The 138,342-nt window shown below is 34.4% G+C and overlaps 3 protein-coding genes across 4 annotated transcripts in view; 2 read left to right on the forward strand and 1 right to left on the reverse strand.

Annotated features, from left to right (window-relative positions):
• MAK16 (ribosome biosynthesis protein) overlaps positions 1-3,335 on the reverse strand; it is a 4,878-nt gene extending 1,543 nt beyond the window's left edge. Inside the window, exon 1 of the mRNA XM_012945570.3 lies at positions 3,137-3,335. The gene's annotated coding sequence lies outside the window, so the exon portion shown is untranslated. The remainder of the gene's footprint in view (positions 1-3,136) is intronic.
• A 10,835-nt stretch (positions 3,336-14,170) lies between these two features.
• On the forward strand, positions 14,171-89,694 carry MAP3K1_1 (Mitogen-activated protein kinase kinase kinase 1). Of its 2 annotated transcripts, XM_051216413.1 has the most exons (13): positions 14,171-14,332; positions 25,336-25,927; positions 26,971-27,527; positions 35,320-36,128; positions 69,725-70,155; positions 72,396-72,671; positions 74,560-75,007; positions 77,796-78,460; positions 79,726-81,385; positions 83,125-83,267; positions 84,122-84,253; positions 85,964-86,719; positions 88,567-89,694. In XM_051216413.1, exons 2-12 carry the CDS (start codon positions 25,499-25,501, stop codon positions 86,618-86,620), a joined length of 6,207 nt encoding a protein of 2,068 aa, XP_051067003.1. In that variant the 5' UTR covers positions 14,171-14,332; positions 25,336-25,498; the 3' UTR covers positions 86,621-86,719; positions 88,567-89,694. The 2 variants fall into 2 exon arrangements, with proteins under 2 accessions (XP_051067003.1, XP_051067004.1); XM_051216414.1 differs by having other exon boundaries at positions 83,600-89,694.
• Positions 89,695-111,592: 21,898 nt separating this feature from the next.
• ALDH1B1 (Aldehyde dehydrogenase X, mitochondrial) lies at positions 111,593-125,867 on the forward strand. The gene is made up of 8 exons (XM_051216415.1): positions 111,593-111,712; positions 113,048-113,293; positions 115,356-115,677; positions 116,266-116,475; positions 117,982-118,166; positions 119,702-120,024; positions 122,394-122,468; positions 123,477-125,867. The coding sequence occupies exons 1-8, from the start codon at positions 111,608-111,610 to the stop codon at positions 123,547-123,549; spliced, it is 1,539 nt and encodes a 512-aa protein (XP_051067005.1). The 5' UTR covers positions 111,593-111,607; the 3' UTR covers positions 123,550-125,867.
• Positions 125,868-138,342: the final 12,475 nt, after the last annotated feature.

The raw sequence follows: 138,342 nt of genomic DNA on the forward strand, positions 1-138,342 counted from the left end.
AAGTGACTGCAAATTGTATTATTTATTTTCGAATGTTTATTTATTCTTAAATGAATAATTTAGACACAGAACTCGATTATCGTGCAATATTGTTACGACATCTTATACCAATGATAACAGAGCGACTTATTTACCAAGTGGATATTCGGATATTTTGAGCTAAACTTTTCGTGTGCAAGGTACTTGAATTGAAGTGGATGGATATGTAGTACAGTCCGGCTGAAAAGTTACAATATACACTGAAAAAACCAAAAAAATTTCCGTCATTCCTGACAAGACTCTATCAGACAACACCTCATCAAGGTTGATGAGATACCTCCGAGAAAAATCAAGTGATCGGGACGCTCGGCTGCTTTACTTCCCACTACCAGTTTAGGTGTTCATTCAAGCCCGTATCGAAGTAATATTTTGCATTTGGAGGAAACGCAACCCACCACAGACATACAAATATTGTTGCTTGAAGCAGTTTGAAGACTGTTTCCTTATAAGATACACGATGAGACTGTTATAGCTGAATGTCTGAGTAAAATTAAAAACACAAAATAGGAAAAGCGAACAACCTTGGCGAATACTATTTGAAATATTAACTTTGGTGACAGTTCGCCACAATTTTTACCTTCATCAGCAGTGTTACCAGATTCAACTTACATAATTTTTAAAATTTCACGGACAGGTAGTTATTATTCATGTGTTCAGAACGTCTAACTGAAAATTCATTCTTTATTGGAGAGCTTACTTGAATACTTATGCCCCTTACTCCACGTGAGGCATAGGCCACCTGTTAGGATTATCCAAAGAACCTCATCCTAGGCTCTCATTCTCAGTTGTTTCCGAGTGCCATTCATTCCTGCCTTTGATTCTCAGAGCAATATGTTCGTCAATGTCTCTTTCTATATTTTCCCTTGAGGATTCCAAGTTAGGGCTCTCCTCGTGATACAGTTTGATTTCCGTAATGTATGTCCTACCCGCCTCAAAAGTCTTCTCCTATACAGTTGGAAGCTGGTTTGTTCTGTCATAGTTTGTTGCTGACAGTATTCAGCTGACGCATCTAGAGTATCTTGCGAAGACAACTTTTTGTAAATACTTGTAATTTTGTGACGATGAGTATGGTGTTCCTCTAAGTTTCAACATACGATTAAGTACAGAAATGAGAAAAATGGGTGATCGAACAGAGGGGCAAAGCATAAAACAGACTTCGCCATCTTAAATCGTTCTCGCTCGATTGCACGCCAAGTCACATCGAAAAAAGCATTTTGTCTAAACCCTACTAAAGCACTCTACGAAATGTTTAATACCTGAAGAATCCCACATCCCAGAGCGAACACTCAGGTATGGCCATACTTTTGTCTACTACGAGTCACCCCTACATGAAAAATCTCTGATATGATGCTAAAAAAGCCCATTTATTTGACTTCATCAAACCCACCGCTTACAGAATTTCACCTGGTACAATTGTGACTAATGAACGCCTTGTAACTTATGTACGACTATAATTACTGCTGTTACCGTTGATTTTAAACGTCTGAGTTCACAAATACCCAACTTTTAAAATTACATATGGCTGACAAATCGGTGAATTCATATTTGCGTTAAGACAAGTACAAGAAATCATACAATTATATATATATATATATATATATATATATATATATATATATAATGTATTGTACGCACCATTATAATTTTCCAAACATTTAGTCGCAACCCCACAAAAGGTACCGAAAAATCTTAGAAGGATTAGTTTTAGTTGTTTCGTGTTAATACATCTTAAACTGATAATGATTATGCAAAATAGAACACCGAATTTTAGATGTGCCACATTCCTTCAATAATTCTGAATATTTATGTTGATATTAGTCTTATCAACTGAAAACATTGTGTAGAAAGTCTGAGAACTGGGGGATATAGGTGAATGAGGTGCTACGGCAATTCAAAATATACTTTGATCGACGTTTACAAACCATGCTTGCACTTACCATAGCGAACTATTCAATAAACCCGGTTTTTATTTCCAATAAAATAATAAGTGAAATCTCCAGTTCAGTGAATTTAATTTCATGTTAGTCGTATAACTTCATATCCTGTGAGCGGTAGGCTCAGGAAACGGCTTTTAAGCAGGTTAAGGTACTTATTACTCGGACATCAGAAATTAGATATTATGACTTGACAAAACCAACTGGGTATCTAATTAAACATTTACTCCTCGTGAGGCATAGGCCACCTGTTAGGATTATCCAAAGAACCTCATCCTAGGCTCTCATTCTCAGTTGTTTCCGAGTGCCATTCATTCCTGCCTTTGATTCTCAGAGCAATATGTTCGTCAATGTCTCTTTCTATATTTTCCCTTGAGGATTCCAAGTTAGGGCTCTCCTCGTGATACAGTTTGATCTCCGTAATGTATGTCCTACCCGCCTCAAGAGTCTTCTCCTATACAGTTGGAAGCTGGTTTGTTCTGTCATAGTTTGTTGCTGACAGTATTCAGCTGACGCATCTAGAGTATCTTGCGAAGACGACTTTTTGTAGATACTTGTAATTTTGTGACGATGAGTATGGTGTTCCTCTAAGTTTCAACATACGATTAAGTACAGAAATGAGAAAAATGGGTGATCGGACCGAGGGGCAAAGCATAAAACAGACTTCGCCATCTTAAATCGTTCTCGCTCGATTGCACGCCAAGTCACATCGAAAAAAGAATTTTGTCTAAACCCTACTAAAGCACTCTACGAAATGTTTAATACCTGAAGAATCGCACATCACAGAGTGAACACTCAGGTACGGCCATACTTTTGTCTACTACGAGTCACCCCTACATGAAGAATCTCTGATATGATGCTAAAAAAGCCCATTTATTTGACTTCATCAAACCCACCGCTTACAGTATTTCACCTGGTACAATTGTGACTAATGAACGCCTTGTAACTTATGTACGACTACAATTACTGCTGTTACCGTTGATTTTAAACATCTGAGTTGACAAATACCCAATTTTTAAAATCACATACGGCTGACAAATCGGTGAATTCATATTTGCGTTAAGACAAGTACAAGAAATCATACAATGTATATATATATATATATATATATATATATATATATATATATATATATATATATATATATAATGTATTGTACGCACCATTATAATCTACCAAACATCTAGTCGCAACCCCACAAAAGGTACCGAAAAATCTTAGAAGGATTAGTTTTAGTTGTTTCGTGTTAATACATCTTAAACTGATAATGATTATGCAAAATAGAGCACCGAGTTTTAGATGTGACACGTTCCTTCAATAATTCTGAAAATTTATGTTGATATTAGTCTTATCATCTGAAAACATTGTGTAGAAAGTCTGAGAACTGGGGGATATAGGTGAATGAGGTGCTAAGGCAATTCAAAATATACTTTGATCGATTCGAAGTTAGGGCTCTCCTCGTGATACAGTTTGATTTCCGTAATGTATGTCTTACCCGCCTCAAGAGTCTTCTCCTATACAGTTGGAAGCTGGTTTGTTCTGTCATAGTTTGTTGCTGACAGTATTCAGCTGACGCATCTAGAATATCTTGCGAAGACGACTTTTTGTAAATACTTGTAATTTTGTGACGATGAGTATGGTGTTCCTCCACGTTTCAATAGCTTACAGTAAGACCGTCTTGACCTTTGTATGGAAAATTCCGACTTTGATGTTGGCTAACAGTCGGTTTGAATTGCATATGTTCCGCAATTGTAGGGGTGTTGTTGTTGCTTTGTCAATCCGTGCTTTTACTTCTTCGTCAGATGCTGCTTGTTTATCAATTAGTCTGCCCAGGTACGTGAAAGACTCCGCATCTTCCATAGCTTTTCCGCTAGGTGTGCTCACTACGTTACATTATGGGATTTCTCTTTGTTCATTATGCATGGTGAGGCCTACTGATGCATAGGCTGCTGCTACGGTTTCTCATGTGCATTTGTTGGTGTTAATGCTAAAGGAGAGAGAAATCATCCGCGAAGATCAAAATGTACAGCTGCTGTGTTCAAAATTTCAACTATATTCCTAATATAGAGAGCCAATCAGAATTAGCCTGGTGAGAAGTTGTGGAGATAGGTCTGACAAGCTTATTTTGTAAATAGTTTTTAATAATATTGGTTTTTATTTTGTCAATTTCTCACTACATGTACATTTATCATTAAATGATTGTACGTTTTGTTTTAGTAAATGACCTTGAACACACTTTCCGTTGTGATACTAACATAGCGTGACATACCGTTGCTGGCTAACAAATACACTGCTTCTCACGCATTCCTCGTTCTATTTTCATTCGTGATTGAGTTAACTGAGATCTAAAACAAATATTATTTACATTTATAGACTGTGAGTCCGAATACCTCATACCTTGCTTTGGATTTTACCACTGGAGAGTTCATCGACACGTTTGGAATTACCAAGCATCTATAATTGTGGGTTTATTGTACCAGACTAAAGCTGAACACGCATCATTTTGGGTGAACTTAAGTAAAGTCCCATTTTTATTGTATTTGTAACATTTAACTGGTATATATTAATATTACTATTGATTTTTATTAACTTTGTTGATACCTTCTGCGTTTATATATCGTCTGGTCCACCACAAAATTCAACTGATGGCACTCAAAAGCGACCTAAAGGACAAGTGCACTTCATTAGTTAGGAAATGGATCAAATTCCTAAGGATTAGAGTGGTATATATAAGTGAATATTTGTGCATTTTATTTGGTAGCCCGATACATTTCCTCGCTCACTCTTGTGTTTTCACTCAAGTAGTAAGTTGGAGCTTAGGTCACAACACACTGTATACGGTATCAGATTTTTGACATTTCCATGCTTCTTTTGAGATGTGGTGGTCTTCACAAACCAGTCAACCACCAGAAGAAGGAAAAAATGTGAAGGAAGGCAGTATTGTTCGGCACCAACCTTCACTTGGATCGCATCTGTGGTCTGCACTTCTTCGTAGGGGTTTCATACGATGGTGAAGATCTCAGGCACTCCATAGTCACAAAGACTGCACAGGGTCTTCCCACTCAACCCGTTAAATTCTTCTTCTCTGTCAAGGAGGTTGACGTATAGTGATAAGTTCTATTCGATCAATTACTCGACAGTTGTCCATAATATTTGGACTAAGTCGGTACATGATCGGTCCTTAGGAAGTCCATGCTGATGAGCTGGAAGTTAAACGTCTACTTAATCTTTCTTTTGGCTCAACGAGACTCTATGATTAACCCCGTTTAGTGCTGGACGTTCAATTCTTGTCGTCATTTTTTGTAACTGTGTTGGGAAATCATTCCACAGATGCACTTTTGTACCACATCTTTTTGTTTTAATTTTAATTGTGATGTTAGTTGCTTCATCCTCTCAGACGCATATCCCTAACAGTTTTCGATTTCGTTTAGGGCATAACTACACAGTTTTATGATGCTGTTTGTTGTTCTAACCCTTCCACCACACATCTTTGATTTTCACAACCTACATCTTTACTATTTTGCTTGAAATTTCGGCTACGATATTTTGCATATTGATTCGTTTCTCAAGTGTCTGACGTAACCACCAGAGTTGTGACTAATTATAGGGGGATTCAGTTCACAAGTATAACTGACAATAGTTTGGTCCTTCATGAATTTCTTACATGTACTGAAAACACTTTTTTCCCGTATCTTGATGAAGTGTCTTCTTATCCAGTTAGTTGGCACTTGTTCTTTCTAATAAACCTTTCTGGGCTGAATGGTCACCATAGGGTTGTGACTGGTTTTAGTCGTCTTGGCTTATTTAAGCGTGATTTAGCCGTCACATTTCACTGTTACCTCAGTGGACACGAATGTCGTAAAACTAATCTGTATCGATTGCCATACCGTTGAATGTGCTGGGAACACATCCGTGCACACAAGAATCCAGGTTTGTCCACGGATGATTTTGGTCCAGAAGCACTTAAGTTAGACGGATGACTTGAAAGTGGATAACTAGATATAATGTCAGAGATTTTGTAGAACTAGGTACATAAATCTGCTTCAATGGAGACCTAATTTTAGAATAACTATTTACACCTTTGAATTTTTCAGACATTATCGGCACCAGCTTCCACCTGGTAACTGATTCCCGTTGCCGAACGGGACATTGGAACCAAAGAATACCATACCTATCACGTCACCTTGAAACTGAAGGCATTCGGGGACGATGATAAGGACAACATTTCGAACCGCGAAATTTTGTAGTACTTAAAAAAATACTGTAAGTCACTCTATTCAGCATAAAAATCGATGCGTATTCATTGGGTAGCTAAGCTCAGCATAGTGATTTTAAATATACATGTTCGTTTTACATTTATAAGTACGTCAGTAACGATAAAATGTTTTGCTTAGAAGCAAGTAATGTAGCAAGTGTTATACTAGGAGCCTATGAATTCAATCCCTGCTTGATGTACTGAACTTTGGACTTGATTTTTTCGTTTCTGTTATATATGGTCACGGTACCTATATATGTCTTCTGAAAAACATGGGATAGGTGTATATACGGGTATGTATCCCATCTATCTATACTTTACATATGTGTCATATAAACCGATGTGTTTCGGTCAGCTTCGATAAGCCTTCATCTAAATTATGTTGTGCTTCAAGAGCCTCAGATATTGGTATAATTAATCTCTCTTGACCTAGCTAACTGTTTTGAAACTACCTGATCTTGCGACATTCGTACGCAACAACCCATGACTTGTCTCTAGCTACTATAAACAATTTAGTTGATGTTATGCGCCTGCTCATTATTGATTTCTAACTTATACCTTCCCTAACTACTAGCTGAAACCCCATTTAAAAATTCACAAGGTAAGACAAGCCGACAAATATTTAACAATAGCAGTTAATGAGAAATCAAGGACTAATATGCACAAAAACTACTCGTTTGGAACGAAATCGCTGTCTAAATTAGTTCGGCCCGACACAGTGTAACGACACTCGTTTGATCTTTACCCCAGAAAATCCTAGAAGCACCAGCCATTAAATGCATGGAAAATGTTAAAACTATGCACAATATCTACAAAACCTATCAATAAACGCGACTAACTCAGATAGAGTACTTACTTTTTAAGAAATACATATCTTGCCTTTTTACTATTCAGAAAATAAAAAAATTGTGGTCGAGAAAATATTTTTTACTAAGAGCTTTAATACTGGATGTTAGTGTCATCAATAATCTTATATGAATGGTCTTTGAAATTTTTTTCAAATGAACGTGTGAGGCAAAATTAGGTCATAGCAAAAATCGTACCACTAGAAAACCACAGGATTCAAAAGTCAGCACAAGGTATTCCCGTTGATTTTATGAGTTATCGTGTTGCTCACTGAAATCGCTGAAAACAGGTAATGAAGTTAAATTTTATATTCAACTTTTAATTTCTGTTGCATAAATGCTCGTTCAATGGTAAATTGTCACACTAATTGATAGAATGACAGTTCTGTTCGTGAGATAATTAGTTGACAAATGTCATTAGGAATCCTATTTGTGTGGCTGAGTAATGAAACTCTCAGTAGCAAAAGTTTAGAAATATGCTGTTCTAAACTAACTTATCTTTTTATCCGATTCTTAGAGTAGTGAAAAGATTAGCAGGTGCTACAGAGTCGTAGATAAAGGTAACTGTTTTTTTCGTCTGCAACCGTGATTTTTGTCTTACGAACTAGTAACTAGTAAGTGAAAGTAAAGAGGATGGTAAATATCTACTTAGCTCGATTAACTGTTGACCTTATCCGCATGTATCCTGCCAAAGATTCTTCAGAGCGAACAAATGTTTTGACATTCGAGTTGTTAGATATTTTGATCGGATCAAATATTTGATATATATTCAGATCATTCTTTCCGTACTAAGTTAATGACGCGATATTCCTTTTACTGCAATGTACCAGGTAAATTGCTTATGTACCGCTTCAAAAGTAAAAACACCATCGAAATCTCAAAACAGTCCCTAGGTTAATCACGAAATGACGCATTATTATTTTCTTGCCTTTCAGAGTGTGAAAGTATCAGGAACAAACCATTTCATTGTTGAAATGACGTTTTACAAACTGCATCTCTTCCTCAAAATATGATTTCTGCATGCAATCAAACGATTACACAATCTGCCGAAGAGCTTCAACATTCATGAGAAACACAACCGCAGTCCGAAAGTGGCCTGCAGAACTGTAAGATAACTAGGAGGCTGTGACGGTAGTAAAAATCGATACACACATACTACTGTAGTTACAGTTCAGTGAAGAGTTTTTAAAGTATATAAACTTCTTTACTTGTTTTTTCTTATCGTCTTCTACACGAGGAGCGCTAACGACCATTTTGAAGAACATAGGCTATGTTTAGCGGAGATACTCTAATATCTGCCTTGAAACATTCATTTGTAAAGACATTCTATTCTACTACACAGCAGATCAATTTATACTCCATATCAAGGAATTCTGTGAAACCATGTGACTGTTATCTATTCTGGAAAGCTCATTAGTTACTGAAAATCCATCTGTTCTTCCTGCGTAAGAAAAGTTGATCTAAAAACGGCAAGTTAATATCCCATAAATAACGATCAGACTTAGGAAATAAAAGACGAACGAACTTATACATTTTACAGTCAACTGACGATATTTACAAACTGTTATTGAGATGTCAGTGTCATCTTACCTGTTACAGTCTAAGTAGTTAACAGATGGGTGCTAGACAATTTGCCTGTGACGATCTGCGTCAATCCCTATTCTTAAGTGCTATCTATATTCGCCTATACTTTATGATAATATGCGGTCATACAACTGAGTTTCGTTGATTATTGCCTAAGTGTGTGGGTGACCAGTCTGGTGACGGATTTTTTTAGCAAGGGAAATTACTTTTACGTGCATGTTGCTTCTGAATCGGTGACTGCACTGTATTGCATCTAGCATTGGCTACAGCAAAGCATAGTGCTTACCGGTCTGTTGAGCTTTATTTATAGATAGTATGGAATTTTCGCGGAATCCCCTTGCAGTTCGTCCCGTCACACTTTATATTATCGAAGTGCACCCTCTGTGGTCTCGGAAAAGTGGCCGTGTTGTTTGTTGGAAGATTCGAAGTCGCTTACTACTCTCATCGCCTACAGCGTCTGAATAGACCACTTGGTAGTGATAAATAATTTTCGACAAGCAAATAGGCAGTAGGAATAAATTATTTTCAAAAGACGTTATGTTACACGAGATATTATCTGACATTTGATGATATTCATGATATGACAGGTTTGTAATTGTTAAAGCCATATAATAATCACAAATTAAACTTTATCATCTAACATGTTCCGTTTTCGTCATCCGACATGAACATGATGTTAGCGGAGGATCTCGTATCCACGTACAGGTGTTCTATTGCATGCGAAATCACATTCAACTTCTTACGAGACGTCCAGCAAACAGGGAAATAGCAGATTTCTATTTCAGGGTGTCCATGTGTGTTGTACTGATAGCGATTGGTTCCACTTTGGCACAATTCATTACAAAGCTCTAGATATAAGATGCATCTCTCATTAGATAAGTAAATGTGTTCAAAATAAATGTAACATCAACAGCAAATTAATTACTAATCCATGAAAACATAACAGAACAACTGCTCCTGCACTTATCAGTCACAGAATTTTGGAACAATCAGTATAGACAGCAATATTCATAAAGTAACTCATATATATTTCTTCATCGGTGTTGCGTATTGAACTAGGCAGATATCTTTGGGGACGCCCCTGGCGAACTGAAGGAAGCTCTAAGAAGCTATTAAAGAGCCGGAGGCAGTCCATCCAATCATCGGCTGGAAGAATATTCCAGAATCTCGACGTGTAGCTTCCCGATGGAGCAAGCGCTAAAAGCCATTGCATGCAGATTGGATGACCGTGATGATGATCACACTTTTACTAATAACTATAAATAACTGAGTGTTTTGTACCATATTAGACACTGTTTGTAATAAGATTTCCTCCTACCGTTCTTTTGTCTTCTAACTTATGACTTGAAGGGTTCAGACGTTCGAGTTGTGCCCGTAATCGTAGCTGTAGGTACAACAACTGACAATGGGGTCAACTTATCAAAATGTCATTTACTATTGACCGAGTCAAAGCTCAAGAAGTTCTAGACATATCAATATCACTTTCAGATATATTACGAACAATTTCATGTTCTATTTACATTCAAAGCACATGCTTTCCGAATTCCGGTATTCCGAATAGTAATGTGTCATTTCGTTATAGCACGTTTAACACATCAAACCGAGACGAACGAACTTGAAAGCAAGCCACTACACACCGACTCTGAGTGAACTCATGTCTTAAAGATCAATGACAGTTGTTTCTTCCTGAAAAATGTCCACATCAAATTTCAATGGCTGATCGGATTCAAAAGATTGTAAGGGTTTGGATCTCAAGTTTTTTTCATTGATAGACAAAGTCAAGTCCATGGATAGCGTGTCATAAAGCTGTTAGGACACGGATAGCTGTGAACCATCTCAAACAAAACTTACGATATAAACCCGACGATGTACGGGAACTCAAAATAACTACTTGCAGCTATGAAACTCAGACCTAAGTTATTAATCATGACTTAATGGCCTTACGGTCTACAAAAAATATTAACTCTAAGGCATTAGTACGATTTATTAAACGAGGAATGGAGTTGTTACAGCCGCAAAATGAAACGTCCAAAATTCCTACACCTATTCAAAGTCAACAAAAAAAGAGCACAATCCAGTTTTATTTGGCTGAAAGATAGATTAAAACCGATGGTGCACATTATTATCCCTTGTCACATGTCTTCATAAATCTACAGAACTCCTAACGGCGCACATGCTACATAGTTAGTCTGGCCTACAAACACGCCATCGACCGGTTTGAACTAAGCCGGTCAAGGCAGGTGGAACAAAAGAGATAACTTTAATCCCAAAATTACTTCCGCCATCTCTCGCTCTCATATTAAGTGCCGGCTACTTGAAGTGATACACAAACACGGCTCCAGAAGAATACAAAATACTTAAATCCAACAGTGGGGTGGTTTTATTATCAGTCAGATTTTTACTGAAGGTTACAAAAAATGATAAATAAAGTGAAAACGTCCTGTCGAGTTACTCAGAGTTCGAACAATACGGAAAGAACACAGTGGTCATTGTTCAACCCAGTTAATTTATGTACGACACTCGCCTTGCAAGACAAACATATTGGGAGCCCAAACGTTACGTTGGTGTAAACAACCAAATACTTATTTCATATAAGATGATATACAGAAGCACTAAAGCCAACTGACCCGCACATTTTGGAAGACGAAACGTTCGTGCCCACTACAATGGAAATCACATTCATTGTATCTGATGAATTCGATAGTATGTCACAGCCGTCTGTTAAATAAGTTATTAAGAAGGCCCTACAGTATTACTTGCTTAATTACGCCTGTTACTCCCAATGAAGCATAGGCCGCCGGTCGGCATCCTCTATCCCACTCTGTCCTTGGCCTTCCTTTCTAGTTCGATCCAGTTGTTGTTCATTCTTCTCATGTCTGTTTCCATTTCCCGGTGTTATGTGTTCTTTGGTCTTCCTCTTCTACTTTGACCATCAGGATTCCAATTGAGAGCTCGCCTTGTGACACAGTTGGGTGCATTCCTCAATGTGTATCCTCCTGTAGCCCCCTCGGGGCTACTGCCGGTCCCAAGCTCGGATAAAGGAGGAGGGTTGGGCATGGGGTTAGCGACCACATTCCGTAGAAAACTGACTCGCTAGAAAACTCGAACCAGAAAAAAATTATTCAGGCCCGACAGTATTAACTGTAGACAAACTTAAAGGTTAGAGACGTTGTAGTGGCAATGAGCCCTAACCACACAATTATCAAAGCTGAACACGAGACAATCGGGTAAATAGATATTCAACATTCAACGAGGAGAATATCGAACGATGGAGAAGGTGAGAAGAGTGGATTTATGTGGTTCGAATTGATCGGATGGCATGGCTCAGTATTGCAAGCATGGTCATACTCATGTAAAATAATCTTTATTCAGATTAAATATATTGTCCTATCTCCAGCCTAAATTTGTTCTTCATCATATATCGATGATTGTTACAATACGATGGGGCAATGTAGACGTTGATGTGACTACCACGTAAGATCTTACAGATTAGGCAGTTATGTTATGACAAATCTACAATTTTTGGGATTAGGTCTATTATTAATGCAGTAGACCATAAAGCTATAAGGTACTATAGTATTTGCGAAATGTATAAACCAAAGACTGTCTGCATAAAGTCACGAAATTAAAACAGCAAACATTTGTGATTAGAACATATGGTCTACCCACAAAAGAAACTGTATTTTATGTCTACCAGACAACAGAATATTGGCGTGATGTTACGGTCATCCAAGTTATTACAACAGACTGCGGATATCGGTTCAAATCCGGGTTGTACAGAGTTGCAACAAACCTCTTAGAATTAACTCACCTCCAAACCACAGCGTGCCGCATATAAGATAATGGAGTGGTAGAACGATTACACCTGCGGTCGATAGCCTCATCTTACTCTATGAATACGCTACCGTCAAGAAATAGCTTATACTTGCCTTATCATTATTATTATTATCAGTGGCTGTATTCAACATTGTATTTTTGGCACAATATGGAATTCTCAAAAAATATTTCAACAAGTTTCCTTTTCTTATTTCTTGGCCGACACTTGCGATAAATATTGAATGGTGGCCAGTTAAGTGTTGGCAGTTCAGGAATAGGCATTCGATCAATGTATATCCTTTTCGATGCATATTCTCAGCAACTATGATGTCTCCGATTGGGCTGTTTTATAACTTGTACAGCGAAATGTCGGAAACAATTCACAAGCGCACCTGAATTGGTGATGCGACCATTAAACCTAATCATGTATTAAACCAAACACAAAATCATACAACATGTTGAAATATCCATGCGGCAGGAACAGATGGCCCAGATATTCGCATATTTCTGAATTTATGTGACATTTCTGAACCTATTTTGTGGCCTGAAACTTTCTAGATTTTAGTCCTAAAGCACGTCAATGATCATTCATCCTGTCAGCTGTGTTAAAACGGTTCTCACATGATAGCTATGAGATTTGAAATCATGAGTACTTGTCAATTAATCTCCGATGTACCCTCTTGAAATGGATTTCGTCTGGTTGTTGTTCGCTATCACGGGTGTACTGAGAGTTCTCATAGACCTAATTTAAAATATACTTATTCACTTCAAACAGCGTACTGAATCTGTTTAAGATTATTGAAATTTCGTTTCTATACAGTCAAAAATCATACATTAAATGTGAAGATATATTTTGACAGTAGTAAACTAGCAGGTTCGAAGCAAATTCTTGACCAGTTTCATAATAGGTACTTTTAATCAGTTTCAGACAATCTCATTTGATCTCACCTCAGCTAATAGAAATAGCATTTCCTCATATACTTCAGGAAGTATAAATATCCTACAGCGACTTCAAAACATTTCAACAAGTCAGTTCATCGTATAAAGTATTTATCTTTCAAACGACAAAAGAAAATGCTGACTCTATACCTGTTTGAAGATGAAAAACTAAGAAGGCCTCCTCATAATCAACCACCATAACAGAATATCATAGGGATATACGTAAACGCTGGTGTTTGATCACAAAAACCATAAAGAGAGTACTCTGAAGACAGTAATTGTAAATTTAGCTTTCCAATTTTTTTGAGAGTAATCAGGTCCTGAAGTTCCTTACCATCCGACTTGGTTCAGAAAACTATCCAGAAATCATTTAGGTGGAGACTTCATACATGCTTATGGACTTATTTAAGCATTTCATTTTGGCGGATGGAAAATAGTTTGGTCTTTTCTTATTCTCTGTCTCTGGATCTTTACATGTAGACATTTACGATCTGTTAACATGATTCCCAGGGGCATTTTGATCGAAAGCTGCAGCTATTTTGTCCACAAGCGTATACACCATTTGCATATCCAGCTCTATTGATCCACTGCCGATGCATCAAAACATCTGGAACACACTTTTAATGGTAAGATGTGAGAGTAAGGATGTCAATCAGTCAATTTAATCTTAATCGACGTACATAAAAATTATTGAATACTCAGGGTTATTGAGAATTGAATTGACGGGTGTTGTTTTCATGGGTCGCTTTTGAAATCATCTGCTTGCTACTGTGTTATCGTGTGTCAAGGTTGTCCTACGTTGTTTGGAATTGGGATATTTCCATCTGTTAATTTTTGTTCAGCAAAGCACATTCCAGAATTGTAAGACGGTTAATTTTGGTTTTCCAAGTATGGTTTATGCAATTCTCTCCCAGAATAGAGTAAGTTAACATACTAAGTTTGTTAACAAACTTGTCGTGTCAGATAATCTAATTGATATCTCTGAGTTACACTATTCATGTCATTTATTATCTTTGTAGAACTAGAATTGTGGTAAAGGTTGAGGGTTTCTGGTTCCATACAGAGAGACCTCGACTAACATTTTGGTATACATACGTCATGATGTTTACAAATATCTGTCACATTATCAATGATTAGGTTTCCATATTTATTATTCCATAAACTACGAATATTTTGTTAGGCAAATCGCATAGTAGCCAAGTAGAATTTCGAAAGCTCATAGTACATTTTGTAGACTTCTCATACAACTATATCGCGCAAACTTCCATTCGTTCTACACTTTCGAAGGACAGGAAGTGTGTCTGCAAGGCAATCACATACTTTTAAGACAATTTAGTTTACGTTTCTAAGTTTATTTCGACATTTCTGAGTTATCACATCACTATGCGGTTCCACAGAATTGTCTTATGGGATCTTTGGCTGTATACTGATTTGTTATGACACTTGACTGGGAAGAGACGTTATGAAGTATCGACCAATCATATGGTATTTTGCGATTTATAAGACTAAACTAGTCATGTACTAACTGTTAGCCGCATATTTTTATCTTAATACCCCTACATATTTTATGTATCAAGGTGATAATGATTAATGATTATCATAATCATAAAATTAATCATAATCATAAAGTATCAAGGTGATAAGCATTTAGTTTCTTAGGTAATTGTCAAACTATTTATAATATCCCCAACTATTTTATTATTTATTTATCTGAACACATAAATATTGGTACGAGGGCACCAAATATATATGCGCCACACAAAACAATGAGAATTCGAAGAGAGAAAAAAGGTAAGGAGCGTAAAACAAAAGAACAGTGACGAACAGATTAGTGTAAGGTAGTGTAAGAATAATAAGAATGGGGGAAACAGAAACTTACAATCAGAAGAGATCTTTCAGTTTAGGAAGAAGCAACCACTTTTTTTATGAAGAAAGTAAAAGAAGGTTACAGCAGGATCGCCACTGGCTTCTATTCTGAGCCATGTATGATAACGTCTCTAGTCACTGTGTTGCGCCATCTCTCGGACCCTAGCCAGGGAGTCGTGAAGGACCAACACAAGCCAGCCCTTTGCAGCTTCCTTTCATACCACGACACCATGTCATACACCGACCACCTCTCCGCTATTTCCAGTCAGTCCCAGAGTCCGTAGATAATGCACGATGTGGAATTCTCTGGGCCCACATTCGGAGAACATGTCCAAGCCACCGAGGTCGGTGTTTCAAGATGTTGACATCAGTTGCATTATCATCTCTGTGCCCGAACACACATGAAGTTGCAACCGATGCTCATCTGTACTTTTCGGTGGAATGGTAGCTAGCCTAGAAGCAGACCAGGGTATGATCAGAGTCCAGATAGGTACTCAAAAATGAGCGGCAGTCTTTTACACAACCACGTCAGCGGTAGCTGATCGCGATGTGACCAATCTGGTTCCAGGCTTGAGATACAGGGGGAGGTCGCCAGGTGGCACATCGGCGATGACTGCCGGAAGTTAGTGCTAACCAGAAACAGGTTGTGGTCTGTGCACAGTTGCAGTAGACGGTCCCCGTTATCAGTCCTGCGACTAAAAAGTCACCGTCGGCCATTTAAACGACTCTCTTCTGTGCCTAGACGCCCGACCAGAGCATTCAAGTCGCTGGCTAGTACTACAATATCTGTCGAACGCACTTTCTGGAGAAGAACATAACTGGTGGTAGGATTCATCCTTGATTGCATCCGGGCTGCAATCTGTCTGGGCAACTTGGACCGATGCATATATATGCCTGGTCCTACGTTGCAGCTGACTGACTGTCGGGGCATAGGCGGAGATGACGAAAAGACATCGTTTCTCACGCCGATTTCTTCTCACTTTGATGGAACTTTCTAATCTAACAGGACATAACCGACTGTTAATGGGGATCCAATCGACAAGTGCTGCCTCAGCTCTAGCGCTTAGTGCGACACCAACGCTAGTAAGACTAGACCAAGATGTCACAGAGTCCCCGGATAAACGTACGTAAAACAAGCTTTTTGAAGCGACAGATGGAGAGCGAATTTGTAGTACTTCATTGGAGTCTTGAATACGGATCTCGGCTAGACAACAAATGTCGATATTAAGACTTTCCAAAGACATAGCCAACCTTATCTGTTGTCCGACCTGCATAAATGTGCGAACGTTGAAGGCAGCTAGTTTGAATGGTGCACTTGGTTTCAGGAAAACTGCTTCAGTATTCGTATCTGGTGGTAGCATACAATTTTCAACCAGGCAGCGACTCAAGGACGTTTAGATAGAGCCGAATTTCCACCATAGGCGATCTTCTGTATAAGTCGAAAAGTAAGTATAGACAGAGTAGGAATAAAAGAGAGTGAATAAATGACGTTAATAATAATAATAATAATAATAATAATAATAATAATAATAATGTGAATCGTATGATTGTTAATCGAAGCGAGGAAAGTATTTTCCATAATTATCGACAGTTCATCATTTGTGTGTGGGCTGTGATACTGCCCGGGTGCCCAGACCGAAGCAGGTGGCTTCTTAGGGGCCACACCCCGAGCCTTTGACCTAAAGGTCTAACCCACAAGGCAGTGGAGCATCGTGAGGAGATGCAATCCTATGGTAGCCGGTGACCAACGATTGGTTCATACGCGATTTGTTCCCGCAGGATACTGGAGCCCATGTGCACCATTGGTTTGGGATCCGGTTAAAGCGCCGGATATTCGCTTTTCGTCCTCTCACTTTTATAAACAACACCCCCGCCACGAGAAGGCAGTGATTAGGACTTCCCTGGCAGAGGCTGTATACGCGGTGCCGTGTGAGAGCATTTCGAGGAGGGCGGGCCCTCCCCACTCTCGGCCATACCAGGGCATTCGGGGGCATATCCCTAACTCAGTTGTTAGCATGTTTTTATTGCTTTGTAATAAGTGGTGTGAGTATAAGTTCATATTTATCTCCCTTGACACCTAGAAACCATCCAGAAACATTTAAGCGTTCGGTTTATGTATTGCTTTTAATGGTCTTTACGGCTACCCGGACCTTACATAACTTACCACTTGGCAATAAATTTCTTGTTTTGACCAGCATATGTATATGGCTTCTGATTTCCAAATTTCATAGCTGTTCATTTAAAACTAATGTATATTTCTGTCTTTGCCTTGGCAAAAATTTAAGATAAATAATTATATACAAAATATTTCTTCCTTAACAGTTTATTAACTTACTTGGGTTATTCCAAGTCACAAAATTGTTTCTATTTTTGTTGGGGTTTGGCTCAATCTGTTGATCTAAATATATGAGGCATTTACCTTAATCTTGTTGTATTTGCTGAGTGAATAAATAGTACTTTTTCAAACCTCTAGTTTATTTGTCATTGTCATATTACTTATGATCTTTCTATTACATTAATAATTAATGTACTCCAACTCTTAGGACCTGCCATACTTCTTAGTAAATGTCACTTAAATCTTTCAGTGACTATGTGGTTTTTTGAAGCTATCAACACGTTCCATAATATTCCGTATACATTCACCCTTTTGTACAAAAATTGAGAATATTAAGTAGCCAGATTTGTCAATGATTAGATTCGAGGCTGATTAAGGTCCCTCATTGTCAGAAATTTATTTAAAGCTGTTTGTTTGACAGCTTACATCAAAAAGTTATGTGGCAGAGGTTGATTCTAGCTTCTGTTTTTATTTGTCAGCCTAATTTACTTCTACTATGGATTAATTACTTTAAACTGATTAACTCAAATTATTTTTTATTCTCCATTGAAGATTGAGTTGCAAAGGATCAACTGATATCAACAATATCTAACTGCCTCATTAACTCTATGTTTTTATGTATTTAGTATTTATCCTCCAAAATGCGGGAAAGTGAGCCTATGCGGTGAGACTATAATTTAATGACGACATTTGAGCGATGCTGAGACCTTGAGAGCTATAAAACCGGCGTGAGGAATTAGGATTAGTATTTACAGTGCTTGTAATTTGGAATTAGATATAGGGTTTTCATCACGAACTTACATCATCTATAATGCCAAGACTCTATTAAGACAAATGGATGAGTGAATTTAGCGCCAAAATCCAAAACCCGTTATCTTATACGTGATTAGTTCGTCCATAAACTATAGTCTCGCCGCCTATGTCAGCCAAATGATTTTTGATTCCTTTTTTCTTTGTTCAACAAATTACAAGTGATACCTGTATACTAAAGGGTAGTCGAAAATAAACAAATATTTTAGTCCTTTAAATAAATATATCAGTCAAGAATCTTATCATTTATATATTTACATTTATCGTTTGATTCCTGACACAACATTGAGCACGTTACGCTTCAAAATGTATTCAAGACAAATTATTTCAATAGTTGGATTTCACTTTGCATCACCAATACATCTGCTGATGCAAGCATAAGACAAAAGATAGTTGTAAGAAACCTTTTAGGTTTTCTATTCCACTAAAAATCCCAGACTTCATCGGTATGTTAAATTATCTAATCTAAACGATTATTTGTAAAATATGGGGAATCTCAGCGCTTCCTTAGTATAATTTATTTCACAAGAGCACTTGAACTTATAAATATATTTATAAGGGTAAGTGATAAGGAGCGCTTCTATCAGTCAGTCAGCTAGTGTTGGACCTGATACGAGTGTGTAACCTCTCATCAACACACTGGGATAGTATGTGAAAATCATGGAAATAAAAACAGTATAACTTCCAATGGAACTCAAATATATGAAACAGTTCAGAAAAAACAAATGAGATTGAAGAGCATAAGTGTTCATAGCGATGGGACAGTCACATTTATTTGCACTTCAACAGCATAAAGAGAATATTAACAAAAGGTGAAAAACGTTATAATTTACTTTAGTATGTAGGAAAATAGAAAAAATTCTTTTTGGATTAGGAATAAAAATGAAACCGAATGCATGTAAACCTTCGCGAACATTTCCAAGTCATGAATCAATATTCCTAAGTGCCTAATTTTGAAATCTGTCGAACCCCACTCAAAATGACTACATTTTTGTTGGGGATGTTAGATCCCCATAACTCACTTGGTAAATGCCTTATTTTTGTAATTCTGATATGACGAGAAGAAAAGTCAAAATTCAATTGATTTACTTAATTATTTCCATTTTAATTCAATGTATGGATTACTCAATGTAGTATTTGTTTTGTTTTGCTGTATAACATACGGCATTCTTGTATTAAATTAACATGAATTATACTCAGCATATGATTTTTTATAACCCCAATTATTTAACATATATGTGATTTCATCCTAATTATTAATCAAAAATGGGTGTATGGATCAATATATAAATGAGTGCGTTTCCAACTAGACTTGTCGTGGTTGTTCGTGCTTCCCTCTTCTAAACTTAGACTTCTCTCTCTAGTTAGCTGGACTGGGATGAGTCGGAATAGCTAGACTTATCTGTGATTGTGTCACAGTCTTCGTTCCGTTCTCAAATTAGGTGAACTCTTAATCGTTTCAAACATAGCAATTTTAGAAACAGATCAGATCAGGAATAAGTGATTACGCTATTTTTGTACTGCCCTGACCTTGTTGGTTTTCTTATTAAGATGTTTTAGGATAGTCAAACACTCTTTGTAATATCTAAATATGTAAACAGATTGGTAGCTAGGTGTTGTTTACGGCAATACTCTACATATCTAGGAATTAAAAGGTAATAATACGGTTAAAATTGATGATAAACTTTTAAGGTAACCAATTCAAATAATTAACTGCAAATATTTATGACTCCATTCTTTATTGCTGGGTGTAAATCTTGAATAGGCATGGGTTTCTTCAACTCTTCAAATTTGCATTTTCAGTATGCTATTATTCGTATGGAAACTAATTATTGAAGACTTTGACGATTACCTCTTAATTTCTGACACCAAATATAATATAACACGATAATTTCTCACTTAGTCAGACAACTGCATCGTTTTCTTTTCTTGGTGAAATATAATTTATAATGAAGGACTCAATATTTACCTTGGTTTCCATCGAACAATTGACTCATCCACTATAGCAGACAGTATTTGGAATACCAGCTATCGGTGTAATTACAGTTATAGGTAAATGTATGTGCAAGTTTATTATAAGTATACTTATTATCTAATGGTTCATTTCATAGTGCTCAAAATTTTGTCTGGTTCTATGGGACAGTAAGGTTGCATAATAACGTTTCACGGGATAGTTTTTATAATGTGTGTAATATGCTTTTCCAATTTAGGTATTATTACACATTGAACTGAATGTGAGAGATAACTCAATAATTAGCGCGTTACTTAAATACAACCGACCAATTCACTCCAAAGATTTAATTTATTATTTAATCTCATGCAGCTCATTAGTCAACTACAGGTTCATATGCTTAGATCTAAGCTGCAATCTTGATCTTGAACGCACTACATATTCATTCAGAGCTCCAAAGATAAATAATACACATTTTACTGTATTCAAAACTAGTGGTTTATGGATGCTGTATTTAGTAATTGCTTTGTTTTTCTTCACTAGTAAAAAATTATTTAATATATCAATGTTCGGTTTTGATTTTTATTTTATATATCACTGTCTCCTATTGCTACCATTCTTAAACTGTTATTTCAACGTAGTTCAGTTCCTTTCAAAGGATAACCATAGAGCGGAAGTGTTTAACATATCTTCCAAAAATTTTCATTCTACCCCAGAACAAAATTACATTTTATGGACTAAATTGTAGGAAATTTGTTTTGTTCTAAGTTTACAAGAAAAGCGCAGTTATATACGGCGCCATTTTCTCAACATTTGACATTTTTGAAAAATATGTTTAGTAGTTGCATAGAAAGGAAACAAATAATAATTTTTATGCTATTTATCTGACAATAAGATGTTGAACAGTTTTCTTTTTGTAAACATATCAATTCTACATTGTTTGAAATTTTCATTCATTTTTAAACAGGTACTTTTACCCTTTCAAAACAATGTCATCCACATAAAATTAGTAATGTCTATCTTAGTACTGATGAATTTATTTAAAATAGGCCTAACATTACTAAAATATAAAGTTGAAGCTTTCCTTACACTTTCTATCCAGTTTTACTTATTATTTTTAAAGTTGACTATTGACGTTAGACTAAATAATTGTTTTTTATTCTGAATAGTAACGAAAAAAAGTATGACTTATTTTAGCATAGATAATTCAGGCTTAAGTGATATTTTTATTTAAAAAAAGAATACCAGTGACTTATTTTCATTAGAACTCTTCCTTAAGTTGATAAGTACACAATTGGATGAAATATAACTACTCAAAAATTCGTAAATTTATATCAATCTGAAAGTCCCACCAAATCACGATAAGGGAAAAAAGAATGGTTAGGAGAAGGTTGTCTGCGTAAGAAAAAAAACCTAGTCGTAATAGTCATTTAAATATTTCCGACAAAAAAAACTTACCATTAATTGCTTGTATCATCGCATGTTGTATCTATATGCCGACTAGTTATTTTGGTTTAGGATATAGAGGGAGTCGAATAACTCATATATGATCAACTTATACCCTATTCCTCATGTGTTGAAGAAAATCACTAAAGCGAATCGGTTTTCTAACTACGGGTCATTTTTATTTAGACTTAAATAGTTTTTAAATAGCGTCAGATGATTTTTATCTCTAAATCGTTAGCTAGGTACCAATAGTTGGATCGTTCTACTGCTAGATCCCTTTTTCTCGTCAAAAGAAATAAATTTAATCAAATAAATGCAGATATCTGGTCTTCATGAATTTTGATTTAGTTGATCAAAGTAGGAGGCACAATGAAGCTCTGTAATGAGTCGTACAGCCTTAAATGTCTACGTAAGCTAATGTTGTTTCTACGTGAAATTCAAAGGAAGTACATCAGACTGATATCACTGAACTCATTTCTGAAAACCATATTAAGTATAAGACCAGAAATGTCTTGGTTCTCATGATTAATTCATCTGATTAACCAGTGAAATCCTCGGATGTATGTTTCCTAATAATCAGCAACTAATATTAGTCTTCAAATTAACTTCAACATACCACACTTTAGTTCGTTAGCATAAAATAAAACTTCTCACAAAGTTGTAATGGGTTTTCAATATATATATATGGTCATTTCTAACGATACTTTATTTAAACTATTTATGTGAATATGAAGTAAATATAAATGATTTAGATAAAAGATTTTTTGGGAACCAGTCTTACATCCTCTAAAGTATTTGAAATCCTCTCTATTCAGCTGAAATATTTTTCTCTTATGAACAGCGGCATACTTACTGATGTCACCCAATTGATATGTGAACATTAGCCGTAAGTTCTTTAAACTAATAAGAGTAACTATGTCCATGATTGTCTAATTACCTTTGGATCACATTTCCGATATAAGGATGAGTGCTACCCCCTAGCTACCTAAACTGAAGTGGAGTTCAAACATTCAGAACAATGGTCTTAGCAACTATGGCACTAAATTATCACCTGCTACGCAAAAACATATTTTTCCGAAAGCACAGTTTCCGGATTCATCCGAACTGTAACAGTGTAGTCTACAACAGAAATATATGAAATATGTATCTCAGGTAAGAAAATAACCTGGGACTTCTCAGCGCCTGAAGATCAACTATAGTTAACGATAGCTGTTATTACCGTAATAAATGTAATGAAGTGCAGATAATTACAAAATAGTATGAAAAATATGCAGGGTAAAATTATCTGCAGTATTCTGATAAATTTTAAGCTGTCAGTATAGGGGTTGTGGAGAGTATTAAGTTTTTGGTTGAGACCATGAACCGACTGATGCTAGACCACTGTTGGAAACCTGTAAGCACTGGACGGCCGTTTTTCCCTATTGTGGGACTCCTCAACAGTGCGCATCCACGATCCCGCTCGCGGAATTTGAACCCAAGGCCTTCAGTCTCGCGCGTGAACTCAACCTACTAGACCAATGAGCCGGCATCCAATGGTGTTAGTGTCTAACACCAACCAATCTACGAATTTGCGCGACCATCTTCCATTGTACTGAGGTAAATACCTGTCTCTACCCGACACGGATTATCTCCACTAGTCACGGTTTCTCACTAGAACTCCGAGAATTCCCTCACGAAGCTAGTCACTGGTGAGCGCATATTAATTATAGGGGTTGTGGAGATTATTAAGTTTTTAACTGAGGTCAGGTTTCCAACAGTGGTCTAACATCAATCGGTTCATGATCTCAATCAAAAAGGTTAAGCTATGTCATCCAATCTCTAATCGCTTCAACTTCTTACTTTTTGAACATTAACCAAGAAACTTAGAATTCAAGACATTTATTCTCCATGCCGTTATTTGTTAGATAGACTTAGGATTTGACTTAATCACCATTTCTTTCATCCTACTTCATTCAATTAGTAAGTTAATTTATTTTTTGAATATGAACAAATATATCTACTCAATCTATACGATTATAGTGAGAGTTGATCAGGTAGGTAGGTAGGTATACATACTGCACTTTACTATTAATACTATTTAAAGTAACATTGATAAAACGAAAAACAAGACAAAACACATTGAAGTGTTTCCAGTTTAATTAATCACGTTAGTTGTTATTTCAAATAGATTTTATTTTTCACATATCTAAATATTTTTCTTTTTCATGAACTATGCATGACTCATTCAATTTGTTGAAATGAAAAAAAATATATATATTTTTTTTGTATTTTGTTTGTCATGATAACTATCTCTTTATTAACATCATTATTAATTCATAATAACAATAATAATCAATAAATATAACAATTAAAATGAAATTTGAAGTTAAGGTCAACAAAAGTTCCAGTTCTATACAAGATCTATGCTAGTTGTAAGTTGATTTTTTTAAAAAAAACAAAATATGATATTCATTCGTGTAACCATTTTGGAAATAAAAAATTTTTCCGTTACAAAGTATTATTAATCTGACACTAATAATGGCGCCAATAACGTAAAACTACTTGGAATAAATATTTAAACATCGATCGCATCAGTACACTAGGGTAGCTGGGTAACTAAAGGGTGGTGTACCCACCCAACAAATAATGGTCGGTCTTACCTTCAACTGCTTTCAGGTTTTCAATAATTATCTATTTCTGATCGGTTCGTGATTTTAATGAAATTCAACATCTTCACAACGCTATTAACAGCTTATTCAACTTTAAAACCCTGTAGTTTCACAAAAGAAGTGAACATTCCACCCAAATCAGTACATACACTCATGTTTGGCATTCAGGAGGTGAAGTGGATTTGAGTCATTCACTGATTAACCAACAACCAAATTTTAAAATTAGTGAACACCAATTTCATGTCTATTTCAAGTGATTATTATCAATTTTAGCCAGGAATTTTTGAAAAACTACTCAGAACTTTTGAATAATCAGTATTCAGGTCTAAATCCCAGCGTCGATCCAACATAAGTTGTCCTACTAAAAGTTTATCTTTCAACCAAACCTTTTGATCAATCCAAGTCTCAGAAGGTTTACGGTAAAAATTTAGATTAGAAATTAATTGCAATAACCAATGTGAGCTAAAGAATCTTTGTTTAACCGTTAAAACTCAAGATAATGTGGGGAGGGAGGAAAAGAACCTTGGAAAACAAGTTCGATCTAAAAAAAGCGTGTATATATGACGTTATCCAGTACACTAAAATCAGTCCTCATATCATATCGACAACTACTGAATTATTATTGAAAAGCAGCGTATTGATTAGTTGTTTAACTCTACTACATTATTTCAATATCTTCCAATTTATTTTACCAATTATATCCCGTCGCGCCAATGTGTTATGACATCTTGGGACAATGCTTATCTTCGTCAGGCTCTATGTTGATGATAGTTGACTGACTGACAACATAACATTACATTTCTTAACATATTTATTATTTTACCGAATTGAGACCGATTTAAGTCATCTCCTTTTTCTGTTCTTTAGGTCTCTTATGCTTTTTCTAATGGTGGTTTTACCAATCAATCAAATATTTGGAAAACAAAGGTAAACAGAATAACAAGTTAATTTCAAGTAAAAAGCAATTAAAAACAAAAACTCGAAATTATATTTAACTCCTCATCCTCCTCCAATCCCTTCTATTTTACCAATGACTAAAATCTGTTTATTTAACAAATACAAACTTCAAATTAAACAAGCTCTAGATGGAAATTTCATTGTACTTTATCAACCTGCTCCAAATTCATTTATTATCATACAAAAAAATGAAGGAATTACACATAATAAAAGTGATCATAATATTCATCAAGAAAGTGATCATCATGATAACTTAAATTCTTCTAGTATAAATATAAATGATTGTCAATCAAAATCTCATTCACGTCGTCAACGACGACAACGATTTCGTGTAGTTATTGGACCACAATTATGTAATTGTCAAAATGGAATTATGCATGAAACAGGAATGACTATTAAGTTAATTGAACCATGTGTTCATTTATTGTTTGTTATGTTGCATGTTCTTAAAATACCGATTGATGATCCACATTTAACGGCAATACCTTTACCTAGTTCAAAAGTAAGTCATGTTATTTGACAGATTATAATAAGAAATGAATATTTCACCATTCTTAAAGTCTAATTTCCCTATTTGTAGCCAAATATCATTTAAACATGTATGTAGTATCAAAGCATTTTTAGGTTTCGAATCCATATCGTTCAGTGTTACACTCGTTAATATTATAAACGGTTTATTTGAGCTACAAAACGTTTCTACGAGTATTTATTATGTCAGTCAATTAGTCGGTGCTTTCAATTTAGAACAGTGACATCCTAATGAGTAAAAATGAGTCATTTAAGTAATGAAATATTTAAGGAAATATGAAGATGAGAAACTATTGGATTACGATGAAGACTTGATGAATTTGTGTCATTGATCACGATTTTGATTTAGGTTATGGACTTTTGATATCTTATAATTTTTAATCCTCACGTGAAATGGAATAAACAAACTTACATACAAAAACTTCGCTTGTCAATAAAACGTCGATTTATTGGGTTACGTACGGTAATTCGGCTCTAAGTCTTACAGGATTATAACAAACCGTGAAAACACAAATCTACATTATGTTTTATTTAGGCCTCACCAAACACAACGTAGTGAGTTTTACTGTTGTGAATAAAAGGCCTGTAAGCTGAATGTGTTTAGTTCAATCCAAGAAATCAACAACTGAAAATCTTAGGTCCTAATCCATCTCAATATTGAACGATGTTTATTTGCGTTAATCTATTAGTGGTCTTAGTTTAATAATAAAAATACTATAATAATAAATACTATTTGACAATTTCACCCTAGTAATGTAAAAATGACATTGGTAAGTACGTTACTCGATAATGTTTGGTAATTGAAGTTACTTAAAAGGAAATTTTAGGCTTACATTTCATGAGTCAGTGACGTGTGTCTGTAATTCTCATGGAAATAATGATCCCCTAAAGATTGACTATACTTTCAAACTAGGATTTGCTTTCCGATTTATAGTGACGTTTCAAATTGTAAGTACATGATTACAAAACATTTTTTAAAATATTTTGAACTTATTTATGAGTATAAATTTTTTCCAGGCTGAATTTTGGATTGAAAAGTATCGCAATCATCGTCATTCATTAGTCCAGTCCTACACTAAAAATAGAAGAAACTCAAATACATTGAAAAATGAAGGAAATCAACCGGAAACACTTAAGTTGCCAGAAAAACTAATCAACTCTGAAATATCAAACACACGTCTAATCATTCCTCAGCCCATTCGTCATGAAAAGACAAATAACTTTCTTCATTTACGTGCTATTATGAATCCAAGTGCCCATGATTCTAGTGAATTGTCATCGATCACACAAGACATTGTTCCTGTATCTAGAAGAGAGACTGAAAGTGCAGGAACATGTGACCCAAGTACTTCATATACAGCAGCAACCTCAAGGACAAGTTCCATCGATAGTATAGAAAGCTGTAAATTAGACTCATCCTGTCGATCAAATGACCAACATTGCCGTCCCCGCCATCAAACTACATTTTCGTGCTCCTCTAGCTCGGAAACGGGTTTGTCCTGTCGACGGCCTCAAACTGCGCCTCAGCCTGAACTTCCACCCAGACTAGGTCGAACAAGAGCCAAGTTTGTCAGGTATTTGTCATTAATATTACAATTGTCATAACATGTCCACATGTATACACATTTATATACTATCTGATAGTTCTAGAGAGTTGGCTGAATCACGCCAAAAAGACGCTTATTGAGAAACTAGTGAAAGCCTTGAAGTAATAGGATATATTTGTATATCATATGATCCAGTATTCCACAAAGAACACCATCTATCATTAATACCAAAATCCAGTTTGATTTCTCCACCCACTACTTATTAGCAAATCACTTTGAAGAGAAAATCAATAAATCTATAATAAAAACCAATGAGAACAGTCAAATCGAAGAAGTTGAATATTTTTTATTTAAACTAGCAGTGAGACTTATTGTGAATCTACCTTAGTGACGAGGTTCAAGATAGAATGGAATGATCCCAAGTTACCAGAGATTTTTAAGCTGAAATGAAAACTTTACCTTCAACTGTTTTTAATTTTATCAATCTTTTTATGACTATAAAAGGAAGGTGACCATCTAGTTATTTGTATTGTGGTTACTTTTTCCCAACACAATAATTGAATACACGTTTTTTGAATCAGAAATAATTTACCAAAATATCTTGACACTGATTCATATTACCACTAGAAATGGATTTTTTTCGTGTCACCTTATAAATCATGACTGATTGGATTTCATTACTGTACGTCAATAAGATTTTATGTACATAACGGCTGATAATACCAGTTAAAATTTTAAAAAATAGGTGTATATTAATGAAGATGATTGATCACTGGATAGTATTGGTCAATGTGTTTTTTCGTCTAATGATTAGTGAGAAGCAAATTCGATAGATCAATTTGTCATCTGGACATTAGTCTAAGTGACTCAGCATCTCACGGGCTATTGCCTTAATTGTATACATTAGAGTTGACTGCGATGCCATTCAGCCTTAATTATAAGTGATGTGAATCATTACCGATGCTTGTTATTTCCATCAAATTGTCTAGTTTTATTTATCATATAAATTACCTCTCTCTACATAAAACTACTGGACATTTGCGTACATACATAGGGTTGAGTTTTAAATTTTATGATAAATTTAACCTAACAATTTCGATTGTATAACCTGGACCTGATTGTACAATTTTTCGTGATTGTTTTAAAGGTCACGCCTGTATCACATATAAAACCCATAATTTTGCTGTTTGTAAACAAGAAATTTGTCCTATCTAAAACAAATGTATTATTTTTCTTACTGCGTTCTGGTACCTGTCTAGACGTTTAAGACTATTTATAAAAACTAAACATTGTATACATAAATCAAATATCATGGTAATAAAAGCTAAACTCATCTCAGTTCGCATTATTTATAGGCTGAATTTCATTTCTGTATGGTGGCAACAACTTGTTTGAATAATTATGATTATTACACTTAATAAATCATACACCACATTACTGATCTGAAGTAATCGGTATCTAGGATATACATACAGTTCAATTATAGGCATGAATTTCAACTCGTTTACTCTAGTTTCTGTAAAGTATTTTATTCGTCAATAGTATTGAAAAGAAAACACGAGCTTGTAGTTATGTTTTTATTCAACGAATGCCTAAGTCATACATTATCAAGCTATTCGGGACCAATTCAAGCTAATATGTACTGAAGTTCGGATAAATTTACTTTTTATATGCAATTAATTAACAAAAATGTTCGTATATAATCTTTGAATTGAAAACTTAGCTTAGGAAAAATTTATTCGCTTCGGTTAGAAAAGCAGACAAATTTGTCTCATTTAAAACTTTATGCTTCGCTTAAACATAAACATAAGTTTTCTTCATTATGACATGATACTAGTTGATGAACTACGGATAATTACCATACACTCGTTTTTTTCCAATTTAAGGATCATCAATACATCACATGAACGTCTATCATCAATACAATTATGAAAAGATGACCCTATAAATCTCTTCCCAAATACTAATTTAGTATAAAATAAGACATTCTAGATTGTATTTATGTTTGTGCATGTAGTTTTCATGATTGTTTCACGAATAAATTCATGAAAAATAATACTCGTCTCTTAAAATTTAATTTATTATCTTTTCATAATTATTCTATATCATTATTATCCGGATTATGAAAAAAGGAAAGAATCAAATGGTCCATTCCACTATTTACTTTAATACACATATCGAATATAAGAAAACTTTTGAATTATTTAGTTGAATTCATGAGTCAATTGAAGCTAGACTATCATGAAAAATCTGGAAGCACTGGTTGACCGTTTCGTCCTAGTGCGTGACTCTTCGGTTGTGCGCATCCACGATCCCACCCCTTGGGACTCGAACCCAGTACCTATCAGTCTCGTGCGCGAACTCTTCACCTGTAGACCACTCATCTCTTATATTTTAATTTATTATCTTTTCATTATTATCCGGAATATGAAAAAAGAAACAAAAAGAATCAAATGATTTATTCCACTATTTATTTTATTACACAAGTCAAATAACTGAATGAAGAGATTACGTTTAAAATTTATATGGAAAATTTATTTCTTCATAAACTTCTTTTTTTTTTACTGAATTAACACTCAAACATCAATAAAATAAAAATAAATAAATAAAAAAGAAATAATTACAAAATTCATTCAATTTCTTTCTTTCTTTCTTTCCTTTTTTTTAATGATAAAACACATAAAAAAATATAACAATAATAATTTATTATATTTCAATATTTATTCGAAAAAAATGGAAAGCAAACTTCACATTGAAATACCAAGTCATTATGCTTAATAGTAACAATTACTTTTTCAAAATAAATAAATAAATAAATAAACATAAAGTCTTACATGACTCATTGTGTGTTGTTCATCAAATAAATTGAGAGACGGTGAGTGTGCCTGTGTGTGTGTGAGAGAGAGAGAAAGAGTTAATTGTTACTTTTCTTTTCACTTATCAATTTCATATAGATAGATATATACATATCTCTTAACATCTGTGTCTTATAATTTATAAAGCAATTTTTTTCATTTTATTATAAATTATAATATTCATTTAAAGAAATAATAAATTTATGGGCTGCCCTAACAAAGTATTTCATTTAACTCTATAAATCTATATTCATAGAGCTTATAGAACATGTTCAAATTCTACAGAATTCAATTAATTATTTAGTTACTAAGTTAAAGAACAGAAACAGTAATTTCGATCAAATTTTGAGAAAAAAATTTTTTTGCGTTCAATTACACGATAAAGTATCTGTCTAATACTTCTGTGATTTTAATGATTGTCTCCCTCTTTCAATTCGTAATGCAAAATATATTGTAATCTAAATAAGAAAGATTAGTTCAGCGAAGAGTTCTCCTTTTGACAATCGCAAATATATATACTTATTTTTACAGGATAATAATAATACTGATAATAAACTTCTGTTAGACATGGTGACACTGAGGTTAAATAAACAAAGGTATTAAAAAAAGTTTTAAACAAGGAAAGTCTAATAATCGTTTGATTGTTATTGGCTTAAGTATTCATCAAAAGATAGACAGGGAAATTATCATTGGGAAAGGATGGCTCAGCATGATAAGATAAAATGTTGAAACAAAGGTGAAATGTATTCAGAATGATCGTAGAAACAAAAATAAACCAGTTGGGGGTAGAGGATTTAAGGGGAAGATGAAAGGTGAAGCAGATGACTGTAAAGGAAGAAGAGTCTGGAAAAGCGAAATAATATTATAAGACATTAAGACGATGGTAGAAGAAGAGGTTGTACCAGTCTCTTTTGCACACAGAATTCTGGTTTCTCCAGATGCATGGCTAATGCTTCGGCAATGCAAAGAAGATGCAGTCTAATTGTCTTTGGAAGACTTCTACGTACCTTGTAGATGACTTTGAACGCAGAGTCTGTCTTGATTGAGCGACCTGCGTTCACAAGGTATTCGATTATTGAACTTCTTATTGAGCCGTTGCCTCCTCTTTTTAGCCACGCCGGACAATGTTGTTGAATTCTTTCGGATAAAGTACTCATCGAACGACCTATATACCTAGCTCCACAAAAGCAGGTAAATTGGTAAATGCACATTGAGTTGACCAGATGCGATACTTTATCCTTCAAATAAGCATCCGGTATTCCGATATTAATCTCATTATCGTTTACGTACTTGCAGATAAAATAATGATCTCTGTGAGTGGAACATTAGTGAACAATGATTCGACATCTAGAGATAGCATAATTTTGTCATTTACATTCACTTCTTTTATGTGCTCGATAAATTCAAAAGTATCACGTACGGAGTGTTTACAAATATGTTTTCTAACGGGTTCTAAGAGATTTGTTAGCCACTTTGCTATACAAATCTAACAAATATTTACTAACATCCTTTTGAATATCCATTATAAATGTTTAACTGATATGGTATACTAGCAGTTTATAAGTTCATGTTTTCATTCTACAAAGCAATGCATGTAATAAACGAAAATATCATGTTTTATTTTCGAATAATTCCACACTTTGTCGAAATATTTATCTGCAGGTTTCAGGTTTCTGTCAGTTTTTTATTTTATTTTTTAAAATTACAGATCTTAAATAAACCATGTTAGGTACTTGAAAAGCGGGATGATTGCAAAGATATACTTCGTTTTAGATTTGTGTTACCCGTTAATGAGGCATATTCCCAACATTGATAATTAATATTTTGCTTTTATAATTTCAGTAGAGTAGAACATTTGACTAGATACATACTAAAATTTGAAATCGCTATTTATCTATATATATTCATCCCTAGATAGTATAAATGTGAATTACCAGTCAATTAGCAAATAATCAGTCGGAAGTGAGATGAGATTCACAAGGTAACGAGTAATATCTTAGCTCCAGACTTTGTATATCTTCCTTAAGAAAATAGTATAGATTATATTACGAGTAGAGGTTAAACAGTTTATCATTCTTGAAGATCATTTAATTTTCTCCCTGCCTTCCTTCATATCCCTTGTTTTCTATATTCCTGGTTTATATCCCTGTTTATCACGTAAAATATTTTGCAACATGCAATTTCTACTTACAATATGATACATGTATGGATTTGAAATTAACAATAGACTTATAAGCAGAGATGGATGGTGGCTAGTAGTGAAATACAGGACGCGCGTTTCATCCCTTTTGGGACTCGCCAGCTGAATGTTCCTGCATCCCCAGGGTTGATATTCACTCTTGGACAGGTACTTCCAACTGATGAGTCCCAAATAGGATGAAACATGCGTCCTAGATTCTACTGCTTGCCGCTATTAATCTCCGCCTGTAATAATAATAATTGTGATTTAAGGCGATAACGAGGCAATCCACACATGATGTATATATGTCAATATGAGACTGATCAATTGCAGTCCTAAACATCAATGGAAGATTGAAACAACCAATACAAAAAATAAACAACAGACTCATTCTTTAGATCACCAATCACAGATTCTTTTCAGACTGGTTTTTGGACTTTGTAAGTGCTCTGGCTATTATGTTAATGATATACAAATGAAATCCCAAGTTTTAATTGATATACAATGTTTCCCAATAATAGATTATGATTTCACCAAACTACTGAGACTTTAGTTTTACCTATTGTATCAGAAAACCATTTTAAAATTTTTTTTGTCGTAAACTTAAATATATTAGCTCATAGCCAAATTAGATTGCAAACGAACAATCATATATGCATGTCCTGACAAGTTTTACATTACGTTTATATGTGAGAGAAACTGATGAGCAAACAAAGAAATTCTAACCCAATATCATTTAACTAGTAAAGAGCTGTCTGTATAGCTTCCATACAACTACTTGATAATCTTTCATTGTACGAAAAGTGACTAATCATTTCCCAAATATTTACTTAGTCTATCATTGTGTCTATCATATTTTAATTTATCATCAAGTACTGTAGATGTTTTTTTTTTTAGAAAAACATATCATAATTTGTTTACAGGTTTTATATATTATTTAGGTCAAAAAACAGAAGGTGGAGACAACTTTCCCATAGAAATATCACTTCATTTATGTACTCTGAAAGTACCATTTAAAACTACTTTTTCTTATCTCGTTAAATATTGCTCATATTGTATAGATTCTCATAATCTATAAAGAATGGATATGTTAGCCAAATGACTATTTTCAATGTTGTTCTAATAGAGAAGTTCATTTTTACAGAAAAGAGGAAAATATTATTATAAATTATCAATTGCTGGGAGTAAACTAATGAAATTAATGGTTAGTGCATTCTCCTAATTAAATTTTATTCTTAGGTGGGATCGTTCTACAAAGTGTTTCAATACTATGTTAACCCTAACTTTTACTACAATGCTACAAACTGAAGGAAATTTGGACCCAGTAAATTGAACACATTTCTTGGTGGTATATAACACTAACCCTTCTAAAAATCTTAAGATGCAATGAAATACAAATTTGTTCTATTAATTCACAAGCTTTCTAAGCAAAAACGGTTAGTGGCTAGCAGTGGAATCCAGGACGCGCGTTTCGTCCTATTTGGGACTCGTCAGCTGAATGTGCCTGCATCCCAGAGTTGATGTCCACTCCGGGATTTGAACCCAGTACCATTCGCTTCAAACGCCATCGCATTATCCACTTAGCTACTGAGTAGTGGGTAACGCGATGACGTTTGAAGGGAACGGTGCTGGGTTCGAGTCCCGGAGCGAACATCAACTCTGGGATGCAGGAACATCTGTTGACCTGTTTGGTCAACAGATCTTAAATTTTCATTTGACACATAAGCTGATTCAGTTTAACATTCCCTATGAGTCATAGCAGCATTAACAATTTTATTCTATTTTGTTTGGTAATCTTAAATTCAGATGCTTTGACTTTAAACGATGCACTTTGTCATTAATCTGGCCATTTTTCGGATTGTTAAGTTGAGTATATAATTGCAGAACCTGACGAGGATTTATCGAAAAGAATATTCATTGTTCAAATATTAGTCTCTTAATATGATGGGGATCTCACAAATATCTTACCAGCCTCACTGTTCGAAATAAGCACAAGATGACACAACTCCGCGATAAGAACTATCAAGTGGTACTCAAATAAAAAAGTTATTGGGTTAACAGCTCAGAATAAGGCTTTTTATTGGGTGTTTGGATCTACATTTCTGATTGGTAAGATAGAGGAAGGGAATGGGACAGAGTGAAGATTAATCAGACAGTTTCACACCCTCGAAAGTTTATTCGCGTAGACTGCGTTCCAGAAATCATAACGAGGGATAATGAACAGCAAAAGCAAATGAGACTAAGCAAAATACTAGAGCAAAACTCCATACAGCCAGAACACAAATCTCTAAATGGCCATGACTAAGTCTCATAACGTTTAGGTCATTTGTAAGAACTAGGAAATAACCAATTTTAAGGCAGACCAAAATACAATGTAATGTATAGAAGGCTTAAAGTAATATCAGTGACTCATGGTTAAAGAGGTGCATATTGCAAATCGGAACTAGCGTTCTTACAAATGAGGTAGAGGGTAGGGCTTGTAAAATACAGCTATATTCACATTTTTAGTATGCTAAAGAGAAGACAGATATCGTGTTCACCACAATATTTTGCTCCGATTTCTTTTTGTAACCACTTTGGTTTAGAACTGAGCATTATTAAACTTCTTCAATCCCAAATTGAAAGTTGACTTGACTTACGTGTTCATCGCACTAATATCTGGAGCGTATCATCGGTAAACTTCGATCTAAGCGGTTGCAGCCTTAGCTAAAGATAACCACAAATGTATTGTAACTTAATTACTTGATTGATTGATTGTTTAATTCCGTGTTTTTTTTCTTATAAGGCATTCTGCTTCATCAACAACATTTCGTCCAGTAAGAGATTGTAGTCCTTTAATTCTTCGTGAAGGATGCTTAACACCAATTGAATCGGAAGAGAATAGTACCAATAATAGCCTGAAATATCGGACTCCTATGAAATCAACAAATAAAAATACTACTGCTATCACCACTACAGTTTATACAGATAATTATGATAAATTACAGGGACCACTAATTAATACAATACCTGCGATTACAAATAAACTCAGTCACTCAACAACTACCGCAGATTTACTTCATGGTCCTACACCCAGATCAAATTTCACTCATGCAAGACGATCATCATTTAAACCAACTACCTCAATGAAACAAAAATTTTTGTTTCATAATACTCCAGTTAATCTGCCATTGATCACTAATAATCAAACATCAACAACTGTAAATCACGTTAATACTTTTAATAGCACACCAACTAGTAAGCAACATATCTGTCCTCCTTCTGCACAACAACAAACATCAGTTCATGTAACTGGAACTGCAATTACATCTACAAATAATACTACTATGTTAGATGAATCTGCTAAAATATGTACCTTATGTTTACATAATTGTCATGTCGAGACTACTATTAACAGTAGTAATCATAATGGAAATAATCTGATTGTAGATAATGGTGAAGGTGGTGGCAATATAAATCTAATTGATCCAATATTAGTTTGTCAATCTGTGGTTCCAGATTACGATGATGACAGTAATGATAATGATGTTAATAACGAAAAGAGAGCTACATTTATTTGTGGAGCTATATTTCATACAAGCTGTTGTAAAATCTGTAAGTTCTTAGTGTTCATTATTGGTTTTCTTGGTAAATTAACCACAAAGTTCTCACATTTTGAGATTTATTTCCTAATATATACATATTATTTCTTATTTACAATTTTTTAAGTGAAAATAGAACTAGCTATACGAATTCTTCTTATTTCAACTATTTAACAATGTGTACTAAATGATATCAATTTAAATTCTTATGAAATCAAAGAGAATAAACTCTTTAGAGAATGATGATTACAATTGATATGGTAAATAGTCATATTCGATAAGATTTTGTATTTTGCCTTTTACTTAGTAGTTCTCCAGTTGATGCAATCCCTGGCACAAACTACGTTCAACACTCTCATCCAGTTCATTATTAAAATTGCACCTTTTAATATTGCGATGAGGTATCCAGTATTCTGTCAAAAATTAATTAACTTTTTGCAGCTTTCTTCTTAATGAGTGAATATTTTGATTAAATATTAAGGAGTCTGTAGAAACGAATATAAAATGGACGATAATGGAAAACTTTCACATTTCGACATAACCTAGATTGTATATATGCTTGTCTGGTGTTTTTCAGTATATCCTTTTCTTGTTACAAAGCCACTTGAACACTTTCATGTTACAGTTAGTCAGCACTCATACTTCTTGAACAAGTTGAATGTAAAATTTTTCAGCGAATAGTATTTGAATTCCTTAATGCCTATTTAATTTTGCTTTCCTTGGTAGTGTGTCACTTTGTATCGAATATTACGGGTTTATATGTAGTATTTCATAACTGTTCATTATTCTTTATCATAGCGTCATCAGTGACTCACAACCGAAAATAACTGCTGATTACTCTATGCTGTCACACTACACGTCTAAATGCCGTAAAGTAATTCAACAAGGTGAAAACCAGGAAAGTTGAAATGATATCTATCAATAATAGTGGAAGCCGAATGTTGTAAATATATTTCAAAATAAAACAAAGATTGAAATAATGTAATCAAAAAAATTTGAAATAATAATAAAACTCAGAATTTACCAATGCATGTACATGCAGCAGTATGACAGTACCACTTAGGGTTTCTAATCATAAACTGCTTCCAATCTAGAAGTTCGCACTTCATGATACGACCCAGTTCAACCGTCAATAACTTTATCTAATTTTGCAAATATTGCTTATAATCATATGTGTTGGTTACATTTTGAATGCTATTTTAAACCGATCACAACTATCAAACGTGGGGTAATATTTAAACATTTAAGTAAATACATTGAATACCTAGTAAAGTTGTCGAAGCCCTAGAGCTGTAAAAATGTAATTTAATCCTTTATGGTTTGTTCATCGTTCTTGAACCGGTGCATTAGATATTGGTGAAAACCGCAAAATAATAGCTTATTCACACATTGAATTATATCATAATTCAAAACTAAATATTTCCGCCTCCTAGGATGAGTTACCATATAAACAATTCAACCGTAACGTTTTATGATATTGAACAATACATAAGTTAGGTCTCGGGGCACCTCCTTAGGAGCTAACGGATACCTGTTATTTCAGTGAATATAGCATTGCTCATAAAACGGGGTAAAAGCATAATCAAGAATGTCATTACTTACTTACTCCTGTTACCCCTCGTGGAGGAGCATGGCCTCCCACTATCACTCTTAATCCAACTCTGTCCTGGGCAATTTTTTCCAGTTGCTATTCATCCTTTTGATGTCTGCTCCCAATTCCCGATGTTGTGTGTTCTTCGTCCTTCCGCTTTTCGATTTCCCTTCAAGATTCCAAGTTACAGCTTGCTTCGTGATGCAGTTAAATGATTTCCACTTCCAATTTCCTTTCCTGATTTCCTCTTCATTTGGAAAGCGGTTTGTCCTCTCCCATAGTAGGCTGTTGCTGATGGTATCCGACCAACAGGTATTGCGTATCTTGCGTAGACAATTGTTTAGAGATACTTGTACTTTTTGATGATGGTTGTTGTAGTTCTCCAAGTTTCAACTCCGTACAGTAGAACTGTCTTGACGTTCGCATTGAATATTCTGACTTCGAAATTGGTTGACACTTGTTTTGAGTTCTATATGTTTTTCAATTGTAGAGATGCTGTCCTTGCGTTGCTAATCCTCACCTTTACGTTTGCATCAGATCCTCCTTGTTAATCTATGATGCTGTCTAGGTACATGAGAGTTTCCTTTCTCCCAAAGTTTCTCTATCAAGTGTGATTGAGTTGGTGTTCTCCGTGTTGTATTTGAGGATTTTGTTTTTTTCCCTTGTGCATGTTGAGGCCAACTGCTATAGAGGCTGCTCCTAAACTAGTTGTCTTGACCTGCATTTTTTTGATGTGTATGGCATAGAAGGGCTAGGTCATCTGCGAAGTCCAAATCGTCTAGTTGCATCCAACCCGGCTCATTTTATTCCGTGCTTCCCGTCAGATGTCTAGATCTTCATAATCCAGTCAACTACCATGGGAAAGAGTAGACAGCCTTGTCTAACTCCATTCCCCACTTGGAATGCATCTGTCAGATGTCCGCCATGCACCACTTTTCTCTGTAGGCCGTCGTATGAATTACGAATGATGTTGACGATTCTCTCAGCTACTCACACCATAGTGTCGAGGAAGTTTCCATAATGTTTGCCCATCCACATTGTTAAACGCTTTCTCATAGTCAATGAAGTTGATGTATAGTGGCGTATCCTAGCATTTATTTCTGTCTGACTACGGCGCCTTAGATGGTATATTGTCAGGTTCTGCTGCTTTCCCACTCTTAATTTGTCTGATTGCCATCCTGTCTTCTTCGATCGTTGGTGAAGTGACATCTATGGGAAGATCAGTGTGTGTGGTTGATTCAATGGAACTGAGTTCAGTGGGACGTGTCTATTCAAGAGTCCTCCAAACTGCTGTGCCTATCTGTTCTTCTGTTCTTGAATATCAGTGATTAGCTTGCCTCCTTTGTCCTTAGCCGGTCTTTGTGGTCTACTATATTTCCCTGCCAGTTTCTTCGTTGTGTCATATAGTTGTTTCATATTTCCTTCTCTTGAAGCTTTTCCGCTGTCGTTGCTAGCTCTTCCACGTGTTTCGGCTTATCGGCTCTCATGCTCTTCTCCAATTGCTTGTCTGCTTCAGTGTATTCAGCTTGTGCCTTGATTTTCTCTGCTCTTATTCGACTATTGTTAATTGCGGTCTTCTTGTTCTTCCTTTCTTGAATCTAGTCCAGGGTTTCGATAGAGATCTGTTTATTATGGTGATGCTTTTTGCGGCCCAGAACCTCCTAGCACGTCGGAGTTGGTGTTTCTTTGACCCCCTTCTGGTTGTCCTTCATAGTAGTTTCTTCTTCTGTAAGTAGATCCTGTAAGACATGGAACCTGTTGTTGAGAGCTATCTGGAATCCATTGAGTTTGTCAGTGTCTTGAAGAAGGGTTGCATCAAACATTTGTAACACTGTCTCGTCAGTTTTCTAGTGCTTCTTTAGCTCCAGTTTTATCCTGACGGAAATTGTGTGCTGATCTGAAGCTGTGTCAGCTTCTCTCTTGGTTTTCACTTCTTTCATTGATCCTCTGAATTTTTTAGTGATGTAAGTATGATCAGTCTGATTCTGATCTCTTCCGTATCCAATCTTTGCTGTCCAGCTTGTGTTCAATGGGTTTCGCTGATTGCAAGTAGAGCCAAGTTGTATCTCCTCATTTCTGTAGCTATTTGACTGGTCCTCCCAGTCTCCTACATTGTCCGAACATTCCATGTACCTATACCGAATGTTTTTCTGGTTGTTCGAAGTGTCATCGTCCTTGTGACATCCGAAGAATCTCGGCTTTCATCATGAAGCGTAATAATAGTTTAAATGGTTTAATTTGTTTAACCTGGTTAGCGTTTTTTAGCAAGATTGTTTTCTCCGTGATGGGGTTACTGTCAGTAGTTCCAGAAGAGCTACAGGCAGATTTAATCTCACATTTTATTGATGAGTGCAGTAATACGATAAAAAAATGTAAATAAATATTGTTCACTCACCTGCTAATAAAAAATTTATTTACGTCTTAATTTCTTAAACAAATATCCAAAAATACTTTCATCTAAACACAAAAAATTTTTCATAGTTTGTGACACCCCGGTACATTATGGATGTAATCGTTTCGGATACATATTAGATACCAAGTATATATATAATGTTGGGCGAAAATTAAGCAACAATAAATTCGCGTTTTATTTAAATCCGAAAAAAACCATTAGTCATCTGTCCGTTGTGACATGAATAATTATTTTTATACATCGTATTGATATAGTGATCCAGTAACGTGTACTTCCATAGGCTGCGTCCATGTGATAAGCTGGTTCCATTTTTTAAATCCAAAGTATTTCTGGAGAAATAGATTAATAGTGAAAATCAAGTAAATTGAAGGTGAATGGACTGAAAATAAACCTTGGAAGCGATTGACCACTGTAACATAAGTCTCTCTTTAAGAAAATAATTATCTTATTTGATCTTTCTGAAGCATCCCAGATGACAAAAAGTCCCTCGAAGCTGTTTTTTATTTCATAAGTTCTCCACTGTTATATAGAGACCATTGCGCTCTAAATTGATCCCATAATAAATAATTCTGTTAGGTCTCAAGGGATAAGTACCAAGATTCTGGTCATATACTTTTGTAAAAGTCAAACTAAATAATTTTGATCCACCTACATTGCTAGTTGACAATATCACTAAATGCCTGAGATTTATGTTATATCTATGCTTTTATAAATACTGCACATCAATTTTTTCTGTATTACTTTGTGGTCGTGAAACGCTTAGTCAGAGATAATACATAATTTGCTAATATTTGATCACACACTCTTTTAGAACACTGTCAGCTTATGGCAGAACCTTTCCTTAATTTATTGTTGACAATGTTAGAGGTAAAGTAATAGGCTTATGTGTTGTATCCAAAGTAGATAAAATTATGGGTAAATTCCGGAAACTATTTATGGACTATTATTTATATGTATTGGCATTGCATAACTACTAAGTAACTATATTGTACGTATATTCATATTCCTTTCATTATGAACTTCCATTTCACCTGTTGACTATTATTGTACGATTTACTATTCTTAAGTTATTCTTAATTTATCAGTTGCAGGCTCTGACGATCACAGACACGTTTTGGCTTGATCTTGTATAATTGTTATTTTGTATTTTATGGTATGATGCGGTTTGATTTGCTTGTATATAAACTATATATGCCTGAAATACATGATTCATACAGTGGAAGGTGAGATCTCATTGTAAACCAAACGGGTAGGGATAGGCGAGAACGATCATTGAGGATTTCGAATCGACGCAAGGCTGCTAGTGATGGTTGACGTGTGATATGATTTACTCATGATTTTTATTCAACATCACTTCCATTTTAATTCAATGTGATGATTACTCAATGTAGTGTTTGTTTTGTTTCCCTAGTATGATAATTTTTTCTGTACAACAACGATATTCTTGTTTTAAATTAACATGAACTATACTCAGCATATGATTTGTTATAACTAAGTATTTTTTTACATATGTGATATTATTCTAATTATTATTCAAAAATGGGTGTATGAATCAATATATAGTTGAGTGTATTTCCGACTAGACTCGTCGTGGTTGCTCGTGTTTCTGGCTGCTTGTTGAATATATTTCCCTCTTCCGAACTTAGACTTCTCTCTCTAGTTAGCAGGGACGGGTCGGAATGGCTAGTTTATCTGTGATTGTGTCACAGAATCTTTGTTCCGTTCTTAGATTAAGTGCACTCGTAATCTCTTCAAACATAGCAACATGCCATTGGTTTAACACAAGAATGATGTCATATCAGTTGGTTAATGGGACTGAATGTTCGTCGATTGATGTAGTTATGATGTGTTTTATGTGATTCACCCTTAAATGGAATGCTGGCTGACAGGCCAGTCGGTGGATTCTTTGACTGTTGGATTGAGCCTTGGAAAAAATACAGACTCCATGATTTAAGTTCTTACGTTCATCACACTGATACAGTAATATCCATTCTTTATCATTTTATATATCCTGAATTTTAGTATTTTTATAACGACCTGGTTCTTTCAAAAATAATAAGTATCACATATTACTTAGCACGGCACATGTAAGTGTAGCTATTCGGAAGAGTAGAAGAATATAATTTGAATAATTATACTAATCTTGGAACAAAACGTCAAATCCATTCATTCATGACATTGGATTCATAAATGTTGTGATCATCAGACACTAGTTTCTAGAATCTCTTGAATCTCAGTCATCAAGTCTTATGGTCCTATACTTTTCGATCCATTAGCTAGGGGGAACTTTAGTAATTGGTTACTGTTGATTGTATGTAGGAGTCTGATACTTTGTCTTACTAAACTATTGCTTTGTTAAAACGTGGCGCTTTAAGGTTAGGCAGATTCATAGCATACGCAACATGTATCATCGTAGTAGATACCGACTAGTTCAAGGTTCAAACAACTTATTTATCCTCTTTTTTAGTTCAATCAATTAAGTCAATTGTGTTTTCGTTTCTTTTATAACAATTTATTGTTATTGTTCCACACCAAAAATTAATATTAATGCGATATTTAAAAAAATTAATGAAAAGCTGTTATATTTATACAACATTTAACAGGCCAAGTCGAGGTGTAGAACTTGCGCACAATTTAATTCACATTCAATTAAGTATTTCACACACATATATGATCGTAAAAATATGACATTAGTATCTAGGATTTAAGTAACTTTTGCACAATGACTCATCTCTATTAAAACTGGAAAAATCATACACCAGACGATAGTGTTAGTTTATAAGATCGGTGTGATTGTTAATAAAAGTACAGAAGTTGTGATCTAGTTTCTGCTCTCTTCTGAAGGATTTTGTTAGTTTTTTTGTCGAATTATCTCTTCATCCTTAGGGTCTATCTCTATTGTCAGTTTAATGATAATTGCATAGGTGTGAGCTAACTACTGTGATTGTCTTAAATGATATTTTGATTACGGACGAATCCAGCAATCTATACTCTTGACTTCCATTGATTTACGATATGGGTCTCTCCCTATCCAATTTCATTGATAGGTTATTGCGGATGTCCGCTAATCCTCAAACTAGGACCAACCATCTCAGTATTAATCAATTTTTCACTGGTTCATCAAAGGAATTCAGTTTGTGATGAGGTTTTAAACTGTTTCTCTCTCTATTGCTCAGTAGAACGTAGGCATTTTATGCTTTAGTTATCACTTGTAATGATTAGTTTTACTTCTTTTTGAATATCTACTAATCTAATCAACTCATAAAATGTGATATAAAAGTTTAGTGAAATCAAATTTAACGAAAATATTCAATTCCTGCTTTGTTTTCCTCGTCCTCATCTGGTGAAAGTCAGTTTTTTTTCCGGGTTTTAAATCACTTTGTCAGGTCATAATAACCGACATTTTCGACTTTATTATGATTAAGTGGAAAACAATGACGATGAAAAATGAGAATGTATAAAATAAATTAATTATATGCATTTAGTAGTGATGTCACCATAGTGTGTGCATGCATTAGTTCGGAAATACTATTGTTTATACTTTCTGACGCGCGTGTATTTAACTTACGGACTCCATCATAACAGTATATGTCAGAATAACAGTGAAAACTACTATTTGTTACTATAGTTTATTTGTAAACCTCGTTTCGTTTATTGACTTTATTAATTCAGACTGTTATTTAAAAAAAGCCTGTACACATGAATAAAAAATAGTATGTATTTCCTAAGGTGCAATGAAATTACTTGACGTGTATTTTCAATTCACTCTACTGACTGACCTAGGACTGTCAGATTCCAAAGCAGCTATTGTTAGATTTACTGGAACAACAAATAATAATTTGTTTGTTAAATTTATGTTCAAGGTAATGAACTCGGCAATAACAACAGTAAAATCGCATAGTTACGATACACAAACTTCACAGCCATGTTTATATTGAACTTAGTTTGGTCACTATTTACTGATTTTCAGTATGTCCTTATACTATGAAACTTCGTGATGGAAAGTGCGTCGATCATAAAATAATTTCAAAATTTTTGCAACATAGGATTCTTGTTTTGTAAACTTATCGTATAGTTCTGGATTGGAAATTATCTTTCTTGTACTTCATGTATATATATTCAGAGAAATTACTCGATGACTGAAATTCCTGTATAGCCTGCTGTCAAGTATCATAACTAGTATGATGCATAGCTACCAATAGAACGCTAGTGAGTTCGAATCTCATCACCGTCTAAGTATCTCATTAACCTAAAAAAAATGGACAAAAAATGAATATCAGACAGATAAAACTAAAAAGGAAAAAAACATGAATAAAACAATTATAGACCACAAGAACTTTACTGTTCAGCTGTGTATATTCCATTCACTAAAAGTAATTATATGGTATCGAGAGACCACTTTTGATCTTACTGTAGATAAAGAGAGAATATAGAGATTTACTCATTAGAATTATATTTTGATATTCAAAATAAAAATTTCGATCTATTTATTACTGAGTTCAATGTTTTATCTTATATATATATGTATTACTGACGTTGCCGTAAGCGCTACTTTACTAACACTTTAATTGGAGAAATGGCAATAAATGTAACTTCACTTCCTTCATATTTGCTTTCAGTTTTCAAGTTTATCCACTTCATACTTAAGTACTTACTACTTCCTTCACTAATTGCTTACTTAAGCTTGTTAACCCTCTTCAAACGTAGGGCACCAACCAGGTATATGCAACCACCTCTGTGCCAAATTCACCCTTCAAGTTGTCACCAACTTCCATTCATCGTATTGAATTCCCACATGTTGTTCGGTCTAACCCTTACTTTCGCCTTGAAGACTCCAAGATAGGGCTTCAGTGTCTCGCGCATTCAGTGGTGCTGGTCTACTCAATAGCCTTTCCAAGTGTTTTACTCACCTGTTCCGTTGCTGTTGAGTTTGTGTGATTGGTTAGCCTTTTTAGTTCTTGACTGGTCGCTCTGGTGTAGCATATGTTCGTGCAGGCTTCTTGGTTGTATCATATAGTTGTTTCATGTTTCCTTCTCTTGCTGCAACTATTTTCGCTGTAATTGCCGGGCCTTCCACGTATTTCCGTTTATCAACTGTAACGTTCCTTTCCTCCTGTTAGTTTGCTCCTGCATGTTCAGTTTGTGCCTTGAATCCCCTTCTGTTGTTGATTACTGTTTCCTTGTCTTTCTTTTCATGAATTTTCCCGTGATGTCGATAGAGATCCACTATTTATGTTGGTGACTCTTGCAGCACAGCACCTCCTTTGACACTGAAATAATTGCTTCCTTGACCCCTTTCCAGTTTCCTACTGTGGTTTTGTCTTCTAATAGATCTTATCAGGCTTGGAACTTGCTACTGAGAGTTATCTTGAATTCGTTCAGTTTGTCAGCTTTCCGAAAGAAGAGTGTATTAGACTTACTCAATGCTGTTTGTCCGATTGTTCAGTGTTAGCTTAGCTCCCACCAGGTGGTGTACTGAAGCTATGCCAGCCCCTTTATTTGTTCCTAGGTCTTCCATGGACCTTATGAATATTTTATTGATAAAAGTGTGGTTTTTCTGGTTTTCAGGGTTGAAATCCGGTGAAAACCATGTGGCTTTGTGTATGCGTTTATGGAGGAAACGGTGCCACATATAAGCACGTTGTTTAAAGCACATAGATTTGCCAGTCTATCACTATTCTCGTTCGTTTCTACCAGTCCATCCCGTTTTTTGATGTTTCTGTACCCGGTATTGTGCATACCGACCTTAACGTTGAGGTCCCTCATCAGGATGGTCGGATGCTTTTGTGAACAGTTCTCTACGATTGATTGATTGAGAAACTGTCGTGTCATTTGTGACTCCACTCCTCTTTTCACTTTTTCTCACTTGAGCCTCACATGTTTTATATTTTATATGTGTCTGTATATTTGTTTTATTTTTTTTAACACATTCGATGACTGATTGATTCAATGAATAATGGATTAAATTTATGTGTTGTCAGCTTATTCTTTTTTTAAATATTCATTTCTAACTTAATTGTTTTCTTTTAATCACACAACATACCTTGAAACTAGTTTACATTTCTAACTCTCTCAACTTTTATTCATAACGGAAACCTTTACTTTATAACTATAGTTTCGTTATTATTCTTACTGGATATTTTTCTCAGTATAATAATAGCAATAATAATAATGTGTACGTTAGAAATAGGAACTTTATTATCACTGTTCCATTTTATATTTTAGGAGTAAGGACGGTTATAAACTTAATCATTTATCATAATTCATCCAACATTTGTATGTTTGAGGAAAGTTTATATTTGCTTTTTGTAATAGTAATGACTATAGTGAGAATTCATACAATCTCTCTCTGCATAATGATTGAAAAAGTGAGTTGAAAAATGAAAATAATTAGGTATTTAGTTGGGATGACTCACCAATCCACTGTTTAAATATTAGAAAATATTAAAGGGAAAGGTAGTAAAAAATAATGTCAAAATATTATGTTGAATAAAGACTATGGTCTATTTACAAGTGGCACAAGTAATAGTTCGTGTTAGTGATTTTGTTGTTTATGTTGTTAAGCTACTAACAAGTAGTTCAGTTCGAGGGGTTCTAATTTCCATAGTGACCAGTATGGTTTCTGTTGTGAACAGGAAAACAAGAAGCCCTGACAAACTACGAAAGCTATTTTTCGGGATGTTATTCCATTTCATTCAAAGCTTGTAAAACACATTTTTGTCCCTAATCTATTCTACAGAACATAAGCTTTCGTCCGATGTTTGATTCATTGCCATACCCTTTTTTGTTCCGAAGCTATTGTAATCTAAACATAATATTTTGCACCCTATTTTCTACTCTAGTTCCCAGCTTTGGACATAATTGTACTTTTCCCAATTATGTGTACGTTGTGGTCGGGTTATTCACTTACTTATTCATGTAACTTTTTACACTGAACTGAAATCAGGATATCCAGGAGTAGATCGAGTAGTGTTCTAGCTGTCTTGTCTTCTCTCATTCTCGTGCTTGTCAGCCAATCAGGTGGTGGAATAATTTCCTCTGTACCCCACTTCGAACTCACGCGTACTAGCCTCAAGGTTAGGCCGGTCAGCCTATAGCCAAAGGTCTTAATCTGGATTAGATAAGTATCCTCAGCACCAAGAGTGGGTAGACAGACCAAAGGACCTAACTGTTTCCCTACCATAAAGCAACGCAAAAACTGCTGCTTGTTATTAAACTGAGTCGTATTAAAGGAAAAACGTAACTAGGGCTAAAGGATAGGAAATCTTAGATGATGTACCAAGACATTTGCTCTACAGAATGATTTTCGAAGGTTAGTCAAAACGAAACGTTTTGCTTCATGCTTTTTATTTAACCATTAGCCTATTGATTTTATTTCTTGGTAGTTAAATTGTACAGCTTTAAATTCACTTATTTTGCCAGCCGATCTCTTTCATGTAGACGTTAATTACATTTATTTATATACTTCCACCGAACACAGCACTATCAGACAATCTGTTAAGAAAAGTTTTTATTGAACTGGTTGCTGTCTTTTACGTAAAATATTTCGTAATAAGTGAGGACCTTAGTGAAATGTTTAAAATGAAATACAGGAATCCATACTTAGCGTAAGTTTCATGCTTAGTGATGCGAATCAGTGAAACGGGTTGGAAACATTAAATAAATAGAGGCAGTATTGACCGTTACTTCGTAGTTGCTGTAGTCCATTTGATCGAAATGTAAATGTTGCACACATCGAAATGCATAACCCAAAGGCTCGAAGTGTGTGCGAATTTTCTGCAATTATTTTCCGACACTAAGTGCATTGGGTTTTGGTTAAAGATGTACTCTTTCTTTGCATTCATTTGAATATTGTTTGCCATACGATTCTTCACTTATTTCCCCGTTTTCCAAGCATTGATTTTTAAAACTTCCATTTTCTATTGCAGTAGGTTTACTGTCTAACGCAGAATCACCGTACTAGTTCTCCATGTTTAAATATCTGTTTACAGCACACCAAAACATTAGGCAATATACATAAGTAGATTACTATCTAATCTACTCAACGGGTTTCAGGTTGTAGTGACGCTTAAGATATGACACTGAGTTAGTAGAGTATGGTGTTTTTCGAAAGGAGTTTTCATCGCAGACTGGCATGTTTGAGGCGAGCAGCATTTCGTCCTAGTTTGAAATTCTTAGGAAAGTCACACAACCCTACATAAAATTAAACTTATATTTAGTAGTATGTTACTGCTGATCTTTCGGATAGGGATCCATGTGAGGATTCCATTTTAAATTACTTTCGATCGCATAAATCTTAGTTTATTAAACATCTACCCTTTCTTGTTTCGTACTAAATAGAAATAAATAAACTCGGAATATTTATTTACTTCAAATGGATATTAGATTGAGATAAAATAGTGTTACTTTGTGTTCGATGTTATGATATTATATTCTTCGATCTGACCCAGTCTCATTTCCTACTTCTTGCCGAAGGGCTATACAGAGCAAGAAAATTAAACCAATAGAAGAAGCTTTTACTTCTGAAGGCGGTATCATTATATATTAAAATATGAACATGGTACTTTGACTTGGTGAATAATCCGATTACTCTCAATGACCCGGCCATACTTGCCTCTATCTCACCTACCGTGTGAGATTGTTACGATATATGGACTTTCCAGATTCCCCAAGCACATAGCATACGCATAATTAATAACTTCATGGCCGTTTCAATTAATTGTTAGCATTCAGATTTAGAATATAATTTTTATCCATTATGCTAGATAACAACTCCAAATACCTTTATTTTACTGTTAATTGATTATTTAGCACACTGAATCATTCACTAAAAGAGCTAACTTTATCAACACAAACCAGTCGTCTGGGTATCAGAAATCGGTGATTTGAATCTTCTGATGATCTCTTGTAATCTTAGATATTTATATATTATTTATTGTTTGTATATTCTAAGCATTTTACTTATATCTATTTCCAATTTGATCTTGAGAGAGTTAAACACAACTTACTAATTATTTCCGGGGTCTTTTTCCTTATAATCTGTTTTATTTCTATCTCATTTATCTTTGCTGTAGATATAATTATTCTCACAGATGCTTGTTTTAATGGATTAAGAATCCTATACTTTATTAATAAATTATTATTGGATAAGGAAATTTATCCTTTCCAGAATGAATCATCAATTTCTAATTACCTATCTAACCTCTTACTCTCCCTCTCTCGCTTATATTAATAACTCTCAGTATACCTTAATACTTCTTGTTATGACTCAAAAAAAAAGAGCCTTTATTTCTTAGATAATGGAAGATAAGCTGATTTTTCATCAAAGTAACTATCCGGCATATGTTATATTCGTCAAAAGCACACAATATGCACTGGACACATTGATCTAAACACTTATTGCTTTTGTAAATTTATTTCAAAAGAAATTTATCGCTACAAATTGCATAAAATCCGAAGCATTTGCACAATCGTAAATCATGTCTACCAAATGATACAAATTTAATTTTGCAAATTGTTTTTCTTATATCCGGACGAAGAATAAGTGAGTGGTAACTGCTAGAATCTATTTATGGACTATTACTATATGTATTGGCATTGCATAACTACTAAGTAACTATATTGTACGTATATTCATATTCCTTTCATTATGAACTTCCATTTCACCTGTTGACTATTATTGTACGATTTACTATTCTTAAGTTATTCTTAATTTATCAGTTGCAGGCTCTGACGATCACAGACACGTTTTGGCTTGATCTTGTATAATTGTTATTTTGTATTTTATGGTATGATGCGGTTTGATTTGCTTGTATATAAACCATGTATGCCTGAAATACATGATTCATACAGTGGAAGGTGAGATCTCATTGTGAACCAAAAGGGCAAGAAGAACCAATAAGGACTCAGAGTTGACTCTAGGTTGCTTGCACATGTTACTGCGTCATTGGTCTGGCACAATATCAATTTCGTATCAGTGTTTTAATTGGTGATTTAGTCACGTGATATATTAGTAGTCCGTAAGGGCATAACAATTTTAGCTAGCTACCTTTTTGCGAAAGTGTGTGTTCACCATCAACATGTTCGCATCAAGATTTGTGATCGTTGCAATAGGAAAAAACTACATCCATTAAAATAACTTATTATTTAATTTGAGTGCTTTTGTCCCTTGTTTTGATCACAAACTAAAACTTTAATTACGCACCAAATCTTCGGCTGCTTTAAGGATTATATTCGATAACAATTAGATCACATTACTTACTTTCTTACTTACGCCTGTTACCCCTCATAGGAGCATAGGTCCACGACCAGGATTACCAAACCAATACTGTCCTGGGCTATTCTTTCCAGTCGTTTCTGATTGTTATCGATTCCTTTGATGTATTCCTCCGAGTTCCGACTCAATGTGTTCTTTAATCTGTCACTTTCCATTTAGCCGTGAGGATTCTGAATTAGGGCTTGCCTCGGGATACAGTTTGATCACCTCCAGGGTCTTTTCCTAATTTCCTCTTCAGCTGGAAATTCGTTGGTTATCTGCCACAGTAGGTTGTTGCTGACAGTATCCACCTTACATATGTGGAGTATCTTGCGTAGACATCTGTTTATAAGTACCTGTACTTTCTTGATGATGGTTGTGTTAGTTCTCCAAGTTTCAGCTCCGCACAGTAGAACTGTCTTTACGTTTGTATTGGAAATTCCGACTTTGATGTTAGTTGACAATTGTTTCGAGTTCCATATGTTCTTAAATTGTAGTAATGTCGCTCTTTCCCTGATAATCTGTCCCTTTACCATCACAGAAAAAACGTCCTTGTTGAATCAGTGTCTGGAAATTCAGTAGTCAAATTTTTTAATTTACAAATATTTTATAATGCCTTATTTTTCTTTGTGAAATTGAGTAATTTGTTATATTTACGACCTCTTAAGACAATTTTTAGAAGCTTTTGGAACCAAATCCAGAATTATTATTATTATTATTATTATATTCATATAAACGAGTATTGCGCTTTGGGCACTTCTCATACAATTTATAACTTATCAGTCATGTAATTGGAATTTAAGCAAGATTTTTATGAATACCTCACTTACAAAATTTGCACTGAATGAAGCCACCTCGGAAGTACTTATATCAAATAAATATATATGTCAGTTTCCCTACTACATTAAAGTCATTCATTAGTTCTCTCTTGCTAAACTTTGTTTATTTCAAAAATATCGTATCAAATCTGGGCTGTCTATGATGCTCAAGTAAGTTACGCTCCCAACATTAAATATAATATTTGATTAAGTACTTACAATAATAATTCGAATCTAACCGTGATGATTACAATGTTGATCAATTCACTGACATATTGCTTATTCAGCTGAATGTAAGAAAGTGGTTCTAACTTTTATGGATCTGTGACTTTATTACCTTACTGGTTTAGCATATGTGGATGTTTATGTAGGGGATACAATATCTGATAATAAATATTAGAATGTTTTTATGTCATTTTGATAGATATCAGTCTATAGTTGTCGGATAACTCCCAATTGACTAGACTTTTAAAACAAACTACATAATTTTTGAACTATTTCACTTCCCTGGCCACACTTTACCTCACTCACTTCGCTCTACTACTTCACCCATGAATTAGTCTATTTTATATCAGAACATCAATGAAATGAGTTTATTGTTCCCATTGTTTAGTATGTCTGTCTAATGTATTCATATGATCTTATCTGTGTGTTTTGATGTCGTGCTCCCCTCCTATCTCGTCTATTTATATAAATATCTCTCACCTACTGTTTGGTTGTTTCTCTGACAAATCTCTCTGTGTTGTTACACTATCGACTGACTGTCTGCCTGCCTACCTGCCTGACTGACTGACTAGTGGGGAGTGGAGATGAAGATGAAGATGAAGTGAAGAAAAGTTACAGACCCAGATTTTAGACATTCTCATCAATATTAGATGACGCACACTCATACACACACGCACACAGGCACGGATACTTGACTTCTACTTCGGATAGAATGACTTGTTTTTCATCATGTTTTATTTGGACCATGAGGCAGTGAATCACTGTTTTTTATACTGTTGAGGATTTGATGATTAATCTTCTTGTTCATTTACTCAATATATGGACAATTTTGTCTTTGATTAACATCCTTTATGAATTGTGTGTTCTAGCAGTATCTCTCTCCCACTCACTCTTTCCTTTTCCCACATGCACACCCAGACACATACACACAAATGATCACATAGTACACTTTTGTTGTTGTATTTGTTTGTGCATATCATCCTGTGAATGCATTAATGTTCTGATTTATCTTTTTATTGATTTACGTCTTTTATATAATGTGATTACTGCGACTAAGCAATGAAATAGTTCGAATCAAATTGCTGGACTCACACTCATTCGTGTGTACAGTTGGCGTATGCAAAACGTTTAGACAATTAAATTAGACATTCAGTGACTCAGTATGTTTTCTATTGGCTGAGAAGGGCGATTTACCCTTTATCATTGGGGATATCGTGTTTTAGGGGTTGTCGTTTTGCGAACTGAACTCATGTTAGCATATTGCCTTTTTGTATGGATACCTTGAAGTATTAACAATTATTGAGCTATAAGTTTATCTAGCCCTATTTGATGCCTCACTTACTTTCCTCTCCCGCACTCACGTGTCACCATAGCCAACGATTTTAGTGCGCAAAACACTGTCCCAGGTCTACTGAAACCTTACTCCAAACTACACATTGGAGCCTTCAACGTACGCACCCTATGTCAAATCGGTCAACAGGCTTCCTGGCTAGAACCCTAGAACCTCGTACCATTGATGTATGCTGTGTCTCTGAGATACACATACAGGATCCCAGTGTGGTCATTCACTTGACTTCACCTCGTCAAAACGGAGAGCCAACGAGATACACCCTCCGTGTTTCTGGTGACCCGACGGCCAGCTCTCGTGGACTGGCAGGAGTAGGCAAAGCACTAAGCATGAGCGCGGAACAAGCACTGCTAGAGTGGATCCCCGTTAACAGTCGTTTATGTGCTGTTCGGCTAAACGGCTCCGTAAGAAGTCGGAAGGATAGGGACACACGTCGTTGCCTTTTCGTCGTTTCTGCCTACACTCCCACCGACTGCTGCTCAGATGAAGTGAAAGATGAATTTTACAGAAAGCTATCTGAACTTCTTCAGAAGGCTAAACGTTCAGACGTAGTACTCGTAGCAGGTGACTTTAATGCCCTGATAGGTAGTTTAAACCAAACAGAAAGGCATTTAGGTGGGTATTTAGTATTCCGACACGACGAACAGATAATGGTGGTCGTCTGCTGCAACTGTGCTCAGACAATCATTTATTTTTAGCAAACACAAATTTTAAGCATAAGGCAAGACATCGTCTATCATGGCGACCCTCTACACCAAACCAACGATGGACTCAAATAGACCATATTGCCATCAGTCATCGTTTGAGAGGGTCGGTAGAAGATTGTCGCTCATTCTGGAGTACCTGCTTGGACTCCGACCATGCCCTAAAACGGACACGCATCTGCTTGCGCCTCACTGGACGCAAAAAACCACAGTAAAAAGACCTATTAGAACTGAATTGAGTAATGAGGAAACCAAAAGTAGGTTCTAAGAACAACTGAGGTTACACTTAGGTAGCTTCGAAAACGAGGCTAACTCAGATGTTGCTTGGAAAGCTATACAAACAGCTGTGGAAACAGAAGTGGCATCTGTTAGTGATTTTAATGAAAGGGTCACAAAAACCAATGGATTTCCTCAAAGTCTATTGCACTGATGAATTCTCGTATACTCATCCCATCAGGCTCTGAACATAATGAAGAGCGAAAACAAATCAGATCTAGGTTGAGCAAAAGTCTAACGAACGACCGTGATCAGTGGTGGGCAACGAAAGCAAAAGAGATGGAAAAGGCAGCGGCTATAGATAACACCAGACAGCTCTACAGAATAATGAAAGAAACTGGAATTAATAAGTCAAGTGTGAGACGATCTCGGAAAAAGATGACACTTATCTGCTCCAGTTCAGACGTTTAGAACGATGGGCGGAGCATTTTAAGGAGCAGTTCAACTGGCCTTCAGCTAATCTACAACTACCCACCATTTCCAGACAGCGTGAATGGGATATTGAAGTAGGTCCCCCGACTCTTGCTGAAGTTCAAAAGGCTATAGTTAATCTGAAACGAGGAAGGGCAGCTGGTCCAGATGGATTGGCTCCAGAGGTCTTTAAGGATGGTGGTCCAATTTTAGCGATTAGGTTGGCTAATATTTTATCGGCGTCCGACAATGGTGGCCTTTCTTGACTTGAAAGCAGCATTTGGCTCTGTAAACCGCGAGATTCTATGGCAGTGTCTGTCATTGAAAGGCGTACCTCAGAAGTGCATAAATCTTGTGAGGGCTCTTTACTTGAACACTACCAGTCGAGTCAGAGCTTATGGCGAACTGTCATCTGCTTTTGCAACCTCAAATGGTGTCCGTCAAGGCTGTCCACTTTCTCCATTTTTGTTTAACTTCATCATAGACCTATTGATGGAAATAACATTCTCGTCTACTGAATTCTTGGGTATTGATCTCCTTCCAGGAGATCCACTTATCGACTTAGAATACGCAGATGATATAGTCCTGTTTGATGAAAACGCTGATAAAATGCAGCGTCTTTTGGTAACATTAAGTAACAATGCCAGAATGTTTGGAATGCGCTTCTCTCCCTCTAAATGCAAGCTGCTGCTTCAGGGCTGGTCTGCGTCAACACCTGATCTAAGGATAGAGTGTGAAGTAGTCGAACGCGTTGACAACTTCACTTATCTTGGAAGTCTGATCAGCCCTAATGGGTTGGTGTCTGACGAAATCTCAGCACGGATTCGAAAAGCTCGCTTGGCTTTTGCCAACTTACGTCACTTATGGCGAAGGCGGATATCCGTCTATCAATAAAAGGACGAGTGTACTGCGCGGCAGTCCGTTCTGTTTTAATTTACGGCAGCGAAAAATGGCATTTAAGAGTAGAAGACACTCGTAAGTTACTAGTATTTGACCACAGATGCCTTAGAAATATTGCTGGCGTCTGCTGGGATCACCGGGTAAGTAATAGTGAGGTTAGATGAGGTTGTGAATCATCATCGACTGAGATGGTTGGGCTACGTGCTGCGTATGCCTGAACACCGATTACCACGACGCGCAGTGCTGACTAATGTTAAAGATGGTTGGAAGAAAGTTAGGGGCGGTTAAACCAAAATGCGGCATCAGTGCTTGAAGACACTAACTTCTAGTCTGATCTATGTTGGTAGATCCAGACTACTTGGTTGGGGTCCGCATGACTATCGTAACCAATGGTTGGAGGCTCTGGGTGACACGGTTCAGAATCGATCACGATGACGTAAGTGTATACACTCTCTGTCTTCCCTTAAACTAAGAGATTAAAATTGCTTTATATCTTTTTTTTTCTACGAACTAATTCTTTCTTCCTGTACTATATCCTTATTGCAATCTTTCTTTCATATATTACTACCTCTGAATTAACTACTTTTATGAATCCGGTGTTTATCTTGTGTTAATGAGGTATGGCAACTTGGACCGATGTACATATGTGCCTGGTCCTACGTTGTAGCTGACCGATTGACTCGTGCTTAAAGTTTATCCATTTTTATGGATCTCTAAAGTTATACTTAAATTTCTATCTTTTTTATTGTATTTGTGTTATGTTATATGATTGGTTGTTTGAATATTTGCAAATAATCGAGAAATCTATTGATTTCGGTATTTTCATCGGTCGTGTGCAAGTTGTGAAGAGTTACCATCCTAATTGGATTACCTCCTATGATTTAATGCTTTTGATTTGACCGTCGATTAGTCTTTGTTTTTTAACCCTAAACTTCCAGTATTTTTATTGGGAATTAAAGGAATTTTCTAGTAAGAAGAACTAGAAGTTTAGGTTATTATTTTATCATGCTGTATAAATTTCCAGTTTTTTCATCAAATATTTTCTTTTATTGTTCCATGAACTCTTGAAATAAGAATGTACCTTGTTTTATATATTCTTCAACTCTGTTGATAGGGTGATGGTAATTTTTTTCACTATCATAAATGTGACAGTCAAGTCCAATTCAATCAGTTTATTCAAAAATTTCTCTTTATCCGCTCTCAGTCAGAATGAGGTCTAAGTATACAAGAATCTATGCAGACAAGTTGAGATCTGAATTTTCTGTAGTATCTTGACTAGTACATACATATATAATGATACGAAAATCGGCATTTTCTAAAAGGGCCTGAAATTTTTACAGTTGATTGTCACTATCATAAGATTAGATTTTTTTATGTTTTTATTTTCGTTTTATACAATTAAAATGAGTACATTACACAGTTTCATAATTTGTATGAAGAATTCTTTACCTTACCTAGAGCAATTAATATCGTTATTTAAATATATCATTGATGTTTATTTAACAATAATATTTATTGTTCATGTAATGACTAAATAAGCAAATAATTTACTTACTATCTGACGAAATTACTTACTTACTTGTTACTATTATATTCTACTCACATCTTGCACATAAACAAATATTGACATAATTTAATTATCAATGACAGTTGTTTATCTGTAAGTAGATGATTGTACTGTGTAAGTGTAAATAAACACTTACAAAGCAATATGTATTTACAGAATAATTCTCTTTCAGTGTTGTTTTCTTATTCCCAATTTTTTTTTAAATTTTCTTCTCTCACGCACACAATGAAGTATACAATAATAAAGAATGTCTTAATTTCAATTTCGCTATTTTTTATAATTAAAAAAAGACCCAGTTGATGATTCTTACTGTCTGTCATATGGTTTCGGTATTTTCCTTTTACATACACATACGTGCATATATTTGCAAACATGATTTTACCATATTTTCATCTATTCCCTCCCCTAACTTTGTTGACTGTCGGTTAGATGGTTGGCTTTTATTTTTCGTTTATCAATGTTCATAACATAGGATGTATATATATGTAATGGTAAATAATAAATACATGTTGTTTTTGTGTATACGCATTTAACATTATTAGTATAGTTTAAATTTATGAATAATGTTGGAAAACTATAACATGGAAAATAAGACGATAGAAGTGGTGTATTATTTGTTTACCCTTCAAAAAATATGAATGGCGCCATCCTACAGAAGTAATTTCTCTACACCACTTAACATTTTGTTAATCCTAAACAACATCGTATTCCATTTTACGGTTCTTTTTCCTCTCACTAATTTGTTCTTTACGATTAACTGACAGTAACTCATAGAATATTCGTAAGTAAAGAAAACAACTGTTAATAAAAGCCTCGATACAAGCCGTCAGATATTTGTTAAGAGTGTAGTACTCTGATTGTATTTTCGTAATGGACAACATAAGTTTCAAAGTTACTACGAAACATTTTTCTTTCTGAACTAACCATCTTAATGATGATATATATTTGTTCACTAGAAGTATCCGTCAATTTTTAAGTAAAGCAACAAATTAATTTGTCAATCAATTTACCATCCTAACTAGCACTGTTGAACAATGAGAATGATTGGTGGTTTCAAAATTCGTATTAATTCCAGAAAATAAACAATACTGGAATGAATAAATGTATAGATTACTAGTGATTTTAGTAGTGGTGCTAACTTATTAACTTAAGAAAAAAAGATATAGTCTAGCCAATTAGAGTATAAATGTTTATAATAATCCACTTCTTCATGTTGACTTGTTATTTAACTATATAATTCTTAACTACTATTGCCTATTCTATGATCAACTCTCGAGAATCATTTTCAGAAACAAAATAGCCAGTTCATTTTATGAAATTCTGTGTGTAATTAAATTCATGGGTTGACTTGAGCTGGTGTCATCCAACCAATCAATAAGAACTAGTTGATGTTCGAAAGCTCTTGCCGTTTTAAGAATTCCATATTGCCCTCTAACATTTTGACTTATCATATTAAGATCTGATAATACAAGTTTTAAGAACTTACCTACCACTAAAGAATACTGAGGAGTCCCTAAATTGAACAAGAAACGTCTAATCAACGTTCCATGGTTTTGCACTGCCCTCTCTAGTAAGACTAGCTCTTATTCAGAATAATCAAGAAACAATAATTTATACTGATCAAACTGTATCAATTAGAAGGAAGTCTACTAATATTGAAGCAATAAAGTATTTCTTGACTGAAATATTTTCTATAAATTTCATACACATAGTTCCCTTTATTATCTTAAATAGAGCAAGAACAAAGATTGGTGCAGAATAATATGAATTCATTTTATTTCGTTAGGTTCTCATCAGCTGCTTACAACCTAAATTATTTGAAATTCAAATTATTACAGATATTGACATATTTATATATAAGAGTGTGATGAAGGATCATTACATGTGTATGATGATGTAGCGAAGATTCAGATAGAGTTAATGAGCTCATAAAATGTTTGATTCGAATAAATAAATAAAGTTTGAGAGGGAAAGTTCCAGAACATTGAAATAGTGATTAGAACTCATGAAAATAGATTAATGGTAATAAAGAAAATATGAATTGAAATCAATCAGTTATGTATGATGTAATTTATATTTCAGAAAGAGTTGCAATAATGACGTAATAAATAAATAAATAGGAGCAAATTAATAGAAAGAGTGGGGGTTATTGTTACCAGGGTAAAGAAAGATTTATTACTGTCTCTTTTTGTATACATAGATCTGGTTTTAAACGTTTGATTGCTAACGCTTCAGCGAATTTCAAAAGGTTCGGGTTTGATTGTTTGTTAATCACCTTGATGGACTTCAGTATATCAGCTTTATGTCCTGTATCAAGGAGATGTCTTGCGATAGCACTGTTGAATGCGTTCAATCCATTTAACCTTAAACTTTTCGGAATATGTTCTTTGAATCGGACGTAGGCTCTCCTTTCTGTTCTACCAATGTATCTGCTTTGGCAGGTACATGTAAATTTGTATACACAGTTGGTGGTAACATGAAAGGGATACCTGTCGACCTTTGATTGTGTCAAAGAACATGTTGTTTTGGACAGGACAATCAATTTCGCTGCAGGATAAGTTCTTGTCAGTGCAGTTTTTAGTCTCATATTGATTGATCCTGTGACATCGTCACCTTTGAATTGAAGTTTAATAAAAATAGGCTTTTTATTTGCTGTAATTTCTTTCGGTTTTTTATCTTCACATTTGCCGCATTTCTCAATAAATTTCAGTGGGTATCCGTTATTCTTTAAACATTTTTTAACATTCATAACTTCCTCTTCTAGTGTATCGGAAGTACATATTCTTTCTGTTCTGTAAAACAGTGTTTTGACCAGTGTCTTTTTGTAACTGATTGGACAAAAGCTATTGAAATTAAGATAACTACCATTCCATGTGTCTTTCTTATAAACTGAACGTTGAACTGTACCATCTTTTCTTCTTTTCATCGCGATATCGAGAAAATGGAACTTGTTTTCTTTTTCATGTTCCATAGTGAAATGGATATTCGGATGTGCTTCGTTGAAAAACTAGCAAATTTATTGCATGTTGTTTATTATTACATACGATGAAGGTATCATCAACATACCTCGAATAATACGTCATTTCATCAATCGCTCGTTTGAGTTTGGTTCTTTCGAGGTTAGCCATGAAAATATCTGCTAGGACAGGACCTAACGGACTTCCCATCGCTACACCATCGGTTTGTTTGTATATGATATCGTTGAACTGGAACTGAACATCTTTTGTACAAATGAGTAATAGTCGTTTGAATTCTGGTACTGGTAGAGGTAGGATGTCAGAATGTTGACAAATTATGTCTATGGTCTCAAGAAGTGGTATTTTTGTAAACAAAGAAGTTACATCAAAAGAAACCATAAACTTACCGGCAATATTTATGTGATTCATGCTGTCAGCAAATACAAATGAATCCTTTAGTGTATAGGTGACTAATCGTTGACGCACTGGTTCTAACTTATCTGCCAACCATCGTGCAACTTTGTGGTATGGTGAATTGATCATTGACAAAATAGGTCTAAGAGGATAACCTTGTTTATGTATTTTCGGTAATCCATACATGTGGGGCAAACGGGACCCACGAGGTCGTAGATTATTGTAAGTAGAGTTATCGATCATCTTCTTTTTCAGATCTCTGAGTACTTTGGTGATTCTTTTCTCAATGGAATCAGTTAAGTCTTTGTTACTTTTCTCTAACTTGAATCTCATATGGTCATTCGAGATGGACTTCATCTTAAAAACATAATCTGTTTTCTTCATTAGAACAACACTTGAGCCTTTGTCTGACCGTAATATCATTATATCGTCATTTCGTTTAATATTTCGTAATGCTGTTTGGTGGTCTTTGGATAAAAGCTTAGACTGTGGTGCGGGTGAAACAAGATATTGGTTTGCAATATCGACTAGTTTAGATTTAAACCAGCCTTTCTTTTCTTCACTAACTGGGTGCAACTCTTTAATTTGATCAAATAAATTCTCAAATTGAGTTTCTGTGTCGATTCTGTCGGCATGTGTTTTGGGGATATGAAATTTAAATCCAAGTGACAAGGCTTCTGTTTCTATCTGATTTAACTTCATTGTTGATAGATTATAGAGAAACTTTTCGGGGTTTTCCGGAAAGCCAAAACATAATTGTTCCTTTGACAGAGTCTTTGACAAAGTTACGTGGAAATTCTTGCATATTTTGCTTTGCAGATCTTGTATAAAGTTGATAAATTTTATGCGACATACGATACTTAGATTGTTGATTAATTCATCAAAGGCATTAGTTTCTGCCCTCAAACGTCCAATCAGCAACTTTGTTGATTCAATGTGAGATTTTGTGATGCGTCGATTCTTATCGCTATTTTTATATTTAGAAAATATATAGACATTTTCTGAATAGTTCATTCACAAATCCATTGATCAGCCTGAATAAGTCATGTTGGTTCACAATTATACGAAGCCTTAACAAAATAAAACATAAGATATTTAACTAGTTTCTCTAAAGCATTATTCATAATTCGCATTTTCCTTTATAGTATATTGTTGCTTGAAATTGAACTTTTCAAATTAATTTGCTTTACCGATTAAATAACGATAACTAAAGAAATTTAGGATTACAATGATAGAAAAAATGTGTTATTAAGTGTATATCTTTTATTTGTATGGGATTTGAACATAGTAGGTGACATAATATTGTGTTGGTGACCTGGAAAACTTTATTATTACTGGTATTAATCATTTCAATGTGGCCTGTTACAAACTTTCTTTTCAATTTCGAAAATGATGGTAAATACTTACAACTTGAATGTTTGCGGATGTTTCAGTAATTCATACATTTTCTTATCCAAAATATCTCGACATTGTTATTTGTACCAGCTTCTTTCAATAAAACTTCGTCGATGTTTTAAGTTGACGTTATGATGTGTATCTTGGAAAATGCAGTCAATTTCGTCAATTTTTATACTTAAAAAATGTTTTTTAAAGCTTTTTCTGATATAAGATTTGTCTTTCAAGGTTAAAATGGAAAGCGACGATTAAAATAATGGCTATGTATTTGTGTTGGCTCGGTTACCATTGTTACAGCAAAAAGGTTTTCCTCCAACAAAAAGTGTTGATGTAGGAGGATTCGTGAGGACTGCAGAATTTACATAACTTAAATGACGAACCGAACTTAATTAAATCACCATTGAAAACCTGGGAGCAATGAACGGCTATTTCGTCCTAGTATCCAGAGATTGAGCCCAAGACCTTCGGTTTCTTGTATGAACACAGCCTCAATACCACTGAGTTGATGGATACATCGTGGGCTTTGGCTATTGTTAGTTGAGAATCCTTAGTTAGATGTGATTTAGCTTTTATTTCAGACTGACAATGTTCAAAATAAATGGACATAGACATAGTGACGTCTACACTCGGATCTGAAGGGTGATATGTGTGGTTGTGACCATAATTATTTAAAAGTAGGGATTGGTCCAAGTATTATCGTAATATGTGCTCAATAATTTTAGACACAAGCCTTTTTTGTTTAAATATAGATACATACCAAACTGAGAAAGAAATTATCTCTAGTGCTTTGTGATTTTCAATAGTGATCTAGCTAAGTTTGCCATTTAAACTATAAAAATCATTGAGTTTTCAATGAAAGTCATCACAATATGAGCCGTGTTATTTATTCTCTCAGTTAAACTACTGAACATTACCTTTTTCGTAAGAATTTTCTTATATTAGGCCATTTCATTTTTCCAGAGAATTTAATAGGGACAATGTAGTTTTTCAAAAATGAAATTCCAAGGTTTTCACTGAAGTACTGCATCTATGTTCAGCTAATTAGTTGATCAAACAATAGTAACCAGTGTTGTGTTTGTGTAGCCTTTTGATGTTGATTAAATTCTATCCACCAAGCTGCAATGTGGCGACTACTTTTAGTGAAATGACATCGAGCCCAATATATCGGGTAACTGGCACAAAACCCTGAACCGAAGGTGTGTGGTGATAATCTTAGAGAAACTGATGATCTTTGTGATACTGCGACCTGCGTCAACCTTCTTCATGATCTGAGACGTAAACATTGAGTTGTTTGGGTCGTGGCTGACCTATAGGACTGCGATATATGTGAAGGGCAGATATGTTTATTTAACTCTATAAATGACACGGTCGAAAATGTGGGAAAAATTACGAGAATTAAACCTCCACAATCGTTACATAAAAGCATGACATTCAATTCATATTATTCTTAGTTTCTATTAAAAACTCTTTACAACTGGAACTGTAAGATTTTCAGCTGAATTAGTGGTACGATAGAAGTATTCATTGATTTCGTCTACTAAGTTTGTGATATTCGATTGTTAGAGGAGGCGATTAACAGCATATATAAACCAAGACTACTTGTTAATCGGTAACTATGTTAATAAATCTCCTTGTCAATCACCTAAAACCATCTCATGTTAAACATAAAGGTTCTAAATGTTCAATCAGTTAGACACAATAGCTTCTATATTGGAATTTAATGGACACAATTAGATCGGAATTAGGGGATAAACACTGCTTCTTAATTTCTGGTGATTAATTGATATAGTATATGAAGTTATGGAACATACGATAGCAATTTCGATCCTTATTTACTTCAACGTACACTAATTTCTCATCACACATATATAATTTGCAGTTTACAGATTTTTATAATATTTATAATACTCTTTTTCTTTCCCAATATTTCTATCTTAGAAAAAAAGAGATTATATATCCTGTAGAATAATCTACGATATGGATAAATGTGTTCATCTTCTGAATTTCTATTCTTAATAGAAAAGCCGTGATTTGATAATTATTTCAACCTCCTCCCTACATTTATCATTTAATTCTTTTTCGATGAGAAACCTACATTATTGTCTCACTGTTTGATATTAATATTAGTAGTTTTCCCTATTTATATGAGTTTTAATGACTTCGAATGAATAAATATCATTGTTTGGTTTATTTTTATTTATTTGTTGTGTACCATCTGCTCATACTTGACGATGATATTTTTTTATTTTCTGTTTATGAATAGTAGAATAAGCTTTAATTCGATATGGCATTTTTTCCATTAAACGTGTAAATATAATGAAAAAAATATACTCCCTTTTTACGCGCATCATAAACCGGAAGTGACTTAGGTAAACTGTATATAATCCACAACTTTGATAAAGTGTTTTTATTACTTGTTGCAATACTCTCGTTCATTATAATCTTGACTTGGAAATATTTCTCAGTACATTAAAGTTACTTGAAACCATAGATTTCTAAATAACTGTTTCGTTTTAATCTGGATCTATTAATTCATCTTTATCTGGGACTCCCATTAAAATCCATACAATTCTCGTGTCTAGGTTGTAGCCGATTTAAGAAATAACGCGACTGTCATCCCTAGTCATTCTTGATTTTACGTTAACCTATTAGTCACTCCATTTTCTTTAGACTTTAAAGACGGAAGTCAAAACGAAACAACTTTCAAGTGTCTCTTGATATTCGGTGGTTTCCCAGATAATGTATGTTCATGATAGTACTATTCAATTAGGAGATAGTAGTAAATACCTTGAATCTCCAGATTACCTTTACTTCTGTTTTGTTTGACATATATTGTCAAAAGAACTTCATTAAAGAACGTATTTAGTCACTGGATAGTGTGTATTCATTTGAACCCCGAATGATCACATATATGGTTGGTTAGTCGATTCTAAAGTTTGGGGAATCGGACGAATTTTATTTTCTAATTATTTGTGTAAGTGAATTCGGTTGATTCCACTTGAAAATTTTTTTCTATCTCTGTTCAGATCTATATAGAACAGCAAGCTAGAAACAAGAATACACAATCCTGTTCTATTATCCTTTTTTGAAATTGCTGTGATGTTAACACTGAGACACTTTTCATATCTCCTTAGAAAAAAGAGAAATTTGACAGTCGGTTATCTAATAAAATATTAATGACTCCAAATAGTTAATATGGTGCGAGATTTTTCTGTCACATTACATTAATGTGTAACACAAGCGCGAACATTTGTTAAACAATGTACATTCAAAATATTTTAATAAAATGTCTTTAGAGTTCCGGTTAATTTGATTTCACTTTTGTATAATGTAACAAATATTTAACTTCACATCTTATATCTAATAGCTTTACTAATCTTTAAGTGTCTTCTTACTTAATTACGCCTGTTACTCTTCGTGAAGGAGCATAGGCCGCTCACCAGCATTCGCCATCCAACCCTGTCCTGGGCAATCCTTTCTAGCTCCGTCCAGTTGTAATTCATCCTTTCCATATCTGCTTCTATTATCCGACGTAATGTGTTCTTTGGCCTTCCTCTTTTCCGCTTCCCTTCAGAATTCCAAGTTAGGGCTTGCCTCGTGATGCAGTTTGACGATTTGCGTAATGTATGTCCTATCCATTTCCATCGTCTTTTCCTAATTTCCTCTTCAGCTGGAAGTTGGTTTGTTCTCTCCCACAGAAGGCTCTTCCTGATGGTATCCGGCCAATGGATGTTGAGTATCTTGCGCAGACAGCTATTTATAAATACTTGTACTTTCTTGATTGTGGTTGTTGTAGTTCTCCAATTTTCAGCTCCATACAGTAGAAATGCCTTGACGTTCGTATTGAAGATTCTCACTTTGATATTGGTTGAAAGTTGTTTTGAGTTCCATATGTTCTTCAATTGTAGGAATGCGACCCTTGCTTTGCCAATCCTCGCCTTTACATCTGCATCTGAACCTCCTTTTCTATCGACGATGCTTCCTAGGTATGTGAAGGATTCCACATCTCCCAGAGTTTCGCCATCAAGAGTGATTGGATTGCTGTTCTCCGTGTTGAATTTGAGGACCTTAGTTTTCCCTTTGTGTATACTGAGGTCTACTGATGCAGAGACTGCTGCTACACTGGCTGTCTTCATCTGTGTATGCGATAGGAGGGCTAGGTCATCTGCAAAGTCCAAATCGTCTAATTGATTCTGAGCTGTCTATTGTATTCCGTGTTTTCCTTCAGATGTCGAGGTCTTCATAATGCAGTCGACCACCAGAAGAAAGAGGAAGGGAGAGAGTAAACAGCCTTGTCTGACTCCGGTCCTTACTTGGAATGCATCTGTCAGCTGTCCTCTATGCACTACTTTGCACTGTAGTCCGTCGTATGAGTTCCGGATAATATTGACAATCTTCTCAGGAACTCCGTAGTGTCGAAGAAGTTTCCATAATGTCCTCCTATCTACACTGTCGAATGCCTTTTCATAATCAATGAAGTTGATGTATAATGATGAGTTCCACTCAACTGATTGTTCGACGATGATCCGTAGTGTTGCAATTTGGTCTGTGCACGACCGATCCTTACGGAATCCAGCTTGTTGATCTCGAAGTTGGGAGTCTACTGCATCCTTCATCCGGTTCAGCAAAACTCTGTTGAAGACTTTCCCTGTTATTGACAGTAGTGTAATGCTTCTGTAGTTTTCACATCTGCTCAGATCTCCTTTCTTTGGAATCTTGATTAGGTGTCCTTCTTTCCAGTCCATTGGCACTTGTTCCTCCTCCCAAATCTTTTTGAATAGAGAGTAAAGCATGCTTGTGGTTACTTCGACGTCTGATTTCAGTGCTTCAGCTGGTATGTTGTCGGGTCCTGTTGCTTTCCTGTTCTTGATTTGTCTGACGGCCATTCTAATTTCTTCCGTCGTTGGTGGATTGACATCTATAGGAAGATCTGTGTATGCTGCTTCGATGTTCGGTGGATTCATTGGAGCTGGCCTATACAGGAGTTCCTCGAAGTATTCTACCCATCTGTTTTGCTGTCGTTGAATTTCAGTGATTGGCTTGCCTTCTTTGTCTTTGACTGGCCTCTCTGGTTTACTGTATTTCCCTGCTAGTTTCTTCGTTGTATCGTAAAGCTGTTTCATCTTTCCTTCTCTAGCAGCTTTTTCTGCCGTCGTTGATAATTCTTCCACGTATTTCTTACTGTCGGCTCTAATGCTCCTCTTCACTTGCTTGTTTGCTTCTATGTATTCAGCTTGTGCTTGAACTTTCTCTGTTCGTGTTCGGCTGTTGTTTATTGCTGCCTTCTTGGTCTTCCTTTCTTTGATCATGTCCAGTGTTTCTGTAGAGATCCATTCCTTATGATGGTATTTCTTTAGACCGAGAACCTCTTGACACGTTGAAGTTAATGCTTCCTTGATGCCTTTCCAGTTGTCCTCCATAGTAGTTTCTTCTTCTTTCAGTAGATCTTGTAAGGCTTGGAACCTGTTGTTGAGAGCTATCTTGAATTCATTGAGTTTGTCAGTATCTCGAAGGGAGGCTGTATTGAACCTTTGTAGTGCTGTTTGTCCACTTGTCTAGTTCTTTTTTAGCTTCAGTTTTAAATTGGCTACAACTAGGTGGTGATCTGAAGCTACGTCAGCACCTCTCCTGGTTCTCACATCTTCCATTGTCCTTCGGAATTTTTTGTTGATGCAAATATGATCTATTTGGTTCTCTGTAGTGTAGTCCGGTGAGATCTATGTAGCCTTGTGTATACGCTTGTGTGGAAATATTGTGCCTCCTATGACCAATTTGTTGAATGCACATAGATTTGCAAATCTTTCTCCATTTTCGTTTCTTTCTCCCAGTCCATGTCGTCCCATAATATCTTCATATCCAGTGTTGTCTATTCCGACTTTGGCATTTAAATCTCCCATCAGAATAGTTAGGTCCTTTCTTGAGCATTTCTCTATGATTGACTGCAGCCGCTCGTAGAATTGATCTTTAATGTCGTCGTTGCTATCATTGGTGGGTGCATAACATTGGATAACATTCATTAAGATCCCCTCCTTCTTTGTTTTGAATGATGCTTTGATGATTCTGGATCCGTGGGATTCCCATCCTACAAGTGCATTTCGTGCTACTTTGGACAGCATAAGAGCGACTCCCTGAGTGTGCGGAGCATTTTCCTCTTCGTGACCGGAGTATAGCAGCATCTCTCCCGTATTTAGCCTTTTCTGTCCAGCTTGGATCCAGTGGGTTTCGCTGATTCCCAGTACTGCTAAGTTGTATCTCCTCATTTCCGTTGCCATTTGACTGGTCTTCCAGGTTTCTCAAATTGTTCGAACGTTCCATGTACCTATAAAAGTTCTTGCTCTGGTTGTTAGAAGGGGCATCGGCCTCGTGGCTTCCGAAGGAACTCGGCTTTCACCATGAAGCGTCATAATTCTTCTAAATGAAGACCTTCTAACTTTCAGGGCAGAGTTTAAATGGTTTGAATAATTTTTTCTGGCAAGCGTTTTTTTAGCGAGTTAGTTTTCTACGGGATGGGGTCGCTAACCCCATGCCCAACCCTCCTCCTTTACCCGGGCTTGGGACCGGCAGTAACTCTAGAAGAGCTACAGGCGGAGTTAAGTGTCTTCTACTTCGTATAATTTACGATCACGCTGAATAAATGAAAAGCTAACAAGGCCATTTAAAATGTGAAACAGTTTCTAACCAATTAGAGCAGAAGGGATAAAATGAACCACGGAAGTAAAACTTTTTTGACTCCTAACGAAAACGCTTCATGGGAGTTAAGACAAATAAATATTCAGCTGACAAATGATAGGACATATCTGACAAAACCATCATTTTATTAAAACATGTCTAAACGTCTTTTTAAGATAGTGTCAATTATTCGATGTTAACTTAGCAGCTTTACAACTTGACACTGAGACATACAACCGACTGCACAAACTACGAATTCTATTTCAGAGATTATGACTTGAATATACCACTTCTTCATTTGAAATAATACTTTCAGGTGTTAGTAATTAGTTGAGTTCTTTTTAGTCAAGATACTTGGATAAGAGAAATTTCCAGTTTGAGCTGTGTACAATGAAATAAATTAGGAAATATGTAAGATGCATTTAAGAATATAAATACTACTATGATATAGTTGTTGATCACTTAGTAAATATTTTATCCATTTGTAAAATCAGTGTAGAAATTTTATCTTTTGATTTGTTTCACAACTTTGACTGACCTTTTTTATAAAAGATAGTGATCTATGGCAGATAGAGAAAATTGCTACGTTGATGAAAAACAGTTGAAACTAACTCTGATCATCGAAACGACTTCAGACCTAACCTGCCTTATATATCTCGGGTTTTATGGAATAAGTAATACAGAGGAACTTGAATATGAATGAGAACACTTGAATGGTTCATTGCAACTAACTTACATACAGTCAGGTGACAATTTACTCCAATAAAATATAATTAATTATGTTTCTCACATGTGTCAGTGTTACATCATGGATACCATGGTCATTAAGAGCATAAAAATATTTGACCAGTGTCAATATAATCTGAAAAATGAGAGTCTACTGTCTCACTATGTAGAAATAACAAATATTTTTACAAACGATTTGTACTGGAATCATTCAGAAGATTTCATGAAGATTGTTGGCTTTTCCTATCTATCGGTGATCAAAAGATTCGGACACTAAAAATGTTTGTCAAAGGAAAATCTGTATTACTCACTTTTTTCGAAGCTGCACATCTTAGTAGGCTTTTGTTAGAGTTATTATCTTCATGATAAACAGCTTCATCTGCACAATGAACAACATATTTCTAAAGCAGTAGTGTCAACGAAAGAGATCATAAACGAAGGTTGGACTACGTATTCGGAATACGAATCAGTGATTAAAGATAAGTTATTTCCAAAATTGTCAATAATACCCTTCCCCTTCGTGATATCCTTCCCTATCTCTTCAAACTAATATAAGCAACCATACTTCGTACAACATATCAAGTTTTTACTTTTCGTACAATATGTTGTTCTCAAAACATGAGTAATTGAGTCGAGCGATTTCTGAATTTTTCAATATCGTAGTAGAAACAAATTTCTGAATTTCATCAACCATATTGCTCATTTCCAATGATGGTAATACTACATTGACCTTGCAAAAAAATTCTTAGTTTCTAATTATGTTCATCGGTGACATTTTATAAAACTGTCATATATGAAATCTGTGATTTCCCACAGTTTAGCTCTATGATGCAACTTTATACATTTTATTGTCTTTTTGAAAAACTTGTCACATAGATGAATGTTAACTCATTGAAATTTTCTTCTTCAATTTCCATTCGAATTTATATAACCAAAAAAGGGTTAGAAGAAATTCAGAGTGATGGTGATTCACCACAATGTCCAGTGTGTGGCTGTGTATGGATTCATATCCCTAGTTTTGATAGTCATGTAAAATGTGACAAACCTGATGATTCCGATAAAAATTCAGATCATACAAAATGTATGTGTTATTTATCCTCATCAGAACAAATTATTAATCAGCAAACAGATAATAACAATGGTCAACAAATGAAAAGTAATCAACATGATGATCAACATCAGTCCTATCACAGATATCATAATCAAAATAATGAACAACAACAAATGAATGAAACACTCCGCTTTACATATCAACCAGTAAATTTAAACGCTGACTTAAATTTAACGGGAAATATGACCGTCGTAAACACTTTGTTGCCAGATCCACCTTTTTCTGAATATAACAGTTGTGTTTCTGCTTTCTCATTGGAAGTAAGTGCACTATTGTGCTTCTTGTAGCGTAATAATTTTTTAATGATTAGTTTTAAATGTATTGCTTTCAACCACTAAATGATAATCTATATGGATTATAATATTGAGTCATTTATTCTCCTACCCAAATTGCAATTTGACTATTAGAAACTGATCGGCACAGATAACTAGAGATCCTGTAGTTGGTTATCCTTACTCAATAACCAGTGATTTTAAACTTCTTAATTCTAAAAAACATCAGTTCTTACTCATCTAGCTAAGTAACATCTCTGCCTGCGGGACTTCATCGAATAAATGTATGAATCCAAATGGAAAAATTAACTTTCTCAAGACTCCAGACATATCTTTTGGTGGGTTTCAGCCAGAACAGAGGCCTTTGTGCTATTTTCATTGTAAATTCCCCTATTCATTAGTACCATTAAATATGTGGAATAGGTTTAAAGCAATCAAGTACACTACGACATAATTCTTGCAGTATTTAAGATCCTTTTTGACAAAAATAATTAAGATTGAAAAATAGTGGCAACTCAAAAGAGAGTCTATTATAGCTTATTGTTATACAATTAGTCAATCATTCCTAAAGATCTAAAAATCGTTGTGACGATCTTCTAACTGATGATAGATTTAAAAGTTCTTTTCAAAGTTACCTTTAATTTTCAGAACTTTCTTTCTGTGAAATAATTTTTAATTTACGATTTAAAAAATCTCTTTAAACATGAACTATTTCCTTCAATCCCACTTGAAAAAGCTACATTGGATGATGTAGACGGCTTTATATTGCTCATATAATGTAGAAGTATTTTATAAATGAAATACAGACATCTTACTTATTACTCATGTAAATCACTTATCCCAGCTACTAGACAAAGATTAGATTCCATTTTTAACGATTTAAAACAATAACAGACATGATAATAGTAATATATGCTTTTTATTGGAATCACATGTTACGATGACTAAACTGGTTACTATGTCATTGAGAGAACTATTGTATATGCATTTATCTGTAAGGAAATAAACACAGTTACTAGATTGACCATATCTAATACAATAACATATTATATATGATTAAAATAAATTGCTAATATTAAACTGTAAACTTTAAATTTTACATAAATTTTAAACCAAATGACTAAGTACGTCTATAGCTTTGGTAGTTTTATCTAAGTAATTTAATCCTCTTATAAGGTTGATACGTCAGAATCTGAATATAAATAATAATAATATAACAAAATTATTTAAGTTTATAAATGATAGACAAATAAGATATAAATTCGGAGACAGTTTAATGACATCAATATCAGTACAAAATTGTTATTTTGTGAAAACTAGAAATTGTTGGACAACTAAATTGTACTAATATACTATACTACAATATAAGGAGGGGAGCTATAGTTCTGTATTGACTGTGACTGTTCAGTTCCATGATACATTAATGTTTATATAAATGGGTGATGTGGACTTTGGTAAAATTTGAATGAAAAGATATTCAAATGGATTACATAAAAAGACAGGAAAATTCAGTGAAGTCATATATGCATTTATATAAGCTGGGTATTAGTCTGCAGGTTTATCAGATGTTGAAGTTCAAGTTTGAGCAGGACAAAAGTTTCATGACAGAAAGTTCCGGGACAGCTGATCCTTTATGCTATACAACTTTACCTACCTATGTATATATAACGAATTTGAAGAAAAATGCTTCATTCAGTAATCTCATCATGTGATCCATTCTTCGGTTTCGATTTTATCAGTTTCATTTCTCTTTGTTGATATGAAGTGCAAGAAATAGGACTAAGGCACTGTCGTACCATATCCTTCTTTGTTGATAACCGATTTTCTGATTATTTAGACTTTCCAACTTAGCCTATAACCCATTCATTTTATCTTACTTTTAAAGTGATCAGTTACTTTATAACCATGTAAAAGCTAACTTTGTGTCAAATTGAGAATATGAAGTCAAGAAATCTAAATTTGAAATTCAGTTTGATGTAGGCTACTATGATCGTGCCAATTAGTTGACTGTATTGAACAAATTAAAGACTTAACTTGAAAACTCGACTTATCAATTCATAGCACTGATTTCCCATACTAGTTTATGAATCCAACAGATCAGCTTATGATAAAGTTATGTTATTTTAACATATACGAATGAGATGGGTTTTACGATTTTAGGTCTTTTTTATTGAAGCATCATTTCCTTTTCATTTGAAAGAAAATCTTCCTATTTATAACACATATAGATTGCTAATGGACTAATTGCATGTGATTGGACCGTTAGACAATATGCATTACAAAAAGCAACTCACTTAACAATAAGTCAAGTAATTCTAGCTAGACAGTGTAATTTACATTCAAGTCATAATAATCTTGTTTGTTCATTGAATCACCATGACGGAAATTGTGCTACACCAGCGAAATGCCAATTATATACAGGACCGGATTGTGTGAAAATAATGTTTAAGTTAATTCAGTTTCTTCTTGATGATCCTGTCGATGCAATATTCACTGATGCTTTGGTAAGTTTCTTATAATACGATTTCCTTTATGTTTAAAACCTTTTATAGCTTTTACTCCTATCGTGAGTATCTAGTTAATATTTGAGCATTATTTTCAAAAACTCCTTACCTTATCATGACGAAATATACATTGATAATGTTATTCAGAAAAATCAATGTTTTATAATCACTACTCTAACTCAGAAGACCCTATACTACCAAGAGTCTGGATATTATTTTATATTTTTAACTAGGGTTCATTTTCGTGATAATTTGGTGGTTTTTAGTGCTGTAACAGACTTACTTGAAAGATTATTGTGAACGCAATAAACACACAAAATCATTCTCTAAAATCTTTTTGGTAAAAATCAGACCTCTGGAATGAAATAATTCTCCGAGAAGTTAAAAATTAGAGTAGGATGATTTATGAAATGATGAATGGTCAATTATTTCATGTCAATCGACGTATAATTCTGTATAACACTCAAATGGTGGACAATGATAACTGAAGATTTGATAATCAGGACTCGATAGGAAAGCTAATGCTATACGAGCTTTCCACGATCGTTGTTTTTATTTAGGGTTTTTCTCATCACTTTTTATAGATTTAACTAAGGTGGTTGAATCACTGAAGGGACGAGTCTTTATTTATCTACTCGGATTAAGTGGAAGCCTCTTCCACTTTAGTGGGTTGGTGTATAATAAAATCTGGACATGGATTCAGAAAGCTATCTTGACTTTACCAACTAACACCGTCGTTTTATTAAACAAAATGTCCATTTTCCAACCAAAGGATGAGTGTACTGTTCATTAGTTCACTGTGTTTTACTTTATGGTTGTGAAATATACTTCAAAGTAGAGGATACTTGTAGGTTACAAGTATTTGATCATAAGTGTTTTCGTAGCATTGTCCACGTATGTTGACATCACCGTGTGAGTAATTCTGAGGTTAAACTCAAGGACGAAAATATCAAACCAGTTGATGAAGTAGTAACTGTATGAGGTAGTTGAGCATACGCAATGCGTATCGTAACCACCTCAGTCGATGAAAGCTAATTACTTCATCAATTGATTTGCCAGTGACCCTAAAAATATCATAGCTCTGTTTACACACAGATTTCTATTACCGGGAGTAAGGTTTTAATGTTAGAGCTAACATAATAAGAACAACCAGGAAAAGACCTATGTGATGCGCCTAAAGCACTTGCCACTAGGCCCCAACGGTTACGCTCCCAAGTCATCAAGACCACTATTAATACAGTTTGTTATTGTGAGGTATCTCAAGAAGAATCCTTTCACGGCTTGTGCAACCAGGGGACGACAATCGTTCACATACATATGATAGTATTCGAGACCAACTGGTTTATGATCAAATCCCCCCATAGGGAAAATGATGGATCTATACATTTTGGGATGGAAATTTAGATTAGATAATAAAGATTGATTTCTCTTTCATTATAAAATGTTGTTTCTTTTGCATCTAATATTATTCATCTCATTAGTTCTCCAACCTATTTATTATTTACCCACTGTTAGCTTACATCGGCTTTAACTATAACGCGATTAGCAAGAACAGAATGCTACTCAGTCTTGAGCCATATCGTTTCTGTGAGGGGTGGGATACTGCTCAGATTGCCAAATGGAAGCGGATAAAATGGGTTTCAAATATGTGACCTAATTGTTAAAAATCAAATGGTTTGGCTACTGAGTCACCGCTTCAAATTGATTAGTTTCTTTATTGAAAACGCTGTACCATATCTGTTATCTGCACTAGACGATAACTGATTGTTGCGTACGCAGTTAAATAAATGTATAAATAATCTGTTTCCAATTCACAATGCTAAATTATCGGACAGTTGTTTAAATTTATTTTATCATTTTCTTTCATTCTTTTTGGAAATCTAATTAGCGAGCTTTTCGTGAGTTACTTGGATATTTGGTTGTTTATAATAAAGAAACTCAAACGGTACTGCAAAAAGCAATTGGTCCAATTCTACGTCGTCTATTACGCTTCGTAGGTGGACAAAGTAACTTATGGAATCTACGTAATCTGGAATCATTTTTACCGTTAGCAACTCGTCAACAAAATGATGACGTAAATAAAACAATTACAAATTGTAATCTGACGAACAACAATTCATCTTATTTAGATGTGAAAAAATCTGCCAGTTGTCAATTAAATGTTAAGATTGATGAAAATAATCTCACAAAACCTACGAATGAATTAAGTATTGCATTACCGAAAATACCAGCCGATGCCAACTTTCGTGATCGCTGCAATCTTGCGTTAGCTACACTTATAGAACTAGCCAAAGGACAAACAGGTGCTTTAGCCATCGGTCGAGAAGTTCACTCTGGTAAGAAGGATTTTTCTACATACTATTATTTAATTTTCATCCTCATTTATGAAAGAACTTTAGAAAATAGTGCTTTTCTTTGTACATCATTTACATGCTACGTTTTAAGTCCAAATTTTCCCTAAGAGTATGATATAGGGATGAGCTTAAAACAACCACAAGGGATTTTTATTCAGTTCTCTAGTCAATCACTAAATGGCTTTTCCAAATGTGTAGTTCATGGAAAAGGAAACAATAATATTACGAAGTGTAGACAGATTTTGCATAATCAGGGAATCTACCAAAGTCTTATAAAATCTTTCCTGTCTGTATACCGAGAAAACAACAAAGTATAAATTCGTCTATATGATTATGCAGCACCTGCCTTCTCGAACCTTTATAAAGACTCAAAGAGATTCTAGGAGTCCTCAGATTGTCTCCTGGTTATTAATTACTGTTAAGATTTATAACTAGGAGTTAGTTAGAAATTAAGGTTAGAGTTTTCATCACGAACTGAAATTGGCATTAATGAAAGAACAATTTGTAACCATGTGGATTGGGAGCTTGCGGTTAGGTGCTTACGATTTTGGACACAAGGTTAAGGTGAGGGTTTATTTGCACGTGTCATACAGTGAGAACTAAACATTTGATACGTTTGGAACTGTCACTTTCACTCTAGGATTAAAAAATACTTTCATTTCCCTATTAAATGTTCTGAGCACTATACGAGGGTTTTAGTGGCCCGTGTATCTGACCCCATGTAGATCGTAAGAATGTTTATTACCATCTATCCTCGTATACAATCATCGACTTAAATCACGTTAGTCAATAACGGAATTTAGGTAAGTCAATTAACGAGAATGGCCTTTGGATACATATATTTTGTATGTAAAGTGAATGCGATAGAACAAAGCGAAATGACGTGCAGGGTAGATAGCTGGTAAGCCAACTCATTTTTAGCCAGGCGTTACTCAATATTTATAGGCAGACAAAATAAACTACAGACATGTGATGAGACATGGGATATGAAGTGTACACACATATACGCTCATATAAAAACAGTCAAGACTAATAAGCTAATAATTGACAAAGTCAAAATATGACTTAAGTAGAATGAATAGAATGGGATGTCCGAAAGCTAGAATAAGGTATATGGGCTTAACATAATAACTGACACTACAGGGTATTTGTACTGCTCATGTTATGCGAAATAAGATCGAGTCATTTACGAATTAGGCTCATAAAAGCTTATAATCATTTTCCAGACACTGATTGGCTTATCCTTATACTTTTACGGAATTTTATGTATTGCTCTCATGTGATCTAGTCACTTGATAATAGAGTCCGTTAATGACACGATCGTTTTGTACCTGTCGAACTAATGACCTACTATTATTCAGTTGCTCAATGACTATGAATTACGACCAAGATCTTAAGGCCTGTCAGTCCACGAGCTTCTAATATCCCCTTTGTGAACAATCAGAAGATGAACAGGTGGTTTCGCCCTATATTATTCTAACTCGTTTATATACACAATTACACGACCACAATGCACCAATAAGATAACAGAGTCATAAGTTACACAAACACGGTAATAGGTAAATAATTAACCAACAATAATTCCGAAACCGTAAGACATATATCGACAATTAATTGGTAAAATGAAAGGCTATAGTTACGACAGTATGAAAATGAAACAACCCGAAAATGTAGATATTACACAATAAAGGTGCGTGTAATAATTCCATGTAGAATAGTATCGAAAGTTTTGCCTTTCCAAAATATTGATTCCTACATGACGTAATGAACTAACACTAATTAGTAAAGCGTTGACAACTGGTACCATTATTTTTTGAAAGGGCTGTCTTATAGCCTCATCTAACCGACTTTGTTCCCAAGTTAACATGTTTTATCATGGATATTTGAGGGGTAATCATTCTAATCACTGTAGAATCAAAAGTTTTAGAATAATTACATCTTTTCCTACCTTAAGCTATGTATGACCCATAAATGTTGTTCACCATCTCGTGATTTCACTGCAAGTGAGACTTCTCGTTACCAAATAAAAACATTTGTCCATGGAAGCTACATGTAAGAAAATCGGTTGTGTGACAAATCTCCAGTAATTTTATATGTATTCTTGGAATAATCAAACAAGTGCCATAGTGTGAAATAAGTGAAGTAAATAAATGTAATAATCTTCAGTAGCTCATGTTTAAATGAAAACAGTCCAATTGTTTTGAACATATAAGTTTACGACCCATCCACCATAGTTAATTATAGCTCCATATTTAATCATTCATAGATGTAATAATATGGTGTAATTATATAGTGAGTGACTTCTTCAATTCAATCATATCAGTTTTGACTCATTTTGGCGGTAAAATGGAATAAATAAATAGTAAAGCTTCTTGATGAAGCTTTGAAATAAGGAGAAACCAATTCTTTCAAACAAGTAGAATGCAACTTAAATCAGAATAGGAAATATCATTGTTTTGTTGTTTGTAGTTGAAATCTCACACTCAGTACTTAGGATTATTTTTGTATCACATCCTGATTAGACAAAAAAGTTTAAATGTTGACATAGATGTATCTTTTTGGTGTAGTAAAGTTAATAGGGGCAACTGAAAAAAGCACGTACTTGAGTCACAATAGATGGTCAACATGCATCAGTAACTTAGTGAAGCGAATTAAAAGTAACTATCATTATTTAAATCTTAATACTTCAGTTTCTGTATTCATTCCCTAATTTAGGTTTTCATAGAACCATTGATAAAAAGCACATTTCCTTTATATTTAATTTGTACAGCTTCTCAATGTTTACCTGTTAGTGGTATACAACACATGGTACGTTTTGTTTTGAGTTCTGCAAAGTTTCATGCCACTCATTTAATCGGTCGTCTAACAGTTGTTGATAAACTAATTCGAATGCATCAATCAAGAAGAATATTACTAATGCAACAACAATCACAACGTCATGAATCCTTATTATTGTCATCTGATTTAAGTATCAAGACTAATCCTGATAATAATAGTAATAATAATAGCAATGATAGTAGTAATAATAATAATAACAGCACTGACATGTCATCACCAATTGGTAAGTCATCATCAGTTGTTAAAGATGAAACAAATTCATCATCATCATCACTAACAACAACATTGTCATTAACAGACCAATCATTAGCTAGACGACATTTATGCTCTACTATAATATTTGCTCGACGTCATTTATTACCGATTTATCCGAAACCGGATAATATGACTATGTGTTTTCCATATCATTATCAATTACAATCAACTGATGCACATTGTGGTGATTTTTTATCAAGATTACCACCACCACCACCATCATCATCAATATCATCAGCAATGAGAACGATTAAAGCTACAGCAACAGATCAACATCAACACCAGAATGAATTAAATAATGTGGATTATTATCATTACACACAATATAAAGCTAACCGAATTGTAAGTTATAAAAAATTGTGTATCTATGATTAATTAGTTTTTGGCTGGTAATTCTGAATAAACATGAGAATATTGTTTACGATTTCTCGAAATTAACTAATTTTAATGAGCTACTTTTAAAAATAAATATTTATAAGCCCGTGAAGTTCAATTTAACAGTAACTTAACGAAGTTGGTTTAAATGACTCTCATTACTGCCGATTATGATATAATCAAATTATTTTCCATTACGTCAATTGTAGAAGAAAGAAAGAAGTTTCAGGTACCCCTGGACTCGACTAGTTATCATGAATATATGATACTAGCTCAGTAGATTCCAGGAATTTTTTCACTCTCTATAACTGAAGTTTTATCGATCTTTAAATGAACATTTTCAAATATTAAATATTTTTTTAAATTAAACAAACAATTGAAAGGATAGCACACTTGGAAAGTGGAGTTGAACAATTCTACCTTTGATCTTGAAATAAATACTCTCCTGTACTTCTGATGAAATTTCTACTACAAACGTGACATCAATCAATTCATTTCTCTTACTGTCGATGATTTCTCAGTAAATGACAAGTATAGCAAGTGTCTCACGGTGATTTTTAGCAATATTAAAAATTAACGTCGAATATTGAAGAATTCCAGTCTACGAAAATTCCTAAATATCTATTGCTCATCGTGTAACTTCTAATGTTTCATCAGTGGCTCTAACAATACCAGATACAGAATTTACTTGTTATTTCAATAAGTTCAAACAACAAACATCCTAAAGTAATATAAATCCATAATTACGGAAAATTTAATCTTTCTTCATACAAATTGATTTTCGATGCCTTACTTTGTTAATCAAGTACCAATTTAATTCATGAGAGGTATGAAAGTTATTACTTTTGATCAAATTAGCTACCCAGATAGACTACTTTTTATCTAAATCCAAATCGAATTGGATAAACTGAATGATTAATTCGAACAGCCACAGTTGGCGAACTAATTTTCAAGTACAGAGATGATGTTTGAAGTAGAAAGAAAATCAGAGTAGTAATAGTTGACTCACATGGCTCAAGCAATCATAGGATTCAGTATTGGTAACCTGAAGAAAACGCTGGTTCGAATGTTTCACAATTTATTTTTTCCTTCATCAAATCCAAGTAATTTCTTATTCATTATATACCGTTATTTATTATGAGAAAATGGTTTATCCCACTCTATTAATCCCATATTATCACTCAAGAACTTATTTTTGGAAAGACTATCTCAACTGTTTACTTTATTTATAGGCTAGACGAGTCTTTCTCACTGCTGCCAGAGCATTGCTTACTTGGCAAAGTGAAGAAATTTTTGATCGTTATGATCCGATTCCACCGTCTACGTTTAATGCGAATTCATTTATTGAATCAGAAATTAATCGATTGGATGCACCACTGGCTACATGGTTTCGAAATCGATTATGTTTGCTACTTTACTCATCACATGAAACATCTAATGTACATAGAATAACTAAGAATAATAGTTGGAACATTTCGTTATCGAATCAATTACCAACAGTTATTAAACAATCATATGCTACACCATCTAATACTGAGGCCCTAGCTTTATCATCCACATCATCATACATAACATGTCCAACTTATAACAAAAACATCAGTAAAATAGAAAAATTTAATCGAATGGACGAAGTTAATTCTTCTAAAGATATATCAAGTCAACAACAGCGATATGAACAACAAGGTGCTTATAATTCACTACATCCACTAGATGAAGAGTTATCTTTTAGGAACACTTCTTTCTCTTCTATAAAAATACCACCGATCCCACCACCAAGAAGATTAACTATCAGTAATTCTGAATTATTAATTGATTATAAAAAAGATTCTACTAGATCTGAGAAAGATAACAGTATTAATGGTCTTGCTGCAACTGTTAATAACGGTGATGATGATGATGATGACGAAAGTGAAAATACTAAAAAGATTAAAGCTCAGATTTTAAAATCATCATTTGCTCGAATTGCACTGGAACCAGCGTATGATCTGGTTGCTTTGTCTGAATCTGGTAACTATAGTAGTGTAAGTGAATTTGAAGATGATGACGACGAGGATGATGATGAAAATGAAGGGGAAGACCAACAACAGCAACAACAAAATAATTTAAACGAACCAATTTATACAGGTCGATCACTTGGTTCCGAAGCTGATTTACAATGTGAACAAGTTACTGTCTTAAGAAATGCCTTAACACGTTCTACACATCAATTAAAACCTTTGTTGCCAATACCTGGTCTGTCATTTGTCATGAGTTCATTTCAACAAACTAAAAAGTTACCTAATTCAGATGAATATTATGAATCAGTCGATTGGATACGTGGTCCTATTCTAGGTCATGGTGCATTTTCACAGTGTTATCAAGCACGTGATGTTAGAACTGGCCTACTATTAGCTGTAAAACGCATACGTCTTGGGCGAAACGGCATGTTTTCACTTTTCTCTTCAGAGAAGAATAAAGCATATCCATCACAAATACGTCAGCAAAATGACCATAAGGACGAAGCTAATTGTAACAATAATGATAATGACAATAATAATAATAATAATAATAATAATAATAATAATAATAATAATAATAATGGTCAACAAAATCCAATTTACCATCGTCCATTATCACCGACATCTTTAAATCAATTAGCTGAAGTTGAAACCGAAGTACGTATTATGCTCCAGTTAGATCATCCTAATATTCTACGTTTATTTGGTGCTGTGCATTGCGTGAAGCGTGGGTTCGTTGATTTATTTATTGAATGGATGCCAGGGGGTAGTATAACAAGTTTATTACAACAATATGGAGCTTTTAATGAATCAATTACGTTAAATTATGGTATACAATTAATACGTGGTTTAGCCTATTTACACAAACATGGTATATTACATCGTGATTTAAAAGGTAACTTAAAGTGAATATTTCATCCACTGTTATTTTTATTATAATTAGAAAGCTTTCAAATTATTTGTCAGCTAATACTACTAAATTAAACTAGCAAGTGAACAGACACTACAAAGTTGATCAGCAGGTTTTGTCAAATAGATTATCTTGATGTTAATAGCGCAAACGATTTTGACCACCATGCAACTGGATTCTTTAAATATGTGGTACATTTATGTTATATAGACTATATGGACTCTGAAATTTTCACCACGAATTAATTTGATTAAAATAAAAGAGTTATTCCATATCGCTTATCTTTTGATAGCTACCCTCCAAACATCAGTCCGTGATAAAAATCAAGTTTAATTAATCTCCATAAGTTCCCCAATACTATATTTATTTTCTTCACTGGAAGGTTAAAAAGTGAAAATTAGTTCATACATGTTATGTAGCTTTGAAGTAGACCAACTATATAGAAAGCTTCTCGTATAGATAATATGACTTTAATGCACTAAACGTTTTCTTGTGACTGGAATTGGGAGTAGAACAAGCGTTTTATTAGTTCTGAATATCACCCATTGAATTATTTAAATGTGAATAGCATTGAAGTTATTAAGAATATGATTAAAAATCTGAAATGTTTCTGACTAATATATGCAGTGTTTGTATTTTCTCGTTGCTGATATTCAGAGCTGCAAATGGTCAGTCTCTTTCGGCTCAAGTCATTCATGAGTGAATTGTCTTAATATGATTATTAAGTCAGAATTTATTAGTAAAACTTTAGCAATTGGAACAGACAAACACTCATTGCACAAGCTAATGACTATCTGAACCCAGTAGCTCAATGGATAATGTGTAAGAGTTTCAGATAGTAGGTACTAGGTTTGAGTCTCAGAGTAAACATCAACACTCGATGAGTTCTGGATAGAAAGAACCACACTCTGGATTCTACTTCTAGCAACCATCCAATTTCACCAAAAACAACTTTGACTATTATTGGAAGAAATATCACCTTCTAGGAAACAAAAATTTCATTACCGTTTGCCAAGTTAACTTACTAATGGAAACCAGTCAAGACAAAGTCTGGTTTAAATAAATATTTCAATCTTTAAATATGTAGTAACGAAAATAGTAAAATGTGGATCCAGTCACTCAATCAAATGTGGTTACAATACAGTAATATATAAGTAGTTTTAGGCATATTTTCTTAGCTAGAATATGAAATTAATTATTTAATGTGAATTGTAAAGTTACTTAATCATACAATCGACACTTAAGTCATAATCTTATTTAAAAATACATTGTATTATACATTAGGTGCTCATATTGCCATTAGCAGTAATATCACAAAACTGTTACTCTTCTGTGACTGTGATGCTGAATAACCAATAAGCACACAAATGCTTGAACGCGCTTTCATTTACTGAGTAAATGGAATACTAAGCTCGTTGAGGAATCCTCATACGATAATATAGGCAGCCTAAAAAAATTTCGACTGTTCCTTTGTATGAGTGAATAAGATCGAAATATGGATATCACAAATTTCTGTTATCCCTCTTATATCGCTTTGACGTTAATTATCTGTTGTGCAATCATTCACACCGTTAATGAAGCGTTGATATTACATCTATTCACAGTTTTTCAGTCGACACTTTGTCTGTACATGCATCATTAAACCGAATAAAGTATAATGTATTTTATATAGGACTATTTTGATAATTTATAGTTTCACTCTTTGTATATTTGTAATATTTAAGGTGCTAATCTTTTAATCGATAGTACTGGAACTGTTATCAAAATATCAGATTTTGGAGCCTCAGCTCGTTTAAGTGGTGAACAAAGTGTTGCTGGTCAATTTCAAGGACAAGTTATAGGTACATTTTCATTTATGGCACCAGAAGTAAGATAATTATTTTTTTTATTTGTTTAATGTTAATTATACATCTTATCATTGCTGTGACAGGCTCCATTGATTGCGATGATTCATTTGACTTAACTGAAATGAAGTCAATGATCGAAGAAAAGATGGTATGTCTGAAAATCAATGACAGCAATAACAACTCCCGTTAATTCCTATTTTCGTTAGAAATCTTGGGAATTCTACTATGGGTCATTTATTTGTTCTCAATTCACGTTTATTTTGTAGCAAGTTATGTAAAAAGCAGTTTTATTTTATTAGCTTCAGGAGAATCATTGACAATTAATGATTTCTATATAGATGTTTCATTCTAGTTTTAGGTCTTTCCATAATGTTTACGCTACAATTCCGCATCGGTTCATTCGACACTTTCGGGTCTCGTAGTGAGCACGATACTACTAAGCTGGAATCCAATGGTCTATGCATTTCCAAACATTTTCTATTCACGATTTAACACTAACCACTATCCATTATTCACACTACTCCTACTATTTCACCCGCTATTTATACTGTTTGTGCTTGTCAGTGTGGGAAGTGTGGAGATTGCTGAGTTTTATTATGATCAAAAACCAATCCAAGCCAGATAACTATAGAAGACCTGGAAGTATTGGACAGTAGTTTCATCGATGATCAACTCAATAAACCACATTTGATTATATGCTTTAGGTTTTCATGTAGGTAGTTTATAGTCTTCAGTTTATCTTTATTGGACTCTATTAATTCCAATGTGATAAATAATATTTTTCTTTCTTATTAATATTACTAAGTCTTAGATATTGTCAAACAATCCAATCACTATTGCGATTTGTATTTTCATTTTTTAAAAATATTATTAGGTACTTCGAGGTGAAACATATGGTAGAGCTTGTGATATTTGGTCTGTTGGTTGTTGTCTAGTAGAAATGCTTACAAGTAAACCACCATGGCATGATGCTAGATTAACAAACCGTTTTGCTCTTATGTTCACTGTAAGTGTATATCAGTGTATGTATGTATTCTGTTTATTCAATAATAGTATTACAATGGGGGGTGTTGAGATTGTAAAACATTCTGTAACTTAAATCACAAACTGATCTTAGTTAAGCAAAGATGGATAGTGGCTAGCATCTTTGCTTAATAAGCTTTTGACTTAAGGCTATATCGAGGCAATCTGCACAGGATGCACATATGCCAACAAGGGACTGATCAGTTGCAGTCCTAAATAACAATGGGAAGGTACAAGTAAAACAATACTAAGTGAATTTGATCTTAGTTCATCATTGGAGACTTGGTAGCTTTGGATGTCCGTTTCATCCTAGTATGGGACTCTTCATCAATTTGCATCCATGACTCCGCATCTGATAATCTAACCCAGGACTTTCAGTTTCACAAGCGAACTATCAACCTCTAGACCAAACTGGTCAATTCACGATATTCCTTATGACCATTCAGTGCCTGCGGTGGATAATAATAATAATAATAATAATAATAATAATAGCTTTATTATGATATTTACGCTCCTTTGAATTCAATAAGCCAAATGAAATTAGCCAACACTTACAATTCATCTTTAAACTAGTTAAAAATTTAAATCATATATTGTTGTTTTTAAAAAAATAATTAGCGGAAATATTATCCTGAAAGATTAGTACATGTGTAAGTGTGTCAGTTTATTTGTTTCGTGGTGTATATATGGGTGTGTATGGTATGTGTTTAGATAAAACTAACACTAACACATTAAGTAGTTTGCTTTGATGTGCTATTTACTTTTCATTTTTTATTTTGAAGATGGTGTTTCACAACTGACTGAATCAAAAATTCACAATAAGTTTGTTGCATTGTTTCTTTCCAATCTATGAAATTTTCGAAACACTTAAATGAGTTATCCAGTTGTTGATATAAGTGACTGTATTTCGATCAGTCTTTGGTGGCATATGAACACTGTGCTGACTGAGTCAATATAGCCATTAATTCACAGGCTATCTAGAATAGGTGAAACGTAACTAATAGTGTGGACATCAATACTAATATGCAAGTGCATCAAGTTGATGAGTCCTAAATAAAGTGAAACACGAGTCCTAGATTCCACTGTTAGTCTCACTTATTCTGTTCTGTTTTCTTTGTGATTTCGTAACAACATTTGACTGAACAATAATATTCCAAGTTTTTACTGACTTATAGACATTTGATCAGCAATAGTCAATAACCTTCTACAGGACATTATAGTCGCTACCTGAATTGCTACTTAATAACATTTGTTGATCTATAAGCTAGACACTGAGTTTTATCAATAACTTTGCCTAGACAAACGTCCCAAAATTATTTATGAATATATTCTGATTGTTTTCATTTACTACTTTTTGTTCTACACCATATTCCTTCTAATTTTGCTGGTAAACAAACACGCTAATAAATCCACAGATCATATCTGTAGTACATGAGTTCTTTCCAATAAGAAGTGATTGGTTTATAGGAATTCAAATGCAAGATATGGTAGACCAGTACCTGACACAATAATTTCTGAACTCGTTTCATCCACTAATTCCTGACTGTTAATGATGAGTAGGTTTGATTTCAAAGTCAACCGTTTTACTACTCACTGTTTTCTCTGATTATTATTAGGCTAATAAGTTTTATTTATTATCGTCATAGTGATTGGTATTATATCTATCATATTTTCTCATTTGTACACTATTCAGATTGCTACTTCCAACTCACCTCCTACATATCCGAAAGATTTGACTACTGATCTTATCGCAGTTCTAGATGCGTGTTTTGCACGTAATCCATCTGATCGTCCAACAGCCAACCAACTATTAACTTTCAATGTATTTGCACGCCTTATAAGTCAACAACAATCAGTTACTGCATTAGAACAAACGAAACATGGGTTGATATCATCTTCAGTACCAACATCTCCTAATGCAATAAAAACTCATAAAAACTCTGATAAATCGTTAAAGTGTCAAATAAACTCAATGAAATTCAGTACAAAGTCTTCATTTAACTATCAACGTTTATTTAAAACATTCCAGTCAAGTAAAATTAGCTCTACACTGAATGATAAAAATGTGACAGTAGTCGAAGAAGCGGAAAATGAAGAGAGTGAAGATGATGGTGAGGGTGGTGTGGGTAGTTTTGAGAGTGATAGTAAAGCTTTAGCGACATCTACACATCTTAAACATATTCAACATCATTCTGATAAACATCGTCTGCAAAAGCAGCATAATCAACATTTTGATGACAGTGGACTTTTGACTAGGCGAAGAAAGACAAGAAGACCAACTTTACCACCATTAAATTTTCATAGAAAATATTATCCGCATACGCCTGTTGTATTCTCATCCTTCAAATAATGATAGATCACACCATTTTAAGTTATCATGCAAATATTTAAATTGTCAGAAATGTAGTTTGTGGACATAGAAACATGTTTTTTTAAACATTTATTATAGGTAAGTTAACTTTCTTTTCAAAGGGTTGTGTAAACAAATTAGTGTTGATACGAAGACACTACTGAATAAAATGAATAAAACATTCGATTTGTGAATAATTTGAAATTACTTAAATCTAATTTATCGACCTAACTGCGTTATGCTAATCAAATACCAGGCATAATTATGTTTGGTTAACTTTATTTCAATTACTCTGAGTATCATATTATTCTACGAATGATACAATAGTGAACTTCTATCTTTAGAAGTATTTGCTTTGTTTCATTTATCATCCGTTGTATTATGATAAAGAGTATCACGTACCAGTATCTTATCCGATCTAGTTACTAACATAATTCAATAGGAATTCTTAAGTAACCTCAGTAACACCAGCAATACAAATTAGGTCGATGAATTTTTATTTATATGATACCGCTTAACGTCAGTTTGTTGATCGAGCAACACGTGTATTACCTCAACATTTCAAAGCATATTCATTGAAACGTGATGTTAGTAAGCATTCATTGACTAGTTTTTAATACTTAATAGTGCAGAGTTAATATAACATCTATGATTATGCTATTAAACTACATATTATAAACTATCAGTGATACACAATTTGTTTAATTTATGAGTACTTTCTCGTGTATAGACCAAGCTAAATATAAAAGTATGTTGATGTTAAAAAAAACGTAATCTTGATACAATTAATAACTGTCGGAGCTGCCCAAATTACTTAGATGCCTAAAACTAGGTGTAATTTGCTCAGTGATGGTTGATGATTTCTATCTTAGGTAATCTACCCTATGTAGTGATATCTGTCTGGAAAAAGTTTCGAAGAAAGGAAAGTGTTATCGACTAAGTTAACTGTTAAACTGAATTATATCACGTAAACAATTTGTCCAGTGTTTCTTTTTCAAGATTAACGAAAGACACATTTTATCCAATGAGGTCTTCTAATATCACTTTTTACCTATCAATAATCTAAAAATTTCAGGTTCTATTTAATGAAACTAATTCATTTCAGTATTCAAGATCAAATGCATTATGCTATTTCCCCATAGAGGTGTGAATTCAAGTTTTATAACTACGAAACCATTAAGATATTGGTTTATTTGTTAGTTGAATTAAAGTATCTAAGATTGGAGTCAATGATTCATTCATTCATAAACAGAGTAGAACCCTGACATATATGTGCATCGATTCAAGTTACTTAATCACGTTAGCAAAGCACGATGAAATTTTCAAGACCAATGCCATATTGCTAAAAGTAGAAAAGGTTAGACATATAAATTGTGATTTGAGAAGAAACAATAAATTCGAAGGATGGGAAGTATGAGTATTTTAAAACAAAATGCTAATACATTTACACCATTGCGATCAGTTTTAAGCCATTTTAACTAACCTCACCTCACTGACTCCAACCAGGTAGTCTGAACCTATCAAGATGATTTAGGCTAACAGTTAATGACTTCATTAATTGATAATACATCCTGGTTTACTTGCCCGTAGGTTTATCTTAATCTAGTTGTTTAATTACTTTCGATATTTTCATTCTTCAACTAAAATTTTCAAAATAAATCTCATTCTCTTATTCATTTCTGTTACTATAATGTACACAATATAACATATATCATTAATATACAGATATTGTAAGTAGTGCACTATCTTACCCATGTATGTATGTCTAGGTAACTAAGGTGTGAAGAAGTGAACACGAATCCTGTAATGTGATATCTCAAAAATTATAATGTAAACCATTATATATTGGATGACATCATTATTATATTAATTATGTATATTCGAATAATTTGCATTTATTTCATCAATTCATTTATTTCAATGTTTTTCTTTTGTCAATTTCATAGGTATTTTCTCTTCTGAAAAATATCACACAATTTATTTAGGTATTTTATTCTTATCCTGAAATGAATTGTAATTTTTTTCTATTAACAATTCACAGTTTTAAATGTTGTATAAATTTGGTGGTTGGTATTTCTAAAAAAATAAACAAAAAAAAGAGAGAAAATTTTCTCAACTTAATTTGCGTTAATCTTTTGTCTACCACTGATAATAGAAAGCCAAAAACAAAAACGTTTCTCTGTCATTCTTTTTCATAGAATAATGTGGATTCTAGTTATTTATTTATTTATTTATTGAATGATCATTACTCTTAGTAGGATTATTCCATTATTGTTGTTAATTAATAATTCAATTGTATAATTTGCGTTTTATTATTATTATTATTATTATTATTATTATTATTATTATTATTATGAATGAATGAATGAATGAATGACGGAATTCGACATATTTGTAAATCTCTCATTTTATAATTATGTATAAATAAAATGTGAGATACATATTTCTTTACTTCAATGACATTCTTATTTATTCACTTCACTAATTATATGGTCTCTACATTAATCTTCCACTAATGATAATTGATTTGATTCATTGAAAAGAAAAGAAAAAAAAAGAAGACAAACAGTAGTATTCTAAGTGTATCACTTTACTGATAGTGAAAAGAAAAAAAAGAATTCAATCAAGTAAGCATTTCTTTGAATTATTATTATTATTTTTTTTAATTATGATGATTGTTTATGTTTATCAGTGATTATAAAGGGAACTTGTCTAAAAATAATCATTGTCTTTTTCTTCATCTCTTAGTCTTCTTCCTCTTCAAGTTATATTGTATCATTTTGGGTTGTTTTCTTTGAGAAGAAAAAATTTTGATTTTTCTTATGAAATTTATATTCTATTGATTGATTGGTTTATTTTTGTTTTAATCGTCAAATATGTTTTACGATGTAAATGTGGTGAAATAATCATCATCCTTCATCATCGTTTTACAGAAATACGTTCCTTTTTTTTCTCTATTAATTTACTTTTTTGGCCTATATTGAAATTATGGTTTTTTAATGGTTGCTGTTATATATTACCGTTGTATTATTATTATTGGTATTATTATTATTAAGACAATCAAACTGGGTCTAAATTCTTCTCATTAACAATATACTACTACTACTACTACTACTTATTATTATTATTATTATTATTATTATTATTATTATTATTATTATTATTATCATTAATAGGAATAACTAGGATGTTTTTCTATTATATATATAAACCAACCGTTATACTCATTACAATATTTGTGATAATCAGTTATAATTGAATGTTTTTATTCACCTTAGGATTCTAATATTGCATTGTTTTTTTTTTAAGAAAAATATTTCTACTTTGTATCTCCCTCTCTCAACTTATGACACCTTTATCACGGACAGACACATCACTTTGTATAATCAACATTCTTTTTCTTTTGTATTTAGTTATTTATTAGATTGTTTTAATAAATATTTTCTCAGAAAAGGATAAACAATAATACAAGAATACACACAATAATTTATACCATATATCAATGTGTTCTTTTTATTTACTTTTAGATATTTTATTAATTTCAATAGTTGAGATCATTAGTCAATTCAATCTACACCACCATGGAAAACTTAAAAGTACTGGACGGCCGTTTCGTCCTAGTATGGGACTCCTCGGCAGTACGCATCCACGATCCCGCCCCTCGCGAGATTCGAACCCAGGACCTATCAGTGCAGTGCTTTCACGTTTTTCATGGTGGTCTACCTTCAATTGACTCATGATTTCAACTATTGAAATTATTAAAACCCCCACAAAACCCCTTCAGATATTTTATTGTTCCAATGAATTCTGTCAGATAGTTTGGGATTTGATGAACATTTTAATATACTCAAAAAAGGCTTAATTTTCTTATGTTTCCCAAAATGATGTAAGTTTTTGGTCTCTAAAACGGTGCCACCCGAAATTCCAATTATTACTGTAGATGAAGTGAAAATTAGACTTTTGCATCAGCAGTGAATGATCGATGTGTAGTCACATTAATTAATATAAGCTCACAGATTCTTTATTGTTGTGACGGTTACGGATTCAACTACTTAACATATCTACTCAGTAGGATCACTAATTTACTAAGTCTGCGTACGCCAATAATACATATAACCTTAGCTGCACCTGTCCCCATTAAGTATGCTGACGCTGGTTGGACAACCAGAGTTCTTTCTGTCCTTAACCTCCTCAAATTGAACACATGAGTGATATTGGGAGCTGATCAAATGTAGAGTTATGAGATTAGTCGATGATAATCAGAAGTGACCTAAAAGACAAGTGCACTTCATTGGTGAAGACACGGATCATTTTCCTAAGGGCTTTAGTGATATATATTGAAATGAGTATTGTGCATTATATACTTTGTCGCTCAAATAGTCACTTGGGGGGGTAGCGCGTAGCACACCGTGTACTAGTACCAGTCTTCCGACACTACACGTCATAAAAGAAAGCGGCCAGCCCATCTATTTTCTGTATTTATGGCTCGAAGCTCATACAATTACATCGATTGCAACACTGTTATGGTTCGTTATTGCTTTAATGCTATTACTGATGCGTCTTACTCGAACGGAACGAATGATCAATGATTCAGCGACTCAATAGATATTCTGGTTCGTTGTCCCCAACTCTGCCAACTCGATCAAGAAATCTGGGTAAGGTGCAGAAAGTGTATTCTACAGACAAACAGTAGATAACAAGTCAAGTCAAACACACAAATCAAGCGTATTTATACAAGTATTTACAATCGATATTGTCATAGAAAATTTTTAAACATTAATCAATGAGTTCATCAATTGACCTATTTGCACATTTAATCGATAGGTTCATCAATTGACCCCAATACAGATATTTAAACATTTAATCGGTAAGATGAAATTACAAAATATGAGTTTTGGGGATCTATCGTCCCCAACAAACACCGAAACGTATAACAAGTGAGAAGTTTCATTAGATTCATAATTAGGTCATCTGTGGTGCAAATTAGGTAACAGATGTATAATTATTTAGTTTTAATTTCTGAGCCGTAAGTATAGATCAAAAGTTAGTGATGTAAATGGATGCTTACTATTGGAGCAACATAAAAATACCATAGACCAAATACTTGTTGATACATGATAAAAATATAATAATTCACTGTATAGTTCTCGAAATTCCAAGTTCACTTATTATTCTCCCATATTTAACTGATGAGTTTCTGTCTACTAAGTAGCAATGTAGTCACAAGTTCAAGCGATTCAACATCGCTTGTTCTGTTCCGTTATTAGATACTTGTAGATGATTGACAGGAAACCCCAGGACTTGGTTTGGATCCAAGCAAAATAAATTTAGAGCGTAAAACAATGAAAAGTTCTATTAGAGAAGAACCGGCTAGTTTTTCAATGCTGTCCATTGATACTTATGAATGATGAGTCTGTAAATAAGATGGTTTGAGTTGATTTGATGCAAAATATTGTTTCTTAATATAATGAACATCATCGAATGAGCATAACATTAAACGTGATAAGCTAGATGCATAACTTGGCCGCGTTTTCTTGAGTACAACTACTTAAAATCTCATCAATTCGATTTCTTGACAGCAACAGAGTAGATAGTATTTCATATGATACATTCAGTAACATTTCTCTAGATAATACAACCTTATGACATTTACTTTACCAAGGCAAAATTGTGTTCACAGTTGGATTTTTGATTTATTAAACCAAAACCTTTTTAGTTAGTATCAACTATCTGTGTGGTTTTCTTGACAAAAAGTCAATATCAGGCTTGAATGACGTACATTATAAACAATAGTGAATTAACCTTCATATTCAGTCAGATAAGACTTCGTCATTTGCTCATTAAATGACATTTATTCAACTTATTATTAATTCTATTCATTGGCAATGATGAACAATTATTGATGATTTTTCTAGTGTAACTATCCAGTGATAAATGTATATTCAAGGTGGGTGTCCGTATGTGATTTGATGACGAATTGGTTTATTTTTTATCGAAAGTATCTTTGTCCATCGGTTAAATAAAATATGATGACTAAAAGGTGAAGATGTTGGTTATGATATGTATGTCTATGTGATGTCTGTTGTTGAAATACGACTGAACTACAATTATCTGGAAGATAATTTTCGTCATGAAATGACATGAACTCATAAAAGATTAGAAACTTAACTTAATAGTGAATTGCTTCAAAATATATTTCGGACTTTATGGCGAGAAACTGTAACTAGTATAACTGATTTATATGAGTACTCAAATAGTCACTGGTAGCATTAGACAATGACCTCGTTATAATACAAATTACATAGAGTTGGAAATATCAATCACCAGAATCTGATTCCGTGATCCTTAAGGAGTGTACTCCTGTCTAAACTGGAAAATCATGAGTTCAGTCCCTGGAATGGTTTTGGGTGTTGACGGCTGGGGAATTTTAAACCAAGATGAAGCAGCTACTTGACACTCCTTTGTATTCACTAGTTTTTTCAGATGATATCAGTCTGTGACGAAAATTTTCTTCAGCCTAATTAATTTTATTGTTTGAACAACATTCTTAATTAGACTTTACATCTTACCTATTTATTATGAGATGAAAGTTTTTGTTGACTTAATATTTACTAATTGTGAACAGTTCCAGTTTATGGATATTTACTTTGTCATCTTGTTTAATTATTAATTTATACAAGATTAAATGAAGCAATCTACTATTTACAAAATTTAATTCTAATAAAATATGCAATCATTATTATTTCATCTTATTTCTTAACTTAATTAAAATAAATGATTTCTTTTAACGTTTCATTGTAATTGGATAACAGACCGTGAAGAATAAAATAGAATGAGACAATGAAAGAAGACAAAGATGACATAACTCAGAATATGTATATATAATTGCAATATTCTATCAATATAAACATAAACATACATGTATATTTATGCATAGATTGCACCGTAAGATTTTATTTGTTGATTAGCTATGAATCATTACTGTCAGAATAAACACAATGACAACTGTTAATGAACAGATGATTTCCTACTTTTCGTACTTCTTCACTACTTAATACTGCTGTTACTTCTATTACCATATAAACCCATACAAACAAATAGAAAATTTGGAACCTAATTGGCTAATGTACCACATAGAGTTATTTATTAACCATTTCGACTTACTAATATGATAAGAACTGATTTGTTTTAAGGGAATTCTTCATAATAAACCAGTGTTAGGAAGGAGTTGTCATACAACTTAGTAAATTACCCTTATTTGTTGTTTATAGTAGTTTAATCTTTTGATATTGTAAATTTTGGATACGCATTAAGCTTTTGTTGATTAATGTCAAGTGACTTAGTTTAATCTATTCAAACCTCGACTGTTAATCACTTCAAATAAAACACAAAGTCAGCGTATTCACATATAGTTGAGACCATGAGTCAATTGAAGCCCCTTCTGATACTAATCAACATATGCTCACTAATAACTAGCTTCAAGAGGTATTTCTTCGAGTCCTAGTGAGAAGCACTGACTAGTGGAGTTTAACCGTGTCTGTTGTGAGATAGTAACTCACCGAAGACAAGGAGTGATGTGCCACTCAATTTCGTGGGTTAGTTGAAGTTAGACATTAAGACCGTTGGATGCCAGCCGGCTCAGTGGTCTAGAGGTTGACCGTTCTCGCGCGAGATCGATAGGTCCTGGGTTCGAGTTTCGCGGGGCAGGATCTTGAATGTACACTGCCGAGGAGTCCCACAATAGCATGAGACGGCTGTCCTGTGCTTCATGGTTTTACATGGTAGTATAACTTCAATTAATTCATGATGTCAACTATTATAATTAAATATTGATATGACAAGATGAAAAGTCAAAATTGTATTGATTTAATCATAATGATTTTTATTCAACATCACTTCCGTTTTAATGCAATTTATTGATTACTCAATGTAGTATTCGTTTTATTTTCCCAGTATGATAATTTATTCTGTATAACATACGATATTCTTGTATTAAGCTAACATCAACTATACTCAGCACATGATTTGTTATAACCCTAAGTACTCATCATGTATGTGATTTCATCCTAATTAATAATCAAAAATGGGTGCATGAATCAATATATAAATGAGTGTATTTTCAATAAGGGTCGTCGTCGTCGTGTTTTGTGGTTAATAAATTTCCACTTATACCAGTTTTTGTGTTCTTACTTTTGCGTCGTGGGAATTGCAGAGGTCCCTCGTTTCGAGTATAAGTGTTAAGCGTTTCCAACACAATAATCAGCGACGACCAGATATAACAAGTAGCGTTCAATCTAAAAAACATTTATGGATATGTTTCAAGAATTACAACTTACAAAATATGTAAACATTTTAGTCGAACAAAGGAAAGTGTTTCTCATGCATTAAACTTATTGTTTTGGTCAAGGTAATGGACTATAACACATCTCCATCTAACTAACTAACTGATTTAAAATCTCTCTGTATATGTTTATACGGTTATAAATCAAGTGAAATGTGTTCCCATGTTATAGATTGAATTTTGTTCCCATAATAGAACAAAACGACCGTCTAGTGCATTCAGGTTTTCCATAGTGATCTGCCTTCAATTGACTCATGGTCTCAACTATTGAAATTACTATAATATCCACAAGAACCCCTTCTGATACATTTTAATCAAGTTTAGTTATTTCTGCCAAAAATTTCCTTTCACACTGATACTTTTTAAAATTTTTATGCTTTATGTGCAGTGTTGTTAGTTTATTTTCTTGAAAAAAAGAAAGAAAAAGAAATTGAACTCACTTCAGAATGAATAACGTAAATTTATCTTCCTATTAACCTTTTCTATCATCTGTAGAAACTTTGGTAACTCTCTATTTTCCTCTCAGGATATTTCTTAGAATCACTATTATCAGTTATAATTATTAGCAGAATTGTAATGAACGACAAGTGGGGACAACTGAATGTATCTGAACATAAACTTACAGAATATCATACTAAAATATGAGAATCATACAATAAATAATAATTAGTTTGCAAAATATCAACCAATTATCGGAAACTTGACTGTTTCTTTTTGCAAATATCAGTCAACTGTCTTCGATTTCATTTTCATACGCATTGCTTTTCATTCCAATTCTTTCCTTCTCAATCTTCTGCTAACAGACATCCTATTCCTGACTATCTTTACATACTACTTATGTGGATATAAGTAGCCCACATCACAACAATATTTTATCTACTAATGTAGCGAGGAAGAACACGAGTGGGGACAACCGAATGTATTTGGCATGAAATTACAGAGCATCTCACTAAAATCTGAGAACCATATAGTAAATAGTTAATTTGCAAAATATCAATTCATCGTCTGAAACTTGATTGTTCCTTTTACAAATATCAGTCCATTGTTTCAGATTTTATTGTTCATGCATTTTCATACTAATTGCATTTTTTCCTTATCGATCTTCTACTGAAATACATTCTATATCTGACCACCGTTATACACTACTTATGTGAATATAAGTAACCTACACCACATTACAATTATCCCTGTTTATAAAACTGACTTTATACTCTGTGAGATATTCTCATGTCAGCTTTTTTTAAACCTCTTATACATATCACATGTACATAGTTCTATAATTGTATGTGTACATATGTGTAGAGGTGTACATGAGCAAAGAAAGTTCATTTCAGTAGTTCATATGCATAATAGTAAGATGTAAGGTGTTTAATAAATATTCTATTACAATAATACAAATGATTGACTGATTAAATATATTAAAAAAACAAAAAAAAACACTCATTTCTTTTATTAAGCAATTTGTCTTTAAATAAGTTCATTATTTTTATCCTACAAACAGATTGTTTCCTATTCCTTTTCTACTTTAAAATAAAAGGAGCATAATGTTTGTTTTGTTTTGTTTTAATTACTATATAATAATTATATTAATAATAATCATTATTGTTACTATTAGGGAAACATAAATATGTAGGCACACACGCACACACACACATATATATATATATATATACACTTAGAAGAATAGGTACATTTATACTGCACAATAATCATGTCAAATAGTAGTATTCCTTTTAAACTAGTCAATCTTATTTAGGTGATACACTATCTTTGTTGAAATAAAATATAAATTAATTAATCAAATGGAAGTAATGACTAAGTGGTTAGTTGATTGGTTGGTCAGAATAACTCAGTTATTCAGCGATTTAAATGCAGAGATAAATAGTTAGTGTTATGTTTTTCCACTATCTAGTATCTTTTGTATATTAAACTTTACACCAATTTGCTCAAATCAATAACAAAACTTAAAAGAGTACAGATTTCTGCACGGCAGTTCGTTCTGTTCTACTTTACGGCTGAGAAACGTGACCATTAAGAGTAGAAGACACTTGTAAGCTACTTTGTTGTGGGTTACATATATTCACATAAGTAGTATATGACAATACTCAGTAATAGAATATATTTCAGTAGAAGATCGATAAGGAAAGAACGGAAACAGAGCGTAATTAGTATAAAAATGCATGAACAATAAAATCTGAAACAATGGACTGATATTTGTAAAAGGAACAGTCAAGTTTCAGACGATGAATTGATATTTTGCAAATTAACTATTTACTATATGGTTCTCATATTTCAGTGAGATGCTCTGTAATGTTGTGCTCATATACATTCGATTGTCCCCACTTGTGTTCTTGTTCACTATGCTACTAGTGTTGGACCGCATCTGCTGGGGTCACCGAATTTGGACACAAATTATTGGGGAAAGGTGGTAAATCAGTTGATGAGGATGTAAATATTCATCGATTGAGATGATTGGAACACGTTCTGTGTTTGTCTGAACACCGATTACCACGGCGCGCAATGCTGACCAGTGTTGGGGATGGTTGGGCGAAAGTTAGGGGCGGTTAAACCAAAACGTGGCATCAGTGCTTGAATTCACTAACTTCTGTTCTGAGCCATAATGGTAGATGCAGACTACTCGTCTGGGGTCCACGTGACTATCGTAACCAATGGTTGGAGACTCTTGGTGACATGGCTCAGAATCGATCACAATGGCCTCGGTGTGTACACTGTCTATCTTCCCTTAAACAATGAGATTAAAGTTGCTTCATATCTTTCTTTCTACGAACTAATTCTTTCTTTCTGTTCTATGTCCTTATATACAATTTTCATTTTATGTATTACACCATTTAGTTAATTGCTTTTATGAATCCGGTTTTCATGTTGTTGTGCTAATGAGGTATGGCAACTTGGACCGATGCACATATATGCCAGGTACTACGTTGTAGCTGACTGACTGAACGATAGATCACCCAAACAACAAAAATACGCTAGTAAAAACGCTAGAATTTACATAGAATCCACTAACCCTGATTAATTAAAACTTCAGTCAATATTATACAATTTGATTTTAACCACAGCATGTAATAACCAGGATTATACTCTTCAAACAGTTTCAAGTAGAAATTTATTCAGCATTTCTGTATTTCATGTGTTGATGATCTTTTAGTTAGAAAGAAGTTGTAAAATCATGAACTAAAATCATATAGTAGAACCATTAAACGAAGCACAGAACAACTACTTTATTCTAATTTGAACAACCCAACAATGTCCACACAGGGCCAAACCTAAAACATCTAGATTTTGAGGCGATTGCCTTCAGGAAAACTAGATCAGATTTATATAGTCCCCATTTCAAACTTCAGTTAAGATTTTATGTATCATAACAAACATCCAGTCCCATCGATAAGTAATTGTGTAAATTCATGCATTATTGAACCTTACCGAACACAGCTTCTCATTAGAACATTTGGAATTAGTCTCAAAGTCAATCAAGAATGAGTAAAGGACCATAGTTTGTGTTAGAGGTCTCTGGTGGACACTCGTTTGTAGATATTTTTTGTCAGAATAACAACTGATATCACTTATTGGATGAGTGAAATCCCAAACTACTACGAAATAATTATATGTATTAACTATTCAAATCTTCCCATTGATGTTTAGGACTGCATTTGATATTGATATTGATATTATCACTAAGTCACAAATATTTTTAAGCAGAGATAGACGGTGATTAGTAATGGTATCCAGGACGCGTGTTTTGTCCTGTTTGAGACTAGTCAGCTGAATATACTCGTATCCTAGAGTTGATGTTCACTCCTGAACTAGAGCCCAGTACCTTCTGCTTTAAACGCCAAAGCCTTATTTACTATGCTTGTATTATACTAAGTAGTTTGCATTATATTTAACGGTTGAGAATATCATAAACTTACACAAAATGCATTAGTTGTGTTGAATGTGATGCACTTGTCCAGTCTCAGGGGTAAGAATCAATGGTAACTTTGTCTAAAAACTCGTTTAAGATTTATACGTGTGGTTGATACCATATCTGATAATAAATATTAGAATGTTTTTCTGTCATTTTGATAGATATCAGTCTATAGTTGTCGGATAACTCCCAATTGACTAGACTTTTAAAACAAACTACATAATTTTTGAACTATTTCACTTCCCTGGCCACACTTTACCTCACTCACTTCGCTCTACTAGTTCAACCATGAATTAGTCTATTTTATATCAGAACATCAATGAAATGAGTTTATTGTTCCCATTGTTTAGTATGTCTGTTTAATGTATTCATATGATCTTATCTGTGTGTTTTGATGTCGTGCTCCCCTCCTATCTCGTCTATTTATATAAATATCTCTCACCTACTGTTTGGTTGTTTCTCTGACAAATCTCTCTGTGTTGTTACACTATTGACTGACTGTCTGCCTGCCTACCTGCCTGCCTGACTGACTAGTGGGAAGTGGAGATGAAGATGAAGACGAAGACGAAGATGAAGTGAAGAAAAGTTGCAGACCCAGATTTTAGACATTCTCATCAATATTAGATGACGCACACTCATACACACACGCACACAGGCACGGATACTTGACTTCTACTTCGGATAGAATGACTTGTTTTTCATCATGTTTTATTTGGACCATGAGGCAGTGAATCACTGTTTTTTATACTGTTGAGGATTTGATGATTAATCTTCTTGTTCATTTACTCAATATATGGACAATTTTGTCTTTGATTAACATCCTTTATGAATTGTGTGTTCTAGCAGTATCTCTCCCCCACTCACTCTTTCCTTTTCCCACATGCACACCCAGACACACACACAAATGATCACATAGTACACTTTTGTTGTTGTATTTGTTTGTGCATATCATCCTGTGAATGCATTAATGTTCTGATTTAATTTTTTTATTGATTTACGTCTTTTATATGATGTGATTACTACGACTGAGAGATGGAAAAGTCCGTTTTGTTCTAATTAATTAGCTGTACTCATAATGCATGCATAGATATAAACATGATCTTGGTTATATACGAAGACTCACAAGCAGACGAGTTGCTAAGACTCAAATTTTATCTTTATTGATTGTATGTCTGCGTTCCAATGAGTGAGGGTAATTGCGTGTGTTGGAACATGAGTTTTATTTTGGTGCAACCTATGATAGAAACGAGGAAGAACTGGACTGCTGGATTTCATTAACAATTGTTCTTTTTTGACATTTCTTCTGCTTCACTGGGGTTATTTAAAGTCCTTGATACATGGTTATTTAGTTTTCTCATCCAATTTGTGTCCTTTAATTTATATACGTTAAAATCTTCAAATAGTTTATCCACAATTACCATCGTGCAACCTTTGTCCACTGGAACTATGATGTTGTTTTCTCTCTATCTGAAGTTCGTGCTGAATGATGATGAAAGTTCAACGATTAAACTAAACTTCACCAAAAACTGGGAAGTTGATTTATTCTAATCTTTGATCTTCTCAACAGTATTCACCAAACGGTTTCACACCTGATCAAACAAGAGTCATAAATTACCATGTTAGTTCAAAACTATGAGTGAAATTGATCTTATTTCTTCATGGTATTTCATCCTCTAAACTACATAGCTCTATTTCAACAAGTCTATTGCTGTCTTTAAACAAAATTATGAATACAAACATAGGCAGTTAATAAGCTCTCCATATTAAATTAATTCCATCGTATTTTTTTGTTGAAGGAAATAACGTTTAACAAACCTGCGAGCGGGATCGTGAATGCTCACTGCTGAGGAGTCCCACAAGAGGACGAAACAGTCATCCAATGCTTCAAGGTTTCCAATAGTGGTCTAACATTAATTGGTTCATAATCTCAATCAAAAATTAATAATCTCCACAACCCAACCCTGATAATTACTATTCTACCAATGCACCAACAATAATAACATTTTGAAGTATCAACGTCAAGTTAATTTCCTCACAGTTTGAATATTACAGCCCCTAATGATTGCAATGAATTAGTCGCATTTTACTATATGTGTAATGAACAAATACTTAGAGTAAACTAATTTTTTCTATTTAGCAACATCACACATTGCAATTGTAAAATATGAAACTAATACATTGAATTCATTACTTGTGTATCTTCCTTGAATAGTCTCTTACAAGCTTCATCCTTCTTTCATTCCTGTTGTAACTTAAACTGGTGTGCTGTTCTTTATCTTCTCCTTATGTTCCTTTACTGTCAGCAATAATCATACTTCCCAATCTGGATATATATTATTTATATCTGTCCGAATAAGTAGTACACCATACATGTGCATTCTGACACTATCATCTCCATATTTCAAACAAGCTACAAGATTTTGAGTAACATTGAATAGTGTCTAGCAGTGAAAGCGAGGATGTGAGTTTCATCCTATTTGTGGCCCACCAGTTGTATGTGCCTGGATCCCAATGTTTTTGTTCATAATTGGACTTGGATTCAGTATCTCCAACTTGGAATGCCTAGTACATTATCCCCTGAAATAGTGGATGTTTTCATCTAGCTGATGAATCCTGAACGGAATGAAACGTGCATCTTGCATTCCACAGATTGTCACCATCCAACCCTAATTCTCATTTTCAAGGTTTAGCTTTATATTTTTAAATAAATTAAGCGTAAGTAGATTGTTAATGATGAAATATTAATTGTAAACAAAGGTAGATGGATTCAATGAAATAATACGAGCTGAACGAAAATACTATTTTATTTGTGATAACCCAAAGAATGGAAAAACTGTATTGCTGACTTTTCACGACCTAATGTTGGTGTTGGTTCGACATAAAACAACTAACTCATTTTTTTCAAATTAGTACAAGTTTAAAACAATAAGGTAGAAGAACAAAACAGTTTTTCCACTCATTGAGATACTACAAGTATATCATAGTGATATTGGGCGAGACTAGAATTTATGGACGAACCAGTCAGATTTGGGATAACAGGTCTTGGATTTTCGCGTGAAATTCACTCACCCATTCGTCCAAATACTGTCTTCGTATTTTAGCTGATATCAGTTCGTGATGACGACCATAAATCTAAATCCTAACTTTTACCATCAGCTGTAAATCATTGTCTTTATTTTTTAAATTGCTTTATAACCATTATTTAAGCTCTATAAAGTAGGTAGACGCTATCAAGGTTACTTTGGAGTTGATCAAAGGTCGTTTCACCGTGATATTCTTAACAATATTTCACTAATCACAGTAAGTATTTTGTCTCCTTGGATCACATGTTTTATTAGATAGGCTCACATTCCGATATGGAATATTGAATAACCTTGAAAATTACCATGGTCACCCGACTCATCAAGTACCGACATCATATGATTAAAGTATAAATTTTCTTATAGAATGTCACTTATTGTAATGATAAAATTCAGACAAAATTGAGTAACATATTAATTCCCTTTAATTTTTTTCAGTTTTTGATTTTATTTCATCATTATCAATAATCTTTTTATTGAGCTTGCAAATGATGAAATGATCAAATGTAAATGTATCCATGAATAAATAAGAAGTACTATACAATTTAATGTGATGTCACGTTTATCTTTAAGAATTGACTGTACCAAAAATTGATCATACTGATAGAAATTGTGTTTTAATGAATATTATGTTCAGTACACTAGATTCCTGAGATACTTACTTCATTTGAGATCTATAGATTACCACAATCTCCAACACTTGAACATGGGTGAAATCAGTAAGGAAAATTGGTCTGTTTAAAAAAAATCAAGAGATTTTTATATTGTTATTAGTAACTTGAATTTTGTTAGCTTTCTGAAAAGGTACTATTATTAGTAAGAGTTCAGGCAATTGACCAGTCAGATTAAGATTGAGTGTGAATGAGATGACCTCTAAATTATTCGTGAGTTTCTTCAAGTCCCAGATTGAATAAAAGTAATTTAGATGTTCTCCAGCATTTGTTTGTATTTTCGACGAGACTATAATTTATGGACGAACCAATCGGATATGAGATAACAGGTCTTGAATTCTGGCACGAAATTCGTTCACCCATTTGGCTACATAGCTTGTTGGCATTTTAGTTGATGTCAGTTCGTGATGAAAACCCTAAATCTAATTCCTAACACTAACCATCAACTGTAAGTCATAATTCCAATTCCTTACAATGGTTTAAAACCCTCATTTAATCCTAGTCAATAGGTGAACATTCTCATTGTCACTTAAGCGTCGTTCCATAAATTATAGTCTCACCGCTAAATTAATCTCATTCGTATATTAAGTTGATATCTTAACAAATTGATTTATAAAACTTTGTATTCCATACTACTCATAAGTAGCTACTATTTTGCCACACATTTTCCAGTATCCATTTCTGATTAGTTATTTTAAAACCGACTCTAAATGCATTCGTCAATGTAATTAATCTTCGTTTGGTCAATGTCCTCAAACAACTGGTTGGGTATACGATTCAAGTATACTCCGTTTGGCCCTATAGTCATTACTTTAGTCATAATTTGTTCATCGAAACAAACTACACATGTGAGAGTGATTATCATCAACAATTAGTCAAAACAAGGGGTACTAGACGGTTATTTAGCTGTAATTAAGATTTCCTACTCGATATACGCTTCTGATACCAGAAACGATGGGACACTACATCTCCGATTTCCAGAAAGAGTACTAAACAACTGAATTTATTTCCAATCCGATGGCTTTACATTTTCGACCATTCATCAATTATCAAACCCAGAACAGTACATGTATTTGTTGTGAGAAACCAATGAAAACTGTCTGAATTCGTCTGACCTCAAGTATATTTTTGGTCCAAGTGAAACTCATAAGCACTTCAGTATCCAGATTATGGTACAACGAAATCTCTGAAAAACGAATAACATTTTCAAATTGGGTATTCTTAGAAAAGTAATGGAATTTGTTAAACTGATTTCCTATTCTATTATTTAAGTCAACAAATTCACATTCACATTAATCAATTGACGGACACTTCGTGAGTTATATTTCTCAATCAAACTAATGTCAGAACAAGATAGAGTAGTTCAGTGAAGAGCTCTCTTTTTATCGAATTCATTCCCAAAGCTGTACAATGACAAATAATATACTGAATTTCCCACAAACGCAATCAGTGATGCATCTGTTTCTATGATGATAATGATTTACTGAACATTATAACACAATAGTAAAGTGCAAACGAGATCATAAGATAAGATCAGCATTAAAAATATGAAAATGTAATGGTTAAGGGATTTAACTAATGGTAAATACTTAATACGTGTATGTTACTCTTTCCGTGTACTGATAGTTCAAATATAGTGTATTGTTCCACGTTAGAGAATCACGGAATGAAATATGTCAAACACGAGGATGAATTTTGAGTGTGTATGTTTCATACACTCATTGGTCCTGAGAGACAATCAGAGAAACGAAGTGGAGTGGAGAAGGCGATTGAGCCAACTCGTTTTGATCAAGTGTGACTCTATTTATAGTCAAACCAAAAATAAGTTACAGAGGTATAATAAATAGGGTGAGCAACCAGCGCACATACGATCCATGTAAAAAGAGTCATTGTTAATATGCGAACAGTTGACAAGGTCGCATTGTAAATACATTTAGGAATATGTATTAGTATCTATGCTGAAAGTGGACGCAGTTTATAGTCTATAAAATTTCTACAAAGAAGAAAACAAATAGGGAAATGTTCACCAATAAATTCATTTTGGTTTCAGTGATTTAAAATTATATTACAATCAGATGGGTTTCTGATGGTATCCAATCGGAACCTATTTCCATTCCCCAAAGACTGGATGAAAATGTGCTCTGCCATTGAATAAACGTCTTTGTTTTTATTTACGCAACTCCGCCTGTAGCTGTTCTAGGGATACAGACTGTCACAAGCCAGGGTAAAGTAGGAGGGTTGGGCATGAGGTCGGCAACAACAAACCGCAGAAAACAACCTTCCCAAACAACGCTAACCAGAATAAACAAATTAAACTCTACTCTCACAGTCGAACGAACAATTATGACACTTCATGATGAAAACCGAAATTCTTTGAAAGTCATGAGGCTGATGGCACTTCTAACAATTGGAGCAACAATTTTTATAGGTATATGGAATGTCCGGACAATGTGGGAGACCAGGAGGACCAGTCAAATAACTACGGAAATGACGAAATACAACTCGGTTGTACTTGCAATCAGCGAAACTCACTGGACCCAAACTGGACAGTAAAGATTGGATACGGGTGAGATGCTGCTGTACTCCAGTCATGAAAAGGAAAATGTTACACACACTCAGGCAGTTGCTCTAACACTTTACAATGAAGCGCGAAATTCACTTGTAAGGTGGTAAATACTTAATACGTGAATGTTACTCTTTCCATGTACTGATAGTTCAAATATATTGTATTGTTCCATTGATTTGACGTGATACAAGTGGAGCATTTTTAACGTATGTGACATAAGATGAATGTGATTAACTCTTTGAAATCTGTACAAAACAAAATATTTAAGGAGTTTTTTTTATTTGAGCACCTAATACTATTTATAATAAATAGGGTACTAACGAAAAGTCGTACAATTCATCTGTTCTAAATAATCCCATTATGAGTAAATTATCCGTTAACCGTTGACCAACATTCTTTCTGAATATTCTCTACAACATTTGGTCTCTAACAAAATTCACAAACTCATACTTCTGATTCAATGAAGATTATTACTTAAACTATATGGAAACAGTTTGATCTTCAATGAAGAAATTGCTTTTGCTCAATCAGTCTATTCTCGGAACCATGAAGTCATCTGATATTACACACAGTCTCTACAACTAAGTTTGTTGATATACTCGACAGTGACCAGTACAACTTATTCAGTGTGGTAGTAACAGGATTAAATAAACAATTTTGTTCGTTTGTTCTCTCTCACAGTAGGTTGTAGATGATATTGTCTGCCCAATTCATCACTTCACACCCAGCGTCTGTGCTCAGAAAAGTCATGTTCAATCGCTTATTTTTCCATGGTCTTAACACTGCTTTGAATTTTGCAAATTTTTAGTGCTAATTTTGCCTTCTCCTTGTTTATAGTGTAGACTATGATATTTAGCTTTTATTGTCTAAATTATTATCTCTTGTTGCTTTTATATATACAAAGTTATACATTATGATCAAGGAATTCGATACCGGCATTTCATCGATATATACACGATCAGTTTTAATAAAAGAAAAACAAATTTTCAGTGGTATTCTCACCAACTCCCCACGTTGATGAACAAAATATAATAATCTAGACAAGGAATGAGTATGAACTGGGAACCAAGAGATAGATAAAATCCATTTTAGAGCCACCCACAGGCAGATTTGAATGTATTCTTATTACTTATACTTTGCATAAACTAATTTTTGAACCAAATAATCTTAATTTGTAATGACTGAAAGTGCGATGTAGATCGTCATAATCGGTCAGTGTTTGCTATACTGAGCAATACTTGATAAACATAAACCTAATGTCAGTGTCAATGAATAAATGTAATAAATGCTGAATAATTAGGTTAGCAAATTAAAACAAATACATGATAATATTTCATCTATGAATTAATATCAGATTCATTGCCTTTAATAACACATATTTTAGATAAATTGGTGGTATAGCGATGGGCTCTAGAAAACGGACCTCTCAAAGATAATATCAGATTGTCAAAAAATTTGCAACATGAATGTTAGGAAATAGAAACTATTTGATGTATTATTACATTCTGTTGAACAGAATGGAAGGCTTTATTACTCGATAACAGCTACGTTCTCGATATTTTAAAATCTCTTAGAATAATCCACATCCGAATCGCTAAACCTTAACTGAGTTACGCATTGGCCGTTCCAATTAAAAGTTGAGACCATACCATTCCAAAAAGAAACAACAATTGAACACCTATAGCTACACTCGTTGTTCCTGGCTTATAACAATATATCAGTCGGGAAAATTGTGTAAAGGAAAATTCAATTAATGTGAGAAATTGTTCATACTGTACTGACGCTAGACTGATGACATTAGATGATGACAATTTTAAAATAAGTAAACTGTTGACTTGTATAAAATGTTACATAAATCATAAGAGTAGTTTAGCATAGATAATCACATACTTCCTAAGAATGATAAAATCATGTTTAAACAAGTCATAAGATTATTACAATCTATCATTGCACTTACTAATTAATGTCATTTGTACATTATTTCTTGGCCTATATGGCGTCATATTAAAGTTGATCGTAAATTTTAAATGTTAGCAACTTAAGCTTTTCATATGAAATAGATTAAGTTTCATTTATCATTAATGTTGCATTATTTTTTGAAATGATGAAAATTATGTCATGAGGTCAGCTAACTATTACAACAATAACAAAAAACCCAACAATATTTCAATGGTTAAGGTCAACTGAACTAACACTCAAAAAATTGTCATTCAGCCCTGGTGAATAACTTGAACAAAAATGTCAGTAATATCAATAGTTGAGATCATGAGTAAATTAAAGCTAGACCACCATGGAAAACTTGAAAGCATTGGACGGCCGTTTAATCCTATTATGGGAGTCCTCAGTGATAATACATTTATTAACATACATTAACTATTGAAATTATTTAGTAACCACTGATCTCCGTAATAACAGTACACATTAGCTTAAATAACAATTTTTAAAAAAATATTATGCTTACTAAGCTGATAAATTCAGGTATTTTATGATGCAATTAAAATTAAGTACATCTAAATTTCAATTCATACAGTTGACTTCAATTACATTTGAAAGTCTTATTGAGAAAAGATCATCATATATCAGACTTAATCTGTGTAATCCTACTTGATAATATCTACATTTTTGATTACTTATCGAAATAAAGAATCTTTTCGTATCCATTTAGCATGTTTAACAGGTAATTGAAATCATTTTAAAAATGATTTCCGGTTGGAATAATACACAACTCTGAAGTATACCATAAGTCATTAATAAGTTTATCCAAAGACTGGTGAGACTATAATTTGTGGACGACCATTGAGCGACGCTAAAGTGACCTTGAGAGTGTTCACCTATTGACTAGGATTAAATGAGGATTTTAAACCATTGTAAGGAATTGGAATTATGACTTACAGTTGATGGTTAGTGTTAGGAATTAGATTTAGGGTTTTCATCATGAACTGACATCAGCTATAATGCCAAAACTCTATTTAGCCAAATGTATGGGTGAATTTCGTGCCAAAATCCGAGACCTGTTATCTCATATCCGATTGGTTCGTCCATAAATTATTGTCTCGCCTAAGGACTTAAAGAAAAACTATGTCTTAAGGTAGACAGTAAAGAATTAATCAACTGCAATGTTTAATATTTAAACTATTATAAACATTTGTAATAAGAAGACGAATATTACCAGAACTATGTGAAACAAATGACCCAATAAGAGTAGATGATAAACATCTATCATCCTCTGTTGCAAAACATATAATCGAAACAGGCCATACGATTGATCTTAACTCGGCTTTTGTGGTGTTGCACAAAAGTGTAAAAGGGTGTATACTAAGGTTTATTGAAGCCTTATCCATACGAAAATTTATACCCCCTCTGTGTATTCAAAAACAGCTTGTTCTTACCTTTAACGTACTCTGGTAATATTAGCTTAATATTATATATCACATAGTTCTAATAATCATCTTATTACACTGTTGAAATTTATCAAAAGGGACTAATTGTTATAAACATTTGTATTGTCATTATGAGATTATATAAAAAATTAAGATAATCATTTTATCTTATTGCGTAATTACAGTACAATTGCTATTAACATTGTGTTAGATAAAACACATGTGTACGTATAAGGGAACCCTTTGTCATCTACTTTATACATTGAACCATATTGTTCCCAGGTTCATAACTGACAAAAATATTAAATACACATATAACTTTTCCTATCGTAAATATATACTGGGTCAGCGTGTTATATCTTGTGACCGCAGATTAGAGGGCAGTGACTTATCGATCGGATCAATGACGCGTAAACCCGTTTGACCAGCCTAGAGTCTTGGTTGGTCCTGCTTCCTGCCTAGCTCAGTCAGTTAAGTCCAGAACACCAATCCGAGCCTCTGCGATATAAATAATTATATTTCAAATATACTGAATTTATATATCAATCAAACAGACCACAACGTACCAATAAAATATGAAACAACATTTGTACAAGAATTAGCCAGATGTGGCTGTGAATGAGGGAGGTAGTAATTAATATACTGGGTACAACTCAAGAGTAGTAAAACGTATAATAATAGTTTATGGGTCAACACAAAGTTTATAATAACAGGAATATGAATATGCATAGTTTAGTTACTTAATAATTATACAATAGGAGTATACGTTTGGTATTGGTCCGTAAATGGATCCCAAAAGTTACCATTCATTATTCTTGTCGGGACATAACACAATGGTGTATAATCGACAGTGAAATTACGTATCAACTATCTAGTTGACTATAGACTATGGTACTCAAGAAAATAGTATTTCGTTTATTGTTGATACCTTTTTCAAATAACAAGAAACACCTGTACATAAGAACTTTCGTCTAAATTTGATCGAACAGTTTCACAGTATTTTGGCATCGAGTTGCTGTGAGACATTAAAGAGGAAGAATATGTATTTGTAAAATATCAGCGAATGAATCTGAGGTAAATCCAACGTTATTTTCTTGAGAAAGATTAGACCAGATTGCCAGGCGAAACGTTGGATTTACTTCAAATTCATTCGCAGATATTTTACAAATACATATTTTTCTTTCTTAAAAGCACCTCTACATTATTATTCGCAAATATCCGGTCAGATTGTTTGAGAAAGCGCAGTTACTTAGATGGATACATTTTAGTCAATATTGTAAACATTACAAGAGTTATAATCGAAAATTAAGAATAAAAACTGCTAAAATAAAGAATGGTGTTACTACGACTAAATAAGTTAATAGCAAGGATGAGGAATGTTCAGAATGGTCGTATATTTAACAAACAAAATCGAATTGTGACTATTAAAAATTAGACAGAGGAAATAAGAAAAGAAAGATAGCCATGAACCGTGGTAGCATGAGGTGAACCAAAAGTTCTCTCTGTATTCATAGATTTAGGTTGAGACGAAAAATAGCTGCTGTGGTAAGATCATATCATACCGACGAATTTTAGGGCCCTGAATATACCACAGATATTTATAGCTGACAACACTGTAACCAGAAACATCTATAATTGAAACGTCCAGCGAAATCAAAAGTTAGAAGCGAGGAGGTTTGAAGATATATTTGATAGGTTATCAATATATCGAGAAGTGACTTATCTAAACCGGCTAGCGATTGTAGGAGAAGTTGAGCACGACGTTTCCTCTCGTGATCTGGTGCGGATGCGTGACTGAGCTGTTTCAGCTAGGTGAGTCCATTACAGTTAATGTGGTCAGCATCAAATTTTGAAGACTTATAGAGCTGTTGATTTTGGGGATTTATTTACCGCTACAGCCCAATCACAATTAAGATGACGTCCATTGGACTTCAAAGTTCGAAATTCGGTGAAGGACAGCATGTATTTTATATATATATATATTTTAAAAATAAGTAAAAATTGTCTATTATTAGTTCCTGAAATGCTTAAAATAGTCAAACGTATATTCTGTACAGCTACATGGTGAATGTGACATAGTGTTTAAAGTAATTTCAAGAAATACTTGGTCCCGACACTGATAGTGTAGTGAACAAGAACACGAGTGGGGACAATCGAATGTATTTGACATGAAATTACAGAGCATCTGACTGAAATATGAGAACCATATAGTAAATAGTTAATTTGCAAAATATCAATTCATCGTCTGAAACTTGACTGTTCCTTTTACAAATATCAGTCCATTGTTTCAGATTTTATTGTTCATGCATTTTTATACTAATTACGCTCTGTTTCCGTTTTTTCCTTATCGACCTTCTACTGAAATACATTCTATGTCTGACCACCGTTAAATACTACTTATGTGGATTTAAGTAGTCCACACCACAATAGTACCTACGCTTACTTGATATGATCAAGGGTATAATCAAGAGTAATTTCATGATTAAAAGGTATTTGATTACTCTAACCATATACCATCATTGTAACTTCTAACATTAACACTTTAATACTGACAGATTATGCTTATTTCAATAATAAGTAAATTTACGTTTATTTTTGAACATCCTAGACTTATTAAACTCATTCTCCCCAAGTGATAGCTTTCAGTTGCCAAAATGTATTCACTCATTACAAGTTGTTTGAATATGAGATTATTTGTATCCCCATTAAGGAGAGTCAAGAAATTTTTACGGTTATTTTACCAATTTACAGGATAACTTAATCAATTAGAATGTATATGCTGGAATTTTATCATTTAGATGGATAAGATCTATACATAAGTTAGACATATTCTTATACGTGAAATTACTTCATAATGAGAATAAGCAACGAGAAATTCAGAAAATACAATACCATTATTGAGTTGTGTAAATTAACGTTATTAGAATAAAGCTGATCGATAAACATATGTATAATTTTAATAGATTACAACTTTCAACCAATCAGATCTAAAACAAAAGTTATGACCTTCATTGATCATTCATGTCTGTTAACAAGTATTTAAATCTTAGTAAATTCATTTGGTTAGGGCGATTTTTGGAAAGTATGACAAAGACATTTTGTCTTCCTGAAGTTAAGTATACTCAAGTAAGTATTAAATTTGTCCAGTCAGTACATCTTATTATCATTCGGTATGGAGTTGTTACTTTCACATTCTGTTAAATTTTTCAAGTTTAAATTTACATAAAAACTAACTAAATTTCTACAAATAATTTTACTTGATTCGAAGGCTATTGTGATAGGTAAATCCATCTGATCAGTATAGGGTTGTGGAAATCATTAAATTTTTGATTGAGAACATGAACTGAGTGATGTTAGACCATGATTGAAAATCTGGAAGCACTAGATGACCGTTTCGTCCTATTGTGGGACTCCTCAGCAATTTCGCGAATTGGTTGAGGTTAGACATTAACACCGCTGGATACCGACTTATTTGTTTAGAGGTTAGGCGTTCGCGCGCAAGGCTGAAGGCTCTGAGTTCGAATCCCGCGAGGGGGATCGTGGATGCGCACTGCTGAGGAGTCCCACAATAGAACAATACGGCCATCTAGTGCTTCCAGGTTTTCAATGGTGGTCTAACATCAATCAGTTTATAATTTCAATCAAAAAAATCCATCTTGAACGTTTCCTAGGAAGTTACTTAACTTGGATTGTAAATTGCATGCATCATTTAGATCATGACTTTTAGATGTCACATTGACTCACTTGCTATTCACAAGTTAACTAATCCCACTTTGTTGGTTTTTAAAAAAAATTGTCCTTTTCATAAATAGAATGTGAGAGTACGGATACTGTATTATAAGTGAACTCATGAATAACTTATTGTTCAAAATCTTTCGATTCACGAATTATTTCCTTAGTGTTGATTGTTCGAATAGAACAACTTCCAGAATTCTAAGTATTCTTTAGAAATCTGAAGTGACATAAATTCGTAATTGTCTAATGAAATCAAATGACTAGAAAGTTCAGTTGAACGTGGCTGTTGATTGTTTTCATGACGATGCTTAATCGATATTGGAAAGGGCTGCTTAACAACTCCTATTAATGTCTAAATTATGGAGCCTTTATACAGTACTAACGTTTGTTGTCCGACAAATCGAATTATATGTATATTAACAAGTTTGTTTACCTCGAAAAGTTGCGCTTATTGTACAGCATAACTTAGTGTACTTACCAATGTAACTCATATCTTTGTTGCATGGTGATTTCTATTTTAATACAGATGCTTGATAAGCTCATCATTAGTAGCGAGTTTGGAAAGATTTAACGTTTAATAAGGCTCAGCAACTGTGTTTGCTTAACTAGGATTTACCTGCTTAACTTTTATGATTTTAAATTTTTATTACTTTTAAAGAAATCTAGCCAGTTGTAAATATAATTACATCTTTTGACATACTTTATATTCGACATGCTATATTTTAGTTATTCATTGGTAATGAATTTGTCGATAGCAAATCGAAAAAAACATTTCCAACTATTAATCCAACAACAGAGGATGTGATATGTCATGTTCAAGAAGCTGATCAGAATGATGTAAACAAAGCAGTTGAATCTGCTAAGGCAGCCTTCAAAACAGGATCTACGTGGCGTACCATGGATGCTTCAGAACGTGGTGTTTTGTTACATAAATTGGCTGATCTTATCAAAATGAATGCTGAATATATAGCTGTAAGTTGTTTCTTATCTGTCCATATGGGTTCGAACTGGTGGCTAAGACGTCTATTCAGTCTCAGATTCGAGTCCTGTGTCACCTACTTCTGCTCGGACAGCCGGTTGTTATTACTAGCCTTCAATCATAAATTTTGACTTAGAGCACCGTGTACATGAATCTACAATTCATGAATACGTTACATCATCATCATCAGTTTGGAAAAACATGGAGTATCCATTTTTCTGATAAAACTTGCTCTGTACAGGTGAATCTACAGTTAGATTTAAACTAAGGAAAGAATTCAGCTTACTTCAGCAATTTACGTGATAAATATTTAGAAGCATTTTTTTGGTCTTGTGTCATATTGATATTAAGAATTTACTAATTTCCATGGAATATTCGAGATCAGAAAGTCTTGAAGTGAACGATCTTTTACGATAACTCCTCCATCAGACTTTACGGTTATAAATCCAAGATTATCATTTTTTTTGTTAATCCATTAGAAACAGCAAACTTCACGCCGGTTGTTTCTTATATTGTACAAATTAATAACAAAACCAAATAACTTAAATGGTAATGTTAAGAAAAGATCAAACAAAAAAGGATGAGGAGAATCATATATCGTAGTGAAGATGATGAGTTCTAACTAATAAGTTGGATTGTATATTTAAAAAACCAATTATGTTATAGCTATTGTGATAATAATAACATCGAAAATAAATATAGTCTAAAATAATAAAGATGAATTCGGGATAAGAAACAGTTTCTTGGGAGTGCAAATCGTAATTGTTACATCATCCTACAACCAACCAATACGCGTAGATGACCTTAAGCAACCAATACCCAGCAACGACTTGGAAGACTGATACTCTACTCCTGACGATTAATCCAACACTAACTTGCCCCGAACGAAGAGGAAGAACGCAATACCAATGTTCACCAGACCAAATCATCATTGTATTTCAGTCATTCATTTATATACATACATAACCAGACCACACAGTAAATCAACTGGGTAACAGTATTAACACGGAACAGTAACATTAATGATGGGAAGACGGAATACTGGGTACACAAATAATTGGGTCTAGTTTATGAATGAAATATGCCATAGCAACAAACTACGGTTCAAATAAAAGATTAGAACTAGGGTAATAAGAAAATAATAAAAACAGAAATAATTGGTAAAATTGCAACCTAATTATAAATAAAACTAGAAAATTAGCTTTGAAATTTTCTACCTTATAGTTAAATCGTCCCCTACGACAGTAATGAAAGTAGAAGGGACGTCACTGGACGGTGGTGTTCCATTCATTTAAAGTTGGTAAAGACTTACCTTGTGAATCTGACAAGGCTTTCCTGGATATGATATCCGTGTATTCAGGACTTACAAACCCACTGCGTGGATGTGATTACAAGGGTGCATGGACGTCGCACTAAGGCTTAATATGTGTTACGTGCACACCAATAACACACAAGTTTTCATTTATGCATCTCATAGTATAGATAAAATTATGTTCATCTACCTGGGATGGTAGGTGGTTACCGCTCTCTTCGAACGTATTTGCTACGACTGACTGTCTTCTACGCATTACATGCACATTTACGGTACAAAGACTTGCTCATGCACTTCATGGAATGCACATAAGTATAAGCACTCTCAGGGAAGGTTGGTGGTCACCCAGTATTATTTAAAACTCAATCGACGTGGAATTTTTCATTCTCAATTTATTCCGTAAACCAATCCAACTTCAATATTTGTTTACTTAATGCAGTAATAATTTTGAATTTATCACTGCAGAGCCTAACGGGAAAGTTATCGAAAACGATAGCTCACTGTTATACTCTCTTCTCTTTAATGTTTATTTTAGCTTGAAGGTTCTACTTTTCCGAATTAGTTTAGTATTCCTTTTGTGGAACCTTAAAATTTGTGGAAATTTCCATCCATTTCTTTGTCATAATATATTAGTTTGTTCAATAATGAAAATAGTAAATATGTTGCGCTTAGAATTCATAATTTCACCAACATCAAATTGATGTTTGTACTTCTATCATCATTTCTTTTCCTTTTCATTTTAGCGTTTGGAAGCAATGGATAATGGGAAGACTGTAGACTTAGCATTGGATGATGTCTTATTTGCAGCGCAAACAACTCGGTATTATGCTGGATACGCTGATAAGATTCATGGTAAACAGTTACCAGTTGACGGGAATATGATTACGTTTACTCGCCGTGAACCACTTGGAGTTGTTGCTTGTATCACACCGTGGAACTATCCGTTTTTGTTGAGCGTTCTCAAATGTACTCCATGTTTATGCGCTGGTTGCACAGTTGTATTGAAACCCGCAGAACAAACACCATTATCCGCATTGTATTTAGCTGCTTTAACCAAAGAGGCAGGTAAACATATACATATACCGTTAATATTCCATTTTAAAATACAAATGATGTCTATGGATAAATGACTTGCAAAATCGGCCAAGAAACAATTAATATGTTCTTTGTGTTATTTCTGCAATACGTGATTGAACTGAGTTAAATTACTAACTAATTGTTATTATTTGACTGGAAGGTTAACGTTTTTAAAACTCCTGGGATACAGGTTTTAATCAGCGTTTGACTTCTTTGATTTTAGTTTCTTTCCTATGGTATCGTAACTGATATCAACCATCAATAACTGTTGCCTACGTATATTCGAACAGAAAAAGGACCTCATTTAACTGAGATACAAATGAATATTCACGATACATTTAGAAATAACTGTTGATTTACAAGTTTGAATCCCTTTATACTTAACTTGTACAAATGATTTTGTACTAACGTGACTAAATTTCATCGAGTCTATTTTGATTCCGAGTTTAATTCTACGTAAATCGACTTGTCATATGTTTCACCTTTGTATTTGTTCTACTGTTGTAATTTATTTGATATTTTCAGTGGCAGAATAAGTGTCTTCCAGAAATAATTAACAATTATTTTGTTATTTAGGTTTCCCACCTGGAGTATTTAATGTTATCTGTGGATATGGTGAAACTACTGGTGAGGCGTTAACTCATCATCCGGATGTTAGAGCTATCTCATTCACCGGTAGTACTGAAGTTGGTCAGTTGATAATGAAAGCTGCGGCTACGAATATTAAACATGTGAAATTAGAACTTGGCGGCAAATCACCACTGATCATATTAGCTGATGCTGATAGTATGTGTTTAAAATTTTTGTTGTATCTTTTTACCATAATTGGAATTGCCGTTACTAAAGAGCTGTAACCGGGACGTTATTTTCTGAAAATTCTTTTCAGGAACATTTTACATTCATGTAAGGCTAATTTCTTGAATGCCATAAAAGATGGTACGCAGTCTTCAGATATGATACCGAACATTTCACTCCCGTTCTTATACTGGTGAATTTCCTGCATTGTATATATATTTCAATACTGATATCAAATTTACGACTTTTGGAACAGGTCCAGCTACTGACTGACGGTGCTAGATAGTCTAGAAATAGGTTGCATAATGTCAGGAATTAATCTGTGTAGTTGCTAATTATTGGTCTGAGACAATCTAAGAGGTGAGAACTTGGTGGTTACGGTTCGTAACGTAACGCTAATGTATGTCATAAGATATAAAGTGACATGGTTCAAAATCGTTTGAAGTAGATAGTCTTTATGAATCGGTAATTTAAAATAGCTTTCACCCTATTAGTTCATTTTAATTTTAATTTTTTTTTGTTCCAACATTTGACCCTAAATAAAGGAACACCTAGATGAATTGTAGACCTTAATGTGTTGTCTGTGATAAAATTCCATTGAATTCAACAATATTCATTCATTTAACATGTATTATTCATGTATCAATAGGTTTTTTTAATCAAATTAGTTTTTGTACCCTTGGATTGCTCAACTTACAAACAAATTTAGATTGTTTTAATAGTTGAGATCATGAAGCTAGACCACCATGGAAAACTTGAAAACACTGGACGGCCCTCGAAAATGAAAATTTATCTTTAGTTTATGTATCATTTAGATTTAGTGTATGTGATTTATATTATGTTATGTTGCGTGAACGTTTGATACTGACTGAATTTTACCAGAATCACTAGATTAAATCATTTGATGTCCCATTATAATAGAATATGAAGCTGCCTAGTAATAACAACAACTTAGTTGCTAATGCCCTTTGATTATTCCAAGAATTATCAGTATAGGGTTGTGGAGATTATTAACTTATTGATCGAGATTTTGAACCGATTGATCGTGGATGCGCACTGCTGAGGAGTCCCCCAATAGAACGAAACGGCCGTCCAGTGATTCCAGGTTTTTAATGGTGGTCTAACATCAATTGGTTCAAGATCTCTATTACAAGAATTGTTTACCGATATATTTAAACGTGCTTATACTTTCAGAGTATCTCTCGATTTGACTTCTTTTTCTTTTCATTATCATCGTTATATTTTGAGGTCACTGGCGATTAAATGTTTGAATACTTATGAAGTTAATATAATTTACTGTTGCTAGTATATATGTCGAATATTTTTGTATAAATGGTTTTGAATGGATAAATATATATGACCTGTATGTGATTGGTATACCACATTTAAAAATCTTCATATATACCTTGTCAATGGTAATATTCACTAGTTTCTTTTTTATTTAACATACCTTAAAATAAATCTATGTTGCCTCTTTGTCTATTTTTGATTGTTCAGTTGAGAAAGCTGCAGAAGTTGCACATGAAGCAACAATGGTTAACCATGGACAGTGTTGTGTGGCTGGTACTCGTGTATTTGTACAAGCTCCTATATACGATCAGATGGTTGAGAAACTGAAAAGGCTAGCTGAGCAACGTAAAGTTGGTGATCCTTTCGTATCTGGTACTATACAAGGTCCACAGGTAATCGGTTACTGTTTGGTTGCTGTCTTGTGTTGGTATATAATTACTACCGATAAGTTTGGAACTATTTCCCATGAAAATTTTCATTTGTTTCTCTCAGCGCACTGTTCTGAAAGTATTAAAATTGCATAGTAGCCACCAGTGCAATAATAGACAGTTTCAACTGATTACATCTACCTATCAACGGCAAAATAAAAGTCCTTAAAAGTACTATTTTAAACGTCATTTTCCATAATAGTAGTAGATTGGTGAGGCAATATCACTGAATTGACAAAAACATGAACTACTTTTATAAGTGACTTTTGGAGTCATTTGTGGAGGAAACCAATATGATGTCTTATTTTAACCTTTTATTGCTACAAAGTATATTTGAAATGTTGGAATGATCATTTTTTCGTTTGGTTACTCTTTAGCAGTGGATTCCAAAAGCTCCAGATAAGATGTAGCCTAGGTGTTTAGGTCTAAAAACAAGCGTGATGCCTTCAGATCATCATATAAATGTATAATGGTTCACATTGTCAGCTTCAATTAATTTGTGTTATAGTTTGATCTTCATATCGTATTATTCTTGTGTCTCACTACTTAGATCATTTCTTCCAGACAGAACTTTAGTAGATATATCTTGTACCTAGTCCACTAATCATCGTACGGTTATGATTGTATTAAGTGGCCTTGTTGAGATTTCCTATAAATTGAAGGATACTGACCTCACTTCGCTTGTAGTCAATGGACAACTTAAATGCCATGAGTTAGCTCGCGTATAGAGATGTGAGTATGCACTCTTTGGGAGTCTTCGGGGTTCGAACCCAGGGCCGCGAGCAGGATCGTGGATGCGCACTGCTGAAGAGTCCCACGATGGGGCGAAACAGCTGTCCAGTGCTTCCAGGTTTTCAATGGTGGTCCAGCATCAATCGGTTCATGATATTAATCAAAAACTTAATAATCTTCACAACCCTATGCTGATAGTCTTAAACTAACCCATATAAGTGTCTCATTCTCTTTCAGAAACTTTCCAGTCTCCATCAATACATAAGTATTCACTTAAAAATTATGCAGTGTTAAAAAACCACTGAAATGAATCTCGATTTATTCCTTGTCTTAAATCAGATAACCTAAGTCTGAATAATTTTAATTTTAGTTCTTTATATATATATATATATTACGCCAGTTAATCCTCATGGAGGAGCATAAACCACCTACCAGCATTCTCCATCCAACTCTGTCCTGGACAATCCTTTCCAGTTCCTACTCATCCTCTTCATGTCTTCTTCCAATCCCCGATGTAGTGTGTTCTTTAGCCTTCCTCTTTTTCGTTTATCCTCAACATTCCAAGTTGGTGCTTGTCTCGTGATGGGACTAGTTGTCTTCCATTTATATGGAAACATTTTCTTCATGATGTTGTCTTTGACATAATCTAATATTAATAACCTGATCGAATGTTTGATGTGAATTCGTATAAATAAAATAGTTTTTATTTACTAAGACATGCTTAATCAATGTGAAACTTTCTTTTCTTCGATTTCAATCTGAAAAAGATTGACAATGTACAATTTGACAAAATCATGTCATATATTGAAAAAGGCAAAAAACAAGGTGCTCGACTAGTCACTGGAGGATGTCGAATTGGAAAAAAAGGTTATTTTATTCAACCAACAGTGTTTGCAGATGTGTCTGATGAAATGTGTATAGCAAAAGAAGAGATTTTCGGTCCAGTTCAATGTATATTGAAATTTAATACATTGGAAGAAGTAATTGAACGTGCAAATGCCACACATTACGGATTAGGTGCTGGTGTATTCACAAGTGATATGGATAAAGCAATGAGAATTGCTCAATGTGTAGAAGCTGGAAGTTTTTGGTAAGCTTATGTCACACTGAAAAATATGTATTTGAGTTATTGATATGCACTTGTTAGTTCGTGCTTGTCTAATGAGTAAGATGAGTATGAGTTGAAGTCAATAACAAAAGAAAAATCCTCATTGTGTAAATTAATAAAACAGATATAAAGGAACAATATTGTTTCCAATTAATTCTCCATCGGACTTAATTATACAGGAATAATCATATACATAAATTCACTTGGTATTGTTTGCTTGAACCTTCCCATTGAGGTTTTTAAGACTGCAATTGATAAGTCTGTTATTGGTATATGTGCATACTATGCGTATTGCCTCGATATTGCCTTAATTCACAAGCCTGATAAGTAAAGATGGATAGTGGCTAGCAGTGGAATCCAGGACGCGCGTTTCGTCTCATTTGGAACGCATCAGCTGAATGTACCTGCATCTAATTATGTGCATATATGAGAAATACTGAACCAGTCGAGGCAATTTCTGAGTCAGTGACAATTATTAAATAGATTATACTTAGTATGTAAATATATGATATGATAGTAATAGAACATTATTGTAGTAATAAATATATAAATGATAAACATCATGTTAATATAAACAAATGTATTGCAACAGGAAGTTATTCAAAGGTTGTGGATAAACGTATTACAATAGTAACCATTTAAATAACACAATACAATCCACAAAAAGGACTTATTGTTTTTCAAACAATTAAATATGATCTGAAATATTCGGATATTAATAAATAATCTTGTTCAACACATTGGTTAAGTGAGAAAATGAAGTAGAGCTGCAATGAGCAGAGATGAACTATTTGTATTGGACATACAGTAGTTCACATGAATCAACTAGAAATCTAAAATAATTCTGTGTACAATTGATCCTTACGGAATCTGGTCTGTTTATCTTGAAGTTGGGCGTCTATTGAGTTTTTCATCTGGTTCAGTAACACTCTGTTGAAAACCTTCCCTGGTACTGACAGTAGTGTGATGCATCTGTAGCTCTTGCATTCGCTCAAATATCCTTTCTTTGGTTTCTTAATGAGGTGTCTTTCTTTCCAGTCTGTCGGTGACACTTTTTCTTCCTACCGAATCTTCCCGAATAGGGTGTGGAGTATTTTTGCAGTTACTTCCATATCTGACTTCAGAGCTTCGAGTGGTATATTGTCAGGTCCTGCTGCTTTCCCACTCTTCATTTGTCTAATGGCCATCCTGATTTCTTCGATTGTTGATGGAGTGACATCTATAGGCGTGTCTGAGTGTGCTGCTTCGATGTCCGATGAGTTCAGTGGAGTTGGCCTGTTCAAGAATTCTTTAAATTGTTCTACCCATCTCCCCCCCTGTTCTTGAATCTCGGTGATCGTCTTGCATTCTTTGTCCTTGATCGGTCTCTCCGGTTTACCACATTACCCTGTCAGTTTCTTCGTTGTGTCATATAATTGTTTCATAATTCCTTCTCTTGCAGCTTTCTCCACTGTCGTTGTTAGGTCTTCCACGTATTTCTGCTAGTTGGATTTAATGCTCCTCTTCACTTGGTTGTTTGCGCCAGTTTATTCAGCTTTCTCTATTAATTTTCGCCTGTTGTTAAATACTTTCTTCCTTTGCTCACATTGTTGGATCTTGCATAGGGTTTCGATAGAGATCCATTCAATATCATGATGCTTGTTGGGGTCCGGCACCTCATGACACGTTGGAATTAGTGTTTAATTGATCACTTTCCCATTGCCTGCACAGTAGTTTCTTCATAAACGTTGTTCTCCATTCCGACTTCGGCATTTAGATCTCGCATTAGGATTGTCAGGTGCTTTCCTGGACACTTCGTCGCATTCCGCTAAACTCAACAACGAACGATGCCAAGACAAAGGAAAACAAAAAACAAAAAGTTATTTAATCGATACACAGTTAACGACTGATTATCTGTGTTGTAACAGAAAACAACCCGAGTATCTGGACTCCATAATTCCATGCACACTAACAACCGACTTTTTGAACACCTTGTTCTGTGAGTTAGCACCATCGAACAGAATGAACTGAAAATTTTCAACTAATAGATTGAATGTTAAATATAGGAGAGAGGTGAATGAACTTGATCTCCTGTTGTGCAGTGGTATGTGAAACACAGGGTTGTGGTGTTTATTAATCAACACAGTGGATTCGACTCAATCGAACTGATATTGATGTGAATCGATAGCGTGTGAAGAACAGCCGAAGTGATTGGTATTAGCTTTAGACATTCAGTATCCCTATAAGAGCTACAGACTGAGTTTTACTGTATTTTGACAAACTGTTGTTCCATAATTTATTATTAATGTATTATACGTGCGACTAAGCCCTTAACACAATGTTTGTTTGAATTATTCACTTTCATGTCATAGGATCAATAGTTATAATCTCATTTCTCCTCAAACTCCTTTTGGTGGTTATAAAATGTCTGGAATGGGACGTGAACTGTGAGTATTATGATGAATAAATTTCGCATGTATATGTTTTAGTACGTTATCATAATTTTAGTTGTTTCCAATATCCGGCCATGTTCGACAGTGAAAATGCGCTACAACAGGATATCCACTTAATGCATAGAAACTAGTATATTGCATGTACATTTCTGCACAACCACCAATATGATTCCTTTCGTAAACCTGCAATTATTAATTAATTTTCATGTTGCGAGATTAACTGTTTTACAAATTTGATGACTATTTCACTGGCCTGCATGAGTTGGATAACATAATCTCGATGGTCAAGTATTCAAGCCTACAGTAACTAAATCAGATCATTACAACTACTCATTTTTCTAACCAAAATTATCTAGAGAAACGTTTAGAACTTGTTCATTCGTAAATGCTCTTCAGTGATAAACATCGATAAAAAACTGTAATCATTTACTGTAACCATTTACATAAAAAATGAATTGTTTATCTGAAAGTAGAATTCAATTAGACTAGTAGGTTAAGAATGCTCCCGATTTCGGTAAGACCATAATTGATTTGAACTGTGATTGGTTTTTCCTACTGTGTCATCCATCATAAAAGTACCACTGTCAACTAGGATCATAAATAATTTAACGTATTCTATTAATGGGCACATTGTTAAATGAGTGTGAATATTTGTCTAGCTTGATAGTTCTACTCACTAGTTGACATTAAATAGGGAACGAATGAAAATGCTAAAGCACTGTGTGGCTCTTTCGTCATAGCTTAGGACTTTTCAACTGATCATACATACAGTCACACGAACGACCTTCAAGTCAGTCATCAATGAATAATTTTGAGATGAATATCGCTGAGTTTTAGTGAGGAACTGTAGATCGTGAAATCAGCTATCTAGATTATGTGGTAGATACCTACAGATGACATTGTATGATGTTGGCATTGTATCACTGATTAAATGAGACTGGAAACATGAACCATTTCAACATTACTACATGATATTACTCATTCTTTTCCTCATTATTTCAGTGGGAAAGAAGCACTGGATGGTTACTTGCAAACGAAAGTGATTTCTATGCCAATTTCAGTAAAGAATTCTTGAAATTCATGACAGTTTTTTTTAATTCTTTTGTATTTTTCTCTATAAACACGATTATTTTACAGTAGAATTTTGATATGAATGTGATTTATTGTTATTGATATTGATACTGTTGTTCTATCGTTAATAGTAGATATTACATAGATAAACAAATAAGATATTGTGAAAGATTTCCATTGATTTTCTGAAAGATTTACTCAGCTTAAAAATAGATGAGGAAATAATAGAAAATATGATAAGATCACATTGTTTTTTTTTGAAACATGATGACAGTCGAAATCTGTAATGCACTTGTCAGAACAGTGTTCATTCTACATGATCGTTTGAATACCTGTACAATTCCCACAGACTGGTTGTCAAATTATAATTAGCAATGAATTCTAATCATAAGCACAAAACGGATCTATTCAATTGTAAGATAACCAATTAAGCGTTTATGTCTTTAGCATAGTACATGTACTAATCCTAATTACGTCACGATTCCAGGGCGAATTGATAAACAGTTCGGTCGATAGATTCCTATCGCAAGCTTTGTTCAGATTTATTTAAGGATGAAATTTTTCTTGCATGCTTATAGAAAGCCTATGGGTACTGTCCACCTATAAATACACTAGACTTTATTCCTTCTTTGGTCGACTTTTATGCATTCAAACGATACTACTTGCTCGTAGTAAGTAGTTTGAGTTACAATAGACTATTTACAGGCCTCTAACTTGGCATCTAGTTTCATAACTTTGTGTTCTGATACTTGAACTACATCTTGTTTTCACATTTTTGAACTCCTATTTTTTTCTCGATCCCTTTCTATTTCTACTTTTCATAACTTGATTTGTCTCGGCAGTTTTGTCTATTCTTAGGAACGACGCGTCATTCCTTTACGTTAACATTTCTGATATTCACATTTGACAGAGTCGTATCGTACATTCTGTGGTACCCTGGTCGGTAGAGTATTCACAAGCATTAATGACGTGGGCACTACGTTCCATGTGGAAAACCAGTCCCTTTGTGTCTTTAGATAAGCTTTACTGATGAGTACCAATTGGTAGGAATACTAGGTCAGCAGGGCTCACTGCCAAGTTCATCCAACCACTTAATACACCTAAATGTGCCACAAGTATTCAGAGTTTGACAAAGTCCTGGCCAGTAACACCTTTATAATCGAAGTGTGTCAACTCAGTCAAGTCAGAGGTCAGGAATGAAGGGGATCGATGATATATTTGGGAGGCTATCGGTATGTCATTTGAACGTCTGGTTTAAGCTGGCTAGCAGTTGAAAGAGATGTGTAGCGAGGTGTACCCACTCGTGATCTGATGCGGATGCGTAATCGTGTGCCTTCAGCTAGGTGAGACCAGTAGAATTAATGAGGTCAGCACAAAATGTCGAAGACTTACAGTTCTATATGTTTTGAGGATTTATTTACCGCTGCACTCCATAAAAGCAACCATGGGTAAAACACTTTGAATGCTTTTCTTAATGCCCATATTTAGATAGACTAGTTTTGCTTCTATTCATAGTCTAGCATAATTATTACTCAGTTACTTGAAATATGTACTTTCCACTTTCATGTGCTTCTAACGATTTATCGAAAAGCAGAATACATCGAAATTTAAGGCTTATGAATTTATAGTCGTATATCTGTCTTCTGGATAATTCCTCCGATTTTCGAAATTGTGTTACACTTCACGTTTATCTTGACCTTTGAATCCTAATGATCATTTTTAAGGGAACGATTATAAATTAGTGATTGGCTGATAACTACATATAATTCACCAAACTCATGTTCCATTTTCGAAATTGAAGCAAAACTAAATAATGCAAAATGATCCGTCGCACTTCACTAAACTCAACAACGAACGATGCCAAGACAAAGGAAAACAAAAAACAAAAAGTTATTTAATCGATACACAGTTAACGACTGATTATCTGTGTTGTAACAGAAAACAACCCGAGTATCTGGACTCCATAATTCCATGCACACTAACAACCGACTTTTTGAACACCTTGTTCTGTGAGTTAGCACCATCGAACAGAATGAACTGAAAATTTTCAACTAATAGATTGAATGTTAAATATAGGAGAGAGGTGAATGAACTTGATCTCCTGTTGTGCAGTGGTATGTGAAACACAGGGTTGTGGTGTTTATTAATCAACACAGTGGATTCGACTCAATCGAACTGATATTGATGTGAATCGATAGCGTGTGAAGAACAGCCGAAGTGATTGGCATTAGCTAATGTGTCTTATTGAATGATTTGTAATTCGGTTTGAGAAGTAACGACCTAATTACATAAAGAATAGAACTGAGTGAATCTGCATCATGAGCGTCTGTTGATAGTCTACCGAATGGTCAGTGTTGTGTATGTGGAGTGAGAATGTGGTACCTGTGGTAGAGAGTGTAGTTGATGTAAACAGATAGAGGTATTTGTGTAGATATTGAGGTGTTGTGTTGGTAAAATGTGTGGCGTCGCGTCCCGTGACCCCCATTGTGAGATGTGGTCAATAACCGTACACCTGAGGCTAGCGCCCATCCAACCAAGCCTTCTGCTCAGCACCACATACAGCCATAGGGCTATGTGCAGTACTTCTCCGCAGTTATGACGTGGAGACTGGGTGGGGAACCCGCACTTGGCGGACAACACTCTCTGTCCAGTGCCCGGGGAGTTCTCCCAGAGTCAGTGAGTGACTGTTTTTCAAGCACTCTTCAACAAACTCCGAAATAACCACCGGTCCGCGACAAACGTGTGCTGTTGCATTTACTCACCTAAAATATACTGGTTGATAATCGTTAGAAGGGCTTCATTTGCACATCTTCACACAACTTATTCTTATTCCCATCTCGATTTCGCTCAATCGTTGACATCCTAAATTCTCATTCACTTATGCTTGCCGTTTGTTCTCTTCCTACAGTAACTTGAGCGTTTCGCATTTATTTATACCCTTATCTATTTAAGTAGTATATTGACATTGGTGATAATATTACTCACGATCTGTTTATCTTCTTACCACATATGCTTCAATTTATTCATCTTCTTGCGTTCAGATGCTTTGATTTAGATGAATATTTCGTTTATTGTTTCATAAGCGCGTAGATCAAATGTAAAAATTTTATTTAATTTCGAAAGCAGATCTTCATACTTTATTCAGCAAGGATACTAATACACATTCCATAATGGCTTTGCAATGCGACAACAACACCGTTATGAGCTTCTACCAATGAGCATTTATTCGAAGCATAGCACTTAACTTGTTTTTGGTTTTAAAGTCATCTATATAACCGTTTCACATCTATCCAGATTTTTTGGTACCACAGCCTAAAAGCATAATTAGCTGTAGCTGTTCATAAGATGAATTATGAACATCACGTACAAACGAAGTTTGTATTATCTTTGCGTTCACCGTGGCCTTAATCCATTATTATTACTCCTGTAAACTGAATATCATTCATCATAGTAGAGCAAAATGCACCATTGTTAACACTTAATTAATGTTATGACCATAAAATTGTAATGATCTACTTTTATCAAGAGAACACGACTGATTTAATGAAAACAATTATTATTATAACCAATTGTACCAATGATTGTTTTACTGTGCTCGTTTGCTTAACTGTGCTAAAGACAGCCATATTGCTCTTCCATTATTCTCCATTACTGTTTCGCGGTTCGTGACCCCGTTCGCACGTACTTTCTCCTGCCGATTCCGCTTGTACCTTTTCTTGGCACGATCTCGGTATTCGTTCGATACCACGAGATCTCCAACGAAATAAACTTGGTTCCAATCCGCATTCGCCTTCTGATTTATTTGGCACGTGTTTCTTTGTAGTGGTGTTCGTAGTCAACTGGGACTCGACACCACGATACAAACTGTTGATCAATTTCGACTGGTTAAATATAACTCCTTTTTCATTTATTTTGAATTACAAATCATCAAAGGTTTGTGAGCTGCAATAGTTACACAACAAAATGGCCTGTGTTATAAATAACAAGCTTGAAATGCTCGTTTGTTTAGAAATGGCTGACTGCATTTTAATACACTTAACCATTGGGTTGTTTAAACGTGTTAACTTGTTTAATGGGACAAAAATAGATTATTGTGGTGATACGGTAGATGTTTGTATGAAAAACGCTTCCTTTTAGTAGTTCTACACTAAGTTCATTTGTATAGCCTAATAAAAACGAGAAATAAACCTCTAACAAATTAGAAGCCATTTCATTTGAATGTTAAACAAAGTGATCTATCAATATCGGAAACACCATTGTGATAATATACCAGTCTTTTCAATCATCCAATTCATGATATAATCCTCAAACTTTTGAAAGTAGTTACATACACTCTGAGTAAATTATTTACATACTTGCTTAATATCTCATTCATTTAGTGTTATGATAGGAAGATGGAAATTAGAGGATTAAATACAAAATCTAACTTATATAAACATCTTGAAATAAAACTAATCGTGAATTTTCATATGCATTCACCGGCTTACTTGATCTCATGGAGTCAGAGTTCAGCTGCCTGTTACTCCCGATGGAGCATAGGCCGCCGACCGTCATTCTTCAACCCATTCTGTCTTAGGCCTTCCTCTCCAGTTCTATCCAGTCGATGTTCATTCTTCTCATGTCTGTCTCCATTTCTCGACATAATGTGTTCTTTGGTCTTCCTCTTCTCCTTCGGCCTTGAGGATTCCGATTGAGGGCTTGCCTTGTGACGCAGTTAGGTACTTTCTTCAATGTGTATCCTATCCACTTCCAGAGCTTCTTCCTGATTTCATCCTTCGCTGTGCTCTGGTTTGTTCTCTCCAACAGTAGGTTGTTGCTGATAGTGTCTCTCCAACGGATCCGAAGTATTTTGTGTAGGCAGCTGTTAATAGATACTTTTATCTTCTGGATGATGGTTGTAGTAGTTTTCCGAGTTTCCGCCCCATTCAGTAGAACTGTCTTGACATTGGTATTGAAAATTCTGGCCTTGGTGTTGGTTGACAGTTGTTTTGAGTTCCGGACGTTCTTCAGTTGTAGATTCAAAACAGGATCACGTAGTGATATTATTAACTATAGACATCCGTGCTCTCAAGAACCATGAAAAAAATCATCCACAAACAGCTATTATCATTTTTACTTTCGGCTAGTCTGATCAGCCCATCCCAACACGGGTTTATGACTAAACGCTCATGTTTCACATCACACCGGGAGTTTTTTGATCAAATTACCCAGATAAGAGATGTTGGTCAGTCAGTGATAATTCTTTACTTCGATTTTAGCAAGGCTTTCGACAGTGTCTCACATAAACTTCTTCTTTTACAACTCTCTTCATTTGGCATACAGAATCCCCTTTTATCTTGGCTCAAATCTTTTTTAGAAGAACGTAGCCAAATCGTTCGTTTTGGATCTTGCTACTCTAAACCTGTGAATGTAACCAGTGGGGTTATACAAGGAAGTGTGGTTGGTCCATTACTCTTTCTCCTTTTTATCAATGACGTGTGTTCCCTCTTTCAGTATGGTAAGCCTTTCCTTTTTGCTGATGACCTGAAAGTAGTATATTCATTCTCTTCTCCTACGAAAGAAAGCTATATTTCAGCGGTAATCCAAGAGGAAATAAATAAGTAGTACGAATGGACTGTTTCGTGGAATATGCCACTTAATGTTGACAAAAGTGGATTTATTCACATTGGTCGCTGTCCTAACTTAAATCTGACTGTACACACACATACACTCAAACCTCTCAACACTGTTCGTGACCTGGGTTTAAGATATAGCAACAGTCTGAACTTTTCTGAGCACATTATATCTCAAGTATCCAAAGCAAGAAAGCTCATCGGATCGATAATGATAAACCTCAATAATATCGAATCGAGATTGTTATTATACAGAAAATGTGTCTTATCCATTCTTGAATATGGTATTTTAGTTTACAGTAATTACAGACATAATGACCTGATTAAAATTGAAGGCGTTCAAAGAAAGTTCACCAAAGCTGTTCTGGGGTATTCTGATAACAAAATCTATCACCAAAGATGTCAACAACTCAACTTAGAACCTCTTTGGATCAGACGTATCAAATTAAATCTTGTCTTTATCTACCGGCTTATTAACGGTATTTCCTACTATTCGGTATCCACCCCTTCATACCTTATGATATCATCCCACAATCTACGCAATAAGGAGAACATTCTAGTGATTCCAAGAGCCCATACAAACTTACGCCAGAATTTTTTCCTTATTCGCTACTCAACCATGTGGAACAGACTGCCAGTGAACCTCCGTTGCAGTGAAACTACAACCCGGTTCAAAAGTCTCCTTGACGATTTTCTTTCCGAAAGTGGATTATGTCACCTATTGAATATCAATGTATTCAATAATGATTTATACAAACAAGGTCCGTCATCCATTTAATTGCTTGAAAAGCAAAATAAAACCTTTAAATCTTTTCACGTCTATTTTATTTTATTTCTATTCATCTTAATATATGAAGTCTGCTTATGTTCGTATCTATAATTATTACTGTTATTAATATCATTATTGTTCCCCCGACACATTAGATATTCCTTTTATATCTTCTTATCTTAATTCCTGACTGTCCTTTGAAATTAATTGTGACTTTCATAGCATCATTCTTAATTATTATTGCACAAATATTTATACTAATATCAGGTTTCACTCTGTATACTATTACATAAATCTAAATGTATTCATCCGAGTGCTTTAACGGATTTTTATTTTATTTTTTCAATTGCTGGTTTCCTTGTGAGGTTGATATTCATTACACAATTATTATTCTTATCATGGATGAAACTTTTCACTAGGTGTTCACTTCTTTTCTCTCTTTTTTCCCTCTAAATAAATATTCTTAAGATTACGAAGTTTGTAATTAAGACAATAACTTGTGTTACATTTAAATTAACTTCTCAGTCCCGTTTTATCCTCACTGTACATATATGACTCATACATATTGATATTTCATTATCCTTTTCACTCAATTGAGACTTTCATCGCATCACTCCAAGCTATGTGACTGCACAAACATTTATTCTAGCGTCATATCTTACTACAATAATAAGTTGTTTTTTCTTAATTATTTTTTGTTACTAATTTGACGATATATACATAGTCGTTTGTTCTTGTTTTATGTTCATAAACACGCCAATTAAACTGTTTGCGTATTTCACGTCTCCTTTATTTCTATTCCCTTATTTTCTCCATTTCCTTCTTTAAACTCAATTCAATATTCTTCTCAATTACACAGACCCGATTTATTATACTATTATTATTACTCTTTTTTTTAATATGGCAAATATAATGCTAACATTATTGAAAATTGTGTATTATTGCATTTTTGAAGAAACCCGAAGTGGTTTCTTCACAACACTTATGTACCCATAAGATGTTTGCGAATAATAATAATAATAATAATAATAATAATAATATGCTGCTCTTGCTTTGCCGATCCACGTCTTCACATCTGCATCAGATCCATCATGTTCATCAATGATACTGCCCAGATATGTAAAGGTTTTTACGTCTTCCAAATCTTCTCCGTCATGTGTGGTTCGATTGGTGCATGCTTAAACCTACTGCTGCTGAGGCTGCTGCTACACTGTTCATCTCCTGCATTTTTGTTGCATGTGTGATAAAAGAGCCAGATTATTTGCATCCTAGCTGCTCACCGTATCCTATGTCCCCCCAGATATTAACGTCTTCATGATCCAGTCAACCACCAAGAAAAGGAGCAGGGGTGAGAGTAAGCAGCGTTGCCTGGAACCGGTCTTTACCTCGAACGAATCTGTCAGCTTTCCTCCATGCACGATTTTGCAGTTTAATCCATCATAAGAATTCCGTATGATATTGACTATCTTCTCAGTTACACCATAGTGTCGAAGAAGCCTCCATAGTGTTGCCCTGTCCACGCTATCAAATGCCTTGTCATAGTCAATGAAGTTGGTGTAGAGTGATGAATTCCATTCAACTGATTGTTCCACAATGATGAGTAGTGCTGCGATTTGGTCAGTACACGATAGATCCTTACGGAATCCAGCCTGTCGATCTCGGAGTTGGGCGTCCACGGAATCCTTCATTCTGTTTAGCAATACCCTGTTGACGACTTTTCCTGGTATTGAGAGAAGAGTTATGTCCCTGTAGTTCTCATGCTTGCTGAGATCGCCTTTCCTTGGTATCTTGATTAGGTGTCCTTCTTTCCAGTTTTTTATTACTTGTTGTTCATCCCAAATCTTGATGAAGAGAATGTGGAGTATCTTTGCAGTTACTGCTACATCTGCTTTCAGTGCCTCTGCTGGAATGTTGTCTGGTCCTGTTGCTTTGCCGATCTTGATTTGTCTGATGGTCATGCTGATCTCTTCAATTGTTGGTGGGCCAACATCGATTAGAAGGTCCGTGGGTGCTGCTTCGATGGTGGGTGGGTTCAATGGGGCTGGTCGATTCAGGAATTTCTTGGAGCTTTGTTGATAATGCTTTTATTGAAAGGTTGGCTTGTTTTCGTAAACTGAATATTTTCTAGTTTGAAACTTGCTGTATTATCTCAAATGTATAGCACGGATTTTCTTGTCATTATCTACTAGACTATAGTTGTTTATGGCAAAAATGTTTATTTAAAAAGGTTGGGTCATAGAAAGTGGCAGTATTGTTTCGTACCTTAGGAATTTACGACTCCGAGTTACTGTAGATATTTTTTAGAGATATAATCTGATACAGAGGGATCTTTGATGAGAGAGGTATAAGGACAGTGTTATGACAATTAGAAGTATTCGAATTATTTTACCATCCAAGAATTATCGAAATAGTGCAATTTACAGCAAGCAGAACTAGATGAGCAGGAATGGACGTACTGTATTTTGTGATACGTCTTGTCGATGAAACGCTATAGACGATTCCTAAGCTATTTCGGTAAACCGCAGTCTAGAACTACACAGCGACTTGAATTCCAGAGAGAAGACACAAGTATGAAAGAAAATATTTATCCCAATATTTATTTTTGTATAGAAAATCAAGGGTATTTATAGATGTTGGCGTCTGTTAAATCAACATCATATTTTCAGCCAATCCGTTAACGTCATATTATGCTACCGACCAATAATAGCACGCCACGCTGGAATTCTCGAACGTTCCATCGTACTCTGATTGGCCAGGATCCTTCGGCTCCTTTTGGGCCTCTGGAGGCTCCGTTGAAGTTCTCCGGAAGTCGACTCAACACCTCCCCCCGAATAAGATTTCTTTCTGGGATCTACTTGTAGTTTGACAACTGGGTAGCGACGGCGTCCCATTATTCTTATCGTTTTCCTTATCCAAGGCATCTTTTCAGTGTTCCTGGGCATTTGTGGCATTGGTGCATCTAAGATTAAATCCAACGGGAAGTTCGGCGGGTTACTTCGAGTCTGCACCGTCCTTTTGTCCTTAAGGAGTTGATTTGAGTGTCGTATACATGTCCCAAAAGCTCCTCGAACTCTGTACAGAACTCTTCCTAGTTTTTGCACAACTTCTCCCGGTTCTCATCGGTTCTTCCCGATATAAGATTTAATGTAAACTTTGTCGCCAACACTGAAGTTCCGGATACTTAGATCGTGACTGAGCTCATCCACTAATTTGGATGGCAACATGGCATCGAAGACGGTTCGAATACGCCTTCCAAACATGGCTTCCGCGGGAGATTTGCCGTCTGGAACATTCGGGTTCGGGGTGGATCTGTAGGATGTCAAAAATTTCGTGATCACCTGCCCTGTCGTCCCTTCACCTCCCCCTTTCAGTAGTGCTCTTTTCAATGTATTCACGAAGCGCTCTGCCTGGCCATTTGATTGAGGGTGATACGGTGGAGATCGTATGTGTGTAATCCTATTAAAGTTGCAGAAGTGTTTGAATGATTCTGCAGTGAATTGTGAGCCGTTATCGGTCACTAAAGTCTGCGGAACTCCAAAGCAGCTAAACAGGTCGGATAACTTTCTGATTGTTTCACTGGCTGGGCAATTCGCCATGGCGTAGATTTGTGGCCATTTTGTGAGCGCGTCTACTATGACTAGATACATTCTTCCTCGTGTTGGACCGGCGAAGTATGCAGGCAGCCTCTCCCAGGGACTATACGGCTTTTCTCATTGTTGCGGTTCACACTTGCTTGGACTTTTGGCTGCTTGTATGCACGATGAACAATTGCGGCATCTGGTTTCGATATCTTGATCAATCGTAGGGCAGTATACGTAGCTTCGAGCCAGCGCTTTCATCTTACTGATACCAGGATGACCGCTGTGGAATTGTCTCAGAACCTTGTAGCGTAATACTTTTGGAACAATAATTCTGTCACCAAACATACTACATGAGTCGACCATCATAAGTGAGTCTCGTCTGCGAAAATATTGTAGCACTTCTCCTTGAAAACGACGGTTCGGCCACTTGGTGAGAAGATGACCACTAACCTCTCTTAAAGTCTTGTCATTTTCCGTGGTTTCTTCGATGACCTTGAAAGTAACTAGTAAACCATCAACTGCGTCTTCCAAAACTTGATGTACTTCTGTTTCCGTCTCGATTACTGCCACCAAAGTGTCTTCTTTCCGTTTTACTTGTGAACCAATCAGTCTAGATAAAGCGTCAGCTTGTTCAAAGTCAGTAGTCGGCGGGTACTTGATCTTGAAGTCATAACCCAAGAGTGTAGTTCCCCAACGTTGCAGTCTGTTAGCAGTGTATACAGGTATACCTTTCTGCCACCCAAAATTGGCTAGTAATGGTTTATGGTCAGTTAGTAGGGTGAACTGACGTCCAAATATCATCTTGTGAAATTTCTTGACAGTGAAGATAATCGACAATTCTTCCTTCTCGATCTGACTATAGTTACGTTTTGCTGATGTTAACGATCTAGCCGCATGTGATATCGCTTTCTCGGATCCATCTGGCATGATGCGAGGAATAACTGCTCCAATGCCGTAGTTTGAGGCGTCTGATGCCACTACAATAGGTAAAGATGGATCGTAATGGGCGAGCAGCAGATCCGAGACTAGTACTTTGTTGATTTCATCGAAAGCAGCTTGGCAAGTTGCAGATCAACTACATTTTACATTCTTCACCAGAAGGTTATTCAGGGGGCACGTAATTGATGAAGGTTCGGAATGAAAGCTCCATAATGGCTAACTAGTCCCAAGAAGGATCGTAGTGTGGGGACATCCGTCGACCTGGGTATAGTTTTCACTGCCAGGGTATTTTCCGGATCTGGTCTTCTTCCATCTTTGTCGATTATAAACCCAAGGTAGGGTACTTTTTACATACAGAAGTCACATTTCTCTGGACGAAGTTGAAGTCCATATTCGGCTATTCGTGTCAGCACCTAATCGAGCTTCTTTTCTAAGTCTACTCTATCTACTCCCATAATTATTATATCATCTAGGTAAGCTGCAACACCTGAAACATCTTGTAGCATAGTATCCATTATTTGCTGAAATATGGATGGGGCCGTCTTGACTCCAAAGCGTAGTCGATTCTACTGGAATAGACCCTTGTGTGTGTTTATGGTAAGCAGGCTTTAGACTCGTAAGCAACAGGGATTTGTAAATAAGCTTCTGATAAATCCAACTTTGCAAAAAGCTTACCTCCCTTCAGTTTAGCAAAAAGATCTTCAGGTAAGGGTGATGGATACTGATGAGTTTCTAAGGCTTCATTCAACCCGGTTGAGTAATCGGCACATAAACGAACGCTACCATTAGTCTTCTTTACTACTACTATCGGTGCGGCCCATTCTGAGAAATTCACTGGTTCAATGACACCTAGTTTCTGAAGTCGTTCTAGTTCTTGTTCAACCACTGGTAGAGCAGCATATGGTACGGGTCTCCTAGGTCGAAAAACGGGAGTAGCTGCAGGTTTTAGGGTTAACACTGCTTTGGCCTTCGTACATTCCCCCAGTCCTTCTTTAAACACGTTTTGGTGTCTTTGTAGCATGGTATTTTTCTGGATCCATTCTGAGGTGTTGTCAGTACTGACTCGTCTGCAGATACTGTTAATATAATAGTCTGCTAGTTTAAGTATCTCTATAAGATCCAACCCCATTAAGTCGAGTGCTGGCTTCTTTGAAAGATATACTGTTGCATTTGTTGTTACAGTACCTTTAGAAACAGTGCATGGTACTTCTCCAATAATATTTAACTTCCCCCCAGATGCACTGTGTGCCAGCTGTGTTGTTGGGAAAACTGTGGGTCTTCCAATGTTCTTCCATGTTTCTGGGCTGAACAGAGTCATATCAGAAGCTGTATCAAGCTGGAGGCGAGTACGGTGTTTATTAATATTCAAGGTTACGTACTTTCTTTGGCGGCAACTTCGTGCTTCGGTATGTGATACCAATATTTTGTTGGTTGGAGCACTATATTTGTATTTCTTTGAGTAAGGTTTCAAGGAATGTTGTTTATAGTTTCTTCTCCTGCAGAGGTTTTCTTTATGCCCCTTCCGATGACATTTGCTGCAACGATGTTCTTTATATAGGCAAAACCTCTTATAGTGCCAACCCCCACATGCCCAGCATGGAGATGATGGTTTTTCGCTGTTATTACGATAATTATGTGTGCTGGAACCTTGAAAGACTTTTCTCTTGACTGCATTGACATTATGGAAACAGTTACCGTTTTCTACCATTGAGGTATCATGCTTCAAGTTTACTAACCTTTGGCATTCGGTAGTCACTTCCTGCAGGGTCATGTTAGGGCAGTGTTCGAGTTTGCTTAGGATTTTGGTTCGGATATCGGCATCCTCGGGTGAACGCAGGCTGCAGATAAATACTAAGCATTTAAACTGATCTTCAGTCATGGACGACAATCTGAACCTCTCACATTCTCGGTCACAGTTCCTGCATGCTTCACCCAGTCATCTCCTGGTTCTTTCGTTAACTTTAAGCACTAGTAACGGATATTGAATAGAGATGATTGTTCTCCGAAGGTTTGGGACAGGGTTTTGACTGTATCATCAAAACTAAAATTTCGTGGATTCTTCGGAAGAATGAAGTTACTATAGCGTTCATGTTCCATAGTCCCAAGTTTTCTAAGAAGTATTTTGACTTTTGAAGCATCATCCAGTTTGCAAAGATCAATATAAAACAAATCTTCATACTTCTTAAACCACGACTCAAAGGTTACACCAGCTACACCATCAAAATTAAATTCATGGATGGCGTTGATGACTGAATCAGTATGTGATACTTGAGATTCACTTGAAGCAGGGTTTTTCTCGGACAGGCAGAATTTCTGCATCAGAGTTTCCATGATTCTAATTTGAGACTCTTCAAACCTCTTTTCTTGACACACCATATAAGCTTCTAATTGCTCCAAGGAAATATTCATTGTAGTTTTCATCCCCGTCGCCACTGGTACGTCTTGTTGATGAAACGCTATAGACGATTCCTAAGCTATTTCGCTAAACCGCAGTCTAGAACTACACAGCGACTTGAACTCCAGAGAGAAGACACAAGTATGAAAGAAAATATTTATCCTAATATTCATTTTTGTATAGAAAATCAAGGGTATTTATAGATGTTGGCGTCTGTTAAATCAACATCATATTTTCAGCCAATCCGTTGACGTCATATTATGCTACCGACCAATAATAGCACGCCACGTTGGAATTCTCGAACGTTCCATCGTACTCTGATTGGCCAGGTTCCTTCGGCTCCTTTTGGGCCTCTGGAAGCTCCGTTGAAGTTCTCCGGAAGCCAACTCAACATTCTGACTTCGAAATCAACAGGCCATAAAATACAAAAGAATCATCAGTTCGTACACACATGAAGTACAGTTCCTAATGTGCCAAAAACCTTGGATGAAGTGGATAGTATGGCAATCTGGGTTAAAATTAGAAATGAAAATTTGTCACTGGTTATGGAATATAGAGAGTTTCATCACAATTTTATACTCAACGTAGATGTGGTCGGCAAGGTTTTACATTTTTTGAAGTTAATTCATTAATTAGCTGTGAAGATCCTAGACGAAGTCAGAAAAAAGTTAATACAGTGTCAATGGATGATAATAAACTCAGGACAAAACACAAGCGGAATTCCTCCTCCGCCTCTTCCAGTGCAAATTCAATTTAGTGATGATAGTCATTGAGTTGATTCATGGTTTCTTTGGAATCCATATTTTACTTATTAATGGTGAAAGTGTCATCCACATATCCTTCTTATAAATGAAATCTCTCAATTATTGGTTGAATTATCGTATTTTTCAGAATAACCATGAAACAACTAGCCAAGAGAGGGACCATTAGTGACCTCATTGCAACTATCAGTTTGTCTATAGAAATCATTATTAAATCTGAATCGCTTATTGAAAGTACTTTGAAGAAGCAATTCTTTTAGGTTACCTTACGATGAAATCTCTTCTGTTATTCTATAGGCATATATTTATCAAGCTATAAGTACGAATGTACGGCTTAAGTAAATGATTTCATCGAAAGCAAAATTTCCTTAGCTGGGTTATTTTTACTTTTATTCGAGGCCGGAGTTATCTTCATTATGCTGCTGATATTCCCTCTAGTTAATCTATGGGCCAGTTTGGAATACATGAAAATTCTTTATTATTTCAGTGACTGGGAAGCACTTTGTCGTGTGCAGATGGTTTTAAGCAAATTGGGTGCAACTCTAGTCGCAATCAAATATCAGCCCTTATTGGGTTCGAGACCGGCAACTAGTTCAGTAAACGTCAACAGCAGTCTCTGACTTCACACGCACGACGCCATGAAAACTGGCAGTAACTTCATTTGTGACTTCTCAAATCTTTTTATGGCCCATGGATCTGACTCCATTTTAGAGCGTACGAAAGTTTATTATCGCCTTTTC

The sequence above is a fragment of the Schistosoma haematobium genome, chromosome 4, assembly GCF_000699445.3.
Source record: "Schistosoma haematobium chromosome 4, whole genome shotgun sequence".
In the NCBI taxonomy this organism is placed as follows: Eukaryota; Metazoa; Platyhelminthes; class Trematoda; order Strigeidida; family Schistosomatidae; genus Schistosoma; species Schistosoma haematobium.

Coding starts and splice junctions, on each gene's coding strand:
- ALDH1B1 (XM_051216415.1), top strand. CDS start 111,608: ATGTCTGTTAACAAGTATTTAAATCTTAGTAAATTCATTTGGTTAGGG. Junction 111,713..113,047: donor CTGAAGTTAAGTATACTCAA/GTAAGTATTAAA, acceptor GCTATATTTTAG/TTATTCATTGGTAATGAATT. Junction 118,167..119,701: donor GTACTATACAAGGTCCACAG/GTAATCGGTTAC, acceptor AATCTGAAAAAG/ATTGACAATGTACAATTTGA.
- MAP3K1_1 (XM_051216413.1), top strand. CDS start 25,499: ATGACTAAAATCTGTTTATTTAACAAATACAAACTTCAAATTAAACAA. Junction 25,928..26,970: donor TACCTTTACCTAGTTCAAAA/GTAAGTCATGTT, acceptor AATTTTTTCCAG/GCTGAATTTTGGATTGAAAA. Junction 84,254..85,963: donor GTTTTGCTCTTATGTTCACT/GTAAGTGTATAT, acceptor TACACTATTCAG/ATTGCTACTTCCAACTCACC.